The 132,878-nt window shown below is 34.1% G+C and overlaps 3 protein-coding genes across 3 annotated transcripts; 2 read left to right on the forward strand and 1 right to left on the reverse strand.

Annotated features, from left to right (window-relative positions):
* The first annotated feature begins 15,784 nt into the window (after nt 1–15,784).
* Nucleotides 15,785–64,906, forward strand: LOC136024711 (E3 ubiquitin-protein ligase MARCHF5-like). Its single transcript, XM_065700126.1, has 7 exons — nt 15,785–15,889; nt 35,542–35,641; nt 39,631–39,745; nt 43,017–43,147; nt 47,617–47,807; nt 57,214–57,388; nt 64,261–64,906. The coding sequence occupies exons 1-7, from the start codon at nt 15,840–15,842 to the stop codon at nt 64,414–64,416; spliced, it is 918 nt and encodes a 305-aa protein (XP_065556198.1). The 5' UTR covers nt 15,785–15,839; the 3' UTR covers nt 64,417–64,906.
* A 14,962-nt stretch (nt 64,907–79,868) lies between these two features.
* LOC136024712 (2-aminoethanethiol dioxygenase-like) lies at nt 79,869–81,392 on the reverse strand. Its single transcript, XM_065700128.1, has one exon. The coding sequence runs from the start codon at nt 81,361–81,363 to the stop codon at nt 80,650–80,652; it is 714 nt and encodes a 237-aa protein (XP_065556200.1). The 5' UTR covers nt 81,364–81,392; the 3' UTR covers nt 79,869–80,649.
* A 3,580-nt stretch (nt 81,393–84,972) lies between these two features.
* On the forward strand, nt 84,973–116,096 carry LOC136024713 (ribose-5-phosphate isomerase-like). The gene is made up of 7 exons (XM_065700129.1): nt 84,973–85,133; nt 87,979–88,036; nt 93,113–93,228; nt 94,855–94,988; nt 103,820–103,964; nt 107,602–107,701; nt 115,737–116,096. The coding sequence occupies exons 1-7, from the start codon at nt 85,008–85,010 to the stop codon at nt 115,826–115,828; spliced, it is 771 nt and encodes a 256-aa protein (XP_065556201.1). The 5' UTR covers nt 84,973–85,007; the 3' UTR covers nt 115,829–116,096.
* The last annotated feature ends 16,782 nt before the right edge of the window (nt 116,097–132,878 follow it).

Here is a 132,878-nt window from a genome sequence, read left to right on the forward strand (position 1 = left end):
TTGGAAACAGTTTGCTTGCTCTTTTTTAATTGTAGAATTACAGCTTCGTAGAAAAGTTTCATCAGAAAGGGGAGCTTGAAGCCTTCAAACTTTCCGTACATTTTGTGCTTCCTTATGGTAGGTTTTCAAACAACGGTTCTCTGACCAATAGGACACGAAACTCCGTCTTCGCTTAACAACTTTGAAGCCTTCAAACTCTCATTATAAAGAAAAATCTATTGCAAAAGTTTTGTTATACCAACAAAAAGAAGCCAGATTAACGCTCCAGCAATTCACTGGCTCAAAATGGTTAACAAAGGCCGATAATTTTAGTCTCGAAGTCGAAAGTCCTATGCCTCCTAATGTTAAATATTTATGTTATGCTCCTGTGATGATGGTGTAGCGATGATGCAATCTCTATACTAGTTACTTAAATAACTGAAAGATCTCTGTATTTTGTTAATTTCATACCTGAAATAAAAATGTTGCAATCTAAATTCTAGGGCACTATCAGCTACACAATTGTCCTAGCCCTCTGAACAAGAAACGAACCTTTCTGCAACTGGCACTATCAGCAAGTGCCACTGTTTGGCACTGTTCTGAAGAATTCGATATATGTAAATCTGATAGTGCCCAAAACGTGTGTATCCTTATCTATAGGAGGGTTTTCGCGAGATCTCGGAATCACTTTCCGGCGAGCGAAGCGCATCGCAAAAACTGTGGGAAAGCGATTCCTGGAATCACTTTCCACTTTCCCGCTGGACTGATCGCGAAAACACATGGAAAGCTGATATCCCCGAGAACATATTGAATTACAAACAATTTCGAATAAATATGGTTTACTTAACGGTTCTTTGATTCTCATACATACCACCGAAGTCACCCCAATACCGCTTGCCATTTTTCTTTATTTATTAGTGATACTTGCACTGTTTTCTTTCAACAAATTTGAAATTCCCGCCGAAAATTCAACTTTCCGCGGAGCTTTCCACTAACCTCGTGGAATCACTTTCCCGGAAAGCTGCTTCGGTTTCCAACGCGCGAAAACCGATGTGGAAAGCTCGGCAACTTTTCGAAGCAGCGCGAAAACCACTGGAAAGTGATTCCGACTTTGCTTTCCAACTCGCGAAAACCCTCCTTATGTTAGGCTCGCCTTATTCAAGTATGCGACTGGCGCAATTTTTTTTTTTGTTTTTTTTTATGTGCATTTTCGTGTGATGCATTTCTTTTTATTTTTTGTTGCCATGGCCTTCGGGCTGCTTAGCAATTAATAAATCTTAATCTTATTAGCTGAATAGCTTATCATTTCCAAGCAAATACTTTCCAAGACTGTTTGTAGGTGGACAAGATAAACCGGTCTCGAACACAGACACAAAAAAAATCATCTTGCTATGAGGTAAACCAAAGAGATAAATATCGGGTCGAATATGCGCGTGTTTTTTGGAAAAATTTCCTTTTGGAAAATTTTTTGGAAAGTAGTACTTTTTTTCTAAAGTAGTACTTTTTGGTGGTTCTGATTAGTACCATTTATTTTGCTGGAGTGGCAACCCTGGGTGCTGTCTGCAGTCAGAAACACACTTTTTTTTAGAGGGAAACCTAAAATCTTGGAAAACACTTAGAGTGGAGGGATCAGGATGAAACTTGGTGGGAAAAATAAGCACAAGTCCTAGATATATGATTGACATAACCGGAACTTATCCACTCTCTTTGGGGTAGTTGGGGGGGGGGGGGGGTTAATATCTGAAAAATTAGAAAAAATGAGGTATTTTTAACTTACGAACGGGTGTTCGGATCTCAATGAAATTTGATATTTAGATGGATATCGTGTTGCAGATCTCTTATTTTAAATAGCGACCGGATCTGGTGACATTGGGGTGGGGGGATGGGAGGGGGAAACCTAAAATCTTGGAAAACAGTTAGAGTGGAGGGATCGGGATGAAACTTGGTGGGAAAAATAAGCACAAGTCCCAGATACATGATTGATATAACCGGAATGGATCCGATCTCTTTAGTGTAGTTGGGGGGGGGGTAATTCTGAAAAATGAGGTATTTTAACTTACGAACGGGTGATCGGATCTCAACGAAATTTGATATTTAGAAGGAAATCGTGTCTCAAAGATCTTATTTTAAATCCAGACAGGATCTGGTGACATTGGGGGGAGTTTGGGGTGGGGGAACCTAAAATCATGGAAAACGCTTAGATTGGAGTGATCGGGATGAAACTTGATTGGAAAAATAAGCAGAAGTCTTAGATATGTGATTTACGTAATTGGAACGGATTCATTCTATTGGAGGGGGGGAGGGTTAATTTGGAAAAAATAGAAACAATGACGTATTTTTAACTTTCGAAGAGGTGATCGGATCTTCATGAAACTTCATATTTAGAAGGACCTCATATCTCAGATCTCTTATTTTAAATCTCAACCGGATCCAGCGTCATTGGGCTGGGGGCAGTTGGGGGGGGGCTGGAAATATTAGGAAATACTTAAAGCGGAGAGGTCAGGATGAAACTGGATGGAAAGAATAAAAACCTGTATAAGATATGTGACTGACATAACCGGACCTCATTCGCTCTCTTGGGGGGGGGGTAATTCGGAAAAATGATGTATTTGTAACTTGCGAAAGGATGACTAGATCTTAATGAAATTTGATATTTAGAAGGATCTTGTGATTTAAAGCTCTAATTTTAAAATCCGACCAGATCCTGTTACATTGGGGGGAGTTGGAGGGGGAAACCGGAATTCTTGGAAAACATGAAAATTGGGGTATTTTATCTTACGAATAGGTGATCGGATCATAATGAAATTTGATATTTAGAAGGAATTCATGTCTCAGAGCTCTTTATTTCAAATCCCGACCAGATCTTTTGACATTGGGGGGGGGGGGGGGTTGGAGGGGAAAATCTTGGAAAAAACTTGGAGTGGAGGAATTCGAATGAAGCTTGGTGAATAGAATTAGCAAATGTCCTTGACGCGTGATTGACGTAACCGTAATGGATTCTCTCTCTTTGGGAGAGTTGGGGGAAGGGGTCCAGTGATTTGGCGAGTTTGGTGCTTCTGGACGTGCTAGGACGATGAAAATTGGTAGGCGTGTCAGGGAGCTGCACAAATTGACTTGATAAAGTCGTTTTCCCAGATTCGACCATCTGGGGGGCTAAAGGGAGAGGAAAAATTAGAAAAATGAGTTTTTTTATAACTTACGAGTGGGTGATCAGATCTTAATTAATTTTGATATTTAGAAGGACATCGTGACTCAGAGCTCTTATTTTAAATCCTGACCGACATTGATTCTTAGAATTTTGTTAGAGCTCATACCGTATGAGCTCTTGGCTCTTAGCTCTTCTTGCTTCGTCACAAATGCCATATGAGTTCTTAGCTCATTTTATTTTATGGTAATTCTACAACAGTATTAGGTGCTGTCTGCAGTCAGAAACACACTTTTTTTCTTTCTTTCTATCAACGTTTTTCTAACTTTTTATCCATTTTTATGGCACTTGGTATTAACCAAGTGACATGTAGCGATCGCAAATTCTGTCGGTCTGTCTGTCTGTCTCTCCCGATTTGTCACAATCGGGTGTGACAATTTCTCACTGTCTGTCAAAAGTGGTATATCAGCTCTTAGCTCTTGTTTTTTACCTAGGTCTTGAACTGTGGATTTCATCTGTGAGTCTTCTCTCTTAAGGAGTAGGAGATGTTTTAATACATGATGGAAAGGGTGTGTTTGGGATCAATGGAATGTTTTGGGTTTTTTCCCTCTTTCTAATTGAGGTCTTAAATTTACACCAGCGAGGGTTTTAAACCGAAATAACATCAATTATAGTTTTTTAACTATAAAATACCAAAAGAGTTGATATTTTATAGTTTTTTTTCCTATTGCAAGAGGAGGTTGAAAACCTGCCCCCCCCCCCTACCTAGCCTAGGATTAATTGGCACCTCTGATAATAACTTATCGATTACTATTGTTAAGATCATATAGAGGGGGAGGGTATTGGGTATGAAATCTTCCTCGAGATTGTTGTGCAACCAGTAAAACATTAACAAAAACATATATAAACAAATTGTTGAATCATTTTGTAAATGTTTTTACAACCCCAAAAATATTTCTTTAATTGGTTTTTTATAAGAACTATCAGATGGCAAGTTGGGTCGAATCAAAAAAGAAAGACAAAGAGACCGTCAAAGAATTTTTTTTTTAATAAAAATTCGCCCAAGACTGGCGGGAGGATACACTAAACAGAACGAATAATTGACTCACTAACTATTTGGCAAAACTGTCATCTGATCAGAGCCAAAACAAATATTTACCTAGCATTTTTACAATTTTATAAGACTGTTTTGAAATTAGTGATTGGCTGGAAATTATGATTTTCAAAAAATGGGAAGTACCTTGTAATTTTTCGAAAACTTCAGTTAAATCTTTTAGTAAGAAAGGGGATAAGCGTGTATGTGCTAAATGTAGGTATAGGTATTAACTTGATTTCCTTGGAAGCGAATTAATTAGCACAATGATGCTTAGATTGATGCTTGTTAATTAGCACAATGTTAGACTTAGAGATACCGTAGATAAGGTTTTAAGGGAAAAAATGTGTGGTTTTAAGAAGGCTTGAGGAAGTATCGGCCAAATTTGTAGTATTAAAAAACAATTGAGAAGTATTTAAATCATGACACCGCTTTATTCCTCAGTCCCATAGATTGTGAACAGGCGTGGAAAAGAGCTTCAGTGGATGTCCTTTCATTGCATAGTATACCAGATAGGTCCGTCTTCTTCTTCTTACAGAAGGATTAAGCGTTTTCCCGCATCACCTGGCATCTGAAATTCAAATGTTACATTGGAACTTGTTTAACCGTAAGCTTTCCAGACTCACCAAAAAAAGATTAGTGTTATTTGCTAGAACTATGCTGCTGCGGTTTTGGTAGGGAGTGAGGTTAGTACATGGTTTGGTGTGGAATCAGGAGGTAAGAAGGGTTCTGTCCTATTCTCGGTTGTATGGATTATTTAAGCGGACTCTCTTAAGAGTCGAATGAGAAGTTAAAACTCACCTAAACTTTGAAATGAATCAAGGCCGAAATGGACAATATTTGGCAATCTGTCATCTTCCATCCACAGAACTTGCTCCAAGACATCTCACCTTTGTCTCATTATAGCGCTAGAAAGCTGGATTGAACTGCACTTTTCATGCTGCCTACTGTTTGAAATGCGGTCAGTCAGCCGGGTACCCTGGACTATCCGTAGGTAATTTCTCTAGAAAACATCTAGCAAATCTTCATCTGCTTTTTGGAGCGCCATGACGACCGGGACACAGGGAATATAAATGACGACCGGGACACAGGGACACATCATTAGAATAATGAGGTATAGATCTGAATACGGATTGTTGTTCCCATGGACAATTATATGTTGCATGTTCAAGAGTCAGTAAACCTGACAATCTATTTATATGCACAGACAATGGGACAGCGAAGAATGTTGTATATTCACATGTTTTACGTAGTTAAAAACATATATATATATATATCTACCTCTATTCACAGGTGGGACACAGGGACATAACTGCAATGGCGCGTAACTAATATGGCGCGTAACGACTTACGCGCGCGGGGGGGCTTGGGGGGCGCGAAGCGCCCCCACCAACTAGGTGTTGGGGTGGCGCGAAGCGCCACCCCAACAGCTAGTATATATATATATATATATATATATATATATATATATATATATATATATATATATATATATATATATATATATATATATATATATATATATATATATATATATATATATAATGAAAAAAAAATCACCAATGAAACAGCACACAAATAAAAAAAAAAGACAGAAGGAGAAAAGGAAAACTGTTTTCCTACATTAGTAACTAATATAGATCAGTACTTGAATGAGGCCATAGCCCTACTCATCCATACAATCACATAGGTCAAACAGCATAGCCATACACAATCAACCATAAAGAATATTCCATGGACAGGCAGTCATGTCGTAAGTAAGTATAAGCCGTCATTTACCAAATATGAAAAATAAAAAAAAGACAAATAAATCAGAGGCAACAACCCAAAGCAAGGGCTCATCAGGAGAATACACACTTGCCTATAGGGTTTTGGCACTTTATATATATATATATATATATATATATATATATATATATATATATATATATATATATATATATATATATATATATATATATATATATATATATACTAGCTGTTGGGATGGCGCTTCACGCCACCCCAACATCTAGTTGGTGGGGGCGCTTCGCACCCCCCCCCAAGCCCGTCAATCAACAAACGTCAATCAACGTGTAATTTCGTCAATCAACAAACATGACGTCAGTCGACACACAAACATGACGTCACTCGACACACACACACAGACATATTATATTATATATATATATATATATATATATATATATATATATATATATATATATATATATATATATATATATATATATATATATATATATATATATATATATATATATATATATATATATATATATATATTATTAAAACTCATTTTACAGGCACTTTCTAAGGGTTCTCCAGGATTATCCAGCCGTGCTTTAACCTATTTTAACTATTTGGCCATTTTTAGAAGAATTCAGGTTCTCAGTGTTGGCCGGCTTAGCCAGGCGGTTTTCAGACAAATATAATATCTCCGGACTAAACAAATGTCAAATAATATGCTAATTAGTATTATTGCATTATTAGTTGTGTTATTAGTTATGTATATTACTTATTATTGTATTAATTAATATGCTAATTAGTATTATTATATTACTTCTGTGTTGTCTAGTTCTTTTGTATTTCATATATCTTTATGAGATGTGAGCATAAATATGCTATCTTTGTGTATAATTACATGAAAAATCAATTTTTTTTTTCTGAAAGTAAGGAGCAATATTAAAACTTAAAAGGAACATAAAATAATCTGTATATGAAAGGGGCTGTTCCCTCCTCAACGCCCAGCTCTTTACGCTAAAGTTTGACTCTTTTTGTCCACCTCAATTTTTAAAAGAGAAAAAATAATTTTAGTGTAAAGAATGGGGCGTTTTTTTATTTAATTTCTCAACATTTTTGAATTAATTCATGTTTGATTTTGTCTCTCCGAAAATAAATAATTAAAATAAGATAATTAATAATTAAAATAACATAATAAAATAATTAATAATTAAAATAAAATAAGAGTAAACCGATTGAATATTTGCACAATTTTTTATGCCAAAGTATACGGCGGCAATCTCTTTTTTCTCTTTGGGTGCGCTTACAAACAATGCAAAAAGTGGCACTTTTGACGCACGAAACGTTCTTTTTGGATCAACTAAAAAACCGTACAAAATGTTTTTTTTTGTGCTACGCTCAAATACGACTAAGAATTTGGAGCAATTCTAAAAGTATTCAAGTGGAGGAGGAGTCTTTGGGGCCATATTGTCCAAAGGCAGTTTGGTCTGGCGATGAGTTTCTAGCAACAGTAGTAATTGTAAAAATAGGCTTATAGTTTTACTTTGATATTTTTAGTATAAGATAATTTATCTGAGAGGCCCCAGAACGTCTTAAACTGGCCCTTCCTGTGAAATATGTCAGAGTCCTATACATGTATTTATAGTTTAATACAATGTTCGTTTTTTAGCTCAATTAAAATCATATTTTTCAGTCCATCGTATTGGCAGAACAGGTCGATCTACAAAAACTGGAGGTGCAACTATATTTGTTAACAAGTCAACTTAACAGTCTGTACTCTTAGATATGAAGCATTTGTTGATAGGTTCCAAGCAGCAAATACATTGCCTGCCACATTGCAGGCAGCCACATACACAGCCTGCCACATTGCAGGCTGAATTTGCGGCTTATGTTCTTCCTGAGGGTGATACTATAAAATATTTCTGCGATTTGTGTACCTTTGATAAAATAATTCGTTTTGACCCAATAATTACTTAATAATTACTATGTTTCTATGCTTGGCAGTTACTACCTTTATCTAACCAATAAGAGGAAGAAAATTCTCCATATTTATGCCCAGCAGTGGTGTTGGTGCCCCTTCTCAGGGGCACCTTCTTATATATTGTGGGCACCTTCTTATATATTCTTATATATTGTGTTTTGTCACTGAAAAAAAATTGTGTTTATATCTATCAAATGATCTTCTGCGTGGCTCGTCATGTTGTTCCAGTGTCCTGCTAGCATCGAAGAAGAAAAAAAAGTGAAGGGGCACACATCAGTGCGGCACTTATTGATTCATTTTTTTTTTTTTTTGCATTAATACATTCAGTGTTTATCTTTCGATCAGATAATTAACATGTTTATCTTTTGGCAAGATAATCCAGGCTGTAGTGGTAGCTAGTCAAACAGTTCGTAGTAACGAACTGTAGTAAGGAGCGACCCGGCTCAATAGTAACCAAAACTCTAAAAAAAATAGAATCTTGATACCAATAGTTACATCAAAAGAATCGCGTTTTAATGCTGATTTTAAATATGTAAGTTTTATCAAGATCAGTCGTACCCATCAAAAGTTATGAGCCTGAGAACATTTGCCTAATTTTAGAAAATAGGGGAAAACTAAAAGTCATACAATCTTAACGAAAATCACACCATCAGATTCAGCGTATTAGATAACATTATTGTAGAAGTTTCAAGCTCATATCTACAAAAATGCGGAATTTCGCATTTTTTGCCAGAAGACAGATCACGGATGCACGTTTATTTGTTTTCTGTTTTGTTTTTTTTTTCCCAGCGGTGATCGTATCGACTGATTGGTCCTAGAATGTTGCGAGAGAGCTCATTCTAACAGAAATTAAAAGTTCTAGTGCGCTTTTTAAGTGACCCAAAAACTTGGAGGGCACCTAGGCCCCCTCTCACGCTCATTTTTTCCCAAAAGTCACCGGATCAAAATTCTGAGATAGCTATTTTATTCACCATCGTCGAAAAACCTAATAACTATGTCTTTAGGGGCGACTTACTCCCCCAAAGTCCCCATGGGAGGGGCTACAAGTTACATGATTTGTAAAGTTGTTTGTAATGTTGCTGTATTGTGTTATTTGTAATGTTGCTGTATTTGCAGTGTTTAGTTGCACTATTACTCCTCTTGGTTGTCGTAGTTGTAAGTTTTTACACAAACAAATGGTTGTTTTCTTTGTAGCTTTTCTGGACTGAATTATTTGTAATTTTACTTGTAATGTTTATTGTAATGTTGCTGTATTGTCTTATCTGTAATATTTCTATAATACTGCTTAATTGCACTAATTTTTGTCCTAGCTGTCTTAGTTGTAGTATTTGTTGTCTTAGTTGTCTTATTTGTGATATTGTTGTATTGATAAAGCCCCCTAAAAGCTTACCTTTTTGGGTTGTTACATCAACCTTATTTGTTATCTTGTTCTCTTTTTCGGTTTACTTTTTCGTATATTTTTGTATATTGTTGCATTAGAGGAGTAGCATCAGGTATTTGCTAACTTGTACCTGCAGCTGTTGGCTTAGCAGTAAATTCTTAAAAAAATTTATTATATTTTATAAATTAGTTTGTCTAATTACAAAAGGATTTTAGCCACGTTGATTTTCTTCAAACCGAGCCATTGAAAAGCTCTCTAAGATGTTCCAGTGTCAAGGTATATATGAAGAGAGACAAAAAAAGAAGAAAGATACCATGCATGCAAAATATTGTGGTAGCGGCCACTTATCTTGATTTTCCGATACGGTGACTCCCCGACAGGGAATCAAAGCCCAGTTACCCGTGTAAAAACTGGGTATGCTTTCAATTGTACCACCAGGGGCTTATGAAAAATAAGTTACATAAAATTAAAGTAAAGAACGAATGGTAAAGCCTACAATAACTGAATATTACCAAGAAATTAAAAGCTTGTAATAAAACCTTACTTTTGTAGAAACTAGCATCACTTAGAAACTAGCATTTCCAAGAAATTGGCATTTAACTGAAAAAGTTGTCACTGGTGAGATTTGAACTCAAGATCACGATACCTAGGCTCTATTGTCTGAGCCACCAATGCTTGTATATCATGAGGGAATACATTTTGAGACCCTAACATAGGGTCCATTTTAAATGGACCCTATGTTAGTTTCATTTTTGAAACTAACATATTTTAAGGCTCGTCTCTTACTATACCAAATATATAGAGTCCATTTGTAATTTTTTTCAAAACTAAAAATTAAGAACGAATTCTAGCTCATATTAAAATAAATCATCATAGGCTTTACTAATTGCTTGAATAACGAAAAAAATCTATTGGCTTGATAAACATGAAATTTTTTTTGAACTACGGTATTCTGCATCGAGGGCATCGTTCTTTTTTTCCTCTGCAGGTAACAGGACACTACAACATCAGAGAGAACTGTTTAATTAATCATTTCAAAGAAAATTGACGTATTTAAAAAATTTTTGTAATTAACCGAATAATTTTTAAAATTGAATAAATTTTCAATAAAAACTGTATTTTTATGTGCAAGATTGATGAATGACGTCATAATCTTAGGTTGTAACCATATATGGCAGAAAAGTAAATGCAATAGTATGATGCTAGCTATAACGAAATCAAGATATTTTTACTTGTTAAAACTGGATTAATAATAACTAATACTTAGTAAGAGACGAAGACATCCAATTGTAAAAAACAAAATAACCCATAACTACTAAGAATAGGGTCAAATCAATAAAAAAGGTACACTATTAGAACTGCCTGGCCCAATACCCCTATGTAGGAAACTAATTGTCCCTTGGCTTTGATAACTTAGAAAATATATTGTTTTGAAAATAAAAAAGCGTTGCTGCAACCACGATATTCTGCATCAACGAATTTTTTTTGCAGATAGTTGGGCACTGGAAGATTGTAGAGAGCTGTTTAATGGCTCTTTTTAAAGGAAATTCCTGCATCTAATACCTTTTTTAATTAAAAACAAAGTGGTTTTTGAAGTAGAAGCAGTTTTTTACGAAGAAATGCATTTTTCTATAGCGCTCTGGTAGCAAATGTTATTAACATGATATTAATAGATGATTAATAGGATATCAAACCATTGCTTATATTAATTGCACTTGGTTAGCTGCTTTGTTCTTTGATTATTATAGAAGACGATAGATATGGTAATTTTCTTTCAAATGAGCCATTAAACAGCTCTCTATGATGTTCCAATTCACAAATATCTTGGGAAAACAAGAAAAGAAATGCTGTCGATGAAGAATGTCTTAGTTCAAACAATTTATCTCATTTTTCAACAAGTTCATGCAAAAAGATTTTCTTCCTATTCAAACTAAGGGAGGGTAAGTTTTCTATACCTGGGTTTTCGACAAGGCGGCTCTAAAAGTGTATATCCTGTTTTTATCCGCCCCTATTTTTAGTAGTTATGGGCTATTATATATCTTAGCATTGGACTCGATCGTCTCTTACTAGGTTGCTAGCCACTGCCGGAAACTTGATCAGTTACTTGTGCAGTGATTTGTTCTTTACTAGGTTTCAGCTATATCCAATGAAACTTAGTCCGATACTGCTGAAACGGCTAACATTAGTGATACCGCTGAAACGGCTAACATTAAGAAATACATTTTAAAAAGATATTTTTCTTATATTATCTTGTTGCTGTATCATATTCATTCATTCAAACACTTTGATTACTTATTCATTATTCATTAAAATACTTTAATTACTATTGGCTATAGTTCTTTTTTAATATAATGCAGTTGGGCTTTTACTAGATTGCAGCTAAAGCTGCAACTATGACACCCAAGCCCTTCCACAAATTTATACACACCTTTCAGTTACTATAGGCTAAAGTTCGTTCTTTATTGTGATTATTTAAAAAATTATTGATTTTCAATTACTAAGAGTTTTTAGCCCAATCAATTTTTTTTAAATTATTCATTAAACAACTCTAAAATGTTCCAATGCCAAACTATTTGAGGAGAAAAAGAAAAAAAAAATGAAAAAAGATACCATTTATACAGAATATCGTGGTTGCACCCACCACAAGTTACTTCTAAAAATTTTAATATCTGCGAAAATTCCATCTATTACTGTTACAAAATCCACTAACAGTGACATACTCTCTGCAAAGTATTCGCTCTTTATTCTCTTTTGGAATTTCCTAGAGCATGAAATTCCCTAAATAAAAATGCCTTTACCCAGTATTTCATCCTTTTTTTTTTCCTGCGCCTGCATGTTGAATAAATCTTATTCAGTGCTCTATCCATCTGTCATGTCAGAAACAGCAAAGTTAGCTTTATTTTCAGCAAAGGTAGTGATACTTGACTCTGGGGATGCAGTGAAACAATACTAAGAATACTGTTGAATAAGTAAGAATACAGTATTCCTGTATTCTATAAAACAATAGATACACTGAACAAGGGTGCATCCAGTATTTTTGTGTAGAGGGGAGGGGTAGAGGGATTTTAAAATAAAAAACGTTAAAGAACACATCTGAAATTTGTTTGTTTGAATTTGTTACGTTTATACAAGTCGGAAACAAATTTTGGACGAGGTTCAAATCCTATAACACCTCCTCCTGATTTTTTTCACAGTCTTCTTAAAAATCCTTTTGGAATATGATATCTGTGCCAAGTTTTGGTATGTTATTTTTCTGCAGATTTACAATTTTAATGTTTCGATATAAGACAACAATTTTACTACAGCTCAGTTCTATCCATTTGATTAATCATCTTTTTAAAATTTTGTTTGTATTTCTAAGATAATAAAAATACATCATAACTATGTGAAAATTTTTTTCACGCTATCTACACACATTTAGATCGTTTAAAAAAAGTCTAAGTAATGTGAAAATTTTGGCTAAGTAAATTGATAAACTTAAAACTAATGAATCCAACTATATAGAGATTGCAGCTGTAGGCTTGCTGCAAAATTGCATGATCCAAATGGATTATCAAACAGTTCGTGGTAACGAACTGTAGTAAGAAGCGACCCGGCTCAATAATAAACAAAACTCTAAAAAATGGAATTTTGATACCAGTAGTTACATCAAAAGAATCGCATTTTAATGCTGAATTCAAATATATTAGTTTAATCAAGATTAGTTGATGAAGCCTGAGGAAATTTGCCTCATTTTCGAAAATAGGGGAAACACCCCCTAAAGGTCCTACAATCTTAACGAAAATCACACCATCTGATTCAGCATATTAGATAACATTATTGTAGAAGTTTCAAGCTCCTATCTATAAAAATGTGGAATTTTGCATATTTTGCCAGAATACAGATCACGGATGCGTGTTTATTTGTTTGTTTTTTTGTTTGTTTTTCCCCCAGGGGTGATCGTATCTACCCAGTGGTCCTAGAATCTTGCGAGAGGCCTCATTCTAACGGGAATGAAAAGTTCTAGTGCCCTTTTTAAGTGACCAAAAAAATTGGAAGGCACCTAGGCCCCCTCCCACGTCAATTATTTTCCAAAAGTCTTCGGATCAAAATTCTGAGATAGGCATTTTATTCACCGTAGTCGAAAAACCTTATAACTATGTCCTTTTTCCCTATTTTTCCTATTGTATCTACGTTGTATTTGTTAACTATGTCCTTGGGGGCAACTTACTCCCCCACAGTCCCCTTGGGAGGGGCTACAAGTTACAAACTTTGACCAGTGCTTACATATGGTAATGGTTATTTGGAAGTGTACAGACGTTTTCAGGGGGAATTTTGGGTTGGGGGGGGGGGGGTTGAGAATAGGTAGATATGTGGGGGAACTTTCCTTGGAGGAATTTGTCGTGGGGGAAGAAAATTTTCATGAAGGGAGCGCAGGATTTTCTAGCATTATTTAAAAAAAAACTATGAAAAAATAAATATGAACTGTTATAGAATACTGTTTTAAAATGTAGAGTTGAAAGAGTCAAACTTTAGCGTAAAGAGCGGGGTGTTGATGAGGAAGCAGCCCCTTTCATATACGAAGTAATTTCTGTTCGTTTTAAGTTTTAATGTCGCTCCTTACTTTCAGTTAAAAAACTTGTTTTTTATTTAATAAACCACAAACATTTACTGCTAGTTTTTATAGTTAAAAATAACTGCCAGGATATGGCCTTTGCTGAAACAACGGCTTGTATGGTAACTGATTATAATATAGGTCTGACTTTAATCAAGATTGCTTTGTAGGGGGAGGGAGGCTTTAACTTTGAAAAAGGTCAGTTTATAGCAGCAGTGTGAAAGCACATAGAGATAGAAAAAAAAGACAGAAGACGATAGTTGTTTCAAATGGGTTACTACAAAATCTATGAAAGTCGACTTGCTACACATGTCAATTATAATAAGTAAAACCTTGGGTAAAAAATAGATTTTTTACATGATTTGAAGGAAATGGGAGCTTCCTGGGAGGATGTAAAGAGGGAGGATTTGAATAAATTGGGATGGAGGTGGAGCGTGCATTGCTGCGTTGGTCTCAGGCGGCTTGGTGCTTTGGTGTGTTGTTAGTAGTAGCAGTAGTAGTAGTAGTAGTAGTAATTTCATTATATATCGAATATTCAGTTTAGTTTTATTAGTTCTTGCCAAGGCTGTTTCCAGATACATATATCTGGAAATACATGATTTACTTTGAAAAACAAATTTTCAAAGTAAATCATTTTTAAATAATTTATAGTATTATTTGTCAGTGTTTGTTGTAGTCGTTATTTTCATTGATTTATATGTGTGTATTATGTTGTCAGTATTGTCATAACTTCTATTTATTATATTTATTGCGACAAGCTTGAAAGCTTACCGTATTTGGTATTAATAAATAAATAAATAAATATAGTTTTATTTTGGAAGAAGTATTATTATAAAATGGGGAATTTTGAAAAAATTGAAACTTTGGCAGAAATTGATTAAAAAAACTTTCCAAAAATATTTTTTCAAAAGAAAAGTAAATGCCATATTAAACTTGAGAACAGAAGACATAGACCTCGTTTTCAGACCACGCACATCCAACACGGACTTCGAAAAGGGTTGTGAAAATTATAGTTTCGAGTGCCTTATTAAACACGGGTAAACGTCCTCTTAAAATCCATAATCAACCATTCTATTCTGGTGCTTTACAGTTTTGAGAAACCCGCGTCCAACACGCTTATAGCCCGTAAGATGAAAATGCTTTATAGTTTTGCTGGGTTGAACACAATGACCTTGAAAACGATTTTTGTCGAACCCACTCGAAACACGCTTCAAACCAGGTGCCTGAAAACACACTTATGGAAAGCTACAATAACTCAAACTCAAGGTGACCAGAAACTTCTATTAAAGCATTTCTAAATGCTGACAGTCTGATAAGACTATAGTTACCATCGGATGATCCAAAGGTAAACTCAAGTCAACCTTTCTAGTAGTTGAATATTGGTACTTAGTCAACCATCCACCCTTGTTTGCTTATTGCATTGCGTTATGTATATTGCTTTGCTTTTGCTTCTTTTGCTTACTGATTTGTTTTTAGGTATTTGGGCTTTTTTAATAAAAAAGAATCAGAATAATTGTTATTTCGTCAGAAGTAATTTTGCCACAAGATCGAAAAATTTCTTAACGCCAAAACTTAAAAATGTAACTTTTTTGTTTCGGCATGAATCAAAATATATGTTCAATCTTTACGTCTTTCCTTTGAAAAAATTTAGGGAATCAATCCAACAACCAGAATAAAAGAACTGACGAAACTGTATTGATTTTCTGTGGTATATTATATGGTGCTATAATCATTTTAGAAACATACTTCACTCTTATGTTTCATCGTTGAATGGTTAGAATCAAGCCGTTTTTATTGACCAAAAACAAAACTCGGACGACATTTTGCATAATAAATCTATAAACTTTAGAAGAAACCATTAACGTTGGAACATTTGGTAACAGAAGCAAAATATTTAAAATCTAAAATCGTGATTTTGGACTGGAAATGTCCCTTGAGACTGAAAAGGTTGTAATCGATTCCCGGAAGCCACTGAGGTAATGAAGCGTCTTCTTACACATTAGGATAAAATCCAGGCCCTTTGTATCTTAAAGTCTTTCGGGAATATTTCCAAGGGAAAATATGTTTTATTAATTAGGCTTGAGTAGGCTATACTTTTCTTTCAGCTGAAGTTTTGACAAGAATTTTGATTTTAGCCTCCATTGGGATCTATTTTCTTAGATCCTACTACCTTTCAATTAACAATTGGAACAGTACAAAATTAAAGAAAAATGGGTAGGCTAGATGTTTCCTGTAATGCAGTGGTGAAATAAAAAAAAACATTTTGGAATGTATTTAGTGGGTTAACTAGCCTAATAAGTCATTTTTTACCACTTTATTCCTTAGGCCTATTTTATAGCCTACTCTGCAAATATCATGGCTGCTTATCTAGTAATGTATCTTATCCCCTGATGGCTCTATTAGCCCAGGTAAAATTGAAGTTGATTGACTTCTTGCTATCTTGGAAAGGGTTTAGGTTAGGAAAATGAAACTTTCAGGGATGAATCTATAGACTAAAGTATGTCCCAGGAAGGTATTTTGAAGCAACTACCTCCACTTATTCTCCCTCTAGATGGCCCTGACCTTTGATGACCTTGAAAAATATGTGTGTTATAAAATTAAAACCTTGCAAAATAGTTCTTCTGCTTAATTGAAGTACAACAAAATTGTTTTCAGCTTCATAACTTTGCTCAATTCCATTTTATGAGGTTTTAAAGATATGCAAATACATTTCCTAAATTTTGAAAAAAAACATTGATATGGCTCAAAATTCTACTCAAATAACAGGAATTGCATTTTCAGAACTAGAGGCCAAGAAAAAGCAACTAGTAACTGAAAATAAAGGTAAAATGTTGTTTTTCAAAATTTCAATAGGTATAGACCTGTCATGTAGGCAAATTTCAGTGCCCTCTAGAGAGAGAAGGAGTGGAGATGGGTACTTTAAAATATCTTCCTGGGACGTACTTTAGCCTGTAGACCCATCCCTGAAAGTTTCATTTTCCAAACCTAAACCCTTTCCAAGATAGCAAGAAGTCAATTAACTAGAATTTTACCATTATATTGCTTTTTTCATCATAGCCCAATGTGATATGAGATTAATAGAGGAGGGCTGGGGATTAATTATCAAAATGCAAGCCAAGCCATGAAAATAAGCATAAAATAGTAATAGAAAATATATCTCTTGTTCTAGCATGTCTTATTCTGAATAGGCCTAATTCTTGACCATTACCTATTTTTCTGTTAATTGAATCATGTGATACATCATAAGTTCTTTGTTAAGCAGGCTTTTGTATTCTTAACATGATGACATCTAGTTTGGTTATCAATGATTTCAATGTTGCATTGAAAATTATTTGAATTGATTTTAAATACTGTGTAACATAGAAAGAAAACATGATAATTTCATAATATAAATATGCTGCATATTATAAAGTAAGAATTTCACTGTTTTAGTGTTTCCCTTAAGTATTTTATATGTCCTTTGGATATTTGTGGACCATCAAAGGGATGTGGGTTATTTTGTCAGAAAAACAACTGATACCTTTAATGAGCATAAACTAAGGAGTCCAATGGTCATACTTTTGGTCCACTAGTTGGTTTTCTTTGGAAGAAGCTAACCATCAAATATTTACTGTTTTTCTTGTTGCTAATGATAGCAGAATTCCAAATGTTTAGGGATCTAGATATGAAGCCAAAATATTCAGACTATTATTGTTATTACAGTAGTAAAAAAATAGATTTTTGTGAGATATTATACCTGTTTTTTTATACATTTTCATTTCATGAGTTGTAAAGATTAGAATATTGGCAAATCTATTATATATTTTTCCAAAATCTTTTAAACCCTTATAAATCAGGATTTATCATAAAAGTGAAGAATCTTAATAGGTATATTTAAGCAAAATATGATCTTTCATTGTTAAGATCTGTTGTTTCAATTGTTAAATTAAATTCTTTAGATTTTTATTGCTGTTTTTAAATGCATTACCTATACTGCAAACAATCAAGGGGGCTGCTACTACTAAGAGAATAAGCTCTATAAAAATCTTGTTAAACTTCTTTGGGGCCTAGGACCCCCCCCCCCTAAATGCACTACAAGTTATTTTTTGTCATCATGACCAAAACATCTTTGTTGTTTCTTGGACCCAGATGATAATCAGTCTCTTTGAGCTAGAAATGCTGAAAGTTTAAGAAGGCTGCAGTTACTGTCATATCATTCCTGGGAAAACAGCCATTAAAAAATTCTAATGGGGGCTTTGCAAGGATATCAAAGCCCAGGTTTTGCTTTAGTTTTAGTATCTGGTGCTGCTATAATATGTTCAAGGTGAGCTTGATATTGCTTTGCAAGATTATGAGTAGGGTATATGTCTCCAACTGCATCCATTGCCTATTTGAAGCTTGTTAGAAACAAGCAGAGAGCAGTAATAAGCTCTTATTCATGTTTGGTTGTTACTAGCTTGTTTAATGCAGGAAGAAACTGTTTTCACAGGCTATTTTAGTTCCAAGAAGCTCTTCAATATGGTGTAGCTGGCTGATCAATGAGTAAGAACTTACTGTCTTAGAAGTCAAAAAATTTTTGCTTCTAGGTTAGAGAAGCCAAAAAATTGTCTTCTCTAACTACACTCACAGTTAGTTGTTTACCTGCTTCAATCACCTCACTTAATTTACTGAATGCTTTAACTGCAAATACTCTTTAGGTTTTGCATCTTTAAGTTCTTTGTTATTTTGCCTCTTGTTAAGTGGAAAGTCCCATAATGCTTTTGTAATTCTTCAGTAAGTTTAAACTTCCTTGACCTTGCTCAGTCTATCAACAGTAATCAGATTGCAAATGTCATGTCCAATACAGTTCCTAGTTTGGGAATCATGACCATAAGCTTTTGTCAATTTTTGCCCCTCAATCCCTCAATATTATGTCAGTCTTCTTTTGAAAAAAAGAAGGATAAATAAGAACACTGATAAGAAAATTGATACATCTTTCTAAAAACTTTAGCAGAACACACAGAATCCCAAAAAAGAATGTTGATTTTTTTTGCAAATTGATTCAGATGGATTATGGATATCATTCAATATATGAATTGATTATTGAAATGGATTATGGATATCATTCAATATGGATATTCAAATGGATCATGGATTGCAAGTGGATTATCAGTTGATTCTTTTCTTGGTGACAAAAGGTCACTAATTAGCAGAAAAATTAGTTTCTTACTTTACAGTTATGTTAACATGTTATGTTATTGTATTTTGATAATTCTTGTTCCTTCTGCCCTTCTGGTTTTATCAGTTTTAGCTAGGGCTGCATCCAAGATCAAAAGGAAAATTTCAGTTTGGAAGTTAGCAAATAAACAACAAACACATTCTTTTTCTTGATAGTTGGAAAATAAACTTGTCTTGTCATATATTTCTAAAACAAATTTTAGTGCAGCATTACCTATCAGATCAAAAAGGTTCTGTGTTTACTTCATTTCTTTCTTGATAATTTTAGCTATGTGCCGAGTATCTTGGAAGTGTGATTGAGTCAGTATGTTTTTTTTTTACCAGGACACTTTCTTTAGAAGGAGTTGTCATCAAAACTTCAAAAAGGGCTCATTCAATTGGAAAATGAAAAGGCTAGTGCCCTTTTCAAAAGTCAAAAGTAATTGGAGGGCAACCAGCACCCTCCTCATGCCCATAATTTCCCCTAACACATCCAACTAACATCCCAAAATACTTCCAGTTAAAATTAAATAGACTTTTATTCAAAATAGTCTGAAGATCATATAACAAGGCTTTTGGGGTTGAAAAAACCTTCAGAGCCTGGGGAAAGGGTTGTAAGTTATGCCTTTGGGGCAGTGCTGTCGCTGAGGTAGGGAAGCAAGGGGGGGCAGTTGCACCCCAACAATTTGGAAAAAAACTACAATTTATTAAATAGCTTTAAAACTGTTGCTTGTTTTAATTGTAAAATTTGCTCTTTACTTTGAATAGATAATTTTTTATTTTAATTAATCCATGCTCATTTTTTAACATAAGTAAAACAAGTAAAATGTGGCTCCATTACACTTCTTAGTATGTTCCACATCAATATTTTACTGAATATACAGCCTTTGAAACCTTATCATCAGCTGAAAAGGTAAGCCTAATTAATCACAAAATTGAAAAGTGTTCTATGCTTCCTGTTTTGCCTTGTTTGCTCAGGTTGATTTTTCCCTGATATTTAAGGTGCTTTTACATCCTAAAATCTGTAAGTCCTAGGTTAGATTCTCTTGTTTTAAAATTTTAAAGAGTGGAAATGAAAAAACCCTCTAAATCTGCAAATAGAACAGAAATGGAATTGTTGAAGAAAAAGAAGGTAGATAAAGAGTGAATGGAATTACCTGAATGAAAAAGATAATAAGACTTAGTGCCTTTTATAATGATATTCATACAATAACTTGATAGGTCAAATTGATAGGTTCACCCTATCACCCTATGAGATTTAGCATCCTGTTCTAGGTGTGGGGGCTTGTGGGAGTGGAGGGGGATGTGTACTATACCATTAGTGGTGAACCAGGCTGAAAAAGCCAAGTGCATTTGACATCCCCTTCACCCACCCAGAAGCTTGTTTACACTATACTGCTGATGTCTACAGTTGGTCATTGCTGACAATTTTAGTAAAAGCCAAGCACCAACACTTATATTTGTGATTGTTTAATGTTTGCTTATTCTTTATAATGTGTTGCATAATGTTTTTAAATTCACCAAGAAGGGTGTTTGTTAAATAGTTACTTTTCTACTCTACCACTTGAATAGTACCTACTTCAATAGCATACTCTCTTGTTCAAAATAGTCCAAAGAACATACAAGAATGCTTTTACTGTTGGCATAAGCTCCCAGGTCCCTGGGGCAAGGGTTGTAAGTTATGCCCCGGGAGCATATAGGGTTCTTATGGAATGACTGGTTGTATAAAGTTCAGCTGATGATCACTTGATTTGAAATCAGAAGTTAAAATGCCCTTTTTAAGAATCAAAAGTGATTTGAGAGTAGCCACTCCTATTGCCCCCCTCAACACTCCTCATTTCCCAAAACACATCCACTCACAATTTTGAAATATTAATTTTGTTCAGCATAGTTGAAGGGTCTGGAAATTGTGTCTTGAGGATGACAACCACCTCACAGCCCTTAGGACAAGGGTTGCAAGCTATGCCCTGGGGCATATAAGGTTTTTGTAGAAAGGGTGGTAGTATATGCTTCAGAGGGGTCTCATTGGAAGGATAACCCAGAGTTTTAATGCCCTTTTTAAGAGTCAAAGTGATCAAAGTACAGTTACCCCTCCCCCAACAGATACATATAATGTTTTTCTGAAATACAAACAATGGAAATTTTGAGATAGCCATTTTATTCAAAATAGTCTGAAGGTCATATAACCCAAGGCTTTTGGTGTTGTTACAGACAGCCAGAGCAGAGCCTAGGGACAAGGGTTGCAAGCTATAGCTTGGGGGTATATAAGGTTTTCATGGAAGGGATGGCTGTATAAATTTTTGAGGTGGCTCATTTGTTTGAAAATTGGAAGTTCTAGTTCCTCTTTAAGAGTCAGAAGTGATGAAGATACAATTTCCCTCTAACTACCCTTTTTTCCTGAAATACACCTGATTTAAATTTTGAGACATCCATTTGAAAACAAAATAGTTCAAAGAACTTATAACAATGCTTTTTGGGTTGACAAAACCCCCAGAACCCTGGGGAAAGGGTTCTAAGTTATGCCCTTGGGGCATATAAGGTTTTTATGGAGTTGGATGTTGTATAAATTTCAGATGGGCATTTGATTTGAAATTGAAAGTTATAGTGCCCTTTTTAAGAGCCAAAAGTGATTTGAAATCGGGGGGGGGGGACGGAACCAGCCCCCCCCCCAAAAAAAAACAACAACAACAACAACATGCCCATCGTTTCACAAAAACAAAGTTTTGAGGCATCTTTTTTTCAGCATTGTTGAAAGGTTCAGTAATTACGCGTTTGGTGATGTCAACCCCCTCCCCCCCAGAGGCCTCAGTGCAAGGGCAGTATGTTAGTCATTTTGTTCATTGTTTACATTTAGTATATGTTATTGGAAAAAGGTATCCATATTTGACTACTACTTTCCCAAACTACAAAGGGTATTAACGTGAGTTTTTCAAGGAATGTTGAACTAAATCAAAACATGTGGAACATTCTGGAAATGATAAGGTAGATGATCAATTGATCAAAAAGGCAACATTTGCGCGCTACTGCTACTATGATTTTGTAGCAGGCTGACTAGTAGGGCTGAGGATATTGAAATAAGCATCTGAGTAAACGTTGAAGGAAAACGTTGAACTAAATCAAAGCATATTATGTGCATACAGATTACTGATACGGACGTATCAGTAATCATCTACCATAATCTTTCAGTCTTCATCTAGCATCCAGACCGTGAGAACATTGGTTGTTACCCGGTGAACTAGTTTGTCCCAAATGTGTGTTGAGAGTCATTTTGAGCACAGTCAAATGTGGGAGGTGAAATTGTTCGTTCCATGCAGGAGCAAAAAAGGGTGTAAAATTGATGCAGCTAATTGGAGTGAGAACTCGTGTTGTTCAGACTGCTCCTCTTAGAAAATTTCAACCATACAGGTAAATTCTTTAAACTTACCTGTTTTACCTTCACCTCGCATCTCCTGTTCTCCAAATTCAAGAGCTAGGATGCTTATTATCCAAAAGAAAATTTAGATAAAATTCTAGTTTAGTGACTTTTGACTATCTTGGAAAGGGTTTAGGTTAGGAAAATGAAGCTTTCAGGGATGGATCTAGAGGCTAAAGTATATCCCAGGAAGGTTTTTTAAAGTACCCACCTTCACTCCTTCTCCCTCTAGAGGGCCCTGAAATTTGCCTACATAATAGGTCTATACCTGTTGAAATTTTGACAAAATAGCATTTTATCTTAATTTTTAGTTACCAGTTACTTTTTCTCTGCCTTTAGTTCTCAAAATGCAACTCCTGTTATTTGAGTAGAATTCTGAGCCATATCAATGTTTTTTTTTTTCAAAATTTAGGGAATGTATTTGCATATCTTTAAAACCTTATAAATTGGGATTGAGCAAAGTTGTGAAGCTGAAAACAATTTTGTTACACTTCATTTAAGCAGAAGATCTATTTTGCAAGGTTTCACTTTTATAACACACATTTTCAAAGGTCAAGACCCTTAAAGGTCATCAAAGGTCTAGAGGGAGAGGGAGTGGAGGTAGGTACTTCAAAATACCTTCCCGGGACATACTTTGCCTGTAGACCCATCCCTGAAAGTTTCGTTTTCCTAACCTAACCCCTTATCGAGACAGCAAGAAGACAGCCAATGAAGAGACAGCAAGAAGACAGCCAATGAACTTAAAATGAATTCAATTTGCTCTTTTCTAAAAGTTAAGTAAATAGTTGAAATACCAACATCTAGGGGAAATACCTCTCTAGATGTAATTCTAACTAATCTGAATAATTTTTACAGTCCCCCCTCAGCCTTGCCATCATTGGGTGGGAGTTATCATTTTCCCTCCTCCTGCCCCCCTCTTTTGATTTTAAGCATACATTCTTAGTAACTTGTGTCTCTTTCCGCCCCCTTCAAAAAACTGGCCTTCTTTCTTTTGGAACGTGGCTGAGTTCTGAGGATTGATCTAATATTTATAATTTGCATGATCTTGATGAAAAAAATCACTACCTTTTGGAAAAAGCTAAACGATAAATAACTATATTTCTTTCTCAAAAAAAAGATTTTAAAAAGTTTTCCAGTGACAAACCATTCATTAATCAACCCATAAAAGCGCTAATTAGAAAAAATTGAATCTTTTCAGAAATGATAAACTGGATGAAGCTAATAAACTAAGAAAAGCAATTAAAAGGGAAATACTTAAATCTGCCCGATTCTACTACCCGAACAAGGTCAAAGAATTGTTTACCAATAAATCAAAAAAATTGGAATTCCGAGGTAAAAAAGTTATGTGGTAGGAGTCTAGACCAGCTTCATTTCAACCTACCTGAATCCCCAGAAGTTGTTGCTAATAATCTTGACAAGTTCCTTGCTTCTATCGTTCAGAGCCTTCCGGCATTGTCTTATCAATTACCTTCTGATGTTCTCCCACCTCTTTTCCCCACCATATCTCCGTCTCAGATCGAAAAAAGAATTGAGAAAGCACGAAAAACAAGTGTTTGCCCTTCGGTTATCCCGTTTCCTCTTATTGGTGCTTTCCTTGACTTTCTCTCAAAGTCCTTGTCTGTTACTTTCAATGAGATTACTGAGTCTGGCCGATATCCGCAAATTTTGAAACATGGTTTCATAACCTCCTTGAAAAAGAAAGACGAAAAACCTGGTTTTGAAGGTGTTTAATTATTTCACACATTCCTATATTCTCTAAACTAAATGAAGGATTCCTTGTAGTTTGATTAAAGGAGAAAATCCTACTTTTTACTGACCAGAGACAATTCAGGAACATCAAATTAAGTTTTAAAACCCATTACCTTGTTTTTTTATTGACTCAATGGGGAAAATTCTCGAAAAAACCTAATTGCTGGCTAAATTTAATTTCCATTGACCTTCAAAAAGCATTTGTCCTTGTAACCACAATATTTTAGTTGAGAAACTTGTAACTGATTTCAATATTTATTCTTTTCTGGTGAAATTGGTTGCCTCCTTTTTATCAAATAGATCGCAAGTAGCTAAATATCAGAATTAATGTTCCAGTCCCCCCCTGTCCACAATGGAGCACCTCAAGGTATTCTCCTAGGTCCTCTCCTTTTTTCTGTTATGATAAATAGCCTTGCTAAAGAATTTCCCGACAGATGGAAATTTGTGGATGACCTAACGGTGGTTGAAACCTACTACCGAAACTTAGTAAACAACACTATGAGTATCCTCAATGATATTGCAGATGACACTGCTGTCTTAGACATGAGAGTAAACCCCTCTAAAACTATGATAATGCCAATATGTTTCCTTAAAACCTCATCCGTTTTCCTCACCCCTATCCCCCCAGGTATTTCTGTGTCTTCCTTAAGTTATTTGGGGTTACAATCTCCTCTTATTTAAAGTGGGATATCCACGTGAAAGATATTATCCATAAAGCAAATGCGTCCAGGTCTCTCCTTAAGCTCTTGAATAAATTTATCGCCCCCTTCCCATCAAACAGTTCATGGTAACGAACTGTAGTAAGGAGCGGCTAAATAGTAACCAAAACTCTAAGAAATGGAGTTTTGATACCAATAGCTACATCAAAAGAATTGCATTTTAATGCTGATTTGACATATATAAATTTCATCAAGTTTAGTCTTGCCCATCAAAAGTTACGAGCCTGAGAAAATTTGCCTTTTTTTTAGAAAATAGGGGGAAACACCCCGTAAAAGTCATGGAATCTTAACGAAAATCACACCATCAAATTCAGCGTATCAGAGAACCCTATTGTAGAATTTTCAAGCTCCTATCTACAAAAATGTGGAATTTTGTATTTTTTGCCAGAAGGCAGATCACGGATGCGTGTTTATTTGTTTGTTTGTTTTTTTTTTTGTTTTTTTTCCCAGGGGTGATCGTATTGACCCAGTGGTCCTAGAATGTTGCGAGAGGGTTCATTCTAATGGAAATGAAAAGTTCTAGTGCCCCTTTTAAGTGACCCAAAAAACTGGAGGGCACCTAGGCCCCTCCCACGCTAATTATTTTCCCAAAGACAACGAATCGAAATTCTGAGATAGCCATTTTATTCAGCGTAGTCAAAAAACCTTATAACTATGTCTTTGGGGACGCCTTACTCCCCCACAGTCCCCTTGGGAGGGGCTACAAGTTACAAACTTTGACCAGTGCTTACATATAGTAATGGTTATTTGGAAGTGTACGGACGTTTTCAGGGGGATTTTTTGGTTGGGGGGAGGGGTTGAGAAGAAGGGGATGTTGGGGGAACTTTCCATCGAGGAATTTGTCATGGGGGAAGAAAATTTCCATGAAGGGAGCGCAGGATTTTCTAGCATTATTTAAAAAAAACAATGGAAAAATAAATATAAAAAAGTTTTTTCAACTGGAAGTAAGGAGCAGCATTAAAACTTAAAACGAAGAGAAATTATTTCGCATATGAGGGGTTCACCTCCTCCTAATGCCTTGTTCTTTACGCTAAAGTATTTTCAGTAATTTCAACTATTTATTCTACGGCTTTTGTGATTCAGGGGTCATTCTTAATGAATTGGGACAACATTTAAGCTTTAGTGTAAAGAGCGAGGTACTGACGAAAGGGTGAACTCCCTCATATATGTAATAAAAATACGAGGATACAAAAGTTCGTTACGTAAGCTAATTTATAAATTACGTATATCTTTTACTAATAAGAACATTCGTAAATTATTACAAGTTCTAGTTGCCTTTTTAAGTAACCAAAAAATCGGAGGGCAACTAGGCTTCCTCCCCGCTCATTTTTTCTCAAAATCATTCGATCAAAACTATGAGAAAGCCATTTAGCCAAAAAAAAAAAAAAAATGCAAATTTTGTTTTAATTATTGCTCTGCGGAGAGCCAAAATCAAAACATGCATTGATTCAAAAACGTTCATAAATTAAATAAAATAAACAAGTTTTTTTAACTGAAAGTAAGGAGCAACATTAAAACTTAAAACGAACAGAAATTACTTCGTATATGAAAGGGACTGCTTCCTCATCAACGCCCCGCTCTTTACGCTAAAGTTTGACTCTTTCTCTCAACTCTTCTTTTTAAAACAGTAAAGAACTAAACCCCCAAAATTTCCTCTTGATCCAGTCTCCAAAGTTTCCTTTAAACTCAATACATTAAAAGTTCTCATGATATCCCCCAAAATTTCCTCCTGACACAGTTTCCAAAGTTTCCTTTAAACTCAATACATTAAAAGTTCTCATGATATCCCCCAAAGTTTCCTCTAGATACAGTTTCCAAAGTTTTCTTTAAACTCAATACATTAAAAGTTCTCATGATATCCCCCAAAATTTCCTCCTGACACAGTTTCCAAAGTTTCCTTTAAACTCAATACATTAAAAGTTCTCATGATATCCCCCAAAATTTCCTCCTGACTCAGTTTCCAAAGTTTCCTTTAAACTCAATACATTAAAAGTTCTCATGATATCCCCCAAAGTTTCCTCTAGATACAGTTTCCAAAGTTTTCTTTAAACTCAATACATTAAAAGTTCTCATGATATCCCCCAAAGTTTCCTCTCGACACCGTTTCCAAAGTTTCCTTTAAACTGAGGTACATCAAAAGTTCTCCCTGACGGGGAATCGAACCCTGGTTTTCCGCGTGACAAGTGGGTATGATTTTAATTGTACCATCAGAGACTTATGGAATATAAGTTACATACAATTAAAGTAAAGAACGAATAGTAAAGCTTATAATAACTGAATATTACTAGGAGACTAAAAGTTTTTAATAGAACCTTACTTTCCTAGAAACCAGCATTATCCGTCCTAAAAAATATTGCTGATACAAGATAAGATGAGACATTTTTTATTTCGAAAAATGTCTATCACAAGGCCCGAAGGACCGAATTCACATTTCGGAGTCATAAAGAAAAAAAAATGATTAAACAGCACAAAAACTAAAAAAACTGACTAAACAATGCCAAAAACAGCATATCGGAAAGGCAGTCATTCATTAGTAAAAAAAAAAAATTAAGCGGCAAAATGCCAGAAAGTTAAAAAGGTAAAAACTAAAATAAAACTAAAAAAGAGTGAAATGAAATTAGGGTTAAAAAGGTCAACAAAAGAAAACATATAAACAAGGGGGAGGGAACAAAAGAACCTAACAAACATAAAACTTGGTTATCAGCAGTACCAAAGAAAAAATAACAGAAGGAAAACTAGCGGTTTATTTTATCAGTAACGAAGGGGACAAAGGTTTTTTCATACCTAGAGGCTAAGCAACGAATGGGGGACACAAAAAGAAAGGGTTCAGAAACAGTATGTGGCACGGGTTGTCTGATGGGGAGTGTATTTGGGGAAAATGTTTCCCTTGTGAAGGTCGATTGTTGCAATTTTTTAAAAAAACGGAGGCACAGCGTTCCTCTCCTGTGCTCAAGAGTTTCCAGATTGGCCTTTCAAACAGTTCGTGGTAACGAACTGTAGTAAGGGGCGACCCGGCTCAATAGTAACCAAAACTCTAAAAAACAAATTTAATACCAATATATACATTAAAAGAATCAGATTTTTATGCTGATTTCAAATATATAAGTTTCATCAAGTTTAGTCATACCTATTAAAAGGCACGAGCCTGAGAATGTTTGCCTTAATTTCGGAAAAAGGGGGGAACACCCCCTAAAAGTCATTGAATCTTAATCAAAATCACACCATCAGATTCAGCGTATCAGAGAACCCTACTGTAGAAGTTTCAAGTCACTATCTGCAAAAATGTGGAATTTTGTATTTTTTGCCAGAAGGCAGATGACAGATGCGTGTTTATTTGGTTTTTGTTGTTTTTTCCCCCAGGGGTGATCTTATCGACCCAGCGGTCCTAGAATGTCTCGAGAGAGCTCATTCTAGCATAAATTAAAAGTTCAAGTGCCCTTTTTAAGTGACAAAAAAATTGGACGGCAACTAGGCCCCCTCCCACGCTCATTTTTCCCAAAATCACCGGATCAAAATTTTAAGATCACCATTTTATCCAGCATAGTCGAAAATTTAATAAATATGTCTTTGAGGACGACTTAATCCTCCACAATCCCCGGGAGAAGGGCTGAAAGTTATTAACTTTGCCCATTGTTTACATATAGTATTGGTTATTGACAAAGTATACTGACGTTTTCAGTGTCTTTTCTCTGATGGGGGGGGGTCGGGGGTTACGTGAGAGTATCTTTTCATGGAGGAATATATCATGGGGGAAGAAAATTTCCATGAAGTTGGCGCAGGAGTTTCTAGTATTATTTAAAAACAATGAGAAATTAAATAAAAAACAAGTTTTTCAGCTGAAAGTAAGGAGCAACATTAAAGCTTTAAACGAACAGAAATTATTACATATATGACAGGGTTCATCCCCTCTTCAATACCTCACTTTTAGTAATTTTGAGTAATTTCAAAAGATCTATTTATTCACATTAAACGGACTTTGTGATTCAGGGGTCATTCTTAAAGAATTGGAACAAAGATTCGAACTCTAGCGTAAAGAACGAGGTATTGAAGATGGGGCGAACCCCCTCACATACGTAATAAAACATACAAATATAGAAGTTCGTTACGTAAGTTAATTTGTAAGTTAGGCTACGAATTACTAATAAATTACTAATAAAAACGTTCGCAAATAAAATTATTCCGTATCTGAAAGGGGCTGTCCCCTCCTCAACGCCTCGCTCTTTACGCTAAAGTTTGACTCTTTCTCACAACTCTAGTGTTTAAAACAATAAAAAACTTTAGCATAAAGAGCGAGGCGTTGAGGAGGGGATAGCCCCTTTCAGATACGGAATATTTTCTGTTTGTTTTAAGTTATAATGTCGCTCCTTACTTTCAGTTGAAAAAAAGTTATTTTAATTTAATTTTAAAAGGAGCGAGCTTCTTTAAAATTATTCTCAGGGCTCTCTTTTGAATCCATTCAGTTTTTCTGATTCATGAAGGGAGATGCCAGGATGCCAAACTGGACAAGCGTATTCAAGATGTGGGCGGGCAAAGAAAGTATAGATCCTTAAAGAATTAAATAAAAAAAAAAGTTTTTTTAACTGAAAGTAAGGAGCAACATTAAAACTTAAAACGAACAGAAATTACTTCGTATATGAAAGGCACTGTTTCCTTCATCCTCATTTTACCTGCTACTACTGCTATTAATACTACTGCTACTACCACTAATAATAATACACTGTTATAGATACTATTATAAATGAATAAATAAATCTTAAAACGAGTGAGACTCAAATTGATTATTCAAATCAAGCTTGAAACGAACAAAAACTAGACCTACGTTGCCTGAGCAATGTGAAGTGTTGGGGCAACCTTTGTCTGGCTTCGCAGAATAAAGTGTTGCGAGAGCAACACTTTGGTTTGGTTTCTTTGCTATCGGTTAAACGCTGAAGTTGTCAGCCTATCGAAGCTTTTAAAACATTATGTTCAAAGAATAACGCGATCAGTAATCACATGATCAAAGGCTATTCCTCAGCGTTGAAAAACAACAATAACAAAAGAATATCGAAATAAGGGACTAAATTGACTTTGTAGCCAGTTGAATTTTATCCTTTTCAATCGTAGACATCGTGACGGATCAAGACTTGGAACAATATCTTTTATAATCTGGTTGGTATTATAAAGCTATCCGTAACTTTTCAGGATCAAAATACCATAGATGACACTCTATTAATTATTACGAAACTGCCTCGTTGTTTTACGTTATCATTTGTACCCGTTGCGTAAACACTTAATTCTAGGTTACAGTGAGTATGGGTAGGCTACACCAACTAGCAAAAGTTACAAACCCCTCTTCACTAAAGATGATTGTAGCCTAACAGACGATTATTACTTACAAGTCCCCTACATGTCTTACCACTGGAACCAACTCGTTCTTATCATCAAATACACTGGAAACAAATAATAGGTCCACCAAATAGCAACATTTGCAAACCCCTCACTGCCGAAGATGATTATGAGCTAACAGTTGACCTTTCCTTACAAGTCCCCTACATGTCTCACAATTGATTTCGGCCGAAAATCACGGCAGCACTTTCGGACCCGCGGGAAAATGCCGCTTTTTTGCTTCTGTAAATTTTTCTATTTATCAGTCAAAGAAGATATATTGGCTGTGGGGCCGCGGGTAACTGCTGCATATATTTAACACTTATAGCTTTTAGTCCATCTTCAATTTGAAAGTAGTGCCTGCCTGCTTGCCTTCTAGAACGGAGCTTTCCACTCGAAAGCAGAAACATGGTTTGATGAAACGAAAGCTTGGCTGCACAACTTCAGATACTACTCTCTGACATAGGCTACATAACTCCACTTCACACACCATAGGCTCTGGCTCGTGGACAAGTAAAAACCATCCTTTTTGGCCCCAGGCAAGAGTTCTGCGGAGGCTTCCAAAATGTAATGCCATATTCATCAATCCGGCCTGAGGTCCACACTTTCCGTAAAAACCGCACAGGTTAAACCCTTACCAGTTTCCAGGAATAAGCCGACATCGGCGGCATAGGAAAAAAAAAAAAAAAAAAACGGGACAAAACCAAAGTGTTGCTCTCGCAACACAATCAGTACACGCAAGATTTTGGATATCTTTCTCTCACTGTAAAAGTCTAAAACCTACTGCGGCATTGCTGCTTTACTGAAAACTGTATGTGTCATGAACAGTCTTGGAAAGTATAAACAAAATCAAATTGAATTTTGATAAATATTAATTGTTGAAAGATCCACCAGTTCAAGATTTTATTTCACTGTAATTCTATTTTCATTTTCAATGCTGTGAGAACTGGAAAAGAAAATGATTATAATACAATTCGTTTTCAGTTAAGCGCTAATGACGCAGGAGGCTTCATGTTTTTACAGTTAAGGAAGGGGGCATTATCCAAACTCTTGTTTGTAGTTAAACTATAATCTTCTTGAACAATTTTAGAAAAAACTAATAAATCAAACTAAACATTTGATGCATAATGATGTTAATTGCTGAAAGCTCATCAGTTCAAAATTTTACTTTAATTTTAATGTTTATTTTCATCATTAATTAAAAAAAATTGTAATATAATCTGTTATCAGTAAAGTGCCAATGACCCAGTATGCTTTATACTTTTACAGTTAGAGAATGAGGCGATACCCAAACTCTTGTTTGTAGTGATTTTTGTTCTTTTCAAGCTTGATTTGCATATTCATTGTAAGTTTCACTAGTTTTGAGATTTATTTATTCATTTATATAAGTATCTGTTGTAAGTTTGTTTGTATTGATTGTTTATTTAATTTCTGTTCGTTTTGGGTTTCATTTATTCTTCAGTACCAAAATGTTTCTTTTGTTTTAAGCTTGATTTGCGTATTCAATTTTAGTGTAACTCGCTTTTAGATTTGTTTATTCTTTTATATTATTATTTGTTGATTTTTTTTTGCTATGATTGTTTATTTAATTTCTGTTCGTTTTGTTTTCATTTGTTCTTGGATAGTAGCTTCATGTCGTTTTGAGTTTGAATTTTAACAGGTATTTGTATCTGCTGATCTTAAGTTTAATATGGCTTTTACTTTTCTTTAAAAACTTCTTTATCGCAAAATTTTTTTTTAATTAAATTTTTGTTCGTTTTTATTGCAAAAAGTCAAGTTTTTAAAAATGTCTTTTTTAAAATTAAATTTTTTTTCAACATTAAACGTCCATCAAAGTGTCAAAACAATGCCAAAGTAAACAAAATATCAAAGTAACAATAAGCAACTTGCATAACTTACAGCCCTTACACCGTAAATCGAAGTGGCCAGGTAAATCACTAAATCCAAGTGTTAAAGTAAACGAAGCGTCAAAGCAACAGTAAGCATGCTTCGTAACTCAGAGCCATTTCCCCGGGGTTGTGGGTGGAGGGGATTCAACCCCGGAAGCATAGTTATTTGGCCTTTGGACTTTTTTGAACAAAATGGCAATCTCAAAATTTTGACCGGATGCCTTTTGAAAAATTGAGACGTGGGCTCAAATCACTTGAGTGATTTAAGAGTTAAATCACTTTTGACTCTTAAAAAAGAACTAGAAGTTTCGATTTCCGATCAAATGATTCCCTTCCAAAGTTAATATGACCACTCCTTCCATAAAAACCAAATGTTCTAATAATAGACAATTTATATAAGTTGCAACCCTTGCCCTGGGGGCTTATAGTAATTTGAATTTTGGACTATTTTGAACAAAATAGCTGTTGGAAATTTTGATAAGATGCATTTTGGGGAAAAAAGGAACAAGGGTGGGGGGCTTGTTACTTTTTGATCACTTTCGATTCTTAAATAGGACATAATAAATTTTGATTTCCAGCCGAATGAACCTTCTCCAAAGTTTATACGATCACCGTTTTCCATAGAATCACTATCTTAACGATGGGCTGCTAGCCTGCTAGTATAGCCTACATCGCTTTCTCCCAGGGCTGGGGGGATTCAAACCCAGAATATAGTTGGTTGACATTTGGATGATTTTGAACAAAATAGCTAATTCAAAATTTTGATCGGAAGGATTTAGGCAAAAATGACTGGGGGGGGGTGCTCACCGTTCGATTATTCCTGACTTTTAAAAAAGAGCTAGAACTTTTGATTTAAATCGAATTAGCCTTTTCCAAAGTCTATACGATTACCCATTTCGTAAAAGCCTTATATGAACAATGGACAGCTTGCATAACTTACTGCCCTTGCCCTGGAGGAAGTGGGGGGTCTTGTCAACCCTCGAGGCATAATTATTTTAATTACTTCTTTTGACTATTTTGGACATAAAAGCCTTCTCAAAATTTTGGTAGTCTGCAGTTGGGGAAAAGAAGGAATGAAGGGGGGCTTGGGGCCCTCCAATTATATTTGACTCTTAAAAAGAGCACTAGAAATTACTATTTCTAATTAATGAGCCCATCCGAAGTTTATAACACCACTCCTTGCATATGGAGCACTTCTGGGGGGTATAATAAAAAAAATATTGAACCTATATGAGATTTATTCATTCATGTATGTTTGCACCTGTTATCTTTATGTTTCTAATATAGGTAATTTAAATTTAAATTTCTGTTCGTTTGGGATTTCGTTTATTCTTTAACAGTATGGTCCTTTTGAGTTTTAACCAATATATGAATTAATTTCTGTTGGTCCCGAGTTCAACATGGCTTTTCACTTTTCTTAGAAAACTTCTTTTTATGCAAGTTTTTTTTTATTAATAATAATCAAACATTGAAGCCTTATGGCCTCTGCTATAGGCGAAGTGAATACATGCCTCTGATAAATCATAGGCTTACTTGATTTATTCACACAACATTGAATTGAACAGGAAGTCTAAAACCTCAAGTAAAGCAAAGTTTCTCAGCAATAGTTTTTTTACTCTACAAGGTGAAGTATTTTCTCTTTTATTGGAACTCAATTTGTATCTGATGAACTAAATTTTGAAATTTGGTGTAAATGATTTTTAGATTGAAATACTTCCGAGTCTTAGTTGAAAATGGGACAATTTTCCTATTTTTAAAGTAAGTTCAGATCCATCTTAAAGAAAAAGTCTTCAGTAGAATCTAAAATATACTTGGGCAAATGGATAAATTTAAGACTGACGAACCCAGTGATATAAGTAGGTTATCCTTTTGCTGCAAGTTACAACTGCAGGCCTCTTGCAAAATTCTTGGTATAAGAGGTTACAAAAAAATCTTGTAATATTTTTTGTTGACTCGACTACCAGAAGTAGAGTTTTTACTTGAAGTGACACATGGTCAATTTCTACATCCAAGTGAGATTTATGTTCATTTTAAAGTGCTTGGTGGGGTTTCCTGTGATTGTACTCTAAGACTTCAATGTAAAGAGTGAAAATAGTTTCTGTTCGTTTTAAGTTTTAATGTTGCTCCTGGCCGAGTGGATTGGTGCGCTAGATTTAGAATCCTTCGTCTGAGAGGATGCGGGTTCAAATCCCAGTGTACCCAATTATTTAGTTTGGGACGGCGGTCAGTGGCGTGACTCTGTAAGCCTAGCCAGAGTCGACCCAGTTCTAAATGGGTACCTGGAGAAATTTGGGGAAGGTAAACAGGTAGGGTGTGCGAAAGCACAGGATGGTTGGCCCCCAACCCCCCCATGGCACTTCCTGGCTGAAGGGCCAAGAAACGGAGATCAGCACCGCCGGTAGGGACTGTAAAGTCTAATGCCGTATTCTTTACCTTTTTTTACCTTATTTCCAGTGCAAAAAAAACTCTTACCATGCTTTGTACTACAAGAATATTTCAGGGCAGATTACCTTTGAATCTGAAAACTTTTATGGTTGATTCAATTAGCATCATAATGCCTCAAATAGTTACTTATTGACTTGTAATTTGAGATATATTCAAATATTGCTGGCTGAGTCTTAATTGCAAGTCTAATCCAGGGTGAAATATCAATTGGTCGATTAGTTTTGTTAGTTGAGTGTTCTGTGTAGCACTCAACGTCCGAAGGCAGATAGACGCTACACAAGACTCTGAGAGGTCAAAGTGACTAACTGCACATTCAAAAGGCTTCACGTTTTGATGTAAAGTTAGCGGATGTCCCCTCCCCCTTACCTTAAGAGCTGTTCATGGTGTAAATAGGCCTTACAAAAGTGTGTGAAGATGCAAAAATAGAACATTGAAACATAAAACGTAATTTTGAAGAAATGTACTCTTCCTGCTTTTGAGATATATAATTTAGTTCTCCTGAAGATTTGACTATATCTAACTGAAGATTTATATGCATAGTTTATAAATAATATGTATAGTTTGTAAAGTATGTATAGTATAGGCCCATAGTATGTACTATAGTAAGTAAATAATAAGTAAGTCATATAATCAGTCTATAATACGCATAGTATGTATGTGTATAGTTTATAAATAATTGATCGGTCAAAATAATTTGATTATTATTAATATAGGATTATATCAACACATTACACTGTTTCATTCATGCTACATTAGTTTCTGCATGTAGAATCATCATATTTTTGTAATTTAAAGTTCTGATCAACTGGCTAATAGGCAGTCTTTCTTTTTCTTTGCTAATTTATTTTGTAATCCGTTTTTTTTTCTGTTTACAGTCCTCTAAAGACTTGCTGGGTATGTTTTGGTACAGATGAAGATGATGAAGCTCCAGATTTATGGGTTAACCCCTGCAAATGCAAAGGATCAGGTCAGTGGGTAAGTTTTTTGTCGAGTTAATAAATGATAAGATAAATTTGTATTTAGCTCTACCAAATAGGAACACACAGGTAAACTTATTATAGTAGGTCAGGGGGGGGGGAAATTTATCTGCCGTTATTAAAAGATAATTCTGGTTGTGCTGTACTTTCTGTCTTTCCTCTATGTTGTTCTTTTATTTAGTTTTTTCTTACTTATTTATGTTTTTTTTCTTCTTCTGTTGAATAAGATTTGCAGGTTGTAAATGGAAAGCTTGAACAATTGTTTTATAATTCCCTACCGTCTTTGCCAGATGTTTAATCCATTTTCATGCTAGTTTTTTCTTTTTGTTTTAGAAGTACGTTTTCAGAAATCAACTGCAACATTAAAACCTATAAATTTTATTGTAGAGCATGTCAGACAGGCCTGGGCCTAGGGGTGCACAATGGCAGAGGGTGCAATAAGTTATCACTGATTGGTTGTTTTTTTCTTAACAAGAACAAGGCCAATGTTATTTATGGTCAAAGCACAAGGTGAACTCCATTGCCATGCAGCCTATTCGCAAAAAAAGTGATTTCAAAACAACACAAGAATTCCTTGGCCACTTACAAACTGTCAGATTTCTCCCAAGAATGACAGCTGAGAGCTCGATACCACCCCTCTCTTCCATTACTTTTGGCCCGTCAGTTACGTTCTCATCAGTGCTTCCACTATCCCCAAATTTTTCGGGACTTCCCCAGAAATTTCGCCAAAACGGAGCAGTAAAAACGTTTGGGCCTGGGAGCGTCAAAACTTTAAATTCGGCCCAGATGCCAGAACATATTTTTTGTTAAATTGTTCGGGACTTCCCCGGAAATTTTGCCAAAGCAGAGCGGTAAAAACGTTTGGGCCTGGGAGTGTCTAAACTTTAAATTTGGCCCTGATGCCAGAACATATTTTTTTGTTAAATTTTTCGGGATTTCCCCGGAAATTTCGCCGAAACGGAGCGGTAAAAACGTTTGGGCCTGCGAGTGTCAAAACTTTAAATTTGGCCCTGATGCCATAACATATTTTTTGCTAAATTTTTCGGAACTTCCCCGGAAATTTCGCCAAAACGGAGCGGTAAAAACGTTTGGGCCTGGGAGTGTCAAGATTTTAAATTCGGTCCTGATGCCAGAACATATTTTTTGTTTAGTTATGATGCCGACTTTTTATTCTTATTTGATTCCATACTTTGTGATCATTTTTGTTTGGAAAATATTTTTGTTACTTGGACTAAAAGGAAAGGGGAAATTTTAAAGGTTGCTTCCTAGGGCCGTATCCAAGATTTTTTGGGGGGATGTTTTACACAATAATTTTTTCGGGAGGCGTTTTACAACAAAAAAAAAAAACTAAAAAAACGCATAAGAATTTATTATATCCATATTTGTTACATTTTTCACAGGTCATACAAACATCTCGGGGGGTCCCATCCCCCTATTCCTCCTCCCCCCCCCCTGCCTGGATTCGGCCTTGTTGCTTCCTGAAATTGATTTGTTTTCTCTCTGTTTCTATTTCCTGCTAAAAATGAAAACTACATATAAAGATAATATTTAAATTTACATTAGCTTGTAGGGTATGTCAGAATACTCCCCCTCTCTCATAGGTTGGTCGAAGGACTCCTTTGTGAAAGAAAGCTACCTATTTTATGGTATTTTCAACCCCTTCCGGGGAAAATTTTTTGACTCTTTAACAACCCATTGTCCTATATCCCTTGTAAAAGCTGACAAGTGATTGTTTAATAACGTGTTACAATTTTCATTCACAAGCTACAATTTTCTGCACTTGGGGCTATATATTAAACAGTAACATTGTTAATAGATTACACAATTATTGAGAAATGAAAAAAAAAGTTAAATAAAAAATATGTTTCTAAGAGCAATATAGAAATACTGCATAAAAAAATTCCGAAAAAGCTGAAGATAGGGTCCTTTAACTTATCTAGGTAATGTTGTGCCTGCTTTTGCTAGTAGGAATCCGCACTACACGGTTTTTTTTCGTAAAAATGTATTGTGATCTAGTTAAAGTCTACATTGAATGATATGGAGGGCCTTTACCTGAATTAAAAAAAAAACAAGTTTTTTTTTAACGGAAAGTAAGGAGCGACATTAAAACTTAAAACGAACAGAAATTACTTTGTCCATGAAAGGGGATGCTTCTTCACCAACGCCCCGCTCTTTATGCTAAAGTTTGCCTCTTTCTCTTAACTCTACTTTTTAAAACAATAAAAAACTTTGGCGTAAAGAGCGGGGCGTTGATGAAGAAGCAGCCCCTTTCACATACGATGTAATTTCTGTTCGTTTTAAGTTTTAATGTCGCTCCTTACTTTCTGTTAAAAAAACTTGTTTTTTTTTAATTTAATTTCTGAACGTTTTTGAATCAATGCATATTTTGATTTTGGATCTCCGCAGATGAATAATTAAAACGAAATTTGCATTTTTTATTTATTTTTTTTTGCTAAATGGCTTTCTCATAGTTTTGATCGAATGATTTTGAGAAAAAAAGGAACGGGGGAGGAGGCCTAGTTGCCCTCCGATTTTCTGGTTACTTAAAAAGGCAACTAGAGTTTTTAATTTTTTTTACGAATGTTTTTATTAGTAAAAGATATAAGTAACTTAAAAATTAGCTTACGTAACGAACTTCTGTATTCTCATGTTTTTATTCCTTATGTGAAGGGGTTCACCCCCTCGTCAGTACCTCGCTCTTTACACTAAAGCTTAAATGTTGTCCCAATTTCTTAAGAATGACCCCTGAATCACAAAAGCCATAGAATAAATAATTGAAATTACTAAAAACACTTTAGAGTAAAGAGCGAGGTATTAGGAGGAGGTGAGCCCATCATATACGTAATAATTTCTGTTCGTTTTAAGTTTTAATGCTTCTCCTTATTTTCAGTTGAATAAACTTTATCATATTTATTTTTTCATTGTTTTTTTTAAATAATGCTAAAAAATCCTGAGCCCCCTTCATGAAAATTTTCTTCCCCCATGACAAATTCCTCCAAGAAAATTTCCCCCAACATACCCCCCTCTTCTCACCCCAACCTAAAAATCCCCCTGAAAACATCAAATCACTGGTCAAAATTTATAACTTGTGGCCCCTCTCACGGGGACTGTGGGGGAGTAAGTCGTCCTCAAAGACATAGTTATAAGGTTTTTTTACTACGCTGAATAAAATGGCTATCTCAGAATATTGATCTGATGGCTTTGGGAAAATAATTAGCGTGGGAGGGGGCCTAGGTGCCCTCCAATTTTTTTGATCACTCAAAAAGAGCACTAGAACTTTTCATTTCCGTTAGAATAAGCCATCTCGCAAGATTCTAGGACCAATGGGTCGATATGATCCCCCCGGGGAAAAAAACAAACAAACAAGTAAACACGCATCCGTGATCTGCCTTCTGGCAAAAAATACAAAATTCCACATTTTTGTAGATAGGAGCTTGAAACTTGTACAATACGGTTCTCTTATACGCTGAATCTGGTGGTGTGATTTTTGTTAAGATTCTTTGACTTTTAGAGGTTGTTTCCCTATATTTTCTAAAATAAGGCAAATTTTCTCAGGCTCGTAACTTTTGATTGGTAAGACTAAACTTAATTAAACTTATATATTTAAAATCAGCATTAAAATGTGATTCTTTTGATATAGCTATTGATATCAAAATTCCATTTTTTAGAGTTTTGGTTACTATTGAGCCGGGTCGCCTTACTACAGTTCGTTACCACAAACTGTTAGATAATTTGGGTATTATTTGAAAGTAAAATGAAGTATGTTTGATGCATAGATTTAATAATTCTGAAATGAATTTAACAGATTTTAAAAGAGTATTTTGTGAAAAAAATTACTTTGTCTTAGCTCATTCAAGGTTGGAGAAAAATATATTAAAAAGAAAAAAAAAATTAGTGCTGAAACAGAATGCGAGTGTTTTTGCAAAAAGTGGATGTTTTGCAAAACTCTTTAAAGGAGAGAGCTGAATATTTTTATTATTTTTTTAGGTCCATCATGCTTGTATTCAACGTTGGATTGATGAGAAACAAAAAGGAAGCTGGGACAAAGTCGTTGATTGCTCCCAATGCAGAGCCCCATACAGTGTCATCTATACTGATTACCGTAAGCCTTTTTTTTGTTAATATTCTTATACTATTGTAGATTTTCACCTCTGTATAAACTTGCCTAACCTGTTTTTTTTATGAAAAGTAAAAATGTAGCTGGAGCGGAGCCTTTAATCACTGCCACTGCTGAGTCCCCTATAGTGTACTTTATCCTCATTTCGACAAGACCAGCTGTAAAAGATAATTTATTTAATTCGGTCTTTTACCTATTTTTAAGCTTAAATGACCTCATATTATCGACTAATGAACTTATTAATGTTGCTAGATAAAACGTGTCCGTTTTTTTACTAGATAAATTAGGGTCGAAATTAGAAAAAAATGAATAGGCACAAAGTCTTGGGGGGAGGGGTGTGTCCCTCCTTCCCTGAGAAACAATGAGTAAAGCTGCAGACAAAAAGTATGCTATATGAAGACTAAGCATATTATGCAACCAAAACTGCTTACAAGTATAAAATTCATGGGAATTCAGGAATGTTCTTAGGAAAGAGGGATGGATTGATGAAAAACAGAAAGAATTCTGGGACAAAGTCATTGATTGTTCCCTATGCAGAGCCCCATATAGTGTCATCTACACTGATTACCTTAAGCCTTTTTTCATGAATATTCATATGCTATTGTAGATTTTCACCTCTATTTAAGCTTGCATAACCTGTTGTTTAGTATGAAAAGTAAAAATATAGCTAGAGCAGAGCTATTAATCACTGCCACTACCAAGCCCATATAGTGTCATTCATTCTTATTTCCACAAGACCAGCTGTAAAATATAATTTATTTAATTCGATTCTTTTACCTATTTTTAAGCTTAAATGACCTGAAAACATCGACTAATAAAATTATTAGATAAATTATTAAGATAAATTATAGTTGAAATTAGAAAAAAAGTGAATAGATGCCAAGTCTTGGGGGGAGGGGTGTGTCCCTCCTCCCCTGAGAAAGAATGGATCAAGTTGCAGAAGAAAAATAGGCTATATGAAGACTGAGCATATTATCCAACCAAAACTGCTTACAAGGACAAAATTCAGGGGAATTCAGGAATGTTTGAATTAGAGGGGGTGCAATTTTACGTCACAATTTTACACCAGGTCAACATGAAAAACCTCAGGGGGGGTTATGCATTATGTGCATATATGGCATATAATGTTATATATGCAAAATAACTTAATAAATCAGAATTTAAAATGTTTTCACTTTGTTTTTACTTGTTTTAAATGTTCTAACTAGATATACGAAGGGGGAAGTCCCCCCCCCTCTTGCACTCCAATTACAGAACGAATGTCTGGTGTCTTTTTTAGGGAAGGGATTGGAGGGCAATCAGCCCTTCTCTCTAGGTCATTCTAAAGCTAGAGCTAAAGCTTGATCTAAAAGCACCAGTCATACAATCGATTGCGCACAGTCAAAAATCAATGAGGAAAAGTAAAATTACCAAATAACGTCGAATAACAACAGTTACTATTTTACCAGCTATAATTCCCTGAATTTGAGCCAAATATCGCAGGATTTAGATAATACTAACATTGAAGAAACAGTTATTAACAACAGGAATTAGCTAGCAGTTATTAACAACAGGAATAGAAATCGCTGAACTAATAGAAATTAAAGGAGAAATCCAACAATAATTTTTAAAAAATGTAAAGAAAGAGAAGTGTTTGAGAACAAAATGTGTACTGAAAAAAAAATAAAGTTTTCATATAATGTATATAAAATTTGAATATAAAATTTGAATATATTTGAAAATTTGATAGTAAATTTGAATATAAAATTTGTACTGAAGAAAATCTGCTTGAGGCATTTTAATGGTTCTTCTCGTTGAAATAGTTCATCTTAGTTTTCAGTTTCGAATCTCTAGAGCTATTTTGTAAACTGCAAAAATATCTAAGGTGTCTCATCAAAAATTAAATAGTTCTGGAATCGACATCAATATCAATATTGTTGTTAACATTTCACAATTTAAGAATTGCTATTTTTTAAGTTTAACAGCAATTGTCAAACTTAAAAACTTAACTTTTAAACTTAACAACTTAACCGGCTGTAGTGGATTTCTTCAAATTGAGCTAATTGAAACTTTTCTAGTTGAAACTAGAAAAATGCCTGCAAAGTTTAAAAGAAGTTTTATTTTCTGTTTTGTTAAATCCACATATAGAATAAAGAGAGAGATATGACAGAATAAAACCAGTAACATTACAGTTTTCAACACAAAATGAACTCGATGAAATCGAATTGCCAGAGTTACATCTATAGCGCAAGAAACATTACAAAAGGAACATGGGTCAGTGTAAAATAACTATATCTTAGTTCTCAGTTCCATATCTCCAAGGCTAATATGTAAACTGCAAAAATATTGGTGATGTCTCACCAAAAATTAGAATTGTTGATTTAAACTCGAGAAATACCTGAAAATGTTAGAAGAAGTTTTATTTTCTATTGGGTTAAATCCACTTATAGCATAAAAATAGAGATTCGACTGAATAAACACCAGTAAGTTTGCAGTTTTCAACGCAACAAAATGAAGTTAATTAAATCCAATTACCGGGATTACATCTATAACGCATGAAACATCACAAAAGGAACATGGCTCAGTATAAAATACCAATTTTAATTAGTCTATTTACAAAAAGCGTTTTACGTAGTTACATAATGCCTAGAGACCAAATGAACAACCTAGACCATCAAACGTGACAAGACTAATCACAGTAGCTAAGGTAAAGGGTATTAAAAATGTTTAAAGTAATGATAAACAATATGAAACAAATATAATAAAGTCAGAATATTTCCGTCAGCAACAATTAAAACGAGTCAAAAACAAAAGTGAAGAAAAAAGAAACATACAGTTAGAAGATAAGTGGCAGCAAGAATTAAAACTACTCAAAAACAAAAGGGAAGAACAAGAACAAAAGTGATGAAAGATATACCAGAGCGAGAACAAGGAAATATGTGGTTGAAAGATAAGCGGCAGTGATAATTACAAGCAATCACAAAAAAGCGAGTATCAGAACGTGTCAAAAATGGGGTAAAAAACAGAATTGTGCTGATAGAAAACAAGTAATAGCAAAAATCAGAACGAGCCAAAATGAAAGTAAATTGGAAAGACAGCTTTATATGTCCTGACAAAATGACGTGATCTAACCTCCTATGCTTTTATTTGCTTTACTTTCTAGCGTATTTGGAGATTCGCATGGTTCTGATCACAGTTTTTCCTTTGAAATATTCAAATAACGTTACACGTTTATTTCCATTTTCATTGTTAGCTTTAATGCTATTTCATTTTTTAGCGGCTTATTTGCGATTTCTCAGTAGGATGGAGAACAAGACGGGACGTTTAATGACCTACGTTGTTCCATTCACTGTAGCTGGTTCTGTTTATTGGCTCGCGATGTCATATGGAGCTATCACCGTTCTAGAGGTGTGTTCTAAAGATATACAGTATACTATAAGTCAAGGCCGTGTCTAGGATGGGGCTTAGGGTTTGAATCCCTCCCCTTCCGAATTTTTGTCTGACTCATAAAAACAGAACAAAAATGCATGTACAAAAATTTGTGATGGGTTTTTAATTTTTTGCAACCTAAATCAAACTTCTGTGGAAAAAATACCTCCCCCCTACCCCGAAAAAAGTCTCGATACAACTTCGCTGTAAATACACTATTCCTGGTCCTTTCATCTGTAGGTCTCCCTTTATTCTAGTGATTAAACTTTTGGCTTGAAATTTGCTTTTTGCTTGAAATCTCAAATTTCTTGTTTACTCGGGGGGGGGGGGGGTGTGTATTTGCCCACATTTGTGAATTTTAATGACATATTTATTCTAGAGTTTCCTCTTTTATCTGTTTTCTTTAAGTATTATTTTGGAAGTGCTTCTGTGGGCTAACACACTATTTTTATTTATTTCTCTTTATCTATAGCCAAATTCGACGTTATGACTGCCAAATTGTCGACTAGAGCTTTTAACCTGACTTGTTGCTCTGTTCATTGGATTGTTATATATTATAATAATTTAATGTCTTATATAAGCCATCTTTTTTTCTTTTGTCCAACCCTTTTTCCTGCTCTTGAATATGCTAATGTGTAGTGAAGAAGTGGAGGTAGTTGCAACAGTTCTCTACACTCATTTTTCAGCTGTAGATCCACCTATGAAGGTTATATTCGCCTAGCTCAAAATTTTCAAGGAGGAGGGGAGGGGGTACTTGAAAACCACTGGCTTCTGGTCCTTAATTTGGGCTCAATTCCCATGACTGATATCTTCACTCTCAAATGAAAACTATGTTTGGACTGTACTTTGCATTGTTTTGCTTTCTAGGGAAATTGGTTGACTGTTTGACCCTTGACACAGCTCTTTTTGGCCCTTCGTACAACTGCTCTGTTTATATCTTTATATTTTTTTGCGTTTTTTTGTGTTTTGTCTATTTTCTAATGTTTTTGTTCTTTTTAAAATGTAGTTTCTCTTCATGGAGATATTTTATCCTCCTACTGGAAAATGAAGAGTGTAAAAATCAAAGTATCTGGACTAAATTTGTATGTTCATAAGTTGTCGGTTTGAAGTTTTTATTTTACAAAATGTTTTTGATACTCTTTTATTAAATGTTTACGTTTAATTGTATATTTATCTTGTATTTTCTATTTGATCGATTTTTCACCTGTCAAAATCTGTCCGTTTTTGCAAGTATTTGTTTTTTACGGCTCTTATTAAAGTTTTGCCCATTTTTTTTACCATTATGCATTTACTCACTTACCTATTATCCATTATGCGATTTTACTCATTTGTATATCCAAGATATTTGTTACTCCATGCCTTCTTAGGCAGTACCATTTTTGCCATTTTCTGTATGTAAAATATGCTATCATAGATTAATGAAGTGTCAGATGTGATGTTTTCTCATTTCCTTTGAGGTTAGCACAATGGTTTCTTCTCAACTTTCGACAAGATTTCTAAGCAATTAACCTCAAAATTCAAATGAAGCATAATTCAAAATTCAAATCCAAATTCAAATTTATCAGTCAAGACATCACAGGATATCAAATAATATGGGTAATTTAAGAAAGTGGAAATTAGCGCTAGTGTCAACATCAATGCCATCTACGTTTAAAAATACTTGTGATGCCCGATGTGATGACCGTAGCTTTTTGTTATCCGCTGAATTTATCAATTGTCCTTTGATTGGCTAAAAAATATTACTTAACACTGATTTGGTGATGGCAATAATGGACTGCCCCCAGCAAACCATAAAAGTTCTTACCAATAAGAAATTTCTTACCATTCTTAGTGTATTCATACATGGAAACTTTGATTTTATAATACTTTTGTTTCGATTGTTTCCAAATTAGGAAGTTTTTTGGGTAATATCACATTTTTGTCAGTGTTGTCGCATTGAACCATAAAAATAAACAAGAGAAGCTAATTAGTTAAATTTGACAAGGCTCTTTTTCGATAAAAATTCAAGCATTAGCAATATCTCGATTCCTTAAGAAAACTACATTTTCAAGGAAAACTGCACCTTCTATAGTGGTTGATGCGATATGTTTATAGCCCATTTTTTACTCAAAGGAATCGACATACTCAAAGTGTCGTTTTTATATTGGTGGCCGCTGCTACTAACAACTGCCTACGGAAGTCTTTTCTATAAAAAATAAATTCCTGACTCGTTCTAATTTTTGTCGAGCTATATGGCTGTGTAAATTTCTACTTGATCAATCTAAACCATCATATACCATTTTCGCTGCCCTTGGTACTTTAAAAATACAGCTTTTCATCCTAGATATTTTAGCCCTGATTAGGGATATTTGTTTTCTATTTAATGGAAGCTAAGATTACAAACTATTGATGTTTACGCAAATACGCAGATTTTTCACTTCAATAATTTTGCAAACCTAAAAAGCCAGCCGATCAGATGATTTGGCTTCCTAAAAGTTCCCGATGTCCAATGATATTGCGTTGGGGGAACGTTATCTAATCCAGAAGCATTTTAAAAAGAATAAGCTAATGGATGTATCCCAAATTCGAGATTACCAAGTTGCGATTTTCTCGTATAAATATTTGTATCGGCTGCTCACCCTGCTTTTGAAAATCTTTTTACTTTTAATAGAGACCGTCATGATCATAATACAAGAAAAGCTGATAACTTAACTCATGAGTTTAGGAGTACCACTCGGGCATCTTTTGTGATTCGCCATTATAGTCCCCATGTTAGGAATATTTTGCCCGAGAGTGTGAAAAATGTGCCTAGTCTTCCGGCTTTCAAGTCACGGGTAAAGAAGTTTCTTTTATCTCGTGAGTAATTTTGATGTAAGGCCCGTTCCAGGTTGTCATTCTATTCAAGGCATTTCCCTGATTTATTTGCTGTTAAATTTTTTTCTGTCTTCTTGTCTTTTTGCTCTTTCTCTTTTTTTCCTTTCTTCCTTCATCAGTTGAGTTTCTTTTGTATTGAGTAGCTTGTCATGAACGTGGCTTTCATTAGCTGAGGGTGATAACCTCGCTTGCCCTTACAAGCTTATTGCCTTTCTTGGCAGACGAATGGCGAATAGTGTTTGTTTTCTTTTCTTAATAAATGTATATCTCATAATAGCTTGTGGGACATTGCTTGGGTGGGCAAGTTCTGGTGTATAGTGAGTGTAATTGACGAACACTTTGGCCCATGTATTTTGCTAGGAATGTGATATCTGACAGAACCTAAAAGATAATCTGTATAAGATCATATCTAATAAGATTTATAAAAACCATAAATTTTACTTGCCATCTGATATTAATTTTTAGTGTTTAGCTGCTACAGTGGCAGCGTAGGTAAAAGGGCGGGGAAAGAAATACTGTTCAACAGTGTGACTTCATCATTACTAATATCTATAAAAGATATAGTTTGTAAATATTTGTAATAAAATGTTGCAATCCAAATACATTTCGCTATTGTCAAGCTCCAGCTTCAGAAAATTGGGTATAGATTTTGGGTCGCACATACGTAGTTTGTAGTAAAAGATTAATGCGAAGACCATAATGATGTTCCACCTTATATCAAATCTTTTCGGTGAAAAGAGACTTATACCCCACCATTCCAAGTACTTCATTTCAAGTGGAGATTCAGCTATTTGCGTAGCATGTTGTAGTTATTTTTGCATAATTTTCATTTTTAATTGCCGTTATTTGTCTTTCAATTTATCTACAAAATTGTGCTGTAGAAGACAAGCAAAAGCAAAATCGGAACGAGACAAAAATTAAAGTGAACAAAGAAACAAATGTAACGCTAGAAGAACAACGTCTTTACAATCTTTAACGCCAAAAACAAATGTGGCTCAGAACCCAGTACAGACCTATGAAGATGCCATAACCTAAGCTGCTGTTAATTACAAGTCATTGCGATCTTCAACCTTCTATGTGTACCCTGGGGAGCCCTCCATTTCCCGACAAAAAAATAGTGAATAAAGCTTACTCATTTGGAGGTTGCTACTTACAACAAGAATCAATATATACAAAGCTACCACATATCGAGCGCCGGGTCCCGGCTTCGAAATTCGCTACATAATTTTTTTCTTAGCTAGTACATTGACATTTCTGGCCACTAAAACGACCTAAAATGGTCACAACTTTAAGGAAAAATTCGTATTTTCCCATGGTGGTTGTATCCTAATTTAAATTAAATAAAATTTGTACTAGCGCTGCTCACTTAATTTATTCTATTATTTATTATCTTATTTATATTTTGTTATTCTCGTTTATCTTTCATATCATTGTTCATATAATGTTTTTGGTGATCATAAAAATAACCCATTCTTTATTCCAAAAGAACGTATTATTTCTGCTTCGCCTTTTTTCTCTTGTTTTCTCTATTTTAATTCAGTTTCATTTTCTGATACTGTGCTTTTTTATTTATTTATTTCTCTTCTCCTTGGAAGGTCTACGGAATAACCGAAGGCATGTATGTGTTAGAAAATATGGGCCTACCTGGTATTTTTGGTGGTCTTCCATTAATTCCGGTTTTGGTTGGTGCTGCAAAGTTTATTGATTGGGAACAGCCAGTACTTAACTTTTTGCGTACCTACGTTCCCATGACTCCGATTGTTAGACACATGCTTCCCATTTTCAAGTAAGTGTTTTCTTTTTATTTTTTTTTAATAAGACCGAACCGATGAAATAAAATATCCACGGAAAAAGGCAGACATTTTTCTGCCTGAAAAGGCAGACATTTTTCCTGTGGTTTTTATACATCCTTTTTTTTTTCGTTTTTTTCTCCTTTTGAGTCTTCATATTTATTCTCGATGCATGAAAGACCACACTAGCCAGCCATGACAAAACAAAGGTAGTAAAGTCCGAATAAAAAAAAAAATAACGTGTTTACGGCCAGTAGAAGGAAAAGAAAAGACAACCTAAAGTTCGCCTATATAAAATTCTTGATGAATGAAAGACTAAACTAGATCTAAGTTGCATGAACAACGTGTGGTGTTGCGGCAACCTTTGTTCAGCTTCGCCGAGTAAAGTGTTGCGAAAACAACAGCTTAGTTTTGTTCCCTCACTTCGATTAAACGCTGAAGTTGTTAATCTTTAAGGATCTTAAAATGAATACTAAGTGCACTAACATACAAAAGTTGCAAACCCGTCGTTTCTTGTCTTTTCTTTTCCTTCTTCTGGCTGTAGATCTGGTGATTTGTTGTTGTCCTTTTCTTTCCTTGTCTTTTAACCTTCATGTTTGAGTTTTTTTATTCCTCCTCTCTCTTCAGTTTTCTCCTTCTTTGGTTTTTACTCACGGTTTTCCTTCCTTTTTTTCTTTGTCACTGTGCGCGAAACTTATGAATAATTCCTGGTTCCCTATACTTTGGCTTGTTACAGAACATTAACCAAATGCATATCTTCTGCTGGGGACCAGTTTTACTGTCTGACTTGACTTTGACTTAGCTCATCTACCGGGTTTCTTTGATCGGCCGCGATTTGTCGATTTCTTTGATCGGCAAAGACAATCGTTTCTTTGATCGGCCGCGAGGTCGCTTCCAAGCGTTTTTCGTAGGGTCGAAGTCGAAGATCGTCTTTGCAAGTAAATGCAGGGGTATTTGAAGCAGGTGTCCAAACTCTCGCTAAGATATGCTAGGCTGCTTGGGTTGAAAACTGAGTCTGCTTGGTGAGCTCCAGCAGTTTATCGTTACTCACGATGTCAAACCATCTCAGACTTTCGATCCTTCTCAGACGCTTAAATGCATCAATGGCTCTTTGGGGTGGTGATTCAACCTGCCCATGGTAGAAAACGCTTTGGATATCCTTTCTTGCAGCTCGGAGAGAAGTGAGCCATCTACAGAAATTGTGGAGCCCAGTTGGGTAAACCTTTGGACAACTTAGATGCTAGCTCTTCTGTCCTGGCTAACTGGAGGATTTAAAGCAGGAGAAGACGGGTTCTTAGCTATAACTTTCGTTTTATTCCAATATATCCGCAATTCCACTTTTCCCGCCTCTTCTCATAAAATTCGAAGCACTTCTAGCAACCGATCCACGGAGTTCGTCAGGATGGCCAAGTTGTCAACAAAATCGCCATCTGAGGTGACGCGATTTCTAGTCTTGAGTCCAAACCTGACTAGAAGCGGTCTTTGTTGTAGTGCGATCTTGTGATGACATAGAAAAGCTCTGGAGTCACTGCACATCCTTAGCGCACTCCTGTCGTGATTTAGAAGAATGGGCTGCGCTGGGCGTTGACTTGAACATAGTTCTGTGTATTATGCTGTAGAGCTTTGAAGAGTCTGCAGTATTTCACAGGGAGGCCGGTGGATTCTAGAATCTACCAAAGAGCAAACATAGTTTTACTCCGTTCTTGTAATGTTTCTTAAAATCAAAGGTCTGTTGTTTAGAAACGGTAACAAAGGAAAATTTGAATGTTTTCTCCTTTGAAAGGAATCGTGAATTGGATAAGAAGAATTCCTCTAAAGCTTGCAGATTTTCTGCTAGTACCCCTCCTAAGTTTTAGCTTACTTGTGTCTTCTTTGGGTATGTTATTTTTATTTAACTGCAAAGATTACTATGTTATTATTACTATTATTGCTATGTTTATTATTACTATTGTCTCTGTTACTTATTATTATTATAATCGTAATTAGTATTATTACTACACTATTATCACTGAAAAGTTTGTGCTTACTATACTATTTTATATACTATACTATTCAACTGAAAAGATTGATTCAAGTTTTCACTGTTCAGAAATAATCCATTGCCAGAAATCAGGTCATTGAACTGCCGTGTCTAATGTGTGTGTTTGTATTCGTACGTGTACGTACGAAGATCTATTGTAAGAGTGTCGTGTGTCCTACGAAAATATTTTTGGCTACAATGTTAGCGGAGAAAGATGCTTTTTTTCTTCTTTTTTTTCATGTGGATTTTGCAATTGTGCGTGTAATTGCCCTTGTGGAGGCACTGCATTTAATATGAAAACAAAAAGAAAAAATATTTTAAGCGTGCCTTGTGAAATCCCCTTGTCAATGCCTGGGATTGTTAATTAAAGTTATTAATTAAAGAATAACGTTATTAAAGGAAATAGATGCCAGACCGCTATTCAATCTGTTGTTTCTCTTACTTAAATAAAAAAAAAACTGTCAAATGAAAGTAAATGATGACATTAAGACTTAAAACGAACATAAATTATTTCGTATATGAGGGGGGCTGCCCCTCTTGTACCCTCCGCTCTTTACGCTAAAGTTTTAAAGCGGTTTAAAAATACGTTTTATTTCATGTCAACTACCCTTTTGTTTGAGCTATCGTTCTTAAGATTTCGGGGGGGGGGGAATTAAACTTTAGCATAAATAGTGGGGGTGCATTAGGGTGCAGCCCCTCTCATAAACAGATTAATTTCTATTCGTTTTAAATTTTAATGTCGCTATTTTGGAAGAAATGACATTCTTGGTTTCCAATTTTAAGGGACAAGAAGGATAATATTTTAGTTTGATATTTGTTAATTCATAAACAAACGATAATAAAAATGAAATTACAGATAACATCATATGCTCCCCGAAGGTTCTATGTCTGGGAACGCCCGAATTTGTTAACCTTTATACCAAGTTTCAAGTGGTTAAATAATAGATTTTGGTCCTTTTTACCAGAATTCGCATTTTTCGTTATGAATAAAGATGATCCTAATTAAACGTCCATTATTTCACTTTCTACGTCCCAGTTTCAACCTTAACTTAGGTATATCCCGTGCTGAATTCGTGTCTGTACACTGTTTTCATCATTATTATTCCTGTAACACTTTTCTACGAGAAGTGATTCAATATTAGGTCTGTTACTGATGCACCACTAGCACCGCCTAACCATAAGAAAATTTGTTTGTAAAATTTTCCAAAGTTGAAGCACTTTCGACCCCTTGTGTCATTTTACGTTTTCTCTCTCTTTTTCTTGGCATCGTAGCTGCCGGTATTTTGACCTCTTGTGTCATTTTGTCTTTTTTTTCTCTTTTTCTTTTCCCCATACCTGTTGATATTTTGGCCCCTTGTGTCATTCTACTTTTTTTATTTTTTGGCCCAATAGCTGCTGCTATTTTGAGCTCTTTTGCCTTTTTACTTTTTTTCTTGGCCACATAACTGCTGGTATTTTGACCCCTTGTATCATTTTACTTCTTTTTTTCTTGGCCACATAACTGCTGATATTTTGAGCCCTTGTGTCATTTTGCTTCTTTTTTTCTCTCTATTTCTTTGCCCCATAGCTGTACATATTTTGGCCCCTTGTGTCATTCTACTTTTTTCTAGTTTTTGGCCCAATAGCTGCTGCTATTTTGAGCCCTTTTGTCTTTTTACTTTTTTTTCTTGGCCACGTAACTGCTGGTATTTTGACCCCTTGTATCATTTTACCTCTTTTTTTCTTGGCCACATAACTGCTGATATTTTGATCCCTTGTTTCATTTCGCTCTTTATCTCTTTTTCTTAGCCCCATAGCTGTTGGAATTTTGACCCCTTGTGTGATTCTACTTTCCTTTCTCTTTTTTTCAACGCCATAGCTGCTGCTATCTCGACCACTTATGTCTTTTCCTTTTTTTCTTTTTTTGGGCTGCATAGCTGCTGGTTTTTAGACCCCTGGTGCCATTTTTTTGCCCCATACCTGCTTGTATTTCGACCCCTTGCGTCCATTTTACTTTCCTTTCACTTTTCTTGCTCGCATAGCTTATAGTGTTTTGTTAGAATATATTATTTCTCTTTAACTGAATAGGTCTTTGGGTGATTAATCTCATTATAGGTATTGTTGTTTTTTCAACTATTTTCCTCATTCAAGTTGGTCGTAACTTTCTATTTTATCCTACTTTTTGATTATATAATGGCTGAAAAGAAAGAAAAGGTCATTCTCACATTTTACCTCCTCCTCTTTATTAAAACTATAGGCACGGGTCTGAGATCTAGACTTTGAAATAAGAGTGAATAGTTTTGAGTTTAGATGTTCTGTAAGGACTTCAGATCTTGAATAGGTTCAGAACCTAGCATTTGATTTTCCTTTGACAGATGAGTAGATGAGTAGAAAATGCCAAGGTGACCTAATAGGTCAGCTGAATACCCAAATAAGAAAGAATGAAAAGTTCACTATTTCTGAAAATATTTAAACAGAAAATAACCCTGTAAACATTAGCAAAACTTACATCAGCAATGCAAACATTGGCAATACAAACAGAGCTCGTAACCTTTTGGAGGGAGAGACTAACCTTTGGGAGGTGCCATGAAGGGTCCTGTTGATTTTTATTTATTTTTTATTCTAGTTTTATTACATTTTGAAGTTAATAAAATCGAAAAAATCTAAATATCGTTAAGAAATAAAAGTGAATTTAATAATCTTATTTGAGTTAAAAAAAAACTGTTAATAAACAGTCTTTTAAGTTAATTATCAGTAAAGTTAATTTAGTTAATTTAAGTTAATAAACAGTCAAAAAAGAATTACTTAAGGCCGTGATTAAGTGAACTTGAAAACATCGAGCTTCAGAATTGAAGTAAGGTTACCCTTCTGTCTTTTAATTCTCTAGAGATCGTCGATTGTCAAAACTTCAAATAGCACCAATTATCAAGTCTTGTCAAAGGTTTTGATTGACAGCTTCCTTTGGTGAGATGCTTCAGCCGAGAAATAATAATATATTTGACAGTGTCTTGCAAAGCTTGGTTACCGACCAAGGGAGATTAGAAAATGAGCAAAAGAGCACTATCATTCTCAAGTACAAAATGCCCATGTATATGCAACTGTGACGGCATGCATAGAATGCATTTTAAAATTTATTGTTTTTTCCACTTTATTTCCTAGGGATAGGCTATTTAAAATACCTCATTTCATTAATTCGAAACTAAACAGCGAACTTAGTTGAAAGCTTTCTTCGAGGATTCTTAGAAAACCAAAGTTTTCTTACAAATTAAATTAAAAAAAAAATAAAACTGAAAGTAAGGAGTGACATTAAAACTTAAGACGAACAGAAATTACTTCGTATATGAAAGGGACTGCTTCCTCATGAACGCCCCGCTCTTTACGCTGAAGTTTTTTACTGTTTTAAAAAATAGAGTTAAGAGGAAGAGTCAGACTTTAGCGTGAAGACCGGGGCATTGATGAGGAGACAGCCGCTTTCATATATGAAGTAATTTCTGTTCGTTTTATGTTTTAATGTCACTCCTTACTTTCAGTTAAAAACACTTGTTTTTATTTAATTTAATTTCTTAACGTTTTTTAATCAATGCATGTTTTGATTTATGCTCTCCACAGATGAATAATTAAAACGAAATTTGGGTATTTATTTTTTTGGCTAAATGGGTTTCTCATAGTTTTGATCAAACGATTTTGAGAAAAAAATAGGAGCGGGGAAGGAGGTATAGTTGCTCTCCGATTATTTGGTTACCTGAAAAGGCAACTAGAACTTTTAATTTCTTACGAATTTTTTTATTAGTAAAATTATTAGTAAAAATAAATTTTACTAGTTAAAGACATACGTAACTTACAAATTAGCTTACGTAAGGAACTTCTGTATTCTCACATTTTTATTACATATATGAGGGGGGCTCACCCCCTCAACAGTACCTCCCTCTTCACACTAGAGCTTAAATTTTGTCCCGATTTCTTAAGAATGACCCCTGAATTACAAAAGCCGTAGAATAAATAGTTGAAATTCTAAAAATACTTTAGTGTAGAGAGCGAGGTATTAGGAGGAGGTGAGCCCCTCATATGCGAAATAATTTCTGTTCCTTTTAAGTTTTAATGCTGCTCCTCACTTTCAGTTGAAAAAACTTTGTCATATTTATTTTTTCATTGTTTTTTTTTTAATAATAGTAGGAAATCCTGCGCTCCCTTCATGGAAATTTTCTTCCTCCATGAAAAGTTTCCCCAGCATATCCCTCTCTTCTCAACCCTGCCCCAGACCAAATGAAAACGCCCCTGAAGACGTCTGTACACTTATAAGGATTTAGTTATAAGGATTTCCGACTACGCTGAATAAAATGGCTATCTCTGAATTTTGATCCGGTTACTTTGGAAAAATAATTAGCGTGGGACGGGGGCCTAGGTGCCCTCCGAGATTTTGGTCACTTAAAAAAGGCACTAGAACTTTTCATTTCCGTTAGAATGAGCCCTTTTGCAGCATTCTAGGGCCACTGGGTTGATACGATCACCCCTGAAAAAAAAACAAAAACAAATAAACACGCATCTGTGATCTGCCTTCTGACAAAAAATACAAAATTCCACATTTTTGCAGATAGGAGCTTGAAATTTCTACAGTAGTGTTCTATGACTTTTAGGCACATCACGGATGCGTGTTTATTTGTTTTTTTTTGTTTTGTTTTTTTTTCCAGGGGTGATCGTATCCACCAAATTGTCCTAGAATGTTGCGAGAGGGCTCATTCAAACGGAAATAAAAAGTTCTAGTGCCCTTTTTAAGCGACCAAAAAAATTGGAGGGCACCTAGGCCCCCTCCCACGCTAATTATTTTCCCGAAGTCAACGGATCAAAATTCTGAGATAGCCATTTTATTCAACGTAGTCGAAAAACCTTATAACTATGTCTTTGGAGACGACTTACTCCTCCATAGTCTCCGTGGGAGGGGTTACAAGTTAAAAACTTTGACCAGTGCTTACATATAGTAATGGTTATTGGGAAGTGTACAGGTGTTTTCAGGAGAATTTTTTGGTCGGGGAGAGGGGTCGAAAAGAGGGGGATATACTGGGGGAACTTTCCATCGAGGACTTGGTCATGGGGGAAGAAAATTTCCATGAAGGGAGCGCAGGATTTACTAACATTATTAAAAAAAAAACAATGAAAAAATATATATGAAAAAGTTTTTTTTCAGCTGGAAGTAAGGAGCAGCATCAAAACTTAAAACGAACAGAAATTATTACCCATATGAGGGGCTCACCTCCTCCTAATACCTCGCTCTTTACGCTAAAGTATTTTTAGTAATGTCAACTATTTATTCTACGGCTTTTGTGATTCAGGGGTCATTCTTAATTAATTGGGCCAAAATTTAAGATTTAGTGTAAAGAGAGAGGTACTGACGACGGGGTGAACCCTCTCATATGTGTAATAAAAATATGAGAATAAAAAATTCTTCACGTAAGCTAGTTTATAAGTTACGTATATCTTTTACTTATAAAACCATTCGTAATAAATTAAATTTCTAGTTGCCTTTTTTTATTAACCAAAAAATTGGAGGGCAACTAGGCTTCCACCCCCGCTCTTTTTTCCCAAAATCATTCGATCAAAATTATAAGTAAGCCATTCAGCAAAAAAAAAAAAAAATTCAAATTTTGTTTCAATTATTACTCTGCGGAGAGCCAAAATCAAAACAAGCATTTATTCAAAAATATTCAGAAATTAAATAAAAAAACAAGTTTTTTCAACTGAAAGTAAGGAGCGACATTAAAACTTAAAACGGACACAAATTACTTCGTATATAAAAGGGGCTGCTTCCTCATCAACGCCCCGCTCTTTACGCTAAAGTTTTTTACTGTTTTAAAAAGAAGAGTTGGGAGAAAGAGTCAAACTTTAGCGTAAAGAGCGGGGCGTTGATGAAGAAGCAGCCCCTTTTATATACGAAGTATTTTCTGTTCGTTTTAAGTTTTAATGTCGCTCCTTACTTTCAGTTGAAAAAACTTGTTTTTTTTATTTAATATATTTAAAATCAGCATTAAAATGCGATTCTTTTGATGTTGCTATTGGTACCAAAATTCCATTTTTTAGAGTTTCGGTTACTATTGAGCCGGGTTGCTCTTTACTACAGTTCGTTACTACGAACTGTTTGATAAAGTTGGAGGACAAGCAATATAAACAAAGGTATTTTATTTCAAATGACAATACAATTAAGTATGTAACTACAAAGAAGGATAGAATGTAAGGAAAATGAATTTTCCTGTTACCGGTACTAGACGATTAATCTTATAAGTACGGCTCTTGTATTGGAACCCCCTGTGGAACTTTGGGATCAAAGCATCAATGAAGAATCCTTTCAGCTTGGGAAAAATCTTTTCGGTCCAAAAGCCTGGATTGCGGTCTATCTTTTCAATGTAGAAGTCTTTCTGGGTAAAAATCATGAAAAAGCAAGTATATAGCTGAGCACATTCAAGCTGACTGATTGTACTTGGTAAAAGTAGTCGTGGCCTCGTTTGGGGTTGACCAGTCCATTCTTTCCAACTTCCATGCAATAGTCCGCCTTAGACTCTTTTCGGTTCTTTATCCACTAGCCTATCCCCAAATTTCTCGCAGTTTCGCAGTTCCATACCTCGCTTTGATTTAATTTTCCCCATGATTTCGGCTTTGTGTGCATAACTTTCCTGAAGGCTCCTGAATATTTCTCATTTCTATGTTTCTTCATTGCATTGAAATAATTTATGAAAATTTCACACTATTAACAAGCAGCTGATTATTCCAGCTTGTCATTTTCGTCTCTAGGGGTTATTATCGGCGATCTGAAACGATTCTTTATGGCAACCGACTTGTAAAAATTTCAGGTAGCTGAAAATATTCTAGGGGACTGTTAGAAAACAGGAAAATACATCAAAAAATGGTTCCAGTCATCTTATAGGTTATTGTCTTCTGCACATGATAGTACCAATTTTGTTCCAAAAGCAATATCCTTCATAGAGTACACTTGTGAAAAATACCTAGACATTTTCTAAGATTTCTAAGCAATTAGAGGAAATAGAACAAAATCCTTTCAAACATTTTGTAGCATCTTCAAGAAGCTATGGCCTGATATTAAAAGCGGCATCTTCCGCCAATGAATACTTGAGTACTTTTTAAATATAAATTTTCAATTTAACATGGGATTTTCGAGTTCCATCAGTTCACTTAATCACCCCCTTAACAATTTATAAGTAATTAAAATAGTAATTAATTAATTGTGTTAATACATCATCTCAGGCATTTTGCTGAAACAAAGTATTATAGTTTCGTATTTAAAATTTGCAAAATAAAGATAAAAATTAGTTCAATGAACATTAAAAACATTTTAAAATTGACAAAATGCTTAAATAATAACCATAATTTGTTTGTTAATTCTCTAATTATTACAGCTTTAAACCAGGTAAAGATCAAGAACTCCGAGTAGCTTATGTTCCACCGAAGCCCGACTTTGAGACGGCCATTGTTAGGAATGCGAGTGGTGCCATTTTGTTCCCTACGTGTTGTGTCCTCTGTGGTAACGTCTTCTTTGGATCTGTGCAAGGAAGCTTGACAAGAGTGGTGCTGGTAAGTTTTGTACTGTTTATCACTAATCCGAAAGCTGTTTAAAGCCAGTAGTCAATTGACGGGCATCATCAGGTCGTTTCGTATACGTAAGAAAATACGTATATACACTTTTGTTTATTTTTAGGCTACATCAGGGTGCAAATCTTTCAGGTTTTGATAGTTTAGTTAATTTGAGATCCATGATCCACAATTATGACACTCGATCTTCTAGGGAGACTAATATTCCATTGACTGTTTTGACCCGGTCGACGTTTTCTGTGCTTCATAGGGAGATTAGAAGTTGGACTAATCTTGATCGGAGTTAAAAAAATTTATAGTGATATTTCTTTTTTCAAGAGTGAAATAAAAGAAATCCTTTTTATTAAGTATGAAATTTAGTTCTTTTGTTTATTATTTTTTGGGGTGGGGGAGGGGAGTAAGTAAATAATTCAATAATGTGTTCTGGCCTCTAGGGGTATGATTTTATTAGTGTTGTTGAATTTGTTTGCTGAAAGGCTTGTGGTGCTGATTAGGTCGTACTATTGGTTTTATATACAATTTTTTTTCTCCTGTATTATTTTCTAATTTATTTTTTCCACCCCCCTCAGACAAGTTTTTACTTCTCGGGGTGGCTGTTATTACTGTTTTGTTTTGGTTTAATAATAAATGTTTTCTCCCTCTATGATTCAAATCTTTGTCTTTCAATTAAGGAGGACCAGTCTTGGAAAAAAAAGAGCCTTCTCCATGAGAGAAGGCAAACAAACACTGCAGTGCCATAAAGAGTATAAAGTTTGCAACTGCTCATCTCAGTTGTAAAATGAACTAGATCAGAAAAAGCACGGAAAATAGGTCCTGAAGCTAAATCCTTACAATTGACATATAGTGTTTTCATATAGGCTGGACTGGGGAACCTCTAGGTCATGGTCCAGTCTAGGCAAACAAGGATTTTATTGCTGTGAACAGCGAAAAAGGATTTGTATAAATGTCAATGAGCCTGCAAAAATAAATAACAATCATAAATTTAAGAAAAAATTGTCCATGAAACCAATTTCTAGTAAACATTTTGGCGTGCAATGGTAAAAAGATTCTCTACCGTGATAAAAAGGTAAAAATGGTAAAAATGGTAATTTTTACCATTTTGGCGTGCAATGGTAAAAAGATTCTCTACCGTGCTATTGGCTAAATGATTTCACGAAAGAAAAGCTTAAACAGCCACATGCACTTTTTCTTGAACCAGGTTAACCAAGAGCAACCAAATATTTTGAACTGCAGGGTTGCAGAGCTGCAGGCCATATTGCTGCAGCCCATATTGCTGCAGGGCTCCCACTGAGAATTTAACAATTATCCAATGCTCACTTGCCAAAAATCCCTAGATATATATGCTTAATAATGTATAAATAATAATTAAGATAATAATGTATAGTCCTTTTCCGACAATTATCCGCGGTTCACTTGCCAAAAATCCCTAGATATGTATGCTTAATAATGTATAAATAATAATTAAGATAATAATGTATAGTCCTTTTCCGACAATTACCCACGGTTCACTTGCCAAAAATCCCTAGATATGCATGCTCAATAATGTATAAATAATAATTAAGATAATAATGTATAGTCCTTTTCCGACATTTATCCACGGTTCACTTGCCAAAAATCCCTAGATATGTATGCTTAATAATGTATAAATAATAATTAAGATAATAATGTATAGTCCTTTTCCGACAATTATCCACGGTTCACTTGCCAAAAATCCCTAGATATGCATGCTCAATAATGTATAAATAATAATTAAGATAATAATGTATAGTCCTTTTCCGACAATTACCCACGGTTCACTTGCCAAAAATCCCTAGATATGCATGCTCAATAATGTATAAGTAATAATTAAGATAATAATGTATAGTCCTTTTCCGACAATTATCCACGGTTCACTTGCCAAAAATCCCTAGATATGTATGCTTAATAATGTATAAATAATAATTAAGATAATAATGTATCGTCCTTTTCTGACAATTATCCACGGTTCACTTGCCAAAAATCCCTAGATATGTATGCTTAATAATGTATAAATAATAATTAAGATAATAATGTATAGTCCTTTCCGACAATTATCCACGGTTCACTTGCCAAAAATCCCTAGATATGCATGCTCAATAATGTATAAGTAATAATTAAGATTATAATGTATAGTCCTTTCCGACAATTATCCACGGTTCACTTGCCAAAAATCCCTAGATATGCATGCTCAATAATGTATAAATAATAATTAAGATAATAATGTATAGTCCTTTTCCGACAATTACCCACGGTTCACTTGCCAAAATTCCCTAGATATGCATGCTCAATAATGTATAAATAATAATTAAGATAATAATGTATAGTCCTTTTCCGACAATTATCCACGGTTCACTTGCTAAAAATCCCTAGATATGTATGCTTAATAATGTATAAATAATAATTAAGATAATAATGTATAGTCCTTTTCCGACAATTATCCACGGTTCACTTGCCAAAAATCCCTAGATATGCATGCTCAATAATGTATAAATAATAATTAAGATAATAATGTATAGTCCTTTTCCGACAATTATCCACGGTTCACTTGCCAAAAATCCCTAGATATGTATGCTTAATAATGTATAAATAATAATTAAGATAATAATGTATAGTCCTTTCCGACAATTATCCACGGTTCACTTGCCAAAAATCCCTAGATATGCATGCTCAATAATGTATAAGTAATAATTAAGATAATAATGTATAGTCCTTTCCGACAATTATCCGCGGTTCACTTGCCAAAAATCCCTAGATATGCATGCTCAATAATGTATAAATAATAATTAAGATAATAATGTATAGTCCTTTTCCGACAATTACCCAAGGTTCACTTGCCAAAAATCCCTAGATATGCATGCTCAATAATGTATAAATATTAATTAAGATAATAATGTAAAGTCCTTTTCCGACAATTATCCACGGTTCACTTGCCAAAAATCCCTAGATATGCATGCTCAATAATGTATAAATAATAATTAAGATAATAATGTATAGTCCTTTTCCGACAATTATCCACGGTTCACTTGCCAAAAATCCCTAGATATGTATGCTTAATAATGTATAAATAATAATTAAGATAATAATGTATAGTCCTTTCCGACAATTATCCACGGTTCACTTGCCAAAAATCCCTAGATATGCATGCTCAATAATGTATAAGTAATAATTAAGATAATAATGTATAGTCCTTTTCCGACAATTATCCACGGTTCACTTGCCAAAAATCCCTAGATATGTATGCTTAATAATGTATAAATAATAATTAAGATAATAATGTATAGTCCTTTTCCGACAATTACCCACGGTTCACTTGCCAAAAATCCCTAGATATATACGCTTAATAATGTATAAATAATAATTAAGATAATAATGTATAGTCCTTTTCCGCGAACCGTCTAGGGCTAAACGGAAAGCAGATCGTCCGAGGTTAGAGGAAGTCACAAAAAAGCTCTAAATATGACTTTTCTTTGTGTTTTGCAAAGAAATCATGCAATATGCAAAGAAACCATGCTTCTGTAATTGAAATAAGCGCCTTACATGCATATCTTACACATATTCTTGATGAACAATTTATTGTATTGGTGCATTCTAGTCGTGCCTGTTGATCAATAAAAAACAAAATAAAATTTATTAATGACATTTTTTTTCAATTTTGACACTACATTTATACCACAGAACAGAAAATTTAAATGACTTTAAAAATTTTAAATTTGAATTTTGATTTAATTTAAAAATTTAATTTAATTTAAATTTAATTTATTTAAATTAAAATTTAATTTAAATTTAATTTAAAAATTTTAATTTCGAAAATTTAAAAGATTAAATTAGTGGATGCTCCATAATTATATTTGTATCTTTTAGCAGATTCATCATCAGGTATAACAACTGCCGTTCAAAATTTCCAGATTCTCTAATTTCAAAAAGCGATGTTCTAAATTTCCCCTTTTAATTGTCAATCACAAAGATTTTACTTGGAAGTTGAACATATTTCAACTCACCAAATAGCAAACTGAACCCGTGCTCTTGCCGCAAATAATTTTGATATTATCTAGATGCATGGCGATGATGCGGTTTGGATATAAGAAGAATTTTGGATAAAGAAGGGTATAGGTCCAACCTTCTATGCAGTTTTATAAGCCTTAGAAAAGGGTTAGAGTGGAGATATGGTCTTGAAAACACTTTCCTCAGTCAGCTCTAAGTTCTGAATTCATTCCTAAAATTGTATGTTTCTTTCCAAAGAAATCATACAAAATGCAAAGAAACCACGTTTCTGTGATAGAAATAAGCGCCTTACATGCATATCCTACATACATCCTTGATCATGTTATCCTACATATATACATCTTACACATATTCTTGATGAACGATTTATTGTATTGGTTATTGATATAAGTAACGCTGTAACATTTTTTGAATGAATTATTCTTTTATTGATCATTTCACAAACAATAAATCAATTGAACAAACAGCCACTCTTAGAAGGTCAAAAAACCTTCGTGCAGTGACTCAAGTAATTAAATAATTCACATAATCAATGACATATAAGTAAAGAAAATAAAAAAAATTAGTAGTAAGAAAGAAAGAAAAATAAAAAACTAAACCCTCACAAGGGGGCCGCCCTCACCCTGTATCTCAACAAAGTACGAACTTTTTGACCTGTGATTTAAATGAAGAAAGTGTTTCAGAGTCCTGAATGCTGTCCGAGAGGCTATCCCAGAGGGTTACACTCACGTGAGGAAATACATGAGCTGATCTCACTGTATTTCTCTTCTCGGATACTAGCTTATCAGCATTCATAGTATTATAAGCATGATAATCAGAATTAGTAGAAAAAATATCCACAAAACAAGCTGGTGAAACACCATTTAAACATTTGTATACTAGTATCAATAACTGGTGATCCCGTAATCGAACAACATTCAAAATTTTAAAATGGGAACAAAAATATGTGTATCACTAAAATTAGCACATTGCCCCAAAAGAAGGACTGCTTTATTCTGAATTGTCTGGATTCTTCTGTAATTAGCATGAAAACTACTTGCACCAAAGGAAACACCCATATACAATATAAGGTTGGATAATTACACCATAAATTATCTTTAAAACAGAAACTGGGAAAAAATTACGAAAACGACGAAGTAAACCTAGGCCTCTTGCTGCCTTGGACGATAGGATTTCAGTGTGCCAATTCAAATTACAATCAACGAAATATCTCAAATACCTCGCTTCAAAAACTTCATTAGTTATAGTACAACCAAAGCAAATATTATTCAAAGAATTTATTACAACACCAGTTCGGCTAAAAATGTATAATTAGTTTTACTAATAGTAATACTTAAAATTTGAGACTAGTAGATGTATTCAGGTCCTGCCAGACATTATTTGCGTGATCTAGAACATCTAGAAAGTTCGCCTCTGCAATTGTTATTGCTGTATCGTCTGCAAAAATTGTAAGAATTGAACCACGAAGATAAAATTTTAATGTATCAGCATATACTTAGAAATAGCCTTTCCTAACTTGTGTTGTGTCTTGTCTTATAATCAGCCTTAATAGTAATTGATTAAGGAAAGAATTAATCCTGACGTTTAGTCAATCTAGTAAATAAATAATTGGTAAATATCTGGTAAAAAAAAGATAATTATTAATAATTAAGTAGATAATTATGATTCCTTATAGAGTTTCATTGCATTGATAATAACTTGTTCTTACCTGTTTTTACAGGTACAAAACATGGTATAAAGTATGTATTTATTACAAATGCTTTATGTGTGTATTATGACGAAGTGTAAATGTATTATTTTGATCCTTGTTTTACAATGCAGGGAAATGACCCACATCAATAGCAAGGCAAACGATACATATACGTATATTACTGAAGTGGCACCCAAGCAAGCTAGTGATTGTATAAGGCATAGAAAGATCCAGGGGCACCAACACATATGGCCTATTGGCCGAACACATCAAATCCCGTACAACAGCCTTTGATATATCTTTTTATATCTGGCTCCTAATAAAATAATCTTTTTTTCATTTAATCTGACATTAAATTACACCAAATGTGCATTCAACGTTACAAATTGCAGAAATGGAATGATTTTGTTAGAAATGGAATGATTTTAAAATTGAAGCAATGAGCCACAAGAACTTTCAGAGTACCTTCGATCTCCTTTGAGTACTTCACAGCTTCCAATTGGGCCCAAAACTGAAACCGGTTTTTCTTTATTTAACTAAGAAATAGTGACTTAAGGGCCTGACACATATAGGGTTGATCACTGATTTCGGCAGCTAAGTGGGCAAACATTAGCAGTACAACAAAAATGTCCTTTGCTTGATATTTCCAAAACAAAACTTCATAGACGCCATTATTCCACTGCAGGCTATCAATACTTACATGATTGATCTCAACTATTTGTTTAATTCTTCTGTTATTATTAATTTCTTTTATTATTAAGATTTCTAGTATTTAAAACTTTCAATTTCATGTAATTTTTTTTTTAATTTTAATAATTTCGTTGTTGAATTATGATGTTTTATCATTATTAAATATTTAACTAGTATTATTATTCAGAACTTTTGATTTTTCTCCTAAAGCGAAGGAATGATTGAGGATTTTTTTTTTTATGATCACGCTAAAATTCGGTGTCGAATCGGTAAAAATCGGCACCACTTTCTTTGTGAATCAGCGTCGAGTTGGTAAATCAGGGCCGAAAAAAGTTACTCTAGGCTTTAAGCCAGAACTTGGCCTTAAGCCAGAACTAGGCTTAAGCTTGAGCCATAACTTAAGTTGTATTCCTCTCATTTTCAGCTACTCTTTCTAATAGTTTCTATTTTTTAGGGTGGTCTGCTGTACCTTTTTGCCAAGAGTTCTTTCAGAATCTTTCTCTTGCAAGCGAGATACGTTCGTCGCCATACAAGAAGAGTCCTCAGTTGGAATGAAAGAGCAGTCCTACCCGACATGACCATACCTTGTCCGTTATCTGATCCGTTATGACCATCCACAAGACCATCAAGGTCGTTGAACTATGTATTGCTACAAGCTATAATAAACAGGATTGTTTGTTGTTTTTTATGTATGACTGATTATTTTATTTAGTCCAGCTTTTATCTCTGAACATCCAATATCTTTATTTTTCTTTTTGTGTGGCCTTTCAGTGATAAGCAAAAATTAATTTGTTTGTAATATTATTCCCGATTTACATGAAAGATATTTTCCCTTAAATTAAGACTACGTACCTTTAAATTTGATTTTTCTATGACTGAAGTTAAAAAAAGCAAATAAACTTTAAGGGTAATCAAATCAAAAGGGAATAGACATTGATATATATTGTAGAAATGGGTGGTTATCTCTAACTATATTAGAATATAACCACCCTTTACTGAAAATACAAAGAGACGGTATACATATAAGTTACCCTTCTGAATTCATATCTCGCTTATTTTCTTTTGAATGGTTTGTGCTTTGAATAAAGAGAAAAAGTATCCTAGTGAAGAAAAGAGAAAAATGTGAAAAAGTGAAAGAAAAATGTGAGTGAAAAAAAGGTAAAAAAAAAATATCAGAGATGATGGCAGTTACTTTACAATTCTTAATTATTATTATTGTTTTTTAATTCACTATTATTCTTTGTTATTCGTCCCAAGTTTAGTATCTCTTTGCTAAAATGCATACTTTGATCTACATAGGAGTCCATTCTGTATAAAATTTTAGTTTTTACGTGTTGTATTTTATTTATTTACTACACTATATTTGTTAATTTGTTTGTTACTTTTATACGAGTTGAACATTTTTCTTTTTGGAGGAGGGGTCAAACCGTCTAACTCTTCCCCCTGGATAGGAAATGAATTTGGGCCACTCGTATAATACTTTTCCCTTGGGGAAAAATATACATAAATCAACCTATAGTGGAAAAAAATCACCAGTGCAACAGCACAAACATAGAAACAAATGCACACAATAAATGAATAAAAAATAATAGATAATATATAAAAAAATTAAACCATATAAACAAAACAGAAAGATAAAAGGAGAAAGGAGGATTGTTTTCCTACTTTAGTAATTAATATAGGGTTAATATATTTAAAAAAAAAAAAATGCAAACCAGGAATAAAAAAGCCTGAACCTCACTTCAAGAATGTTTATTATCTGAAATTAGAGCACAAGAAGGTTCTGTCAGTCTTGTGCCCGCCTGTCAGTCTTGTCAGGTTCTGTCAGGCATTCCTTTATGGCAAAGAGTTCTAAAAAGGTGTAGTGATATCTAAAGTTTTCTAAACATCCAAAATCGATTAAGGTGCGGTAGGCTCATAAGAGAAAAGCAACAAAAACTAAGGTAAACTATGGCCATTATCTAAGTTTTATTGCCAACATTGTTTTCTATCCTTATGTCAAAGTTTTTCTTTTCGTTCCCCTTCTAAATTTATTCTTCTTATTATTCAGACTTTATTCCTTAATGTTGTTATTCTATTTAAATATGTTCTTGTATTGGAATCATTATTTACATAAAATGCAGTGAATAAATATTTCGCTCATGATAAATGCTTTATATTAATTAATTATATAAAAAGGATGTGGAATTCCCTAAGAAAAATTCCAACGCCACCAATTAAATCATTAAGCTACCTGCTTTTTTAATTTTTTTCTTAGCCAGTTGAAATAATCAGCATCAAAGCAACCGCTTGTGATGCGTTTATTACAAGAATTTTTCCTAATTTTTTTATTCCATCATGTATCACCTCTGTATGTTGTATGTTTTACTCCACTGTATGTTGCGTCTTAAAGCCTTGAAAATTCACTTCTGTTCAGTTTGTATATGTTTTTTAATCTTTAGTTGTGTTTTTGTATCTGTTTCAGCTTAAAAACCTACACTCCAACTGTTAATAATAAAATCCAATTTGTGGGGGAAGGGGTTACACAATTCTCTAAGAGAAGAAGTCAGCAACAATACTAATTAACAAAGTAACAAATTTATTCTGAATCGAATTATTTTTGGATTAGCTTTATATCTCAGATGAAACTCCACTGCATTCATTTTTTAATTTTTAAATTTTTCAGGGAATTTATATATATATATATATAATAGATAATTTTAGATAGATAGTTTTTTTTGTTTGCAACGATTAAATAAATAAGTATGACAAACCAGTGCACATGCCTGGTGGCATACGTTAGCACTGACAAAATAAACATAAATCAAGCCAATGTAAATGCAAGCCTACAGCATCAGCATAAATATACAAAAAAAAAGCAAAAAATAATTCCCCGCAACATATTAAACACAAATGACCTAATCATTTGTTATTTAATTAAATATTAGAAAACCCGTCATAACTTACATATAAATCCGTCATACCTTTAATCCTCGCACCCAATAATTTTGACAAATTTCAACTTAGCGATTATATTTTGCAACTTGTAATAAATAGCAAGTTCATTATTTCTGAAAAAATTATTTTCATCACTGCTTTGTTAAGTTTTTTTTAATAATTTAAAAAACTCTCGCTTATTGCTACATTCTCGTACTGATATTGGAATTGAGTTCCAAATTTTTGACCCAGTAAGACGGATGCTGAAACCCGCTCCTGCCGTAGGACGAAATTCACATGAAAAATCTGAACAATGAGTGGTTGGATAGTTATGAAATTGGGAATTAGTTGAAAAAATACCAGAGAAATTTGAAGGTAAACTATCGTATAAATAATCATGACAAATATTAGAAATAGAAATTGTATGAAGTTGATCCAAAGAATATATTCCTGAATTTCCATACGAGTGTCTAACTGAAGATCCATGCTCAACATTAAAAAGAATTCTCATTGCTTTATTCTGGAGTATTTGGAGAGATTTAAATACAGATGGAAAAGTAGAAGCCCAAACAGAAATGCAATAAAGAAAATATGGGTGGACAAAAGAATAATAAATTGCTTTTAGAATATTCTTAGGAAACAATTAACAAAGACGTGATAGAATACCAATATTTCGGGAAATTTTTAATATATATATATATATATATATATATATATATAAACTATTTTGGCACTTCTTGCAGCCATTAAATAGATTGCGTATTATTAGTGATATGATTGTTATTACTATAGATGTTATTATATTGTTATTTATACTAATATTATAAATATTAATATAGAGAATATATAAATTATTGCGGATATTGTGGCCACTATCTGTGCATCCTTCACTTTTTACAGATGTTTAAGAGACTGAACTCTTTCGGCAATTTTATCACTTATATGTTTTAGGTTACCTTTCTCCGTTTTCTCACATTACGTATAGTATAGTTTTTTTTCAACTTTAACACTATGCTGCCCGTTGTTCTTATAGTTTTAAGATACTTTTCAACCTATCTTAAAGTCTCGTTATGTTCAGTTAAGTTTTTCTTTTTTATTTCATCTAGCCCTGAGCTTGAAATACATGAACAATTTTTATGTTTGTCTAATGGGGCAATTAACTACCCTTTCCCTCTCCACCCTGGACTTTGAAAGTATGTTTTTGGTATTTCTAAGAAAAAATCAAAAAACAAAAATTACCCTAGATTTCTATAGTAAATCTCCTCTATATACTTTTATGACTAGGTTTCCCTGTCTTTGTTATATAATTCTGGGACCTGGCGAAGTTCGTTTTACTTTCATGTATTCGCAAACAGTTTAGACCAAAAATTATATTTTTCAAACTATATAATTGCAATTTTTAACATTTTTTAGTTAATTATTTCAATTTTTGTTCGAAAATGGTTAAAAAACAATGCACAAGGCAAAACGAAATTGTCAGACAGCATAAATGAATTATGAATTTAGAGACGAAAAATAATATAATTGTAATATAAATGATAATATAAATGTAATGTAGCAATGTAGAATATAAAAAATAAATGTTAGATCAAAAATAAAACAAAATATTTTTAAAGAAAATTATAATTTATACCATTGTTATTGAACTGAAACTGGTTATGTCGGCTGATATTTCATTCAATTAATAAAACTGACTATATAATTCTTGATGAAATCTCATAATTTTTCATTAAATCGCGTAACAATAGCCGTTGACCATGTCGTTCATGTTTCCGATATTTTTCGTCACTGATAATCATACAAATCATCAATAATGCAAAAATTGACAAAATTAATTAAATGAGATTTACAATTTTTTCTATTGTCAACTTATAACTACCGTCCCCTTTTCTTTTCCTCAGATGTCTTCATTTTTGCTGTTTCTCCTGTAATGACTTATTACATTGTAATTACTGTAATTTACTTATTATATATCCTGTAATTTCTCCGGGGCTTATTTTCTCTTTTTTGAAATCTGGGCATTTAATGATTCGTTTTATAAATGAAATAAACTGATATTTTTGGCTGATATTATGGGCAGACTAACCACATTAAATCGGGACATAGATTAGGCAAAAAGGATTTAAGACAGATATTAATTGTCTATCTAACGGTGCCTCTAGCGCCTCCACTAAGTATGATGGGGATAATAACCTATTGAGGATAAACGACTGACGACTTGAAAGGCTTTTGCGTTACATTAGATCTAAGAGTAGTTATGCTGGGGCGTGGATACGTGTTTTGTCGTGTAGTGAGCTACTCCATTCTCTCCAGTCCATTCTGAGTTTGAGGAGTTTCTGAGGAGCGGGTCAAGTTTTGTGAGAAGTAGATTATAGGCTTAAGACATTTTAGTCGTAAGATATTCAATGAAACAGACCCTACCTCTCCAATTTTCGTGGTGAGGCAATACCCCCCTCCCCTGAAAAAAACAAATTGAGAAAAACTATATTATAGCCCACGCCCCTTGACTATCCAGATATGGACCTCTCTTGCCCCCCCCCCCATTAGAATACTTCCCTGCTTCCATAAAGTATATTCTGTTTTTGTCGTTTTTTCTTTTTTTGTACAATGTACGAGAAGTGTACAAACAAATTCCGGAATATTTTGAAATTTAGAATTAATATTTGGAATTTTTATTTAGAACCCTATAATAAATATTTTATATTAAGAAATATTTAAATATTAATAAGAAAATAAGATTAAAATTTTCATCATAAACAATTGTTGATATCCAAAAATATTGAATATTTTTAAAGTTGATCTTCTTTTTCATTCATTATTTTTCTCCTCTCGCAACTTTTTTCTCTCATTTAATTACAAAATAACTGTTTTTAAATAATCATCCGATATTTGATGCAATTAATGTTGTTTTATATATTTATTACACAATATATCAGGGTTGTCACAAGGCCTTGTCCAGAAGGTACTAATTGTCTCGAAGACAGGGTGCCACATGCGTCTCACACAAAGTTAAAGTTTTGCTAAATTTGCAAGTTTCGCCCAATGCTGCTTGTAATTGCTGGATTAGGTGTTATGCTAAATGCAGAGGAGCACTGTGCTTTGCCAAGTATAGCATTTGTATTGTATATGTGGCAACCCTGCAACTTAGGCATCACAGTTGCATTTGGCTTTGCTGCCTAAATCTCAGTTTTTTTAATTCTCCTGCTAATTTTCATACATTCTGCTTGTTTTTGGCTTTTTCTACAGATTTAGCCCTCTCCCAAAATAATTCTATGAGTGCGTACAGGTTTTGAGATAAATGGCCACCCATTGTTAAATTTGTTTCAGATCTTTTTGTAATTACATCACATATTGGATAATAATTTATAGTTATTAATTATAAAGAATATGTGATCCTATTGCAGTATTAGTGGTAGCATAATAATAATTTATTACGAATCAAAGCGAAAATTAACAACACCAAAAGCTGAACCTGAAAGGGCCTATTGCAGAAATAGGCTTGTGGCTATTTAAGTTAACTTTCTGTATTTGACCTATTCATCGTCTTTCTGTTCTCACAATTTTTTCTCTTTTTTCGTAATTTTCTTTCTTTTTTTTCGTCTCCTATTTAATCACCGAATAAGTTGGCGTTTTGATTCTTATATGTGTTTTTACTTTTATATCCTTATGTAGTTCTTGGTGTGTAGGACCAATGTGGGGAAGAGATTTAGAAAAATACCTTTTTTGATAGTTTCGTTAAAAATAAATAAATAAAAATAAAATTTTTCGTTAAAAATAAATAAATAAATATCCTATTAAGTATTTTCATTGAAAAAAATTCCCCTCCCCCTCTTTTTAAAAATATATATTGCCCCCCCCCCCCCCCCTAGAAAAAACGGAAATGTCTTGAATTGGTGCCACTGGCCTTAGTATGATAACATCCGGTATACTGTCATGTGTTGTACTCGCTGAGCTTGGAGATTCCTTTCCTTCTCAAAGAATCCAAAAATTTGACTAGGTTAACAAACTTGACATTAAAAAAAATAACTAATTAACGACTCTGCTCCAAGATTCTAATCTGTTCAGAAGCATTTCTGTGGTCCGATTATTTTGTTTAAGTTTCATACAGGCACTTGTCAGCTGGCTGAATATGCAGAATGTGCTGTCAGCTGGAGAATATTTTATCAGCCCTGTAATCATTTCCATTTCGATCTTTAATTCCTGAACTAAATGAGCACTATAAAATGAGAGTTCCCTATACGCCCCCGTGTTGTGTATATGAAGAATTGATAAAAGTTTCAAATGATAAAATAACAATCCATTTTTTCCAACAAAACAAAAACTTGTTTTAACAAATTTTAAGTGTTTTCTGGCATCATTTTCTAATCAAGCCTTTTTCAGATACAAACAAATTTTTAACGGATAACCACACCAATGGTTCCCCATGTATATCTGAATTATTTGTTTTTGTTTCTCTCTCTTTTTTAAGAAAAAGACTCAAACGACAATTGCCTGGTTTTAGGCTATGTAGGTTTAGATCCTTTTTTAATTGTCAGGTTTAGGCTATGGTCAGTCATTCTTTAAAATTACGTGAAAACAATGAAATAAAAACAATAAAAAATAGTCTTTAACTTATCATGAAAACCACCATTTAAGAGTCAAAAACAGAGTTGCCAGAAGCTACTATTTTTCTCAAAAACAAGGTCCCACATGCGTGCCACCCAAATTCTTCGCTAAATATGCAGGTTCTGCCTAATGCTGCTTTGAATTATTCAATTACCTGTTCTGCTAAGTGCATTAGCAGAACCATACTATGCCACATGTAGCAGAAAAGATGCAAGAAATAACTAAATCCGCTATGTTCCAGTTTTTTTCCTTCATTCTTCAGAAAAAAGAATAACAAAAAGAGGGGATAATGTGGCCGTAGGCTATAGCATAATTAATGAAAATTTGAAACCAAAGTTGATTTATTTATTGTTTTTCCTGCATTTATTTATTATATTCTTTATTACTAAGTTATACTATATGCTTTTTAATAGTATTTAGTTACATTTATTATGATACTTAGATTGTTACATTTATTTATTACTTAGGCTTTTTATACTACAGATTATGTTATAAATTGATGAAATTTTTAAACTAAATGAAAAAATTGAAAAAGGAAATGAATGGAATGTACACTGTAAGCTAATATAATCAAAACGATATAAGGTTATACTACGAGTAAATGGATGAAAATTTGATACTGAAGAAGGGGATTTATTTGTTACTTATCTTACATTTACTTTTTATATCCTACATTACGTTTATAATATTATTATTTAAATTATTTTTGTTATATTATTTTTCGTCTGTAAATTGTTAATTCATCTATGATGCCTAAAAAATTTCGTTCCAAACTTTGCTCTATTTTTCGAATCGTTTTTAAACAAAAATTTTTAACAATTAATTAAATCATTATTCATTAAATTAATTCTTCAGTGAAAAGAATAACAACAATGAACAAATGAAGATAATCTGGCCTTAGACTATGCTATAATTATTGAAAATTTAAATTGAAAAAGGGGAATTATTTATTACTGATTTAAAAGAGATTTTACTTTACTACATTAGTATGTTATATACATTACATTATTTAAATCCTACATCACATTACTTATTACTAAGCCTCTTTACAAATCCACCTGTATTTTCGTGACTTATTTTAGTCCCTGCAAAGGTATTCTAGTTTTCAGAGAGGAAGTGTTTGGTTAATTAATAATCCGTATCTCAAGAGCTTTGCTTGTATATTCAGTGATTTAATACAAAACCCTGTATTTTTTTGTATTAAATAGATACTTTATGATAGTATTTTACGAGCTGACCTCGTGACAGCTTAAACAGGGAGCATGGAAAACTGATGAGAGTATGGTTTGGGTAATACGGGTATACAAAGAGTATATACGGGTGTACCCACATCTAACAAGGAGTTCGACGCAGGTTTTGCAGATTTCTGTTTTGAGCGCCGTGTTCAACACGGCGATTGTCCTGTCAGAACCCGTCTTCAACCACGCTATTCTTGTGCATTACAATTTTGAAGAACCCGAGTCAAACCCGCTTGGAACCCATGAGATGAAATGCTTTAAAGTTTTGCTGGGTTGAACACGGAGAGACTGAGTACGATCTTTGTCGTACCCGCTCAAAATACGCTTCAGACCCGGTGCCTGAAACCACAACTAAGGTTGTCTGATAAAATGAAATTTCAATGCTATTTACTATTACCCAGCTAATTCACAAAGTTGATCATCAAAATCTAAATCAAAATATTTGTTTCTTTTTTACTCTCAACTTTTGTGCTTATTATATGAAGCACGCTTTTGCCAAAAGGGTATTGTAGATATATTTGTGTACAGCTTGTATGTATGCAGCTTACGTCACTGTGTCAAGGCATTTATACAACCTATTTTGACAAGAGCATTCCGCGGCCAGAGCTCTCTCGCATTTGTCGGTTGGCTCAACCGGTTTAGAAAGTACAGCATTTCTTAATAATTTTCTATTTAATAATTTAATGCCTTAGAATTTAATTCTACGTAACAATTTATAATAATAACTATAATATACAATTATAATAATAATATAATTCTATCTCGTTATTTAAATATTTATATAAAAAAATAAGTGAACAAAATGGTTATATGTATGACAATATAAATGTCACCATTTCGTTTGTTGATATCAAGTTGACAAAAAAAAAATAATAATAGAAAATTTAAGCTAAAAAATAATCAAGGAAACCAGAGTCTTTTTCAGTCAGTGGAAAAACGAAATGAAATTACAAAACCAAATATGTGCTAAACTGATTTAGAAACTACAAGGTTTTGTAATAACTTACTATTTTCACTTTATTCGTCATTATTCTTCTTATATCAAGTATGTTCATATAAGTTATCTTTTTATTCGCGTACTTTTTTTATTATATTTTCCAACTAGCATATGTTTGCATACTAATATTAATAACAACGCACTGAAGCACCCAGCCACCTGAGGCCAACACAGGTGTGCACGCTCCTCTACCCTAGTATGCTCAAAGCTTCAATTTTTACTCCCTCCCTGGGGCATCCATTTCCTTTAATCCTTTCGTATAACCACTTCCCATTCCATTGCTTTTTGTTTGGCACTCAACTGCTTTTGGTTCACCCCTGGATTTACGGTCAAAAAGTACTATTTTTGGCAATATGTAATCCTTAAAACGTGAGGTAACCTTATTATCCTTTCTTTCGTTATAACCGTAGAAAGTGGAATTGAATCGCATTTTTCCTAGAGCTTATTGTTTGTAATAAGATAAGTCTATCGTGTACTTAAGACTATCCTTAGAAAATCTCGTGGAAAATATTTAAAAAATCTTCCTCAGCCTTTCGAAAAGCCCTGGCTGGTATGCTTATCTATCCATAATCATTTTGTAATTAATAAAAAACATATTTGAAGCAAAAAAAATATGCCTGTTTTCACAGAATTTTAAGTTAAATCCAAATAAACGTTTAATTGAATCCAAAACTTATACGGATGAAAATCAAACCTGTTTTAGGGGCTCCTAGTTCTTTTGGGTAATGGCGAACTGTCAATGCTGGTGATAACCTTTACCTCATAAAGCGCTAAAGTGTTTGCTCTGAACAGCTTATTGTGACAATTATTTAATCATTATCACAAAATAAATTGGGAGTAAATTCCTGCATTGAGCTTGAGGAATGTAGCAACAATTCAAGTAAAAGTTCTCATAAACACGTATATTAATCTGTTTAACTCCAGCCTAAAGAGTGGAGGCTGGTTTATAAATCTTACTTTTACTTGAAAAAAACCCTTTTTTTACTAGTTTCAAAATTCGAACAGTTTCTAATACTCGTAGTGCTAGAATTTGACAAATAGAAGTTTTTCTAAAGGGAAAGATTCATGATGCAACCAAGTACGTAACGCCACATTCATTCAACCATTCATAAATAACAAGAATGAGATACAACGAGCACCCAACTTTCATGAACATCCAATCTTTAGCGTTCTCAAAAGTGCTCCTTTTTTTTTTACTCTTATCAACAGAAATGCAAAAACGACATTTTTGAAATCTGGGGTAGGAGATAAAAATAAACTCGCCCCAATTAACGACCCTGCAGTTAAAAGCTGGCCGTATCTTAAGACCTTGTCTTGCACCATAGTTGTGCATAATTTGGTAAGGGGCCAGTAATGATCGAATGCAAAGTCCTATTGGAACTGAAAACACCTCATTAGTTCTTTTTAATATGCGAAATAAGCTCCAAATCTACAGAAAAAGATGTTTTACATTAGATTCCCTATGTTTAAAAAGAAGAAACGCAAAAACATGACTTTGAAATACTATAGATAGTAATTAACTTTACAGGATTTAAAATAGTAAGGTATTTTGTAAACGCCCAATGTATTTTCTGAGTAAAGTTCTTAATTGAGAGAAGAAAATTTTGAATTTCGGGGGATATGTGTGAAACATTATGCCAAACTTCATTTCAAGGATATCTACCAAACAATTCTGCTTGTTTTTTTTCAAATATTGTCAAGATTCATTGGTACTTGTCTAGCAGTCTATTTTTATTGAAAATTGTGACTTGGAGAGAAAACCCAAGAATACAAGGGAGAACAGTTGAAGTTCCAAATAATAATAAGAAAGAATTGGATTTTTCCTAAAAAAAAAAAATGAAAGGGGGGAAGGGGTTTTACTGGTTGTAACTATTCAAAATAATTAAGATTTGTGTATTACAGGCAAAATTCTTTAAATTTTTCAGGACCAATTTTTTTGGCATGTCTGAATGCCAATTTATTATAGCGGAGAAAAGCTGTATGCAGGGTTTTAGGGGGCTTGAACCCCTCCCCCTCCCTGAAATGTTTGTCTGACTCATAAAAACGTAACAAAAATGAATATAAACAAATTTCTGATACGTTTTGAGGTTTTTTTTGTAACCCCCCACGTTTCGAAAAAAATCCTGCAATACATTCTTGTAGTAGAAATAACCCATTCACTGGGCTTAACGGATTATTTTTCCATATATAATAAGAAAAGCTTGACACGAGTCAAATAGTATCATCATTAACAGCAAAATTTTCTTGGCAATCACCACTTTTTAAAGCCCATGTTCAATACCAGTCCCCAATACCATATAAAAATTATAGTGGAAGAATCCTTACCCTCAAACCACAGCTTTGAAAGTGGAATGGTCATTGCATTTAACTGAATATTTTTTCACTTTTATGTTTAGATTTTTACATTGAGTAGGCTAACTCTCTACCCACAAACAAAAGAAGAACAGCAACTACAAACATACAAGAAGACCAAAAGCGTGGATTCTGTTTGTCATATTCTCTCTTGCTACCTTTAGTGGGTTTTTTCCATAACCTCCGTTCTCAAGAAAAACACAATTCTTTTTTTAGATATATGGCTCAAACCTCTGATCTGAGGTTATCAGACATGCTGAATTTGATCAAGAATGTACTGGCAATTATCCACCTTTTCTAAAGTTTTACATATTTTCTTAGTCTAATAACTTTTGACTCGAACTTTGTATATGTCTAACATTAGGAATCAACATAAAAGGCATATTTTTGAAATTAATGTTTTTTCAGCTTTTACTTTTCATAGCTTTGCTTACTGTGGAGGAAGATTGTTCTGTAATTTTTATTCATTACCACGAACAGTTTGAATTGAAAAGCTTTGCTTAGACATGAATTATCTGGGGTTAGTAACAGGTCAGGATATATATTTTACATAATAATGTCCATAACCTAAGCTTTATTTTGATTGAAAGTGATCATGGGCATTAACTAGGAATTGTTTTTTTTTAGAAAATTTATAATTTCGACACAAAATATATCATTATACACTAAGAAAATTATTCAAGTGCCCAAAATAGTAAGCCTGACTTTGGATGACTACAGAAGTCACACTTCATGAATATTAGGCAATTAATCCTTTCACCAGCAAAATCTTATTGGCTACTTTCCTAGCCAATAAAACTTCGTTTTATTAGTGCTACACTAAGCTTCAGCTGTTTGTTGTTTTTTTTTTGGGGGGGGGGGGGTAGCAAGTAGTTTGTGTATGTTATTTATTTTGTGTCAATTAAAACTCCATACCCTTTTTTTGTGAATTTTTCAAGTTTCCAGTAATGCATTTAATTTTAATAGGCTGTAAGGCAAACTATCTTGTCCTGAATTGGTACATACTTTAGCTCTTTCTTCATTTGATTTTAAGTTAGATCTGAAGTTGCATTAACCACTACTTTATAAAGACATGATAGCTACTTACCTTCACTTCAAACTTATTCTAGTAGATTTGAAAATGCCAACGTGATGAACATTACACTGCAACAACAAGCATAAAAACTGTCACTCTCAGTAACAGAAGGTTTTTGTTTATCAGTCTAGCATACTTTATTATTGATGCTTGCTTTTAGAAATCATATATTGGAGTCTTTTTTAATTACTGAGTTGAGTTTAGATTTTTTTTTGCTTTTAATGAATATACTTATTTCCAGTTTCAACACCCATAAGAGTCAGACCAGTATACAGCCATGCTTATATTTTAGTCGCCCCATATAATTTTGACACTCGCAATCTTGGATTTTTTTTTAATCTTTCATTATTGCTGTATGCTTGAAGATATGGAACTTGCTGCAAATGCACAAGCAAGGTGTCATCAAGTGATTTTCCTCCCTATCAGGGTAACTGTGGGAGAAACACTTCTCCAGATAAAGCTTAAGATTAGTCTCATAGTTCAAGCTTTTAGAGTGGGCTTTTATTTACTGGGAGGTAAATAATATTCCTTGCACCATTTTAGACATGATCAGAGGGATAGATTATTTGAAACAACTATCTGATAAACCCTTGTTTGAAGATGACAAGCCTATTTTCCATTTTTATTCAGAAGTGTGTCATATCATCAGGAATCTCTTGCTGAGTGACTATGAATACAACAGAGATATATGGCAGGTAGGTATATATGACCTTTCTTCTGAATATAGCTTTTGGCGGGTGTCACTTTCCCAAGAGCATCCTCCTGTGTTTTCTAGTGCCTATATATTTTTTATTATGTGCATTAAATAAACAATGCCCAGTATGTATGTACCTGCTATTTTTCTTTTCTTTTTCATATATGGGTCCTGATTTTTACAGAGATGGATATCTAACATAAAATATTTCATTTCTAGAAAAATGCAGTTCTATCTCAGCTTATTCCATGGATGCAGTAAGTATGCAGGATTCAAGCCTTAGAACTTTTCCCTCTTCCCTGCAAAAGCCAAAATTTAAAAAAAGTATTTATATTTAAGTAAGGAACAGCAGGATGGGTAAATAACCCTGTTCCAATGCCTCAAAAGTACTGGAGAACATTTTTTTTCTTAATGATACATACTGAAAGCTTGAGATATGAAGCAAATCATAAGTTTTTTAGCTTTGAATAGAAAAAAAAAACACCAAGTAAGAACAGCAATAAACAGCTGATCAATTCAAGCAAGTGGAAGAGAAAAGGAAAGCACCAGAATGTTTTGAATATACAGAAACTATACCAAATTTATGTTCAATAGTCTATAATAGAGTGATTGAACCCAAAAGAGTAATTTTCTTGATTATGTTTTATGGAATAATTCCTTCAGCATAAAACCTTAATTTGTTTGGAAAAATGAATATACTAGTTAGGATAATTTATTTAAGCTTAAAGAAGAATCTGGATGGCTAAATTACAATTTTTCATGTTCTTTATATATTAAATTGAAATGACCTTAATTTTCACAAGAATTAATCCACAAATGAGGAATAGATGGACGATTTTTCAAAGAGACTATTTAAGTATTTGGCCTCCACAATACACAAAGTCAAAATCATCAAAACTTTACACACCTGCAAAATTAAATATAAAAAAAAGAATTTGTGGGGTTGTTTATGTCTACATAGTGAAGAAAGCCACCCAACTGTCAAAGTCCAAGACCATGAGTTTGATTGCCTAGTTGATCTCATATGAAAGAAAAATTATTTCAAGAGTTCTTTTGGATTAACATCCCTTCAATGTCTTAAAAAATAACAGCTAATAACAAAAGGACAAACAAAAAAAGCATAAAATGTGTAAATTGCAAAAATGGGATCCATGAAATACACAATGCCTGAAGATAGATTTTCCTAAGGTATACATTTCTTGCTTTGGTATATGTTTTTTTTTTAACCAAATTTACATGAGATACCCTAATTACTTCAAACCAAGGTATATTTGGGATAATTTTGTTTCCCCCTGAAAAGTAATAAGCCAGGAAAAAGAATTGTTATTCAATTCTGTTGACTTGGAACTTCAAAAAAAGTTATAGACTGTCAACAGTCATTAACAAGAATCATTGTATTTCACAGGCACCTTGATTCAAACAATTTTTACTCTATATGCTTGAATTTTTGCCTAAGTAAATTGAGTCATTTGCCCAACATGTTATGTTTTACTTATCAAACAAATTCAAAGAGTTATGACAAGGACCAAAGCATGTACCTGATTTTCTTTTTTTCTTATGAGATCAAAAAACTGGACATAAAAATAAAACCCTTCTAGCATTCTCCTTTGAAATGTTTGTTTATTAATTGAAGCTTATGCTTATTTATACTAGCATTGAAGTTACCATCTTTCTTTGTTAATATGTTGTTTTTGATGGAGTCCATAAATGCAAAAACTACTTTTGATCTTTATCATGACAATCTCAGATTGTTTCACAGAAACCACCTAGCTGTCTGATAGAAAAAGGTTTTGCAATAAGAACTAAGTCTCTCATACAGGCTTTAAATTTTTAATACTCAAGATGTTAAAGCTTTTAATTACACCAAAAAAACATGTTCTTACTACCTACTAGGTCTGAACCAATCAAAGACCTTACAAAATAGGCATGATTGTAAGCTGAAATGACAATCGTGTCTTCTATTCTTTATCTAGTTGACCAAATTATTTGAATGGGTTGAGATAATAAGATTGCTTAAATATTGAAGGATTCAAAAGAAAAATCAAACTATAGGTAAATGGTGATAGAAATTAGCAGATGAAGATGGAGTACCTTAGTAGATCAGTGTATTTGCTTAATAAATAAATTTACTGGTTTAATTATAAGCTATTTATAATCTAATATTCCTATAATTCATTAATATAAGTTTAATGAAACAAATATTTGAATATATTTCTGAATAATAAGGCAAAATATACTGAAATGCACAACATCTTTCATCAGAAATTCATATTCAACCAAACATATTACTAAATAAATTATCTACAAAACACATTATAATATGCCCAAAAACTGGAGATTATTGACTAAGCTGATCAGCACAAATCAATGAAAAATAATATTTTGGTTTAAGAAAATGAGGTAATACAATGATAATAAGTAACTATAACCAACTAATATAGTAATGTGAAGGTTTTTAGCCTAGTAAAACCATGGTTAAATATAGCACTTAATTTTCCATTACTAATTTTCACAAACAAAAGAATCTAATGCATTAAATTTGATAATCAATTCCAAAGAATACAGTACACAAGAAATTCAATTAAATTAATAAACTAGAATCTCAGTTGTTTAGCCTTCTGTTATTGGGATTCTTAATTATCTAGATAACACATCTCAATTAAATAAGAAAATTTTTTAAGTCAAATCAACGTGTGCACAGACATGTCATAACTAGTGTATTCTCCCTATGACCTGTAGCTATCTGCTCTATACACTTTTTTGATGTATTAGTTTAGTTATGAATTGTTTTGATTAAATTTACTACATTATCCTTTTTTCCCATATGTTTGATTATCCAGATGCATACCAGTAACAATTGGCCTAGTCTTTATAATTGAGTTTCTCTTGTAACTAATAGTTGTTAACTCTTAATATCCAATAACTGCTTGAAATGATAAGTAGATTGTGAAAATGGTGACCTGAATTCAAAAATCATCAGCCAAATGTGAAACTGAAGGTCCCAAATAAGGAGCATCATCACACCAAAAGTCAAAAGGACAGTGGGATTTGTGTAGCTCTAAGCTTTCTTCATCATTATCATTTGTTTTTTTAACAGAATAATAGTTGCAGATTCTTTTTTCTTCAGACCTTTTATCATAGTCATATGGAGGAGCAAGAATGTCCAGAAAAGAGGCTGAACCACCTACTGCACATATTTCATGAATATTATTCTCCACAGCATTTAGAAGTAAACATTTGTCATCAGAGGTGATCTCAATAACAGTTTTATTAGCAATGCTGTATGATGGTAAATTTACAAGAGTAGGTACATCTGTATCATAGCTTGTAATCCTAAGACATCCATGCAAAACCTTAAGAATACCAGTCATGCCAGGATGATCATGAAGAGGAATTTTGCAGTCTTTTTGTATAATAAATATTCCTGCTGAAAATTGAGAGCTTTGAATCAAATCAATATATGTTACAGGGGCACTCTCTTGGGGTTTTTTCTTCTTCCTTGCATCAATTATTTCCAAGCTTTCTTGGAGCTTGACATCATTTTGTACAAGTTTGCTCATCAGTCCTTCAAGGCGGTATATATTTTCTTGAAGACCTTGCTGGCTTATACATGGAGAAAATGCAGTGCGAGCGCATTTCATAACTTTTTCTATTTTGCTCATCTTTTCATGAAATATCATGAGATAACAATTTAATTTAACCGCGCCAACGCCAAATATTAATTTGACGCCAGGCAGAATCCAAAAATATAACTCACTCACAACTTTATCAAAAGATGTTTATCAGTGAGTTTATGAAAATGGAAAAATGTAATGCTGCCCATAAATAGGTCTCATTTTGCTCAAAAGAATTAGGGAGAGAGAGCAAGAAAGGAAAGCTTACTAGGTAACGGCTTGATGCAGACAGTTAAAGTCACTGTACTACTTTAAAAGAGGACAATCCAGCAAAATTCAAAGTGTATTTTGAAAAAGGAGGGGGGAAAGCCTCAATGAGGGAAGAATCAGAGGTATTTCAAAAGTTTAAATTATTTTTCATTATTAAACTAAGGTATATAAATTGATTTTACGGTTTCAACACAGCAGTCTCTGATTCTTTGGGTATATTTTTGGTTTATTTTGATGAGTCTGTGGCTGAAGTATTTCCTGTCTCGTTGATTACTCGTTGTATTTCCTATCCAATTTTCATTCTGTAATTTTTAATCTACCAGGTAAGCTGCTGTGATGGTCATTTTTGTTCTATATGGTAAGCATCCATTTGGCGATACTCATTTTGAAATGATTAGTAGAATAAAGCATTAGTAAGTTCCACAGCATAATCTATAAGTTCTGCAAAATATACCTGTCCATTAAATTCCAGTAACTATATTCAACTGTAATAAAATATTTGATTACCACACTGCAGAAAAAATAAGGATGGAATATCGTGCTATTTTAGTATTGCTGAAATACATTTAAGCATGGCTCAAAAAAGAGAATTAAACGTAGTCAGAGCTTGCTATTTAGATCATATCGGCTTTATATTGCTCATTAAATTACTCGCATGTCTTTCTATTTCATTAGAAAGATAGATTTTGAATGTTCAGGAGATTTATTTTGCTTGAAACAAACAACAATCTATCAGCTTTATGCCAATTTCCAAATGCTAGTTTTCGAGTCTGCTGATAAGCTATCCAAACAGCACCAGAAGATGTTCAATATAAATAAATGCCTCCTTAAGGCAAAATATTACGTAGTAAGGCCAAAAACATATTCTGCCAAAAAAACGCCAAAAAAAACGTATTCTGAAAGATCCTGGCGTACCGTCCGCTAAGATTTAGTGATATATTGTAAAAACAAATGGCCCGGCCAAAGCGTACCACCATCGCTAATTTGACATAGCTTCGGGGACTATGCGAAATCAACATTCCATTCAATTTTCCGTAGCTCACCTGTCTGATTGAATGTAAAGAATGATTGAATGAAGTGCCCTTTATCTGTCATTCAATAACGATACTGATCATCATTTCAAATTGTCAAATGTCTAATAATAGTTTGACCGTCGTGTTTCCATTGTCATGTGGCTGTAACGGTAGTAAACAGTTCTGCTTTTATTTGTCATTTCTCCTTCTCCTTAAAATTCGTCTCTCTTATTTTGCCCTGACAAAATCTTTAATTTTACCACCATTGAATTTTCCATAGAAAAACACATAAGAGCATTTGCCGTATTTTTTACGGTGTCACTTTTAAAATTACTTTTAAAGTCACTATAAAAGTACTTAAAAGTCACTTTTAAAGATAAAAGATTCCCAATATCTCCAAAGTCTCCTCTAATGAAAACATTTACTGCAAGAGTAAGTACTAAACCTACTACTATTGTTTTTCTCTGGACTGCGCTGTCTTTCTTTGCAAAATCAAATTCTAAACAAAGCTGACGGACATTAGTTTTTACCTTCATAATTACATAATGTTCTAGCCGTATCTTTATGACGTATATCCCTTTTGCTAATTAGGTCTGTTTGAGCATAAATCTGGCCAGTGTAAAAATCCATTGCCACTTCAAATAAATTTTCTATTTAATTTTCCGTGTACATAGGTAAGTAGGTAGGTATGCATTTATTTCAATCTTTTATTGAATTTATTGTAATTTCTATTAAAATGACCCGTAGTACGTTAGTTATAACAATTTGGTTCTACTTGTTTACGCTGAAATGTACTTTATCGGTACTTAAAATAACAATTTGATTCTATCAAAATTACCTGTATTACAACAATTATAACAATTTGATTCTACTTGTTTACACTGAAATGTACTTATACATGAAAAGAAAGCGAAACAAGATTTAAGACTTGAAAACAGGCAACAGCAAGTGGTACAACGAATTCCAAATGAAAATAATGGACAAAGAAATTTGTGGATAGAAGAAAACGACAAGGATGACCACGTCGAATCGTAAATGAAATTTACGGTTTGAAAACAAGCAATAGTGAGATCCACAATGATTTCTAGAAGACAACAAATTCTATAAAATAGATGATTCGTTGATGAATTACCAGGAAGGGGAATTTAGATTTACTCTAGAGTTTATTAATTCAGTCGTAATTACTGCGATAAAAATATTAGGATTTTAAACTAAAAAATAATACAATGGTTATCCGTTATAGAACAAAATCTAGATTTTTGATTTTATTTTTGTACATTAAGTTAAGAGATGCCTCCGTAGATTGGTAGACAGATATTTCGTTATCAACAATTTGTACTATTATCAACAATTTATTTTCAAAAGAAGACTTGCACTCCAGCTTCAATCTTGTCTGTGCAAATAAACATTTTGCCATTAAAGGCTGCCTGTATGCCTACTTACAGTTTACAATGAATTATTATATTAAGATCTGTTTGCAATGTCAAGGTAATAAATTAATACTTTTGCAGACTCCAAGTGAATGTGCTTAAAGTTGCGTCTTTTGTTAACAATTCTGTGGCGTGCATAGTACTTACCATAGTAATTCAATCTTCAATCTTGTCAAATTTCAATCTTGTCTGTGCAAATAAACCTTTTGCCATTAAATGCTGTCTGTATGCCTACTTACACTTTACAATGAATTATTATATTAAGATCTGTTTGCTATGTCAAGGTAATAAATTAATACTTTTGCAGACTCCAAGTGAATGTGCTTAAAGTTGCGTCTTTTGTTAACAATTCTGTTGCGTGCATGGTACTTACCATAATAGTCTATACTTACAGTCTGAGCAGCTTGCCCATGGTTTAAAGGATTAAAAAATAGGAAATATTTGAAAATTACTATAAATACTTAGAAACACAGGGGTTAATTTTGACAGAAAATTACCTATCTAAACGAAAAGAATCTAAATGTAGCTCAGGTAACAAGGGTAGATAAGATTACACAAATGTTTAGCCCTTAAAACTGTTCAAAAAACTTTTATACCACTAAATTCTTTTCATATCTTGAATCCTGAAATATATCCTACTAATTAAGTTCCAAAAAGTGCTTTTGGGAAATTACATTATTTCTGTCATGCTCCTTATTAGCTCTTAATTCAAGATTCCTCTCTTTTTTCCTCGCCGCACACTTTTCTTTGTTTCGCTTCAATTATTCAGAATCTTAGCCTTCAACAAAAAATACCTCTACTAATATCTACTATGGTAAATATAGTATTTTCTTAGTGGCCATGGCAATTTCCGCCAGACCACCACCGCCGGAATTTTGGTTGCTACTTTGGCGTGCCAAAGTATTTTCGACCGAATGGATCACCGAAATCTTTTCGGTTGCGCACTGTGGTTTTCAGTGCGGGTGCAGGAATTAGTCAGAACTGACCTGGCAAATCAATGGCGAGACTTTTGAAGCTTTTGAAACAAGGTCCAGTATTTTGTGCCAAATACTGTTCCTCAGCCATGTCAGTTGAAGGATCTAAAAAAGAAGCGGCTTGTATTGCTGTAGAAAATAATGTCAAAGTATATTAATCTTTGCTATTTATTCAGTCTTACTAATGAATTAGTGATAGCCTAAGCATGTCCAGTTTACTTGTCATGCTTGAAACAGTTCAATAGCCTATTGGCTAAACATTGTATTAAAATGATTTAAATAACCCAGCTTGTTATAATCTTAAGTGAACTGATTTTTAATATCTTTAAAAATTGTCATGTTAGAAGAGTTAAACTTTCTGGATTAGCTACAGAACTTAAATTATGCCATGGGAAAGTGTTCTTCAGCAGTAAAACCTTAGTTTCATCACAGGCTGTCTAAACTAGAAACTTGCTCCAAAGCAGCATAGTTTCCATACCATAGTACTTGGAAATGCTAATTCTAGAAGTGCATCCATTTCTGGTTGACCCTCCTCCTCCATGGGGCAAAATAAAAATGTATGAAGTAGGCAAGGTTTTGTAGCCAGCTGTTTCAGAACAATTGCGATACTAGCTGTTGTGACATTGGCCTGTGACAAAATTTGAACCAGCAAATCAGAGAAATTAGTTAAATATCACATTTATGCTCTGTTGATTTGAAGGTAGGCGGTGCAATGTCTGATTTTGCTTACAGGTAACATTACCTATTGAGTGAAGTATATTAAGGTAAAATTCTAGTTGGTTGACTTTTGTCTATCTCAGAAAGGGGGTAGGCTTGGAAAATGAAACTTTCAGGGATGAGTCTAAAGGCTAAAGTATGTCCTGGGAAGGTGTTTTGAAGTACCCACCTTTACTCCTTCTCCCTCTAGAGAGCCCTGACCTTTGATGAGCTTTAAAAATATGTGTGTTAGCCTATAAAAGTTAAACCTAGCAAAATAGATGTTCTGCTTGAATGAAGTTTTTCAGCTTCACAACTTTGCTCAATCCCAATTTATATATGTAAATACATTTCCTAAATTTTGAAGAAAAAAAAACTGTTGATATGGTTCAGAATTTTACTCAAATAACAGGAATCTCATTTTTAGAACTAGAGGCAGAAAAAAGGCAATTGGTAACTTAAGATTCATGTAAAATGTTGTTTTATCAAAATTTCAATTGGTATATACCTTTCATGTAGGCAATTTTTTGGGCCCTCTAGAGAGAGAAGGGGTGGAGGTGGGTACTTCAAAATACCTTCCTAGGACATACTTTGGTCAATGTTGATATTACCTGAACAATTGTTTTGGGTCATGAAACTATTGTTAATAGATGCATTTTGACTTTTTGAACATCTTTTCTCACTTGGAAAACTGCCACAAACTCACCATTATGGAGTTACTCTGGCCCAAATATTCTTGTATTTACACATATAGAATTGCAATCATTTCTGTTTTGTTGATTGGATATTTGAAATTGCAAATCTGTAATAGTTTAGAAAAAAATTGGGGCTATATATTTGCACATTAAGGGGGTGAGGGTAAAGTATAGCATATATTAAATATGTAAACTAACCATTGCTGTATTTGATATATGCTATGCTTTATCCCCCCTTCCCCCCTAATGTGCAAATATATAATAACTCCATAATGTTGAGTTTGCGGTAGTTTTATACCTTCCCAGGGCACACTTTAGCCTTTAGACCCATCCCTGAAATTTTCATTTTCCTAACCTAACCCCTTTCCAAGCTAGCCAAAAGTCAATCAACTAGAATTTTACCCACATTAGTCCTTAAGCCCTCTGGGCAGCAGGGCAAGGTCTGTATTGAACCAATCAGAATACAGACCTCACTCTGTTGCCCACAGGGCTCATGGACTATTATGCTTTGCACCATAGGTAATGTTACCTCAAAAGTGAAAGTGAACCATCCTGGATATTAACATTTATGGATGCATGAGTTTTTTAATTATCCTCCAACTTCCTACTATAGAGTAATTACCAGTAATGACTAGAATTAGTATTTAAAATATGTTTTCAGTCATATTGTACAATACCAACTTTTCATAAGTTGTACAATTAAGTCTCTAATATCTACTCTTTTCCTATTTACAAGGCTTGAAAATTTGTTTTAGAAACAGGTACAGGTTAGAAATATTGAAAATCTGTCTCCAAAAAGGGTTAGTTTGCCCAAACTCTAAATGAATTCATAAATAATTTGTCTTATCAGCTATATCTAGCTAGTTGATTCAGTAAAGTTTAACCATATGCTTAACAAATCTAACCATGAAAAAACAAATTTCAGGAATCCATCTGCTGCCCAAATTAGCTTCTGGCCTGACAAGGGGTTTCCAAGTGCCCACCTCAACCTCTTTCCTCCACCAAAAAACTGAATTTTCCTGGACTTGAAAAAATAGTGTCTCTGGCTAATGACAAATTTCCAAAATGGATATAAAGCCCAAACATCTGTCCACAAAAATGTGCTTAGTCTCATGTCCCCAATCCTTTATTGCCTATACAGTAATGTTTAAAAGACTATAATGTTGGTCCTGACATGTAACAAACCTGCCTTCGAAAACCTGCTATCAATGATATTGACTATAAGCCAAGCTCAGAATAAATATTTTAGTTATGGAATTTACCCACATAGTCTTTGCAACCTTACAACTAAATAAGAGGCAAAGTTGGAAGGGAGGGGACCTTCCCATGCCCTGATTTAAGCTTTTCAAGATAGCATAATTTAGAGGTTCTGTAGCCCATATTAACTTTAGATTTAAGCAAAGCCTTATAAGAGATAGGATTCATTAGAAAGATATGGTATTGCCATGCCCTCATATTCATTATCCAATAATTCAATATTCCTAACTTCTAAGAACCTTCCTCCTTAAAAGTGTTCTGGATGACATATTCTGGCCTGAAAATGCACCTTTTAACTGATTGTGTAACTTACCCTTTTGTTTAAGATGCCATCTTTTATTTTCAGGGTGGAGTTATTGGAATTGGCAGTGGATCAACCATAGTTTATGCTGTTGAGAAACTTGGTATGTTTTTGTTTTTATTTTGCAAAAACTATACCTCAAAATAATTACAGTCTGTATGTTCCTGCCACTCCAATTTTTGCTGATGATTGTTAGTAACAGCCCCACAAATGCATGGAAATACTGGGCTATGCCTATAAGAATATATCTTGTTTACATAAAGTGGTTTAATTTGAATTCAGGCCAACTCCTTACTACAAATGCTCAAGTGTTTGTAACTGAGGTTGTCCCATTCCTTAAGCATTTACCATAACACAAATGGATGAGATGCTAAAGTCTGGAATTATGATAAAATCAGTCTTGCCTCATTAACTCATATCATATTGTCTGTGGCATTGATAATGGGAACCTGAAGTCAGTGCTGAATTTTAAAGCCATCAGACAGCACACTCGTATGCTTATAAAATCTACTTGCCAGAGCCTCACCAATATGTATAGAAGGTGTTAGCTTTGTTGAAAGGGCTAACTTTTTATAGAATCCTTTTCCAGATGACCTTATTTGTGCTGAAATTTTGTTATCAGTCAAGAGAGCTATTTTAGAAAAAACAATTCTTCTATGCAGAGTGGTGGCAGTTTTAGACCAAGTGCCCCCCCCCCCAGTTATTTTGATATCTGACAAAGTTTCCTTTATTTTATGTTTTTACAATCTTATGGTATACCTTTCTCCACAGATTGTGAGGCCTAAAACTGCTACTATGGCAGAGTATGTCATTATATTTCTCCATGGGTATAGAAGCATTTTCTATGATACTTTTTTGTTCTAATGTCATTGTTTTATGTGCTTATTGCTTGGACTAAAATAACTTCGAAAACCACACTGCCTTTCCATGACAAAAGTTTCATCCCTATTTTGAACTGTTTTACTTTGGACTAAAAGTTTTTTTTTCTTGTAAAATAAATAAGTAATTATTTAAAATAATCTGCACAGAACATGCAATTTGCTACAAAATGGTAAAATGTAAGTAAATATTCTGAGGAGCTTAAAAATGGGTAAAAAGTGCAAGAAAAGGTAGTACAAAAGTTGTCATAATTGTCTCTTAGATAAAGAAATTTGCAATTTTTATTCTCTGAAAGTTTCAAATTTTGCCCAATATCTTGACTTTCTAGAGGATTTCACTAACAACTGTTAGTAGGGATTAGCTTGCCAAAGCACAATTGTGTACAAGATTTTATTTTTTCATAAGAAGAAACACACATGTAAGGTATATAATATATGGCTTGAATCTTAGGTGATTTATTATTTTGACTGTTATATATTTTGTTTAAAGGGAAAAGGCTGTGAAAAATTATCAATTTTTTACATGCTCATTCATAAGGGACGAAATGTATGATAATATCATTCTTTAACTTCTGAATGTTTCCTTATATATATTTTCATTGTTTTCCTTCTCAATTGCTATATCTGAAACAAATTTCCCCTTATTATTGTATTATATCCAATTCTATAAAGGGAACCAATCTTGGAGGAAGGAGGAGGTATTTGTTTAATGTGCCTGTATAGTTACCATAATCTCTTTAAATCAAATTTAAATTCAAGAAAAAGTTATTCCATGCCAGTCAGAATATTTGCTGCCAAAGATTCATTTTCTTTGAAGGCTCTTGTCCCCCCAATGTCCTGTCTCTGCTCCCTGTCACTACTGGATTTGATTATTTTTTTCCATTTCCTTCCAATCACTGTTCTCTTTCAGATTTTTAAGGTCAGCCCCACCTCCTCAAAAAATCTCATATTGAGAGGTGGGTCCCACTCCTCAACTTATCTTAAAAATTCGCCGAAAACCCTCTTCCCAAACTTAACCAGGCTAGGGAACAACCAAAATCAGACTTGGAAAATATAACTTACTTTTTTGACCAAAATATCAAACCCACAACTCACTTGAACTTTAACTTACATGAACTGTTCTTCAATTTGAACTAACTATACAATAAATAGACACCAAAAACTAAAGTCACCTCTCTTGCAGGCCTGTAAAGATGGCAGCCAGTGAAAAGAATGACCATCTAAAACTAAATTTGACACAATCCAGAAAGAAAAATTAATGGAGGAATCAAGTCTGCTAGTATGACGACTCGTACGATATTAATGCTATAAGCCGAGGTGCTCCTTGGTGATATTTAAGCTTTAAAAATCAATACCTTTTAAGTGCAACTAAAAATAGTTTATCTATGTAAATAGGAAAAATTATATTATCTCAAAAATATGGTTGCAGGCCCAAATAGTTCCATATCTTGTGTATCAAATATATTAGACCAGTTCTCTAAGGAAGAATTTGCTTAAAATTCGATGCAGTCAAAACAAAATTGCTAAACCTGATTGTGAAATAGTTTACTAATTATATGCAATATGCAAAATATTAATATAAACCATGGTAAAAGCAAATCTATATTAAAAACATTTGATCATGGGTATAATTTCTGATAGTGCAAAAAGAATTCATTTTATCAATTTATTAATTTACAAATTTAAGGTATTCCTGGTTGATAGTGGTTTTCATTTTCATTCTTGATAAATTTGGCCATCATTATGCTTAGTAAAATTGTCTATTATTCCAATCGTCTACTGAATTCTTTTAAGTATTCTACAAATTTGACCAACTTCCTTTTTGCCAAGATTCACGTTTTCACTAACTTGGCTTATTTGAATCGAATCCCGTATTTGACTTAGGATTATTTGAATCCTTTGTTGTTGTACTGGGGGCGTCTTCTCTTCTCAATGTTTGATGAATGTGATGGTACTATTCGGATCTATCTGGTGCAAGACAAAGAAGCCTGCAAGGGCTTAAGGTTTCAGTCTCTAATGAGGTCTACCTAGGGGTCATGTCTGTTGTACCCATCGTTTGAAGTTAATTTTTAGTAATTGACAGCCTGACATTTTATCCACCCATCTCATCAATAATAAAAATGATATTAATCTTAACTTTTTATTGTTTTACAAATGAAGAGCCTCTTTAAGCTGGGTCAGAGTTGGCACTTGGGGTGAAAATCGATTTGATAATAAATCCTACATCAGGGCTGTTCCCAGGTTTTGTTTTGAGGGGGAAGCGTTTTACACAAGATTTTTTCTGGGGGGGTACACAAAAAAGTAAAAAAACGCGTAAAAAATTTATTTATGTCCATTTTGTTACTTTATTTTACAAGTCAGACAAACATTTCGAGGGCAGGGATTCAAACCCCCTACCTCCCCCCCTGGATACAGCCTTGTTCTACATGCTAGCTAATTGCCAAAATTGGGCAAAGTCGGTCAACTACTATTTCTGCCAACAAGTTACCTCAGGAAAAGAATTAGTTCAAGCATGGTGGAAGGACAAGTTACTCTTGTTCTCTCAGCTTTGAAATGATTTTGTTGAAAGTTTTAATCTAGGAAAGATGCGCATATGCTTTTTAATTTTTTTTTTAATATCAGTGATTAAAAAATTAACATAAAATATCCCCTCCAAGTGCGACATGATGATTCGGAGGAGGGATAACTAGACAAATCCACAAAAAATAATTAATATTAATCTCAGAAGGGGTTTAAATAATATACACAACTACAACATCATGTACCCTGCTACCACTATCTTAACACTCAACTCCTTCCTTAAAATATCTCAATCAAAATAAAACAATAGATTTGAGGATTTAATACCATTTGATCTATCAACTATGGATCCTATTACATTAATCATTAAAATCATGTTTAAAAAGTAATTCATTCTTCAAAAGCCTTTTAAATTCACTTAAATCGCTACTTTTACTATTTTTATTGAATGGATTCCATAACTTAGCTGCTTTAAAAACAAAAGAAAACCCTGACCTAGACGTAACTAAATTATTAACATAAATTTAGTTCATTGACCTTGTGTAAGGGTAAGGTAAAGGATACGGCATTAGACTTTACAGTCCGTACCGGCGGTGCTGATCTCCGTTTCTTGGCCCTTCAGCCAGGAAGCGCAATGGGGTTGGGGGCCAGCCATCCTGTGCTTTCGCACACCCTTCCTGTTTACCTTCCCCAGATTTCTCCAGGTACCCATTTAGAGCTGGGTCGACTCTGGCTAAGCTTACAGAGTCACGCCACTGACCCCCGTCCCAAACTGAAGAATTGGATACACCAGGATTCGAACCCGCGTTGACCTTGTGTGGTGGGAATGAATTTCGTTACCTTGCGTGAATACACACAGTGGGAGCTTACCTCTTACCAATGAAAACACCATGCATAAAAACTAGATTTTAGAACTAGATTTTAATTCAAATTCGCCTCTCTGAAGGTCCCATATATACTCCGAATAATATATTTCTCTTTTAATTCAATATAGTCATGTATCATAGGACCTACATTATATGTTTTTTTTTTTTTTTTTAATCATGGAGAGCAGCCGCTTGGAGTATTTTTAACCTAACATAATCCTCTCAGCACGATTTAGAAGGGTTTAAATCAGCAAGTTTTCTAATAACAATATTTTGCAACACTTGGACTGCACAAAGGGTTGAGGAAAAAGTCCCCACACATATTGAACTACAATACAAAATATATGGGTTGATTAAACTAAGATATAACAAACAGACCATTTCCCTCAGAAAACAATGTTTAAGTTTACCAATTATACCAACATTTCTGGAAAATGTATAGCCTATGAAACATTTTCAATAACCTTTAAATAGAAAAAAGAAATGTGTATCAATATACTCTATATACTATATATACTCTATAATCGTTTTCAGACAGTTTATATTTCGTCATGTAAATGAAATACAAGCATGATAATAATTTCAGTTAATATTTTCATTAACATGTGTTTTGTAATGTCTGATGCAACTGATAGGGTTTGGCCCTTTTCAAATATAAAAATTTTCTGGCTTCAGTTATGTAGCTCTTTGGTTTTGGGTCTCTTGATGAAATCATCAGTCCTGTAACTGAAGATTGAACTTAGTTTCATGACTATTAATATCTACCAGCTTATGCTATCTACTTCTCTCTTTCTGCTATTCTTGCTCCCTGTCTCTTTCTCACTCTCTATCGCTCTCTCTCTATTTTGCTCTCTCTTGCTCTCGCTCTTTTGTTATATTTTGCTTTTGTATCTCAACTATTTTTATGCTCTGTAGCTGAGATTGTAGCCGAACAAAATTTGGATATTGTCTGCATACCTACGTCATTCCAGGCCAGGCAACTGATTATTAAGCATGGACTTCCTCTTGGAGACTTGGAGACACATCCAGTGGTATTCAATTATTTTACTTTTTTGATCTTTTTTCTATAATTGTCTCGTTGAGTCATTGTCATTTACCAAGGACTAGGAATAAGCTTATTCTTCCTTTTTTTATATATATAAATGAGAGATCAACATTAGGTAATTTACAAAATATTGAAATCTTGGCATGGCGAGTAAATACTAGTTATCTGAAATAATAAATGAACGATCGTAGTTTTACCCACAAAAAATGAATTTAAAGAAGATGATCCTTTTAGTTTGACAATAATGGATTAATTTAATTCAGTGCAAATTATTTATCGATTTCCATTCATATCGCCTTTTTTCTTTTTTTTTGTTCTTCTTCCTTTTGAGGAAACTTCCTTTCCGTTTCTTCCTATTGAGAGGTGTGCAAGTTTTTTTTTGTATTTTATATATATATATATATATATATATATATATATATATATATATATATATATATATATATATATATATATATATATAATTTATTGTTGCCATTCTGTCTATTTTTTGTTCAATAAAAAGTACAAGCATTGCATTAATTATAAAAAGTTTTTTTTCTAGCCGGAAGTGAGGAGCAACATTAAAACTTAAATGAACATTATTTTGTGTATGGAAGGTGCTTCCCCCTCGTCAATCCCTGACACTTTATGCTAAAATTTTACTTTTTGGCCCAATCCTTTAAGAACGGCTCCTGAAAAGGGTTGTTTATTTGGAATAATAACTTTTAAAATTTAAGTTTAAAAAAACGAGGGATGGAGGAAGGGGAAGCACCCCTCATATATGGAATAATTTCTCTTGTTTTAAGTTTTAATGCTGCTCCTCATATTCAGTTGAATTTTTTTTTTCTTATTTAGTTTCTCATCATTTTTTTTTCAAATAATGCTGGGAAATCTGCCTTATTACTCCATGGAAAATTCCCTCTCCTCCATGAAAAACTCCCCCATATAAATTTCCTACCTCGTAAAATCCCCCCCCCCCTCTGGAAAGGTCCCCCGAACAAATTTGTGCTGAAAATCTTCCCCAGAAGATTTCTTGCAGACAATTCCGCATAGAAAATTCTTCTTTGTCTACTAAAGACTCATGTGATGTTGCAGTGGACTTATAATTCTATGTCCTTCGAGATGGAGGTTTGTATCCTGGCGTTGCCGTATGACTCCATAAGCTCAGCCCACGTGAGTCTGACAAGCTTACGGAGGAATAAATTCACTCGAAATAACTCAGGAGCCACTGAAGGTGGAAAATATCTGGTCCTCCTCTAAAAAACAAGTGCAAATAGAGTGTTTAAATCAGTAAGTACTATCATTAGAAAAAAGATCTAATCATCCCTTCATTGTTTGTCGTATCATGCTTTTTCAATCTTAGGGAAGATAAGAAGCTAGTGTTCAAACAATTGAAAAATATTTGATCTGGTAAAAAAACAAAGAAATACTGTTGATGAAGCTTGGAACGCAATTAAGTATTTTCTAATAGAAGAAAAAAGTTTGAACCGGTCAATCCATTTGTACATCAGATCAATTAGTCTCTCACTATAGCTCAAATTATGCTGCTATGGAATTTATCGACTGAAGAAATATGTTAGACTTTGAGAGACGATCCCTTGTTCTTGCATTATATGAGCTTTATTTATAGCTAGACGTGTGCATCGATGGTGCGGATGAAGTCGACACAGATTTGACGTTAATAAAAGGTGGCGGTGGATGTCTTTTACAAGAAAAGATTGTTGCTAGTTGTGCCAAGAAGTTCGTTGTTATTGCTGATTACAGGTAAGCATAATTTCTTTTAATAATATATTTGTTCTAAGACATACGCTGGGATACCTCCCTTGGATTTTCATTATGTTGCAGTTATCCCATAATTTTTATATTTTTGCATCAAAGTAGCCACTTTTATGGTATAAAAGTAAAGAGAAAACCAACTTTTGAGCATGATATATGTCATGTGTGACCCAAGTTGTCTTGGGTCACACATGGAAAAGGTGAAGGAATTTTCTACTTATGTTTCTGTTGGAGCCAGCTGTACCTGTAAATAGAAGGGAAAATGTGAAGGAATTTTCTACGTATGTCTGTTGGAGCTAGCCAAAAATGTAAAAGAAAGGGAACATGTGAAGTAATTTTCAATATGTTTCTGTTGGGGCTAGCCAAAACTTTAAATGGAAGGGAAAGTGCGAAGGAATTTTCTACGTATGTTTCTGTTGGGTGTGGCCAAAAATGCAAATGAAAGGGAAAGTGTAAAGTAATTTTTGTGTATGTTTCTGTTGGAGCTAGCCAAAATGTAAATAGAAGGGAAAATGCGATGGAATTCTCTACTCATGTTTCTGTTGGGGCTAGCCAAAAATATAAATGAAAGGAAAGTGTGAAGGAATTTTCTATGTATGTTTCTGTTGGGGCTAGCCAAAACTGTAAATGACAGGGAAAGTGTGAAGGAATTTTCTACTTATGTTTCTCTTGAGGCCAGCCGTACCTGTAAATAGAAGGGAAAAGGTGAAGGAATTTTCTACTTATGAATCTGTTGGGGCTATCCAAAAATGTAAATGAAAGGGAAAGTGTAAAGGAATTTTCTATGTATATTTCTGTCGGGGCTAGCCAAAAACGTAAATGAAAGGGAAATTAGTGAATGAATTTTCTACGTATGTTTCTGTTAGGGCCTGCCAAAACTGTAAATGGAAGGGAAAATGTGAAAAAATTTTCTGCTCATGTTTCTGTTTGGGCTTGCCAAAACTTTAAATGGACGGGAAAATGTCAGGGAATTTTTTACGTTCTTTTGGGGCTAGGTGAAACTAAATGGAAGTGAAAATGTGAAGAAATTTTCTACTCATGTTTCTGTTTGGGCTAGCCAAAATTTTAAATGAAAGGAAAAGTGCCAGGGAATTTTTTACGCATGTTTTTGTTGGGCTTAGCCAAAACTGTAAATGAAAGGGAAATTGTGAAGGGAGTTTCTACGTATGTTTCTGTTCGGGCTTGCCAGAACTGTGAATGGAAGGGAAAATATGAAGGAATCTTTTTAGTATGTATCTGTAGGGGCTAGCCAAAACTGTAAACGGAAGGGAAACGAAGGGGTAAAAAGGAAAATAGTTAAAAAAATGCTCTTCTCGATTTTATTTCTTGATTATCAAGTAACTTGATTTAATAGTGAGTTTGATTGTTCTTTCGTTTCTCTTTTGATTTCGCAGTCCATTGCATCTATTCGCTAAAAACAAGAAAATTATACTACGTTTAAAACTCCTATTGAAAATTTATAAAACAAATTTGAATTTTTCATTGCTGGTCATGTTTGCCTCTTTGGCTTTTTTTTTCACAGTTTGTCAGACAATTGTGAAGTAAGATGGACGAAACCGTATTTCGGCCGTTGTTTCACTTTTTAGCGTTGTTTGGTAATTCCGTGACGAGTTTAAAGTTGGAGACTGAGTGCGGAACTCGGCTTTTGTTCGCATTTTGTTGGTATGTGTTTGTTGGCAATTGCAAGGTGAGTTTGAAGTTAGAAATATGAGTTTGATTTGGCTCTTTTTGCCCATTCGGCCTTTTTGTGGGCTACTGCAGATTCATTTTGAAGTTCCGTCGATGGATGTGGATTTGACTTTTGTTGCCCTTTTTGGTCTTTGTTGGCAATTGCAAGGTGATTATGAAGCTAGAAATATGAGTTTGATTTGACTCTTTTTGCCCTTTCGGCCTTTTTGTGGGCTACTGCAGATTTATTTGGAAGTTACGTGGATGGATGTGGATTTGGCTTTTGGTCTTTGGTCTTTGTTGGCAATTGCAAGGTGATTTTGAAGCTAGAAATATGAATTTGATTTGGCTCTTTTTGCCCATTTTGACCTTCTTATGGGCTACTGCAGAGTTATTTTGGAGTTACGTGGATGGATGTGGATTTGACTTTTTTTTGCCCTCTTTGGTCTTTGTTGGCCATTGCAAGGTGATGTTGAAGCTATAAATATGAGTTTGATTTGGCTCTTTTTGCCCATTTTGACCTTCTTGTGGGCTACTGCAGTTATTTTGAAGTTACGTGGATGGATGTGGATTTGACTTTTTTTTTGCCCTCTTTGGTCTTTGTTGGCCATTGCAAGGTGATGTTGAAGCTATAAATATGAGTTTGATTTGGCTTTTGTTTGTCCTTTCGGCCTTTTTGTGGGCTACTGCAGATTTATTTTGAAATTACATGGAGTGATGTGGATTTGACTTTTGTTGCCCTCTTTGGCCTTTGTTGGCAATTGGAAAATGAGTTTAAATAATTTCTCGGACCACATTACTTTTTCATTGGTGAAAAATAAAGCAGAAAAAACATGTTTAATTTAAACAAAGCAGTGGAACAAAAACGAAACATAAAAAACAACAACATCACATTGATTAATGTAAAATAAATCCCGAAAATAAAATTAAAGAAGAAAAAACATCTTTTTTAAACCACCTAAAGAACACCAAATTAAACACACAGGAGAAAGAAAGAGAGAGAGAAAAAAATACAGCTCATGTTCTAAACAGATTGTATGTTTTTTTTTTTCGTTTTTTGTTCCACCGCTTTTAAAAAAAAAATGAAACCCCGTTTTTCTTTCTTAATTTTTCGGGATATGAGTGAAGCAACAAAGATGGTTTGGATTTTTCTCTTGTTTACCTTTTTCACCTTTGTTGGAGATTTGATGACGAATTGCTCGTCTCTCTTTTATATTTACATTCCACTTATTCAATTTCGGCTCTTGATCGCCTTTTTCGTGTTTGCTGATAATGACAAAATGAGTATATAAAGTTACTACTGTGAGTGTTTAGGCCCTTCTAACTCTTGCTTGCTTTTTTGGCCTTCACTGGTTATTGAAAGACAAATTTGAAGTTAGGTGAATGAATGTGGATTTTGGCTTTGATACCAAATCCCACCTTTCTGTAGATAAGAACTTGAAGCCTCTGCAATAAGATTCTCTGACACGTTGAATCTTATGGTGTGATTTCTTTTGAGATTGCTTAAATTCTAGGGGATTTTTACTTCCATTTTTCCAAAATCAGGCGAATTTTCTCCTGCTCTTAAATTTTGATACTTAGCATTAAACTTAATTAATTGTTTCTTTTCTGTGCATCTGCTGTTATGAAAATTCTTTTTTAACAGGTTTTGGTTGCTATAATTGTTCTTCACGTACAGTTCGTTACCACGAGCTGACTGACACTGATCTTCCTGTAATGGTACTTAAAACAGGGTTTTTTAAGAGATATACCCAAATTTAACTACATTTTTTTTTGTGCGGAAAATTTAACATCTTAATTTTGTTTCAGAGCCTCTCCCGCTTGAGTCTTTTAAAAATCTATATTAGAAAAAAATAGAACTAAAAAAATAGCCGAAAAATGCATGAATCTTATTGGTGCACATTTTTGATAACAAAATTAGCTGTATTTTGACATACATACATGAACATACCTTAACATAAATAGATATACATGAACAGCTGTATGTGCATGTTGCTACGCAATGTATTAAGGTAAAATGCTGTGCATTTGTTGCACAATTATGGTCCTTACGCAAGAGAATTGAATTAGCTGATTTTTGTTTATAAAAGTTACTTTTGTTTATTTTGCTTTTACTCTTAATTTGCTTTATTAATTGCATCTGCTCTAATGCAATTAAAAGCAACATTGTTGGTTCATAAGGATTGCTCTAGGACTACAATCAGGATATTTACATCTGGTCTACTGTGGCCTGTATACTGTTTCCTTAGGGTATTGGTATATTCACTTCATCATTTTGTCTTTTTTTCTATAATTATTTTTTTTAAAGTCACCCAGGATCGAAAATGCCTCTCTTTTCTAATAATAAATTCTATAAGTAAACAATGGACGACTTGTGGAAGCCTTACTCCCAAGTGTTGGGGAAGATCCTGTCATCCTTGAAGACATATACATTGGGCTTTTTGACTATTTGACTATTTGTGACAAAACCGCTATAGTAAATTTTTGAAAGTGTTGAGGTACGGGGTAGGGGGTAAATAAAAAGGGCATGTGGGGCTTGGTTGCCTTCCAATCACTTTTGAACTTGGAAACGACACTAGAATCTTCAATTTCCAACTGAGTGACTTCCGTACGAAATTTCTGCGATAATTCATCTCATACGAAGTGATTCAATAAAAACAAATCAAAATAATCCACCGAAGTAATGTCGCTCTTTTTTCTGGCAGTGCTATTGCCTTGCCTATTATTTTCACGAACTATATTATTTTTTACGAAATTACGAACACCCTATTTCGTAGTTCTGAAGAACCCACCCCCCACTACCATGCCAGAGAAACGAAAACAGTTTTTGACCAGCATGTGTGGAGTAGACCTGTCAGTTGATGATGTTGAATTGGAAAGAGGCCTATTTGAATGGCGGCTTGTCGCTAAAACGAATGACAAGGCAAACAGCATTGTCTCTTCTATCAACCAGAAGTCGTAAAGTGCAGAAGCTGGGTGAAATCCCCAGTTTTTATAGGCGTAATCAAAAACATTCGATTACATATGATGCTGATAAGGTGAAAAACCGCGTTTCAGGTTGCGAAAGGACAGAGCAAGTATGATGGAAGTCGAACCTATAAGTTGTACTTTTCTTCCCCCTATCTGCTAGATTTGGTAATGGAAAGTCCGCCAAAACTAGATCTTGAACGCTTTCCGATTGTTGATTTTGTGTACCTTCCAAAACGATGCTATAACTGCCAGAAATTCGGTTACGTTTCAGCGGCGTGTTCTACTCCCCAGGTTTGTCCTCGTTGCGGTATCCAAAGCCATATGTCATATGCTACTACCGCCTGTACGAATCCAATTGGCTGTGCAGCATTTAAATCGACAAAACATACCTGTCAGTCATTCAAGTGCCCTGAGATGAAAAAGCAAATTGGAAAGCAAAAACACTCCAATGAATGAACAGAATGCAAGTTCTAAGATCGTGTCGTGGAACATGAATGGAGGCGTGTCTCACAGAATCCCCTTAATTGAAGAATTATGTCGGCGTGGCAATATTCTATGCATCCAAGAACATCTGCTGACAAGTGATAGTCTCAGCCTGCTCAAGTTTTCAGACAATCATACATTTTATTTTGTTCCAGCAAGGTCTCCTCAACGTGGAAGGCCCTCTGGTGGACCAGCGGTCGTATGTAGCTCTGCAGTTGACTCCGACAGTCTTCATACAGCTGAAAACTTTATGGTTATAAGAGTTGGGAATCTTGTGAGCGTCAATATCTACCTCCCCACAAACTACAGCAACGAAGAATCAGACAACTGATTCTCAAAGGCAGTGCGTGCTCTTGCAAAGTGCCGCAAGACCATTATGTTGTCCAAACTGGAATGCGTTATAATCAGAAACTACGACTGTGATCTAGCTGACGACTCGTCTCCTCGGTCCCCGTTGATCCTAAGCACACTGGAAAATTGGTATCGTGTGCTTCCAAAAGACAATGATTTTACTTTCGTGCGCACTAGTGGTTCAGTCTCAAATATAGACAATGTCGCATGCACATTAAACGTGAGTGGCAGAGTTAGCGTGCTTATTGGAAATCACTCCACCAACCATATTCCCATTGAAGCATGTGTTAATGTGTGTATTCCGAAGGAAAAAAGTACTTCACAGTGGTACGAAATAAAAGATTAGTTAAAGGCCGACTTCCCTCTTTATCAGACAGTGCTCGACAAGACGCTTCAGAAGATCAAAATACCATATAATCTCTTACAACCTATCGCGCTAAGGAATATCCAGGAAAATAAAATACAGGTCAATGGCTTTTGTGCTGAGATCACCCATGCGCTACTAACCGCAGAAAAGGCTGCTATTCCCGAGGAAAATTCGTAAACATGCTGGAATCCCTGGGTTCTCAAAAAATCGAGAGCTAGTGAAAGCGCGTTAAGATGCTAAGTTCTGGTTCTCGGTATGGAGGGAAGGTGGTCATCCTAAATCTGGTGTGTTGAATTGTCTCCGCGTACACACAAAGCGTCAATTCGATAAAGCCCTCAAACAGCACCGTATAAATGTGAAAAATGAATATACAGAGAGAATAATCAACGATCCAAGTCATCTATGGAAAGATCGCTTGAAAAATCGCCAAGAAACACCTAAGTCCATGCCATGTGATCCAAATGACTAGCGAGCCTACTTTACGAGCGATTTTAGTGCCTCGGATCCAAGTGTAGTAAGGCTATATATCGAGCAACTTGAATCTGTGCTATCGAATTCGAATCTTCCCGACTTTACCGTAACTGTTTCGGATGTAACTGAAATGTCTTTAAGCTGAAATAGAAAAATTGCGCGGATTTGACGGTTTGTGTGCCCTTCACCTTGTGTATGGTACTCGTCTTTTGTATGAAATGTTAACATTATTGTACCAGATCATATTCCTAGTTGGTATTGTGCCCGATGTTTTCTGTAAAGGACAACTTGCGCTCATCCTGAAAAAGGTTAAGCCAGATAACATCTGCTCTTTCTATCGCCCAATTACTGTGTTGCCAGTTTTATGTAAGCTTTTTGAAATGCTTATATTGTCGAATATTAGAAACTGTTGCCAAATGCCAAACCACCAGTTTGGCTTTACAGTAAGTCTTGGTTGCGCTTATGCTCTATTCGTCCTTGCTGCTATTTTGTCTGATTCTGAGGCAACGGGCGACCAATTAGTTATCGGTTCTTTTGTTGTAAGCCGGGCCTTTGACTCGTCGGTGCATGTGCAGATTCTTCCGGAAGCGTATAAACAAGGGCTAAATCTGTGTATTGTCAGAGCTGTATATTATATGTACAATAACCTTAGAGCGCAAATCAAAATACCCTCAAGTCCGACTGAATCCGTTGTTGTACGGGATCGTAAAGGGGTCAGGCAAGGCTCGGCTCGAAGCCTCTACTCCACAGGAACGTTGCTTGTGCGACAAACAGAGGCGAAAATCTGGACTGCCCACGGATCAGTCATTGGTAACAGACATCGATTCTGCCGTAGATATCTTGTGTTGCTGTATAATGCCATTACTCTTCCACGTGTAGTGTATATAGCACCTTTTTGGAAATATTTGTCGTCCACCCAGTGTACAAAAAGCACCTTTTTGGAAATATTTGTCGTCCACCCAGTGTACAAAAGTAAGAGTTCTGTTTTTTCGATTCGCGAAGTTCCTTCTGAGACTTCCTCTGTGGACGAGGAACTCGTATATCATGCGCAATTGCAGAGTGTCCAATCCAACAGTTTGCATTAACCGGGTCATAGAGAATTTCCTGGAAAAGGCTAAGTGAAGCACGAACCCGTGACTAGCTATCATGTGTCAGTAGTTTTGTTAGCGTACATATTGTGTGTATACTTATTGTTATGTTTGTAGTGTGATTTTCTTTTATTTTTCCATCCATACTCCAATGTAATTCCAGGAAATTTTCGGGTAATAAAAGTACTCACTTACTTGCTTAGAAATCAAAACGAGAAGAAGCTATTCTATATGTTAGGGTGTTGCCCCTTCCTCAATACCTTGCTCTTCACGTTTAAGTTTTTTTTTATCACTTTTAAATAAAGTTTTCGTTTCTATTTAAACGGTCCTTGTGTTTCAGGAGTCATTCTTAAAAATTTAAGACGAACTGTCAAACTTTAGCATAAAGAGTAGGGTATCGAGAAGGGGGAAACCCCCTCGTATATGGAATGAATTCTGTTCTTTCTTAGTTATAATGTTGCTCGTTATTTTCAGTTGAAAAAACTAATTTTTTTTTTATTCATTTTTCTGGCTGTTTTTCAAATAGTGCCGATAATTCCGGCTCCATCTCCATGAAAAATTTCATCTTTTCACGGGAAACTCCTCTGTGCAACGTTTCACCTACGCATCCCCCCCTTCAAACAAAATTTCCTCGGGACGATTCCATCCTTACTACCTGAACAATTCTCCTTGGCATGCTTTACTTAAAAAGAAAACTTTAATTTCTAATATTTTTTTTCCAATAGCCCCGGAAATTGTCCTTCTCTGGAAAAATATTCCTGAAATCCCACCCCACTCCCATGGGAAGTTGCTTCCACTAAAAATTTCATGATGGAGAATTTCACCTGCAAAAAAATAGCATGATTAATTGTGAAACATTGTTTTTTATTCATCAGTTTCTACTGCTTCGTCCGTTAGTTTCAGTGCATCATCGCGTACTGAATAGCTGTATATAAATATATTTTTTTGTGCCATCTCACTGTCGTGTTTTTGTTTTGAGTGGATCCCTCCACTACCCCCTTTTCTGGTCTGTAGAGGTACAAATGCATGAAAAAATGAGAAAATTGAAAGTTTAACTTTAACTTTGTTTGGATCAAGTTTGTTTTTTTTGGCCAACCATCTAGAGCTAGACAAAAAGCAGGTCATCCGTGGGGTAGGAGGAGGTCGTAAGGAAGGTTTTAAGGGAAATTGGAGCTTTCCAGGAAGATCTAAGAAGGATGCGTTGTATAGACTGGGATGGATGAAGAGCATGTGTAGCTATTTTGGCTCAAGGTGGCTTGGTGCTGCCGTGTGGGTTGTTAGTAATAGTAGTAAGGATTGTTAGGTCGCATCACCGTCATTTCATTTTAGGAAAAAGTTCAATAACTTGGGAGAACAATGGACCAATGGCATTCGCATTGAAGTCATTCCCCTTTCCTACATCCCCCTTTCATTCTTTTCAGGAAAAAGTCCAATAACTTAGGAGAACAATGGACCAAGGGCATTCCCATTGAAGTCATTCCCCTTTCGTACAGATGTGTGGAAATGAAAATTGTGTCTCAGTATGGAGGAAATATTGATCTACGGTTATCAGGCGAAAGTAAAGCTGTAAGTACATGTATTCAAGATTAACCAAAGATAATATTTATTTTGAGAATATATTTCACTTTGGTTTGCAAAAAGCGAAATATGGTAAAACTTTGTCGTAAATAAAACTGTAGGCTGAAAATAATTATTAATTTGTGGAAGATATTTTGCATAAAGGCTTTCTTGTATCAATATGTCATATCTTTGGAATCCTTGGTCTCAAAGGTGAGGTGGAATTTGGCAGATTTCGTTTGTTTTTTAGAATTGAAATTTGGTTCATTTGAGCTTCATTTATCGAGTTAAAGTGATTTTTCTCTTTTTCATTTAAAATGAAATTAAGAGATCTAGTCTCTTTTTGTCTTGTAGTCATAAGGATTATGCCCAGTAAAGTAGGTTTTTTGCCACTGTGTGGCACGAAACTACAGTTTTTCTTGAAAGAGGGCCAAATTGCTATCAATTAGAATTCTGAAATAACCAACGGATTTTAGAGCATAGCAAAACTATATTTCAGCCTCCCAATTTCCTAGGAAAAGATATCGCTTTGTGGCGAATTGGTTCCTAAAAAGTCACGTAGTCTGTACAAGATAAACGATTAATGTAGGCATTTATTTTAAAACTTCATTTAACTAACTTGGTTTATGTGGTGGTTCAAAGAAATTTGTTCAGTAATCTATAATTGCGCATTAATTTCTATGAAGGACAGCCAGTAGAAAAGGGGGTCCCCAAAATCGTTTTTTGTGTCACCTCTCCCCTCTCCCCTCAAAAAAACTGTTCCTTCACGGAGAGTTTTGAAAAAGGTGTTGCATTAAAGTAGCCAGTTTAAAATTTCTAGACGGGTGCTGGACGATCGATATAAATGGCTAGACGGGTGCTGGACGATCTATATAAATGGCTAGACGGGTGCTGGACGATCGATATAAATGGCTAGACGGGTGCTGGACGATCGATATAGATAGCAGCTGGTGGTAAAAAGAGTTGCACTTGATAGCAGAGAAAGGGAGATTGCGAAATAAAGTGTCGGAGGAAGGAAGAGCTAGTGATCAAATAGCCAGCATTGTAGAGCATTTAATTTTCTTCTTTCAGTGGCTAACATTGTTGCACCATTCTGTTTTAGCAACTGTGTTAATTTGCTGGATTAGATATTTTCTCTCTGTCAAATTTTACAACCCAAACAAAAAAAAGTGGTCTACCTATTTTCAAGAAAAAAAAGCCAGAAGCTGAAAAATATTCATTTAGCAGAATTTTAAGTACTGTTTGAATTTGCAAGGATGTATTTAGATTGTAAGAGATAGGACGGATTGAGGTATCAGGACTAATGTCTTATTGTAGATTGATGCAGATAGATGTCTTAGTATCGCTGTCTGAAAGTCTGCCAAACCTCGTTAGAAAGGATACCATGACTACCAATGGAAATTGGTGCCACGAGGAGCTTAAAAATCTCATTTCTGCATACGTATTATTTTTGAAAACATCAGAATCCCACTTTTATATTGGAACAATGGAGCTAGTTTATGCAGTCGACTCACGTTAAATCGAAATTCACGGAACTAAAAATTTTATTCTAGTTACGTATTGTTCGACTTGTAGTTCAACTTGTAGATGTCATTCTACATAAAATTCAACTTATAAAGGTAACGAATTATAAAGGTAAGCCGAATGAAAATTCGAGTTATTGGGGTGAAAAAACAGTAAATTTAAGTGAATTTCGAATTAAAGAAGTAGTTCTCGGGTCACTTTGCTTTACAGAGGTAGCATATATCTATAAAATCATTTCGAGTCTTTCATCGTTTTTTCCTTTGACTTAGGCATTTATTTTCCCAAGGGGATTGAAAATGATTCGAAATATTATTGCTTGATTTGGTAGACTTACTTCTCGGATTTGGTCTTCCAGCGATGATTTATGTAAAAAGACTATCAACATTATTCACGTTTACGACCCTCTGCAGCCTTTTTTCCATATTGATACTGGCTAGTTAGTTCATGGTGTTTTTGTTAGTTTGAATTTTTTTTTTCGTTTTTTATCGTTTTTGGTTTTGTTTATTTATAATACTGCGTACTTTGTGTTTTTCATAGTTTTACGGGTAATAAAGTTCATTCATTCATTCATATCGAGGATATCGAGTACTCAAGGTTCGAGCTATCGAGCGTTGACTGTATATGACAAATTTGTATCATTTTTCAGGCTTGGGGGGGTGCGAAATAGAGAAAAAAAGTTTCTCTAGACTTTGACAAAGCTTTGGTAATTATCAAGAAAACAGATTTTTTTTTTCTCAGATAGATTTTTTTATCATTCTTGTTGGGAACTGGGACTGAATTGGAAGGGACTAATTTCCTAGTCTGACTAGTTTCTAGGATCTAAGTTTCCAGGGTGAGAATTATTCGGCTTTTGCGGTAGGAAGGAGGGAATGGGGGCTCCTTTATTCTTATCACCATGGTATCTATGCAAAAAGGGGCTGTTAAATCAAAACAAATAAGTTAGAAGCAACAGTTGATATTCCAGATATTCTATTTTGGGATCTACGGCATTAGCCGTCCTGGCCGAGTGGGTTGGTGCGCTGGATTCAGGATCCCTTGTCTGAGAGGACACGGGTTCGAATCCCAGTGTACCCAATTCTTCAGTTTGGGACGGGGGTCAGTGGCGTGACTCTGTAAGCTTAGCCAGAGTCGACCCAGCTCTAAATCGGTACCCGGAGAAATCTGGGGAAGGTAAACAGGAAGGGTGTGCGAAAGCACAGGATGGCTGGCCCCCAACCCCCCATTGCACTTCCTGGCTGAAGGGCCAAGAAACGGAGATCAGCACCGCCGGTACGGACTGTAAAGTCTAATGCCGTATCCTTTACCTTTACCTTATTTTGGGATCTATAATTTATTTGACCGCTTTCTGAGGGATGGGTATGAATCTTGTCATAAGCACATCTGTAATGTCAAACCTTTGGGAAATAAGAGGTAGGCTAATAGGTGTGTCTATTATATTCTGCCTCTGATCTGACCTCTCCAGCAGAAGAGTGGGATATCAAAATCCCTTTTAATCGGCCAAATTACTTGGAAGGCTTATAAAATTCACTTAACAAATCTTAGTCAATAAATATAGCTATGATTTTGGGTGCTTCTGAGCAATTAGAACTCTTTGAGGGAAGGGTTACATTTGTGCTATTTTCAGGGGTGAGAAGCGCCTTTGGGATCTTATTTGTAAATCGAACTTTTTTCGTTTTTTTTTTTCACTCGCCATTCCATAGCTTTCTACCTTTCTAATTCCTTACATACATAATTTTTTCTCTCCTATTACATTTTATCTAACTTTATCTTAAAACCAATTTTTTTAACAAATTCTCCATTCATACGGTTCTCCGTTCATTAATTTACCATACAACAATTTCAAAATTCACTTTCTAGCTACACATGACGCCAAGGGGCTGCTCCTATACATTAGGCCTATAACACATGACATTAAAATACAAATTTACCGAATATGTACATCTTTGAACTTTAAAATACTTTAACTTGTCTTAAAAGGCATCAAATTGCTTTTCACTACAATTACATTTAAATTTGCCATTAGAGGGTTCGAGTCCATGACATTATCTTAATTTTATCCTGTTTGTGTTTAGTTCAGTCATTCTGTTATCAATTTATTTCATTCACTTTCATTTCGTTTCAGGGTCCAGTTGTTACAGATAATGGTAATTTCATTCTAGATTGGAAGTTCCCAAGCACTTTGGACTGGAAAGCAGTAGAAATATTTCTAAATATGATACCAGGTGATTCTGCAATGCTAACCCTATTTCTAATAATTTAGGCTCATTTAAAAGTTCAAATATTATTCTTATTTTTTTTTGATAACCCTATTAAATTCTTCTTGTGAAAAGCACTTTATAAGATATTTGCAAGCCACAAGAGCACTAAAAAAAAAATATCTATAAAAAAATAGCTATAAAATATATATAAAATAAATATAATAAAATATAATGAAAATAATAAAAAATATAATAAACATAATAATATAATAAATATAAATAATATAATTAAACATAATATAATAAACATAATAAAATATAATAAAAAATAAAAAAACTATAAAGAAAAATCTGTGATTGAAATACTCTTAGCTTGTTTTGTTCGTTTTATGTCATCGTAAGGCTATAAAATTGAAGACCGTGTCGTGAACTTAAGGCCATGTTATACAACTGAATATAACTCGACCTTGAGAATTGAAGATTTTTAATTATTTTGATTTTATGTAGTAAAAAAAATGCACTCAAGTGCGCCGCTCTTCAAATGTCATGTGAAGAACCATTATCGTATAGTTCTCTTTTTATAGTTTTATAGTTTTTATATTTTTATAGTTTTCTCTTTATAGTTTTCTTTGTAGTTCTCTTTTTATATCTATATCTGCCAGTTGCACTTGCAAATATTTGAAAATGTGTGCAGCAGCTGTTTCACAGTCTTATGTACAGCTTTCCGCATGTTATTAGAACCTTTTTTTTCTTAGAATGCTTCATAAAAGTCCGATCTATGTGCAACGTTTGAGTCTGCAATTATTTTAAAATATAGGCAATGTTTTAGATAATAATTATATTGAGGTGAGGGCCTGGTCTTAAGAATCTGGCCGCTTGGTTAAAGTATAATCTTTTCAATAAAAGTAATAAAATATAGTCAATTGACAAAAAAGATAAGTTACAAAACTGACAAATCATATATAGGCCCATTATTTAAAAAATAATGCTATCATTTACTTAATAGTTGTCATTTACTTTAAAATATTGCCAATATTTAAATGATAATTATATTCAGGTTAGGACTGGGTCTTAAAAATCTGCACACTTGGTTAAAGTTTTAGTCTCTTCAATAAAAATAACTAAATATAGTCAATTGACAAAAGTGATTAAAACCATGTCATATATAGGCCCGTTGTTTAAAAATAATGGTATAAATTACTTAATAGTTGTCATTAACTCAAAAATATTGGAAATATGTTAAATAATCATTATATTGAGATGAGGACTAGGTCTTAAGAAGGTAGATACTTGGTTAAAGTTTAGTCTCTTCAATAAAAGCTACTAAATGTAGTCAATTGACAAAGGTGATTGAAATCATAACATATATAGGCCCATAATTTAAAAATAATTTTGTCATTTACTTAATAGTTGTCATTTACTTCAAAATATTGGCAATATTTTTAATAATAACTATATTGAGGTATGGGCTGAGTCTTAAAAATGTGGACACTTGGTTAAAGTTTAGTCTCTTCAATAAAAGCTACTAAATGTAGTCAATTGACAAAGGTGATTGAAATCATAACATATATAGGCCCATAATTTAAAAATAATTTTGTCATTTACTTAATAGTTGTCATTTACTTCAAAATATTGGCAATATTTTTAATAATAACTATATTGAGGTATGGGCTGAGTCTTAAAAATGTGGACACTTGGTTAAAGTTTAGTCTATTCAATAAAAGTAATTAATAAAAATAAAAAAGTAAAGTAATATAGTCAATTGACAAAAGTGATTAAAACCGATCATATATAGGCCCATTATTTAAAAATAATGTTGTCATTTACTTAATTGTTGTCATTTACTTAAAAATATTAGCATTATTTTGAATAATAATAATATTGTGATGAGGGTCTGAAGAATGTGGACACATGGTTAAAGATTAGTCTCTTTAATAAAAGTAATTAAATATTGTCAATTGACAAAAGTGATTAAAACCATATCATGTATAGGCCCATTATTAAAAAATAATCTTGCATTTACTTAAAAATATTGGCAATCTTTTAAATAATAATTATATTGAGGTGAGGGCTGGATTTTAAAAATGTTGACGCCTGGTGAAAGTTTAGTCTCATCAATAAAAGTAATTAAATATAGTCAATTGGCAAATGTGATTAAAACCATATTATATATAGGCTCATTTACTAGCAATAAAATTTAATAGCAATAATAGCATTTTTTTTTTATTCGGTTTTAAGGATAATAATCATTCTCGCATAGTCATTATTCGGATATTAAACTTGAATATAAAGAAGTTGAAGAAGGGAGTGGTAGCCTCCTTGATGTTGTTCGCCAGAAGCTCCGGACTAATTTAAAAAAAAGAGATGAAATTCTCCAAAACAGGTGCGATCTTAAACAGAATTATACATTGAGATTAAATATGTATGGAAACCCTAAGGCCATTATCCACATCGCATCATGCACATTCGTCTTTTTTCCCCAGGGGTGATTGTATCGATCAAAAAGTCGCCAATTATTAGAGGAGGGTTCACTCAAATGAACATTTAAAGCTGATGTGTCTGATTTAAGTAATAAAATCATCAGTTTTATTCAGGTATTCAATTTTCTCAGGTATTTTATTCAGGTATAGGAATTTATTTTTATTTGACTCAAGTTTAAATGTGGAGCTGTTGCGGTGAAATTGTCAGGGGAAAATTTTCAGCGCTAACGGAATCGCCTGGTTTTTTTCCTGTGGGAGAAATTCTTTGTGGGGGAATTTTCCCCGGTAGAAATTCTCTATGGTTGAATTTTCTTCTGGAGAAACCTTTCCGTGAGGGATTGGAAAGGTTGAATTCCTGGGGAGAAAAATCTAAGGGTGTGTTTTTTTTTTTTTTTTTTAGATGAAAGTGGGCTTAGGAAACTTTTCCAGGCAGAATTGTCCGAGGAAATTTCATGAAAGTAATTTTCAGCGAGGATAGAGTCGTTTGGTTAATTTTTTCAGGGGTGGTTTTTCACAGGAGAAACTATCCATGAACAAGTTTATCGCGGGAGGGGGGAGGGGGCTTTCTTCAATGAAGGGGAGAGGCAGATTTCCCGGTATTATTTGAAACACAGTCAGAAATTATATTTAATTTTTTTTTCAATTGAAAGTAAAGAGCAAAATTAAAACATCAGAAACTATTCCATATAAGGGGGAGTGTGCCTCCTCAATAACTAGCTCTTTACGCTAAAGGTTGACTTTTTGTTCCATTTCCTTAAGAATGACTCTTGAAACACAAGGGTCGTTTACTTAGAATAAGAAGGTTTTTTAAAGGACTAAGAAACTTTAGTGTGAAGAGTGAGGGATTGAGTGATTGAAGATTGAGAGATTGGAGATTAAAGAATACTTGCTATTCGTTTTAAGTTTTAATATTCCTCCTTACTTTCAGATGAAATTATTTTATTCATTTTAAGATCCATCTCAAATCATTTGCCGTAATTAGTCATTCCATCCCTGTGCTCTAGTTTCTAGTGTATTTTCTATTAAAAGAATTTCTTTTATAATTTTAATCTTTGATTAAGGATCGTCGGCTTACATCTTTCCAGTGAATCAGTGGCAAGATATATGGATGTAGGATAATATATGAGATATATGATTTGGGGGTTTACGGGGGTTTGGGGGGTTTACAAAGTGACCTTTTCCGTAAAGCTTTTCTTCCGTCATAAAACGACTTCACAATGTCATGTACTAAGAAAAGATTTGAACTGCATAAATCTAAGATTTATAAATCTATAAATTTATAGATTTATATAAATCTATATATCTATTATATTTGTATCTATATATTATATAATATATATATCTATATTTTTACCTATTATAATATATAGATTTTATAAATCTATGAAAGAACTACAGCAATTTCTATTTGTTCTGAATTTTGCGTGTTAAAATAAAATACCTTCAATCATTTTTTTTTACCCGGATAAAAACTTTAGCTCATATCAACTATTCTAAGTATAGGATATTTCTAAGAAGCCGTGAATTGAAATTATATTCTTGAATTCTCGCAGTCAAGGCAATATTTTCCTTCTTTTGTTTTGTTCCTCAGCGTTCAGCTTGTTTTACCAATTGGTTTCAATTTAAATACTATAAGGTATTTATAAGAAGTTATTGTCTGTTGTTTTTATTCCTCTTTCCCCAAACAAACCGAGTCCGAACTTTTTGTGCTATCTGCGTGACATCTACTGTGCTTCTATTAGGTTATTGCATGCTTTCTATTTTGAGACCGCTTTTGCATATCAAATGCTAAAAAGATTATAAAAATTAAACTTTTATATTAAAACACTAAATTTATCTATTAGAAAGTCTGAAAAAAACACCAGATCCCACAGATTGTTGAGTGTTGTTTCTTGGGTCGCGTTTTCCTCGAATTTACTAGTGTTATTATGTAGTACGTGTCCTGGAGTTCTAAAGGGCTCTAAAGGTGTCTGTTTATTCGTATTTAAATGATATGTCTCTCAGGGTGTTTTGAACAGGTTTGGCTGTAATTAGAAAAAGCGGCGCTAGCTGGCGGCACGTCGCCAGAGGGAAATCGAAAGTGCCAAAAAGTTTGGGCGCACGATTTGCCGCCATTTTCCCTAAATATCAATTATTCACCGAAGAGTTCGATTATTCCTCATATTGTAAATAAACTTAACTTGATAGAAATGTCCCGAAGTTTCACAAGTCGTTTTTCTTTGAAAAAACATATTTCAAAAATAGTTCTTTGCCTGGATGTCGGGATTGATTAATAATAGATTTTAGTATGTATTTTGCTGTGGTGTTCTCACGCTGGGGTGACCTCCTCTATGATCTCCTACCTTGTATGTTTTTTTTTTGTCTAAGTTTTTTTTCTTTTTGGAATTATTAGTATGACGAGACGTTGTGTTTACAATTTACGAGACGTTGTGTTCTAACTGGTAATAATATCTTGTATTTTGCAAAAACATATTTCAAAAATAGTTCTTTGCCTGGATGTCGGGATTGATTAATAATAGATTTTAGTATGTATTTTGCTGTGGTGTTCTCACGCTGGGGTGACCTCCTCTATGATCTCCTACCTTGTATGTTTTTTTTTTGTCTAAGTTTTTTTTTCTTTTTGGAATTATTAGTATGACGAGACGTTGTGTTTACACGATTTACGAGACGTTGTGTTCTAACTGGTAATAATATCTTGTATTTTGCAAAAACATATTTCAAAAATAGTTCTTTGCCTGGATGTTGGGATTGATTAATAATAGATTTTAGTATTTATTTTGCTGTGGTGTTCTCACGCTGGGGTGACCTCCTCTATGATCTCCTACCTTGTATGTTTTTTTTTGTCTAAGTTTTTTTTCTTTTTGGAATTATTAGTATGACGAGACGTTGTGTTTACACGATTTACGAGACGTTGTGTTCTAACTGGTAATAATATCTTGTATTTTGCAAAAGGCAAGGAGGTAACTAATCTTCAAAATTACTTAGAAACGTGATTTTACCCTCTGGTCAGACTTTTAGCGACACTACACGTTTGTAATCTGTTTGATTAAGTGTTTTATGTTATTTGTCTTAGTCAAGTGTTGTGCAATTTGCGTGGGTGTTTGTGTTGATACTCGATGATACCCATTGAGTTAAGTAAGTTTGTACATAATTCTTAAATGGGGAAGGGATAAATGATCAAAAATCGTGAAGTCTAAATTCATAGCTATCTCTAACACCTCTCCCCCCCCCCCACACACTCTTTGCAGACAACCATTTTTTGTTTCTAAGCCACATTATTGTTCTAAAGCCACATTATTCTAAAAAGAATTCAAAGCACCATGAATACGCTTAATTAATTTGATTTGATGATTAAATTGTAAAAAACAAGGTTTTTATTTAGTTTCTTTATGTAGTTTTTTAAATTCTTCAAAATTGAAATCTAGTATAAATATCACTTCGAAAAGGGATTAATAATATAAAATTGATTTAATTCTAAGTATTGTCATACCTCCCCAGTCTTCATCCCTTCTGAAAAAAAACTAAGCAGGATTGAATTCGAAATTCAATTCAAAACATAAAAGAAATAACACCAAGAATTCTATGTCAAATTTTTCAAATTATTCGGGGAATTTGACTTAAAACAAGAGTTTAAGGTGTATTTGTAAAATTTATAGTGAAGAAAGGAAGAATGGCCTCAATCTTAGGGCACAAGGTACAAATGATATCAAAAAGAAAACTCAGAAAAGCCTGGACTAAAATTGTAAAGAACTTACTCCTTTGCAGAGGGCCAATTGATCTTCAAGCGTTAAATTTGTTTTTTTCTTCTTTTTTCTAGTGCATTCAATTGCAATATTTTTCGAGTAATTCCTGTCAGAAACTAAAAGTACAGTGACACCTATTTTTTCCGTTTTATCCTAGCTTCCATGATATTTGGTCCCTCTTCCCAAATATGTACTTTGGTAGGAATATTAATAACGGTAGGAAAAATCAAATAATATCACAAATATAAAAAAACAAATATAATCAAAATATTAAGTTTTCTTCGATAAAGATACCGATTCAATTTACCTGATTTCGTATATCATTTTAAATTACCAATATTCTGAAACGAGCTCTATATATATATATATATATATATATATATATATATCTCTTAATAATCTCTTAATTTTCGAGCTTATTTAACTTTGGACAAATTGAATCGTAAATATATTTTGTATTTGTTTTACTTAAAAAGTCAAAGACCTTCACTTTTCAGTTACGTTTCAGTAGTTTCTTTTTGTCGTGTTTTTTTTTTTTTTTTTTTTTTTTTTTTTTTTTTTTTTTTTTTTTTTTTTTTTTTTTTTTTTTTTTTTTGTCATAACGTTTGTCTGGTCATAACGTTTTTCTCTCATTTAAATACTGACTCGTTATATGTATGTATGTATTTATTTATAACCCATCGTACAAAATAATGAAGTGATAGAGTACATTAAAAAAAAGAAAAAAAGAAAGAAACAACATATCGTAATTACGTTCTAAAATACAAACAAAAATAATTCCACGTCAAAAAACAACATTTTTTCATTCATGGCCGGTTCGCTTATTGCACATGTGTACATTCAGCTCTGCTAACTTAGCACACGGGTCAGACAAGCTATATGTTTTCATCAAATACTAGCTGCGGGTCCACAGAGGAACTCGCAACTGAAATTTATCAAATTTGAAGAAAACGCGCTTCATCCTAAGATGGTCAGATTCACTAAATATAGGGTAAAACGGTACTAAACACAGAATATGTGGCAGGACGACACTAATGTAAATTCTCGCTAGATGGGCTCTATTCAAATGAAACTGAGAGCGAATAATTGTACCATATGTACGACAGATTTTAGTTTCCACACTTTCTAGCATCAATAGCCTAGTTTTCTTCTGATTTTTTCCAATAGGAAGGCCAAGATAATTCAACTTAACACAAGGCTTTACTTCTGTACCATTCAGATCTATAGATATATCATCTGATCTAGTCGTATCTAATTCATTAAAAATCAAAACATCACATTTTCCAGCATTTAGGGAAAGCCCAATATCAGTGTAGTTTTTACATATCTCTAAAAAACATTTTTCTAGCCCACTGGTAGTCCTACTAATATTAAAAATGTCGTCTGAATAACATAATATCGACAGATCAGTACCTTTATATATACAGTACGATGAAAGTTGTATATACTAGTTCACTCTCTGATAGGGCCTACCCTTTGAGGCTATTGCTGTAGTTCCCATTGATTCTGGGCTACAGTCCACCTAGGCATTTCTAAAATCTTGATGCCCTTAGTTAAATTTTGTTATTTAAAATTTCTTGTGTATTCGTCAAAAGAATCTTAAATGGCTATTCTGTTCTGGATTTCTTAAATATTCTTATAGAAACCATGAAATTGGTCCAAAATCAGCCATGTGATAGGGGTATCATCCGTGATTGGAACTTAAACCTTTTGGATGATTCTCCTGTGTATATAGACTTTCTCGCTGTAATACTTTCTTATGGTATGCTACCAACGACGTTTAGGGATTTATAGCAGGTTTAAACACGCTATAAATTGAATAACGATTATTTTCAGGTGTTGTCGAGAATGGATTGTTTGTCAATATGGCACATGTGGCTTATTTTGGTATGAAAGATGGATCAGTAATGACGAAGGAGCGTGAATAGTTATCGTTATCGTTTTGGATACAACGCGTTTGACAACGTGTTTTGAGTGATATTTTTAAGAAACGGCACGTGGCAAAACCTATGTGTTTTTAGATGAAAATTTACAGTCGTTCTTTTATTATATAATGTGAAAGGCTCCTACTCATTGGAATTTTTCCAAGATCTAGGGAATTTGATCCTTAAATTGGGATTTTGGGAAAATTCATTTATATTAAACATTACCCTTAAAAAATTTGTTCAAGAGAGAAGGAGGTTGTTGGGGGGGGGGGAAATTAATGGAATGCAGAGTTTTTGGTATTCTGAGGGTAGGTTTTTTTTTCTCTTTTCAAATAAAATAAAGTTCATATCAAATAATTTGAGAATATTTGAGAAAAAATGAAAAATGTTTGGTGATTGAATAAATGTCCAAACTATTTGGCCCGGAACGTGAAGTTTTTGCAAAATAATCTTAAAACCTCGAGACTTTGTGAACTAAACAGTCAATCGTTGAGTGTAAAGTGAGAGAAGGGTCGAAGCCGACTGGATCGAACGGAGGGTAAAAAGCAAAATAGCTGCGAAGCTGGTTCTGTCGCTCAGAAAAGGTGGCTCTGGAAAGTATTATTAGCTCTGGAATGACAGATGCTGATAGAAAACTCTTGAACAGTCTATTAGAACAAAATATACTTATCTGCAAAACATGCTGTTTATCAACTTAGGGTATATCTGTACAAGTCTAAAAGCAAAAAAGACGGGACAAATCCTGGTTTAGTTTCTGGAAAATGAATAAGGGGAAGATAAAAAGAGGCAATTTCAATGTTTTGGCTTTTACTTAAATTCAAATTCAGATATATATATATATATATATATATATATATATATATATATATATATGTATATATATATATATATATATATATATATATATATATATATATATATATATATATATGTATATATGTATATATATATATATATATATATATATATATATATATATATTTATATATATATTTATATATATATATATATATATATATATATATATATATATATATATATATATATTTATGTATATATATATATATACTTTATTTTTCTTTCTAATTTCATATAAAATGTTTCATTTCTAGCATTTTCTTTTGTGTTGAAAAGACGTCGGTTTTAACCGTCACTGTGATCTAACTATAAAATCATTAAATGTAAATTCAAATACCTAAAAACTGAATTCAATCTAAGGGATTCATTACAGTAAACTGACCGCAACTTCTGGGTTTTCATGCGATTTGTCTTTTGCAGAGTTTTAACATACTTGCCACGGCTCGTGTTCTTAAATAAAACCTTTATTTTTGCTCCGAATTTTCTTCTGCTGATACTCCTCAATGTAAAATGTATACTTATGGTGGTTGTATCTGTTGACTCTTTTTTCGTCTACAACATTCCTTTCAACACAATGAGTATCGTATCTTTCCTTTGTTTCCTATTTTGTTTACTTGGTTTTTGTTTATTACGTTCTTTTTGTTTACTACTGTTTATTAAATTTTCACGCAAGCCTTTTCTCCTAGTACTTATAATTTAATCCTATTGCTGGTGGGTTTACGTAGCCAATGGAAAGACTGAAGGGTTCTCGATGAGTAATATTAAATCAAAACAGTGCTTTGTTAGGCTAACAAAAAAAGTCCTTTAGACTGACCAAAATAGGAATTATCCCTCCTGACGCCCCCATTTGTGTAGATGTGAAGGATTTCTGATAATCCATATGTATAGCGAGTTGCTCAAGGTGTTTTTGTATACCCCAAATTGTTAAACCGGGGTAGTACGATGCCTATTAAGGAGTGAAGCGTTTATTTTCTGTGTAATTGTCATGAATTCTAGCATAGAAATGTTGTTGCTTCAGCCCTGAGATATGGTGGTGACACCCAAAGCCATTCCTTGGGTTGGTAGGACCTAGGGTAAATATAATTATAGCAACCCTCTCCCAACTGGCCTGACCAAAGGGGAATGTCCCTAATTCAGGGCGTATCCCCAGCTGCGGCACTTTGGGCTGCCGACCTCCCCTCCTCCCTCTCGGAACCTGTTTGACTAGCAACTGGTATCATTTAACCCAGACTTTCCACTAGCTCAAAATATATGAGAATAAATAATTACACTGTAGCACATCCGAGTTCCAAAAAATAGTAATTAGCTTGCCATGAGACACTAAAGTACCAAGGAAATTAAAAGGAAAACATTTGGTTCACAGGTTCCATCTTAAGTCTATCCATACCTGAAAACAAGGATTTTCGATAATTTATATTTCGGCTGTTACAAGATGCTTGTGGTCAGAATTTGGGCGCAAAGTTTCACAGTGTTTCCAAACCCAAACCTGAAAAACAATACGCGGAAACCAATTCAGAAAGTTTGATTTAAATATTACTACTTTTCGCAATTAAAATTCAGAGAAATTGCAGAAACATACAAATAATTATCTATGGAGGTTTCAAGTTTTCTATTACAAAATATTTAATATTTATCCTATAAGGGTGGCCTAATCGTATAAGCCAAACACGCTAGTGATATTTCAATAGAATTCGTTCTTTTACGCTTGAATGTGTCAATTCTGTATTTCTTTTCTTGGTTTCTGAAGCTAAACTCTGAATTTTATGTGATAAGGTTAATTAATAAAATTGACACTTTCGGAATAATTATTTGAAAGAGATAAATGTATTAAAATATGATAGTTGGTCTTTTCTAAATGATGTTCTCACGGGTAAACTAATTATTTGAACCGTTGAACGATTTTAATAATAAATAAATTAATGTATAACTTAGATTTTTAGTTGTTTAATTACTATTGTTTAAACAGCTATAATAGTTGTTTTACACTTACTTACTTAAACTTACTTTTACTTTACACGATTTACATTTATTTCCAATTCCTTTTTATAGCACTTGGCATTTACCAAGTGACATAGCGATCGCAAATTCTGTCGGTCTGCCTGTCTGTCGGTCCTGGTTTTGCTAGTTTAGGCACTTCCAGATAAGCTAGGACGATTAAATTTGGCAGACGAATCAGGGACCGGACCAGATTAAATTAGAAATAGTCTTTTTCCCGATTTGACCACCTGGGGGGCGGAGTGGGGGGACGGTTAATTTGGAAAAATTAGAAAAAAATCAGGTATTTTTAACTTACGGACGTGTAATCAGATCTTAATTAAATTTGATATTTAGAAGGATTTCGTGTCTCAGAGCTCTTATTTCAAATCCCGACCGTATCCGGTGATGTTGGGGGAGCTGGAGGGGAAACGGAAAATCTTGGAAAACGCTTAGAGTGGAGAGATTGGGATGAAATTTGGTGGGAAGAATAAGAACAAGTCCTAGCTACGTGATTGACATGACCAGATTGGCTCTCTTTGGGGGAGGGCTAGGGGTTTGGTAATTCGAAAAATGAGGTATACGTAACTTATGAACCGGTGATCAGATCTTATTGAAATTTGATATTTAGAAGAAACTCATGCTTCAGAGCTCTTATTTTAAATCCTGACGAGATCTGGTGACATTGGGTAGAGCTGGAGGGGAAAACCTGAGATCTTGGAGAACGCTTAGAGTGGAGAGATCGGGATGAAACTTGTTGGGTAGAATAAGCAAATGTTGTAGATACGTGATTGACGTAAGCGGACTGGATCTGCTTTGTTTGAGGGAGTTTGGGGATCCAGTACTTTGGCGAGTTTGGTGCTTCTGGACGTGCTAAGACGATGAAAATTGGTAAGCGTGTCAGGGAGCTGCACAAATTGACTTGTAAAAGTCATTTTCTCCGATTCGACCATCTGGGGGGCTGAAGAGAGAGGAAAAATTAGAAAAAAATGAGGTATTTTTAGCTTACGAGTAGGTGATCGGATCTTAATGAATTTGATATTTAGAAGGACCTCGTGTCTCAGAGCTCTTATTTTAAATCTCGAATGGCATTAAGCCTCTGATTTTCCTTTTAAATCAATCTATTGATTCTTAGAATTTTGCTAGAGCTCATGCCATATGAGCTCTTGGCTCTTCCGACCTCGTCACAAATGCCATATGAGCTCTTAGCTCTTGTTGTTAACAAGATGTTAGGGTGAATCTATATTCTACATGATCTTGCTCATCCAATCGGTAGATTTGCAAATAGTTTACTGCGAATGAATGATTGTGATTTCACTTATGCTATAGTAATCAGGAAAATTACACTTTTTAGAAATTCATGATGATATATTGTTTCTCTCGTTTCCTGCTTTTTTTTCGGAAATTAGCAGAAAACGATACATCTTTAATACCCCGCGACCAAAGCAGGAGGAATATGGCATGACGAATACTGAATTCTTGGCAAAGTTTGACCTTAATCATTTGTCGCATAGCACCATGCAGCAAGTTGGTGAGATGGTTTATGGTAATACAAATGGACTTCCGCCAGGCCCAAGTCTGACTATGGCTTAACACATTTGATTACACACAAAATACCCACAGAAGGCCCACCGATTAGAAAGCAACCATACAAAACACCGTATGATCGACGATTGTGGCTTGATGAACAAATTAAAGACATGGAAACACAAGGGGTCATCAAAAAAGCTGTTTAGCGATGGTGTTTTTCATTGGTTATTGTGCTAAAGATAGATAATATGTGGCTATGTTGTGTGGATTTTAGAGCCTTGAACACTGTTAAAGTGAAAGATGTAATGAAACTTCCCCGCTTAGATACCCATTTGGACTCACTAGGAAGATTTAAGTTCTACACTAGTTTCGATCTGATAGCTGGTTACTGGTAAATGGCACTAGATCCCGAAACCAAGCATAAGGCAACTGTCATATTGGACGACGGTAGGACATTTACACTTTAGCGGATGCCTTTCGGTTTGTCTTTCAGTCCGAATTGCTTCAGTAGACTCCTGAATTTGGTTCTGAAAGAAAACGATCAAGAAAAGATTTATCACGCCAATAATAAAAAAGAAACAGACATACTGAGTTATTTGAATTATTTCATTTTGTTCACTGAAACAATTGAAAGTCATTTAGATGGACTAAAACGAATTTTGTGAAAATTTGAGAGAGCAGGTTTGAAATTAAAGCTCCAAAAACTATAAATATTGATGCAGAAGCTAGTCTTCTTAGGTCACCTAGCGAAACAAGGGACCATCTCTCCAAATCCAGATAAACTAGAAATTATCAAGCAACTAAGACTTTTAGATCAGTGTGTAGATTATTTAAGGCATTTCCGGCACTACGTTCAAAACTATGCCAATGTCGCTAAGCCTCTCCTTAAGAAATTTCGAATGTCCTCCGGCAGCAGTAAAAGTTCTGTTAAGGCTGAAACAGGAATTGTTAAAAGTTCCTGAATTAGTGCTTCCCAACCTTTCTCTTGATTGTTGCTTACAAACAGATGCATCGTCAGTAGATATAGGAGCCGTTTTCTTCAATATTAATCCTAATGGAAAAAAGTCGATTATTATTCAGTATGCGAGTCGTGCTTTAGCTGAGACTGAAAAAAGTTATTTCACAGTTGGACGAGAACGTTTAGCTGTCGTCGTCTATATGGAACATTTTCGACAATTTCTCTTGAAGAAGAAACTTACGTTGAGGGTAGACCAAAAATCACTAATTTGGTTGCATACCATGCAAAACAGCTCCAGAAGGTTAAAACATTGGTGCTTCGTCTTCAAGCTTTTGACTATACTCCAATCTACATCAAAGGGCGTAGTAACATATTGCCAGATTTTCTGTCTCAAAATCCAAAGGATAAATCAGAACAATCTCTGACTATATGAACAATTTTTGTTCATCAACGAAAAGACTTCTAACGGTGGGTGAGGAATTACCCGAACACTACAAACATCATATGAAGGACATAGATCATTACGAACTAGACGAAGATAAAAATGTCTTAGGAAAATACTGCAGACCATTACAGACGTATAGGCAAAATGACACCCGATTAATACCAGTTATACCAAAGAGTCTGGAAGGAAAAGTTATTTATTTCTCACATGTCGTTCCATATGAGAGAAGTTCAAGTTCAGTTCATGTTCCTTTTATTATCAATATCCATCCATTTATAAACCAAAATATCCCAAAGGGCTCAATGGCCCGTTATCTGGGAAAAAACCACAATAACAAAACAAAATATAAATAACTATTAAATAAATTCACACTTAAAATATATTTAGAGTCTACTCACCAATCCTCACCAGAGTACAATCAATCTCCGCACCACCTAATTAAAAAAAAATAAAAATAAAACATACATCGAGGATCCGAAACTCACACCACCCAAATCTAAATAATTAAATTCAATCTAAATAATTAATTAAATAAATTAAGTCTTGATAAATAAACAATACAAATAACTGATCAATATTATAATTTAATTTTTTTGTTTTTTAATCAAAAAATTCTTCAACCGTTTCTTGAAGGAGCCTTTGGTATAGGACCGTCAAATCCCAACAGGAATGGAATTCCAGGCACGTCCGACAGCAACTATCAGACCAAAGTCCGAGCGCACTGTAGGGGTGGATGGCACTATCTCATCATCCTGGTTCCTTGTTTCATAAGGACTGACATTTCTAACAATCTTAAGAAGCCCGAAAAAACTTGATGGAAGGTCTCCACGGAAATACTGAAATGCAATAAAAGAGAGGTGTAATGTATGAATATCTTTAATCTTCTGAAGTTCAACAGAAATATGGGTGGTAGACTGAAGGACTTTTGCTGATTTCAGTTGGAGATTATGTAAAGGTGTAAGTACAGATGGAAATATAGACATCCACACTGACGAGCAGTAACATAAATAAGGGTAAATAAGAGAGAAGTATAATAGACGAAGGATAGAGAAAGGAAAGACTCGATTCAGCTTACGAATAATTCCAAGGCCTCGAGAAACCTTTAATCTCATTGACTCAATATGCCACTTGAAAGATAGATTTTCATCCAGAAGTACCCCAAGGAATCGAACAAACCGGTCAGCTAGGCGGGATATGGATCCCTTAGATGTTTTAAGCTATATGACTGTAGGGCAGCTTTTGCCTATGCGTGAGAATATAAGAAGAAACGATTTTTTTTACGTTCAAAGCTAACAATATTGCATCAAACCAATGATATATGTTTTCTCTCATCGATTGTAGCTTGAGGACAAGGGATGATTCATCAGGTACTGCAGCCCCCAGGGTGCTGTTGTCGGCGAATGCAAAGAGTTCTTCATGTTGACCAGGTGATCCTAGGCTCCAACCACAGCATCTCCTTTCTGGCACAAATGACAACTGAAATCAGATCGTGGATTGCTAAATAGTCGATAGAGGTCGTTGACATATATGAGGAAAAGGGACGGCGCAAGAACTGAACCTTGTGGCACTCCATATTCAACTGGAACATACTCATCAGAAGCTTATACTGCAATGGTTCGGCTGGTTAGAAATGAAGAAAACCAGGACAGAGCTTCTCCACGAACGCCTTGATGCGACAACTTACCAATAAGTATCTCATGTGTAAGGCTGTCAAAAGCTTTCTTCACATCAAGGAATATTGCTGCAGGGATAAGGCCGAAGTCTAAAGACTGTCGTAAAAAATGAAAAAGCATATTACATGCGTTTTCTGTTGAGCAATTCTCCCAAAAACAAAACTGGTGCCGATGAAAAAACTTCTTCGCGTCCAGGAAACGTAGCAGACGCTTTAGCATAGCCTTTTCAAATATTTTAGAAAAACAGACAGAACAGATATAGGCCTATAGTTCCCCGGGTCCTCCCCGTCACTTATTTTAAATATTGCTATCACTCGTGCCACCTTGAGACGCTGAGGGAATATTCTGAGCTTGAATGACTGGTTAACCAAGTGGCACAGTGGTGTAATAGTTGAGGGAATAATCTGTTTAATTAATTTGGAAGGAATTTGGTCGAATCCAGATGAAGAATTTTTTAATGACGAAATTATTATTATCAGTTCCTGCTCCGTACATGGCTCAAGAACCATTGACTTTGCACAGGAAGGACCGAGGAACTGCTTCCAAGATCTAGGACTTGAAGAAGGAACCGCACTTAACGCCGTTGTTTTCCCAACCTCAGCAAAAAATTTAGTCATCTGATGTCACACTTGGTCTTCATCCACGAAAAGCTGATTCTGTACATTAAGTGATTTAGGGAGCTTTCGAGGACTTGCCGATAGTTGCGTAACTTCCTTAATTACATCCCAAGTTTTTCCAAGCTTTCCAAAGGTTCTGTTTCCTCTTTATTGACTTCAGTATTCCTGCTGTAGTCTATGGGGCTATGGGTGTTGATCTCTTAGAAAGACTTGGTTGGGGTGTTCGGCAATGGTGGATAAATTTCTCCTTTACTGTTTCATAAAAAAATCAAATATCTTATTATAATTTTCTAAGCTTACCCTCTCAGGTATTATAAACTCCCATGATGTAGTGAATAAATCATCTTTGAGCTTTTCGATGTTTGCTGGTGTATATCGGAATCTTGGTTTATTATCAGGGGCTATTCCGTGGGCAAGCCGGGGGAGTGAAAATAAAACTCTTACTGGGAAATGATCCGATGTATCTGATAGTAGCACTTCATTTTTTACAGAATGTATTGATGAGTACACACTGTCAATTAAGGTTGCAGATTGGTTCGAAATTCGTGTGAGGATATTCATACAGGGAGTTGACCCAGACGAGATTACTTTGCCAGAATATCAAAAGCCTGACTCGATGACATATCCATCATATCAACGTTAAGATCACCCATTAAAATTATTTCTGCCTTTTCAGACAATATTTTCCCAGAACGTTCTCTAATATTTCCATAAATTGTTTCGTTGATCCGCTTGGAGATCTGTATATTTCAACAATTATTATTTTTTCTTTATAGCTAGTAGCCAATTCTATAAACAGAGATTGAAATACCCGTTCAACATTTGTAGACAGATTATCTCTTCTTACAACTGCCAGATTTTTCAATATATAAAATCATGGCACCCCCCTTTTTGCTATCTTTCTGTTTAGAAATATTGAATTATCTCCAGGTATATCCATAAGTAGCTGGTTCTTTTCATTTAAAAAAGTTTCACATAAAAATTCCTACATACAAGCTGTGTATCATCCAGGGAAGAATTCAGCCCTTGAGTATTCAAATGCACAACCCAGAGGACATCCTCCCGCCGAGCTCCAACATCCTATAAACCAAACTCCTCCGCAAAATTACTATTAATAATATAATCTAAATTTTCATCAAAATTCATATTCGGTGTTCTTCCTATCAGGTTCTTCAAAATTTCATTCAAATTTACTCGACGACTTTCATATTCTTCTAATTTCAATTTCGTGAGATTAGCATCAGTCCTCGATGAAAACTCAATTTCCTATATTACTACTTACCAATGTAGGTAATGAATAGAGACCACGCTGTAGTCGAGTGAACACGGGCGACGCAGACATCCTAATGACAGCAAATTCATAAGGCGAAGGCACGAACTTGAATTTTTGCTCTGGAGCGGAAACATATTTACAAGTAAAAAAAAACAAAAGAGTAAATAACATGAAAAGAGAGAAATTTAAATATAAGAAAATAAATAAAAAAGCATAGATCCGCACATTGCAAAAGAAAGCAAGAAAGGAGTAAACAATATAGTAAATAGAGAAAAGGAAAAATAAGGCCATAACTAAAAAACACACACAGATACGGACGTTGCAGAAAAAGAGCAGAAAATTTGCATCCCCTCACTTTACTGAGGCGAAAATACTCAAAAGTTCATTTTACGCGTCAGAAGCACGATATAGTAGCCAACTTTTCTACATATATGCGCTTTTTATAATTCTTATTTTTCATCTCTCTTATTTTTAATGAGTATATATATACATATTTATAATATGAAATGATTTAGCAATGTGAGAGGTTTTTTTATCTTTTATTCTCTTGTCTATCCATACATCTAACAAGAACTTCAAACTCCCCATGCTTGAGTCAATGACAAATCTATTTATAAGTTTTGTTTCCGCTTGTCTCTCTTAATAACGTCTCTTTTATCGATATCTCCTTTTTTCTTCATTCTTTTTTACATACATTCACAATTGCAGTATGAATTCTCAGGGTAATTTCCCTTGTGCTTTCTGAAAAATTGTTAGTTTTCCTGTATTGAACAAATTAATGATACAGAATATTTTCAAAGGTTAATCTCATCAAACATTGCAATCAAATATGTCCAAATATGAATATATACTCAAATATGTCCAAATATGAATATATACTCAAATATGTCCAAATATGAATATATACTCAAATATGTCCAAATATACTCAAAATATTGAGTATATAAATATTGAGTATATTGAGTATATAAAATATACTGAGTATAAAAAATATAAAAATATAAAATATATTGAGTATATAAAATATACTCAATAATATACTCAAAATATGTCCAAAACACCACTGGACATTGCCGTTGAAAGAGGTCAATCATACAGGGTCACAGCATATGCACGATTTGGCGACTTGGGCTACATTCGACTTTCAAGCGTAATTTTCATTTGCCAATTTAAGCATAGATTTAAGGCTTTAAAAGATAAAAAAAATTAGGCTAAAAAGACTAAAAAATTTAAGGCTAAAACATTCAAACATTTTTTTTCTGTCTACAAACAAAAATGGAGTAAAAATCTTAAGTTTAAGTGGACAACGATAACAGAACCAAAAAAGAAAATCTCAAAAATACAACGGGTTCTTGACCAGAAGAACAAGAAGAACATTCAAAAAGCAACATTTCGTCTGTACAAAATAAAGTGTCCTCAGCGTTGGGAAAATAAGGCAATAATAACAACAATTCATTATTAAATATTCACTGACTTATTTTATTTATTTATTATTCAATTTATTTATTAATAAATATAAAATTAACAACACTAAAGCACTTGTATTGCTGTTATATTGTCTATGATTTTATTTATCTTATTATAATTTGTTTATTATTAAATATAAGCATAAAAACAAAGAACAACTGAGCCCTTCTTCAAGCCTCAATTGTAATATAGTCTATTTCTGCGGTTTGATCCGTTTTTTCCAATCTGTGTTTTGCGAGTTCAGGATACAAGAATAAGTTTGAAAATTTATATTAAGAAGTGTAAGTTGCTCGGGCTAGGAATAAGTAAAGATGAAAAGTTGATATTATGTAACTGGAAGATTGATCGAGTGGACAGCTTCACTTACCTAGGTAGCATTATTAGTAAAGACGGTGGGCACAGTGAAGATATTAAAAGTAGAATAGTCCAGGGTGTTTTTTCAGAGTTAAGAAAAAAGGTTGGAAGAATAGGAAAACAAGCTTTCGTGCTTGTACTGGTCTAATGTACTAAAACTTATCTAAATAAATAGATCAACTTCATAATTTTTTAATCTTTAATTCTTTTTTAAGTTTAATTTTACTTCCAACAGTAACCAAGAATCGTTAAATAAATAAGAAAATAATAAGCTAAGAGGTATAAAAAAAGAGCACATTCTACCCCAGAGCACATCCCATTAGGAATTGATTGCACCCCATGAGTCACAAAGACCCCATAATAAGCACCATCAATAACCACTATCATTTAAAGTAAAAACAAAAGCAAAAACACCCCAATCAACTAAAATTGTTGATGCAATGGAAATTCCTGTGAATTAAAAAAAAAAATGCATTAAAAAAGTTATATTAGCATATGTATAAAGATTATTGTTACGCTTAAATAATATCACTCCAATTGTTGATATAACAGAAATTCTTGTGTATTAAAAATAAAATCCTTTAAAAAAAATCTATAAACATTTATTTGAAAACTAAAATCATTTAAAAACAAGAGCTAAGAGCTCATATGGCACTTGTGACTAGGCAAGAAGAGCTAAGAGCCAAGAGCTCATGTGGTATGAGCTCTAACAAAATTCTAAGAATTAATAGATTGATTTAAAAGGAAAATCAGAGGCTTAATGCCGGTCAGGATTTGAAACAAGAGCTCTGAGTCACGATGTCCTTCTAAATATCAAAATTCATTAAGATCCGATCATCCACTCGTAAGTTATAAATACCTAATTTTTTCTAATTTTTCCTCTCCCTTTAGCCCCCCAGATGGTCAAATCTGGGAAAACGACTTTATCAAGTCAATTTGTGCAGCTCCCTGACACGCCTAACAATTTTCATCGTCCTAGCACGTCCAGAAGCCCCAGACTCGTCAAATCACAGAACCCCTCCCACCAGCTCCCCCAAAAAGAGCAAATCCAGTACGGTTACGTCAATCACATATCAAGGGCATTTGCTCATTCTATCCACCAAGCTTCATCACCATTGCTCCACTCCCAGTGTTTTCCAAGATTTCCCCCTCCAACTCCTCCCAATGTCAAAAGATCTGGTCGGGATTTGAAATAAGAGCTCTAAGACATGAATTCCTTCTAAATATCAAATTTCATTAAGATCCGATCACCTATTCGTAGGATAAAAACACCCCAATTTTCACGTTTTCCAATATTTCCGGTTTCCCCCTCCAGCTCCCCCCAATGTCACAGGATCTGGTCGGAATTTAAAATTAGAGCTTTAAAGCACAAGATCCTTCTAAATATCAAAATTTGATGTTTGGAATGATATGGTGTCTCAGAGCTCTTATTTTAAATCCCGACCGGATCTGATGACATTGGGGGGAGTTGGAGGGGGGAAACCTAAAATCTTGGAAAACACTTAGAGTGGAGGGATCAGGATGGAACTTGATGGGAAAAATAAGCACAAGTCCTAGATACATGATTGACATAATCGGAACGGATCCGCTCTCTTTGGGGTAGTTGGGGGGGGGGGGGGTAATTCTGAAAAATTAGAAAAAATGAGGTATTTTTAACTTACGAACGGGTGATCGGATCTCAATGAAATTTGATGTTTAGAAGGATATCGGGTCTTACAGCTCTTATTTTAAATCCCGACCGGATCTGGTGACATTGGCGGGGGGAGGTGGGAGGGGGGAAACCTAAAACTCGGAAAACACTTAGAGTGGAGGGATCGGGATGAAACTTGGTGGAAAAAATAATCACGAGTCTTACATACATGATTGACATAACCAGAACGGATCCGCTCTCTTTGGGGTAGTTGGGGGAGGGGTTAATTCTGAAAAATTAGAAAAAATGAGGTATTTTTAACTTACCAACGGGTTATCGAATCTCAATGAAATTTGATATTTAGATGGATATCGTGTCTCAAAGCTCTCATTTTAAATTCTGACTGGATCTGGTGACGTTGGGGGAAGTTTGGGGTGGGGAACCTAAAATCATGGACAACGCTTAGATTGGAGGGATCGGGATGAAACTTGGTGAGAAAAATAAGCAGAAGTCTTACATACGTGATTTACATAACTGGAACGGATCCGATCTATTGGGGGGGGGGTTAATTCTGAAGAATAAGAAAAAATGACGTATTTTTAACTCACGAGAAGTGATCGGATCTTCATGAAACTTCATATTTAGAAGGACCTCGTAACTCAGAACTCTTATTTTAAATCTCAACCGGATCAAGTGTAATTGGGGGGGGGGCGGAAATCTTAGAAAATACTTAAAGCGGTGAGATCAGGATGAAACTAGATGGGAAGAATAAAAACCTGTCTAAGATACGTGACTGACATAACCGGACCGGATCTGCTCTCTTTGGTGGAATTGGAGGGGGGTAATTTTGAAAATTGAGGTATTTGTAACTTACGAAAGGGTGACCAGATCTTAATAAAATTTGATATTTACAAGGATCTTATGCTTTAAAGTTCTTATTTCAAATTCTGACCAGATCCTGTGACGTCGGGGGGAGTTGGAGGGGGAAACTGGAATTCTTGGAAAACGTGAAAATTGGGGTATTTTTATCTTACGAATAGATGATTGGATCTTAATGAAATTTAATTTTTAGAAAGAATTCATGTCTAAGAGCTCTTATTTCAAATCCCGACCAGATCGTTTGACATTGGGGGGAGTTAAAGGGGGAAATCTCGGAAAAACACTGGGATAAAGCTTGGTGAATAGAATAAACAAACTTCCTTGATACTTGAGTGACAGAATCGTGCTGGATTCGCTCTCTTTGGGGGAGTTGGGGGGATGGGTTCAGTGATTTGGCGAGTTTGGTGCTTCTGGATGTGCTAGGACGATGAAAATTGATAGGCGTGTCAGCGAGCTGCACAATTTGACTTGATAAAGTCGTTTTCCCAGATTCGACCATCTGGGGGGCTAAAGGGAGAGGAAAAATTACAAAAAAATTAGGTATTTATAACTTACGAGTGGGTGATCGGATCTTAATGAATTTTGATATTTAGAAGGACATCGTGACTCAGAGCTCTTATTTTAAATCCTGACCGGCATTAAGCCTCTTATTTTCCTTTTTAAACCAATCTATTGATTCATAGAATTTTGTTAGAGCTCATACCATATGATCTCTTGGCTCTTAGCTCTTCTCGCCTCGTCACAAGTGCCAAATGAACTCTTAGCTCTTGTTTGTTAGCAAAAAAGTCAATATATTTTAGGCAACCACCTATGTCTTTGACTTTTTTCAGCCAATAAATTTTCTTTGGGATAATAATTCAAGACGTTTCATCTCGGATCATCATATTATCTTCTAATTTTACAATTTTTACGGGAACTTTTCTTCCGTTGTCTTTCCGGCAAGAAAGACATCTCCATTTCGCCTGGGTTCTTACCTTAATCTGGCTCAAGCAGTATTCATCATTAAGCACATTCATGCTTGTCCTTAATCTCTTTACCGGGTAACAGTTTCCCCTGGAAGCATGGCTAATGTTGAAAGGCACACCATCACATCCAGCTTGAGAAATCATAGCTTTAGCACGGTTAATACTATTATTCATTCCTGCCCCTGCTGTTTCCTGAATCCGCTTTAAGTCCAAATATATTTTGTTTTTCTGTTTACTGAACAGCTTTTTTCCTTCCTTCCTAATATACATTACTGGGATGCTATGGGCCTGTTATATATTGCCAGGGTGCCGTCAATCGCTTTGACTAACATGTTCTACAGATTAAAGTTAGGGTGGGGGGTGTTAAAAGAATTTTTCGGCTGGTAGGGGGGGGGGGCGTAATCCAGTACCCAGTTACAGTAATGGGGCATTTTCATTAAGGGCTTTCAGAAGAAACTCTTAATATGGTTTTAATTTATCTATAATAGCGACTCCTACCTTCCACAATTGGTTGCTAAAGGATAGACCAATCACATATTATCACAGTGCGCGAAATATGCATAGTCTTGGCTAAAAAAAACGGCATGTCCATTCAAATCACTCTCGAGTGCAAAAAATGTAAGCGAATGCAAAAAAATCTGTCTTTTTTGTAATGCTTCAAATACAGTTTTCGAAACGATGCATTTTCATTTAGACATCTCAAAAATACCTCGTGACATGGTTTAAAATGTATCTCTGACATGAACCCTCCCCTCCCTGGAATTGGTTGCTAGGGTTTCCGCCTTTCTTTATTTCATGGTTCTTTCTGATTATATTTTATACTTTATATACGGATAAGTCACGATTTTCCCCGTTTTTTATTTATGTTTTAACTTCTTTTTCTGTGATTTCACGGTTAATAGCGATTTTCTTATTAATAAAATTTGTATGAACAAAAGCTATCATCCTTTAAATTTCTCGTTCCAAGATAAGATTTCAATACGAAATCCAACAAATAGTGTCCTTAGTTGCAAAACTAGAGAAGTGTGGAATGGCTCATAGAGATCTAAGGTCAAATAATATATATAGTCAATAATATATAAAACTTTTAATAAATATATAAATATATAAAATATATTTATATATTTATATAATATATAAAATATATTATAAAAATTATAATTATATATTATATATTATAAAATATATTTATATATTTATATAATAATATATAAAAATTAATAATAAAACAATAATAATATAGTCAATAATAATAATATATAATATATATAAGGTCAATAATAATAATATATATATCCTTTGTTTCCTCCTTCTGAAATTAGTGGCTATCAACAAAGAATGAACGAAAAATACAATACTCTTAGTTACAGATTACTTTCAGAAAGTGACAAAAAAATCATGGAAGAAATGAATAGACTCTACGCAATAGGTCCAATGACAACATGGTCCTTAGGAGTAATCTTGGCACAACTTTTACTTGTTGAGCCAGGTACATTTTGGGAAAGCGCACACTCAATTTCAGAAGCTGTGGAAAGCAGAACATATGCTTAAAGAAAGGTGGCTTGAATTAAGAAAGTCGATCATGTTCAGGATGGCTTGTAAGGGCACGAGCCAAAGGGTTTAAATCATGATCTATAACAAGAAAATATATGAAAAATGTCTTAGATATGATGAGGGAGTGCCAGAGGGCCAAAAATAGTGTGAGAAAGTGGTGTCAATTGGCATGGTGTATCACAGGGAATGGCTTGCAAAAATATGAACCCATAGATTTAATGCATAATTTTCAACAAAAAAATATATTGAAAATATTTCAGAAATAATTAGGAATGCTAGAGGGTGCCAGATAACCAGACATAGTGCGGTACGTCGAGTGAATTAAGATGGTGTATCACGCTAGGAGGCGGTTTATCTTGCAAAAACATGAGCCATGAGGTTGTTAGGGTTTCCAACTTTCTTTATTTCATGGTTCTTTTTGCTTACATTTTATACTTTATAGATTTTCTCCGTTTTTTATTTATGTTTTAACTTCTTTTTCTGTCATTTCACGGTTTATAGCGATTTTCTTATTAATAAAATTTGTATGAACAAAAGCCTTCATTCTTTAAATTTCTTATTCCAAGGTAAGATTTCAATATGTGATTATTTACGCAACGAAGTATTTAAATTTGATGCTTTGTAACGTCCTGCTCATTCAAATCAAAAGGGGCTTTTGTAAACATAACCATAAAAATGAAATTGTAGCAGAAGTAGCTTTCGATGCATGACAATTCAAGAAACTTTTTCAAAGTAATACTTGCTTTTGGTTTTTATTGGAAGCCAATGTTAAATAATTAATTGGTGAAAGTGATTTAATTTAAAAATAATTTAATTAAAATAATTTACAAATTTAGTTACAAGTAATTCGTCAGGTGATATTCGTTTAGAAAGTTG

The sequence above is a fragment of the Artemia franciscana genome, chromosome 3, assembly GCF_032884065.1.
Source record: "Artemia franciscana chromosome 3, ASM3288406v1, whole genome shotgun sequence".
NCBI classification, from domain to species: Eukaryota; Metazoa; Arthropoda; class Branchiopoda; order Anostraca; family Artemiidae; genus Artemia; species Artemia franciscana.

Bases quoted from the DNA above. Each gene is read 5' to 3' on its own strand.
- LOC136024711 (XM_065700126.1), top strand. From the start codon at position 15,840: ATGTCCCTTGAGACTGAAAAGGTTGTAATCGATTCCCGGAAGCCACTG. The intron at 43,148-47,616 runs GTGTGTTCTAAA...TCTCCTTGGAAG, and splicing joins GAGCTATCACCGTTCTAGAG to GTCTACGGAATAACCGAAGG. The intron at 47,808-57,213 runs GTAAGTGTTTTC...TAATTATTACAG, and splicing joins CACATGCTTCCCATTTTCAA to CTTTAAACCAGGTAAAGATC.
- LOC136024713 (XM_065700129.1), top strand. From the start codon at position 85,008: ATGGCGAGACTTTTGAAGCTTTTGAAACAAGGTCCAGTATTTTGTGCC. The intron at 88,037-93,112 runs GTATGTTTTTGT...TATGCTCTGTAG, and splicing joins TTATGCTGTTGAGAAACTTG to CTGAGATTGTAGCCGAACAA. The intron at 107,702-115,736 runs GTGATTCTGCAA...GATTATTTTCAG, and splicing joins ATTTCTAAATATGATACCAG to GTGTTGTCGAGAATGGATTG.
- LOC136024712 (XM_065700128.1), bottom strand. From the start codon at position 81,363: ATGATATTTCATGAAAAGATGAGCAAAATAGAAAAAGTTATGAAATGC.